The sequence below is a fragment of the Pagrus pagrus genome, assembly GCF_965226575.1.
Source record: "Pagrus pagrus genome assembly, chromosome: 12".
NCBI lineage: Eukaryota > Metazoa > Chordata > Actinopteri > Spariformes > Sparidae > Pagrus > Pagrus pagrus.
The window spans coordinates 2,579,113-2,708,452 of NC_140196.1; the positions used below are offsets into that span (position 1 = coordinate 2,579,113).

Here is a 129,340-nt window from a genome sequence, read left to right on the forward strand (position 1 = left end):
TGAAGATTACTGATATTTATTCAGTCACTGAGGAGAGAGTGAAGCCATGCCCAGTCTGTGTGTGTGTGTGTGTGTGTGTGTGCGTGTGTGTGTGTGTGTGTGTGTGTGTGTGTGTGTGTGTGTGTGTGTGTGTGTGTGTGCGTGCGTGCCTGCGTGCGTGCGTGCGTGCGTGTGTGTGTGTGTGTACATTGTACTTATAAAGCAGCTCCAGAGGAAGCAGAGCAGCTCGCCCTCCCGTCTCGATCACAGACAGTCTGAGCGGTAAGTTGCTGAACACACTGATCTCTGCTGTGTTTTCTCACTGTTGATGTGCTGCTGAACATTTCAACTGCAGCTCAGTTTTACTCTTCATGTGTTTGTGTTTAACTTTAACTGAACTCTGATCAGTTCAGGACAGTTTGAGTTGAGGTGTGTTTCTCTTTTTTAAAACATCCTGTCGCACATAGTGTGAAAAGAAACATGTGAGTCGATTCTTTACCTTCACCAAGGAGGTTCTGTCTTCACCGTGTTGGTTTGTCTATTTGTTGGTTTGATGGTTTGTCAGCAGGATTACACAAAAACTACTGAGCAGATTTTCATTAAATCTCAGATGCTCTATTTCTCTATTAGAGCTTTATTTCTCACCTCCTTTAACATTGTGAAATATGGGTTTTCCAACATTTCCTTTTTATTTCTCGGGGAATAATGAATCTTCATTAAAAAAACAAAGAACAAATCAGGTGTATTTAAGTTGCTGGTATCTATGAGAGAGCACAATTTGATGCAGATAACGGGGTTTCGGCGGGGGCATGTGCTCTACTCTACCATTTTAGTTGTGGCTTTTGGATGTGATTTGAAAGCCAGCACCAATTTCTAATTATATTCCTTCTAATGTTTTTTAGGTTCAGGTGGTTGACGACCAGCAGTGCTTCTCTTCGTGCTGAAACAGTGACGTTCATTTCCATTTCTTCAAGACCATCAGACTCTCCAACACAACCAGCTGTGAGTAAAAACAAAAAGTTACACATGATGAACAGAGATATAAAGTATGCGACTTTGCAAATGTTCACGTTCTCAGGATCCAACAGAGACAAAATGCAGAATTTACTGCACGTATTTAAACGAACATGAAGGTGTTTCACTGCACTGACGTTTGAGTTTATTTTAACAACAGAACAAAATATTCACATTAGTTAAATGGTGTCAGGATTCAGGAATTTCTATATTTGGTACAATACCAATAAAAATATATAGATATTAAATACATACATATAATCTGGATTTATTGATTAACACCTTTGTTGCCTTGACTGGCTCATATTTCATTCAATCATCACCACATTTGGTCCGTGCCATATTTATGTGGTCGTGTGTTCGATATCACTCACCGTCTTTCTGTGATTGGTTGTAAAGATTTTGAAGACGTGGCCTGACGCACTTTCTGAATCTGACTGAAACCAAATATGGGAAGCTTGCAGGTGCAGCCACGGTGCAGGAGTGTGTAAAACCTCATATGATTCAACCACCAGAGGGCACTACAGTATCAATATAACATGTTTCTTCAATTCTGTTGCCTTTAAAGGAGCACTACGTAGTTTTGGGCACAAATGTTAATGAGAAGAGAAAGATCTTCATTGGCTGATTTTTTTTTTTGACTAAACAAACAAACTCTCTTTGTTTTCATGATTGAATAAACAAACTGACCTTAAAGGACAACACAATTATACTGTTTTACTTTGTTTATATGTGGCGGACCCTGCCACCTTTACAGTTTCAAACAGTGTTCTGGGACCTTATTTTCCTCTGAGAACAGCTTGTTTATTCACTTATGGATACAAGTTTGTATTATTACCTCATTAATATTGTAAATATTAAAACTCTGAAAGAAAAACAGAAAACAGAGACATTTTGTGGGAGTCTGTGTGTGAAGATGTGTGTGTGTGTTTGTTGGCAGCAATAAGGCATACGCGGAAATCCGTGTAGGGAACGGAGGGTCCAGACCCACCCAATCCCACTTAAGCAGAGAATTGAAAACACTTGTGCCAATTATAGACACAAAACAATGGCTTACAGTGGTTTTGGTCCACTGCCAACCACAAACACTGCAGCGCTCAGTACGAGTGTCTGTGGAGCAGAGCGCAAACCTCCATAAGTGTTTCACAATTGGGACTGGGTGGGTCTGGACCCCCTGTTCCCTCCAGTGATTTCTGCGTATGACTTACTGTATTGCTGCCAACAAACAAACACACACGCACATATCTTCACGCAGAGACTCCCACAAAATGTCTCCAGCATATAGTGCCGACATCCCTCTACTGTTTTCTGTTTTCTTTTTTTTTATTTACTTGTTTTTATGTCACCCCTCTCTGTCTTCAGCATTTGTTTGTCCTCATCCTGTCATGTCTCGTGATATCATTAGTTGCGTCTCAATTGCGTCATTTTAAAGACATTTTAAAAAGTAAATTCTTGTGCAGCTGGTGAAAGATAAATAACAGGCAGAACAGAAGGAGAAACGTGAACTAACATGCTGTCGTCTGTTTATTTCAGGCCAGGCTGAGTTATGGGCTCCGCAGACAGCAACACAATAGAGGTGGCGGCACTCGGTCGACCTTTCAGCCTCGGGATGCTGTACGACTGCCGCAGTGATTTACTCATTCCTGGTAAGGAGGCAGCTGTTGAATACTGAATTAATCCATGCTGGACAACAACTAAATCTTTCCTGGCTGAATCTACTAAGAAAAATGGTTCAGCAAAAATTTGCACTGTGGTTGTCATTGACTTTGTGTAGCTGAGGTGGTCTGCAAATCCAGACTACTCTGCATTGTGTTCTGGTGCACAATCAGACAATGAACTCAAGTTTATTCCTGTTTGCAAGCTTCCCAGCTCAGCTGCTGATGGACGACTGTGATGTACCTCTCACAGTCGAGCTCAGTGCAGACAAACGAGAGACCAGAAGTCATGAGTAGACCCAGGAGCGATCAGTAGAGGGCGCAATAACACAAGAATAGTGATTTGGCTCTGCACCTGAGACTGACCTCCTGATGTATTCTGCAAGTGAACAAGAGCTCACAAGTGAGAACCACTCGCCTCACAGTGTTTTCTGGCTTCCCCATTTACATCCTGGTTATGCGGCCCATTGAATAGGTGCAGTAGAGTTTTCCCCCTGCTGGCCCCACCCACGAGTTCCTGCTCAGCCCATAGACTTTACATTGTGATGACGTCATGGATGATTTTAAATGGCTTTTCTCAACTCATTGAAAGTTTTACTTATATAAAATCTCCATGGATCAGAAATGTATAATAGAAATCAACCTTGTTTGCAGTTCTTGGTGTGCTTTCAACAGTTTTACTGATATCTCTTTTATAATGGCGGTCTATGTGGAAAATGCATTCTGGGCCACAGGGGAATTTTTTGCTGCAATAGTGCAAGCAAGGCTGAGTGGCACCTTCCAGCCTTACTCTTCCTTTTCCTAACAGTCTCTACATGGCGTCCTATCAAATAAGGGCTAAAATGCTGAAAATACAACAATCATCTAATTTCAATGCAACATTCTGCTGGGAAATCTTGGGCCCTGGCATTCATATGGATGGCACTTGATACAGACCGCCCACTCAAACAACGTTGTAGACGAAGTACACCCTTGGATGGCACCAGCACAGCACTGCAGAAACTCAGGAATGGCCTGAGTAATGTGACAAATAGCTCAGGGCATTGCCTGGCCTCCAAATTGCCCAGCTTTCAATACAGTTGTTCATTCATGGGACATCCCTCAACAAGTCTGATCCATGGAGGTCTAACCTCGAAGCCTACAGAACTCATAAGATCTGCCACCAACTGCCAGAAACCTTAGGCGATGTCCCAGGGGTCCTGTGTTCATACCTTGACGGGTCAGAGCCAAGTCTGATCCACAGTCGGGCCTCCACGGATTAGACTGAGCTCGCTTTTCGCTCTTTGTCATGTTTATGTTGTTTTATTGTTATGGCTTTGAGTGTATGAAGTACTACTGTCACTAAAGTCGAGAACTCAGTAGCAACTTTTAGGATTGAGATTGAAATGAGTGTGGATGCTTTTAAATTAGACATGGGATTTAATGAGGTGTTTTGTTTTTATGGTTTTCAATAAAACAATTTCATTGCTGTTATTCACAATTAAGGAAGCTAAGGGTTTTTTCCTCTCCTCTTCTTTGCAGGTATGACATTGTGGGGTCACGATGATCTGGTAAAGTATATCAGAGAAAGGCGACAGCACTACAGTGCTTTCGAGATTATTGCATCTGAATCTATCGAGGACAAAACCTCAGCACTAGATGTAAGTGCATCCCTCAAGGCAAGTTTCCTCGCTGGCAACATTGAAGTTGGAGGAGCTGCCAAATATCTATGTCATGATAAGACATCTAAAAACGAGGCCACAGTAACACTGAAGTATGAAGCAACCACACAGTTCCAGCAACTATCAATGGATCACCTGGGGAAAAAAAATTTGAAGTATCTGGATGATTTCAAGCAAGGGAAAGCCACGCACGTAGTCACAGGTATCCTTTATGGAGCAAAAGCCTTCTTCGTCTTTGAGAGCGATGTGTCTAATGATGAAAATCGTCAAGAAGTTGAGGGCAACTTGAAAGTGATGATCAAGAAAATTCCCAGCATTACTATAGATGGTCAAGGTTCCCTGAAGATTAAGAATGAAGAAAAAAAATCAGTTGAGAAATTCTCCTGCAAATTCCATGGAGACTTTTTACTTGATAAAACTCCCTCATCTTTTCAGGATGCAGTACAAGTCTACCAAAGTCTGTCAAAATTGCTGGGAGCCAACGGAGAAAACGCTGTACCAGTGAAGGTTTGGCTGTTGCCACTGATTCAGTTGCAAACTTCTGCAACTACAGTTGTACGTGAGGTAAGTCCTGTGTTCATAGAAGAAATGCAGGCTGTCCTAGAGGACCTGAAGGAGGTGGAGATGAGGTGCAATGATGCACTGAGAACCGCTGCACAGCAGTTCTCAGAAATTGGCAAAAAGATTAAAACCTTTAAAGACATGTGCTCTGGGTTCAAGCTGGAATTCCAACGAAACTTGGCAAAGAAACTTCCAGCGATCCGAGGAGGAGAAGAACAAGAGGAAGCTGTGCGTGATGAGATCTGGAAGAAGAGATATTCTTCCCCTTTCAACAGCAAAGACCTGAATGAGTGGATGGACTTAAAAGAGCGAGAAATTTACACCTTGAAGTCTTTCACAAGCACAATGAAAAACGCGAAGATCATCCCATCTCAATCAGATCTGTACAAGGAAATTCTCGGTGCTGATCATGCTGTGTGTTTTGTTTTCACCTCACTGGGAGGTCATGAACCATACCTCTCAACTTTATCGAAGGACTTGGGACTATCACCCAAACCAGACGATCCTAAAGTGTCTCGTATTTACGATGTAGAGAAGGCAAAATGGTACGTCTCAAAAGAAGTCACAGATGCAATGAGACGCAAAGCAAAGCTCTTTGGGGATTTTGCAGAGGCCAACAAGGAGAACAAGAACATTAAGTTCTTGGCAGTTGGTTCAACAGATGAAACACAGAAAGGTTCGAGCATCGTACTCTATAAAGACGGCTTCTCTGTCAATGAGAACTTTGAGCCTCCTTCAAGGCCTGAAACAGTAACAGTCAAAGACAGAAACCACAACAGTGTGACACTGAAGATTTCTCCAGCAAAGTTTGGAGCAGAGAACATCACCTCCTACTCTGTGGAGTACTGTGTCAATGGACAGGATGCATGGAGAGAAGAGACAGCATCAGAAGCTGAAGAAGTCACAGTGAGCGATCTGAGTCCAAACACAGAGTACAAGTTCAGATGCAGAGCAGTGACCTCAGTAGGTGTTGGACCAGCCAATGAAGTCAGTGGATCCATTAAAACTTCACCTTGCAGCCCTCCTGGAGAACCTCAAGATGAACCAGACTTGAGTGACATATCATTATCTGGTTCTCAAGATGTTGAAACGTTGACGATGGCAAGACAAGACAATGCGTCAGATAAGGAAGAGTCCAGAGAGGAAGAGTCCAGAGAGGAACAGTCCAGAGAGGAAGAGTCTAGAGAGGAAGAGTCTGGAGACTGAAGAGACGATAATTTCAGTACTTCCATCAGTGTCAGAATATGTTGTCAAGGAGAGCGTTACAACTGTCCGGTGTTGGTCCAGCCAATGAAGTCAACGTTGGCCTCCCTTCTCTAGGATTTAGACCTTAATATATTAAATGCATCACAACTAAAAAAAAAAATTGTGAATTTGCTTACAACATGTACTTTATTATCATTTAATTGTGTGATTGCTACAGTAAAGCTGCTTTGAGTAGAAAAACGATTATTGTACAGTGGGTTCCCTGGATGAAGCTGAGTTAATTGATATAGGCCACGGCCATTAGATTTTTTGGTAAACACCTTTGTTGCCTCAATTGGCACATATTTCATCCAATCTTCACCAAATTCTGCACTTAGACGAGCCAAAACAAAACCGTTGAGGATGTGGCACTTTCTGAATCTGGCTGAAACCAAATTTGGGAAGCTTGCACATGTAGCAGGTTCAGCTGCACTGAGTGTGTAAAATTATACCACCAGAGGGCGCTAAAGTACCAATATAATATATTTCTTCAATTCTGTTACCTTTAGAGGAGCACTATGTAGTTTTGTTCACAAATTTTAATGAGAAAGATCTTCATTGACTGATTTTTTCTGCCTAAACAAACTAAACAAACAAACTCGTTGTTCTCATGACTGAATAAACAACCGAAAAACCTGAGATTTCATTGTTTCTCCAAAACTACATTGTGCCCCTTTTAGAAGATAAAACTTGGTACACAATTTCTCCATGAATATATGTTCATAATATTAAAACATGTTACCAACGGCACCACCTTGTGGCCATTAAGGAAATAACACCACCTCTGTAAAACACAATTCAATTAACCCCATCTTTGGGTGGTACCATCAGACATCTGCAAAACTACTGTGAAATGTGACGTCATTCACCTCTCAGTGGCACTACATTACAAGTCCAATTCGACCGACGGTACTAGTAAAGCTCTCTGAATGCAGAATTGTGTAACAAAGTTACTACTTACACAACATTGATTTTTATACGCCTTGGTCACCGCAAGCGACGGCAGCAGACGCAGCAATCACACACATTTTCTTCACAAAATGCAAATATTCAAAGGATGAATGTTTTCGTGTTTTCCTCTGCAAATACTGTAGCTACAGGTCTGTTCAGAAATATACACCTTATTTGTGGGAAATACTTTTTCTTTTTTGGGATCACACTCAGACCCACACCTGGTAGTGTACTCACCATATGGGGACCCACTGACATTGTGGGGACATAACAGATTTTATAGTCTATTTTTCATTTGAGATGTGGTTTTATGGTTTAGATTAGAGCTTTAAGTACAAATCTTTATTTTGGAAGAAAAAACAACTGAGCTGTTTTACGTAGTCGACTACTACACTAGTTTATGTTTGTTTGAAACTTGCACTAAATGATCATTCAGTTTTTTTATTTGTTCTCATACAATCATTAATTATAAGTGCATGTTTAATTAAATCAGCACTGTGTTATAACTTTCTGACTGTTAAAATGTATTATCAGGGCAAATGTAATTATTTCAGATACTTAAGACATATATAAAAATGTCTCACTGATTTTCTTGTATTGCATTTCATATATTTGAGTTGTTGTTCAACACTGTGATAAACTTCTAATGATTAGGTTATTATTCATTTAAATTGTAAAAGACATAAAGAGAATGTAAAACTCACTTGTTTGACCAGTGGCGTCAAAACAAAGTCTCTGTATGAGTCTTCATCATCACTGGTTTTAATATGTTTATAAGTCATATTCAGTTTAAGCAAAGAGATTTTTCTTGTTCTAATTTTTTTTATCAAATAAATCTGAAACTGAAATCCATCTTCTCAATTGGCATTTTATATCCTGGGTTTGATCAATTACAACACTTTTACATAAGTCTTCCCTCTCACATTAATAAAATATTTGTTGGCTGTGTTTTACCAAATTATTCTGGATCCAGGTATCTGAAGTCAGTTTCTTAATTTCAACTTTACAGGATAATTACAGGAAATGTTTGATTTATGCTTGTTTATTTATATTCTCAAAATGTATGTTTCACCTACATAGAATTATCGCCAAATATTTAAAAATTGTGTTGTATTAGGTTTAATTTACAATTATATGTTTGTATATGTTCCTTCTATCCCTCAGCAATTAGTGACGGGACTGACTGGACAGCAGTGAATGAAGAACCACAACACAGAAAATAACTTAATAATGACGTGATGAAAGTGAAGTCGGTGGGTTTTTGAGAAGAAAATGAACAAAACAAGTGTCACTTCATTGTTCAAATGTCTAAAAAGATCTTTGTTATTATATTAAAATATAATATTGAACTGTTTATTGGTAAACACTCTTCGACTGAGGGGATGAAGTTCATTTTGAAGTTTTGGTATTTATGTACATTAGTATAAAATATCACCTTCGTACCTACCTTCGTGTTTTGGCTCTTAACCAACATAAAAAAGTTTTAAACATAAGTGTAGTTAATTGCTGACTGGTTAGCGAACGTTAACTCAGATTTTTTACAATGAGCTGTATTGTTACTCATAAACTGATAATGAAACCAATAACTTTAGACTTCTTTTTATTAAGATTGAGAAAAAAAAGTAAAATATAAACTGTGAAAGAGATTTAACAGCTCTCCTGTTTTATGTGTTGCATTTTAGTTTTTTCTGAAAAATGTGTAGGCACAAAGTCCTGTAGATATTTTCTCACGATTACAAGACACAAAGTAGATAATTATGAGATAAATTACAGCATATTAAAACAAAAACAAAACTGTAATAGTTGTGTAACAAGTGAAGTTGGTGGGTTTTTTGCAAATTGAGAAGGAAAGCAGCCGAATAAGTGGCTCTGGTTCAAATATATATATCAAAAAAGAATATTTGTTTTCATGATATTACATTACATATGACATAAAATCATCAGAAGTTTTAGTATTTAAACGTTTTACATTTAATCACACTAAATATTAGTATAAAAAAATCTCCTTCATATCTTTAAGTTACAACTGACACAAACACTCAATTTCAATTCGCTTCAGCAGGACAACATAAATATAATAAAACATAACATGGAAAAGGGAAAAGGAAACCTGTCTCCACTTTGCCACTCATCCATACGAAAGCACCCAAATGAACCAGATGTTTAAAACTAAATCTGTTAGTAATGTGACAACACTGTGGTTAAGGTTCAGTGAGGTTTTGGTGTAAGTTAATGAGAGATCATGGTTTGGGTTACAATAAATTCTTCGTGTGAGGAGACCTTTGTGTCATGGGTAGAATAATAACCACAGGGTGGATGTTTGGGCTTCATTGAAGGCACAGTAAAAGAAACAGTAACCATCCAGTGGTCTACTCTGTTAACGTCCAACATTTTGTTGATCCATCTACTCCAACCTGCTCCGTTTGTGGACTCAGCCGCTGCATGAAGCATCACCTGACTTCCTTCTCTGCTCCTGGTGAGTAAGAGCCATGATGCCCTCTCCTGTAGAGGCTCTGTCACTTGAATGTAAACAGACATTGTTGTTGGACATCCCCTGAAACAACTGATGCTGCTGTTTGACTGACTTGAACAGTCTTCAAGTTGCCCTCCAAAGATTACCAGAGGCTCGCTGTCCATCCAGTTGAGGCCACAGAGTTCGACTGGTGAATCGTCTGGTTTATAGACGATAATGATGCCGTTTCCGTTTGTTGCTCCCACAAGATTTGAATGCACCACAGACAAAATTCCCAGGAGAGCTGAGTTCGACAGCATCTTCAAGAAACATTCACGTTCTCCATAATATCCCTGATGAGCAGAACTTCAGGGCTCCAGCCCTCCAGATGTGCTGTGATCTTTAATGTTTGAGATCCTCGGCTCGTCAGTCGGAAGAGTCGGCGTTCGGCACCACGTGGATCGGCTCACAGAGCTCCACCTCCTCAGGGCTGATTTGGATTTGAACGTCCCAATCAGATTGCTGCAACAGAAGATGGACTTTCTTTAGAAGTTTCATCACACATTTGAACAACCACAATTTTCAGATTCTCATTTCATCTATTGTTTTTATATTTATTGGTGTCTCAGACTGACCAGTGGGCGGGGCAGTGGCTCTTTGTGAAAATACGCTTGACAAGTATTTGGACGACAGTGAACGACGGACCAGAACACGGCGAACAGGAGGCCCGCCGTGATGATGACAGTCACAGTCACAGTGGTCGGCCTCTTCCAGGCAGCGTCTGGACCTGCAGGAAAATCATGAATCTACAGTCATTTCTTTGATTCTTTGATTTCACCATTTACACCAAATTTATTAAAGAATATAACATATTGTGTTCGAGTGGGGGAGTGAGATCTGATCTGATCACAAGAGGTCACACATCTGTTAATGTCAGAATTGACGGGCTTGAAGCTGTCCACTAATGATCGTAGTTTACCATCCTCAGGATGGATGGTAAACTAAATGTGAACAGCCTCTCTCTGTCTCTCAGAATGCACCTGTTCACCTATAATTCATTTATTTTTTATTTTCTTCGCCCTAACGTCGGTCAGGGTTAGATATTTCAGAGACCACCAAAAAACTCAAATTATAACTCGAACCCTGATTACGAGGATTTTTTTGTAAAGCGACAAAACTAAAATGTGAGGTAACAACATTTTAAAAGGTGACAAAAAATTTCTGGAAAGTTTGGACAATTCTTGAAATTGGGAATATTTTGGAAAGATTGAGGAGCAAGAGGACATTTTTTTTTTGGAAGTTATGACATTTCAGAATCAGAATTGTTTTTATTGCGAAGTTTTTCACGAAGGAGGAATTTAGGTGCAAAACAACAAACAATACTGAAAATAATTGAAGAATATAATAAGAATGTAAGTAAAAATAGAGATGAAAAATATAAAATATAGAACAGACAATAACACACGAATAGAGAGAATTGGATTCTGAGAATATTGTTATGAAGTCACGACACTTTTGTAAAGTGAAAAAATAAATAAAAGTCATTAAAAGTCATTTTGGAAGGTGAGGACAATTTTGTCAGACATATTTCATATCAATAAAGGTTAATACAAATACAAAAGAAGAGGTATACAAGTGTGTGTGTGTGTGTGTGTGTGTGTGTGTGTGTGTGTGTGCCTGTACCTGTGATGAACACACACTGGGTGACAGTGCTGCTGCTGTAGAGCTGTGAGTTCAGGACCGCCTGAGCTCTGACGCAGTACTCAGCTCCCTCCTGCAGGGCGGCGACGTGCAGCATCGTCTGCTCAGCTGGCAACGTGTAGATAGAAGGCTGAAGGAGTCAGAGGGAAGGAGGGAGGGGAAGCACAGGTGTGACAATATGTTTTTCTGCTGTTTGGTATCTTGTAACTAGTGCTACGAACTTGTTTCAATACAGGAAGGAGGGATAATTGGAAGTACATGTGTGGGGAAGAAAGGAGGAAAAGAAAGCAGGAAAGAGTGGATTATGAAGAAAAGGAGAAAAAAGAAGAACTGGAAAAAGACAATGAGTCAAGAATAAAGGAAAGAAAGACAATAAAGACAGGAAACATAAATGTGGGACAAGAAGTAAGGAGGGGAGCGGCAGGATAATGAGGAGAGAAACCCGGACAAACAGACCTAAAGAAGGGAATAAAGATGTGAAGTAAACTGACCTGCTGCTCGTCGCCTTTCTTCAACACCGTCACGCTGATGACAGCAGGGTGAGGAAGCTTGTTGAACGACACCTGAAGGTCATAGCCCACCGCCGTCACCGCCATCTCCGGCACCGTCAGCACCGCTGCCAGCACGAGATTCAGAGAGTCAGTTAGTCATTCATTCATCTGTTAAGATGCTTAAAAACACAAATTCTGATCTATTTAGCGACGGGAGGAGAGCTCAGAGTTACTTTGTAACTTCTGGGATTAAAAAGTGGATTTATCTTCACTCCTGTTTATCAGCCCTACTGCAGCAGGTGACCTCCTTTGTTGGGTGTTTTTGTTCTGTAATGTTGACTGCTGACTGGAGCTGGAGGAAATGCACTTTACTTCATGAACGTAACATTACAGAGAGGAGGGAGAGAACCAGAACCAGAGTCTCCACTGAGTGCTGACTTCAATCAGAGCTTGCTCGCTCCAGTAATGTGAATAAACAAAAGCGATCCCGTTAGCGTCTTACTGTCTCTGCGGTTGAAAGGTGGGCTGAGGTCGGTCCAGGGCGACAGTTTGGACCCGCACTGCGCTCTGACGTGGAGGTTGTAGTCAGAGTCGGAGCCCAGGTCAAAGGTCAGGTCACAGTGAGTGTGACGAGTCTGCTGGCACTCAGGAGCATCCACCCAGCTGCCGTTCAAGACCAACAGCTCAAACTCCCTGAAGGACAAGAAACACACAAGCCGTGTTTAAGTTAATGTTATTTTTATGCACATTTTGAAGCCTGGCAGTGTCAAAGGTTGATGGAAATAATTAAAAAAAAGAACTCGTATGCTCGCTTGAGGTGGTTTTTGCTTTTTTCAGACAAAGAGTTGATGCACTCTTGTTATATTAAAAGCAAGTATCCAGCACAGAGTGTGAGCTGATACATGATATTTTAATCTGGAAAGTGGTGAAGCAACTGACCGACTGACCTGATTCAACAGTGAACGCTGCTCAAACCGGAGGATTGTGATTAAGACTTCAAAACAGCAGCAGGAATATTCCTGAGAATTAATGAGAGCTTCTTCTCTGTGACTGACGTGACGAGGCTGAATACAAAGACTACAAACTGCAGCAGCTCTGAGGTTCATCGTCACAGACACACCTGCTCATTAGTAAAACAGGTGTGGCTTTAATTACTTTGTTATTAGTCAGTCAGATTAGTCAGTCCCACACTGACCTGCAGGCAGCTGCATGTTTCACATGTTTCACGTTTCACCTGTCAGACAGCTGCTCTGTCGTAACACACCTGAGCAAACCTTTTATTGTTGTCAACAAAGTCTATTGTTTTACTGCCACTACAAAGCTAAGGCTGACATTATAAAATGCTGACTCCATCTTCTGAGGACATTTTCTTCTTTTCTCATTTTTCGAGGAACGACGAGGAATATTCAGTTTTGCTGTTACAGGTCATTTATAATCATCAGAGGAATCAGAGACTGTTTCATGAACACTTTAATATTAAACTGACTATATTTAGATTTAAGGCTGTTAATTAAAGCTCGAGATTTCTCTTTATTACCTCTGTGACAAAATATAGACCTAGAAACAGATATCGTTGGACTCTCTGAAAGTCCCCGTGCACTGACAGATCTTTGGATGCAGCCTAAATAACTAACAACATGTTGGTCCGTCTCTGTCCGACTTCCTGTCTCCGAGCCCGTTGGTTGCGACTGAAACCTTAAAACACCTGTCAGGTGTCAGTTTGAAAATAGAAAGGCTCAGTCATTCCCTGTAAAAGCGTGAAAGTTGACTCACCCCTGGAACTGAACAGAGTAAAGGACTGTAGTGTTGCAGGGCGCCTGCAGCGGGCGCCACTTCAGCACGTGTCTCATGTCAACAGACTCCATGGAAACTCCGCTGGGAGCCGACAGCATCCGAACATCTGGAGACACAATGTTTGAAATCAGATCACATCTGCAACATCAGCTGATAGACACAGAGGGGAGGACGAGGAGGCAGCAGGGTTTAGGTACATTTTAGTTTCATTAATTTAGTGAATAAATGCTATTTTCTATGTGCAGAACATAATGCTGTCTGCCCTGTTGACTTTCTTGAATCTGACCCTGACTCGTTTTCACATCCTCTGTTCAGCCGCATGTGGAGGAGGCTTGTTTTCACTGCTGTCGCTGATTGAAATGATCGAAACCAACGTCATGCTGGAGGACATCGGCCCAAACAGGTGCACTCGTTAATGTCAATGAGAAGAGAAAGTCAAAACTCTCTTTGTTTTCATGACTGAATAAACTGAATGAACAAACTGACCTTTAAGGACAACACACTTTATACTGTTTTACTTTGTTTATATGTGGCGGACCCTGCCACCTTTCTAGCTTCCAACCGTATTTTCCTCTGAGAACAGCTTGTTTGTATTATTACCTCATTAATATGGTAAATATAAAAATTCTGATGTAGTCCTGTTTCACACCTGAAGGTATGAAAGGTAAGGAAAATAATCTTTATTTATACAAAGATCATTCTCATGATAATTATCATAATTACCACTGATAAACATATTTACAGCAGACAGTAAAAACAAGGTGAACAACTCGCACATCACTGTGTCATCACAGTGAAGGTTGTTTTAACTATAGATGAAACCCTAACACAGTTCAGTGAAAACAAAACGGCTCTAAATGAAATGAATCCCATATTTACACTTTTCTTATCCTGTTTCTTCTTTTCCACTCTGCAGATGAATCAGATGGATTGATCGGACTGATAAGATGTGTGGTACACATGTGTACGAGTACGCTCATCCTCACCCCACTGAGCAGGAACGTTTCCAAACAAACATCAATTCAACATCTTTGCTGATGTGGGAAACACTGGACGTTTTAAACAAGATCCTGAGGGTGAAGAGTGACAGGACAGGAATACTTCAACCCGACATGGTAACGAGATGTTACCTCTTCTGCAAAAACACATGTTCATATCTCTGCAGACCAGGGTGATGGGTCAGCATAGTTGCTTTCAACAACCCTGATCGGTGGATGAGACAGGCCCAATCCAAAACCTGTATCTGTATCAGCTGGGAGTGAAAGTGAACTCACATTTTATGAAGTCCAACAGGATCATCATCGTCGTCACCAGCAGATTCGCAGAGCGGCTCAGCCTCATGACAAGAGCGTTCCTCTCCAGAACAAAAGGACAAAGAGACCCGGTCATATCAGGTCCACCATGTCCACATCCTGCCAGTGACCTGCATGTAAACTGATCCGGACTACAACATATAATCCAGAGTAGTGTCCAAAATCCCTTCAAAGAAAACCTAGATTCTCCTTTTCGTTTCTCATGCAGCGCTCATCTCTCGATCCTTCAGCTCATCCAAGAAGAGAATCAAAGCTTTAAAACCCTTAAATCCACTGTGAACGGCACATTAAAGTCCCGGTTAATCCAGAGCTCAAAGCTTCTCTTAGTTTATTCCGCCCTCTAAACTTTGGCGTCTGAAAACGCAGGCGCCATGTGAGTGTTGCTGCAGAGAAAAGCTGGTGTGTCCGGATGCTGCGGTTGGATTCTGGGCCACAGAGCTGGTTCGACTTGTTTGTCAGCTCCGTCCCTGACAGCTGAAATTTACAGACTTAACTCACCGGATGATTTGTGAAGACAGTAAGGAGGTTAAAGAGCTGCTGTTGGTATGTGAGGCTGATTCTTCTTCACAGCCTACTTTTTAAGAGTCTCGCTCAAAATCAAGTGATTGATGTGAAATAAAGAAAATTACCTGAATAAATAAAAAGTGACATTTAAACAAAACAAACTCGAGTTTATTTTCACGTTCTACATAATGTAGTGGAGCCGTGTGAGCTGAGGTGTGAAGGTTTACCTCCTTCAGTCAAGACAACAAATAACATTTAACTGTCCATCTTATGTCACATTAACATTTTAACATACTGTCATGTTCATTTTTACCTCATGCAACTTGTAAAAAAATGAAATAAAAATGACTCAGACCACATTTAGTACAAAATAAGTTCCAGGAGAAAAACTGGCATAAAAATAGTTAATATTATTTTTAACTTTCACTATCAGTCCTGGTTATAACTGTCATATTATTGATATCATTTGAGTCATTTGCAGGATTTTAACCCTTTAAATTCCAGTTTGTTTACGTGATGTCACTGTTTTTTTATTAATGAAAACACACAAAAATGTTATTTTCCTTATACTGAATATACAGTATTTAGTATTTTACGTACCTGTACCTGTGTTTTATCAGTTGCATGAGGGGTTAAGACTTATTATGAGGCACAGCCCCCTATAGGACACAAGGAGAATAGCATGTATTTGGTCCGTGGGCCTCCAAACTCCACCTCTCTTCAGTTATGGAAAAAAAATTGTAAATATCAAAACTTTGAGTTTGAATTTCTTCTCTAAAACTACATAATGTCCCTTTAATGAAAGAAAGGCCGTTTCTACTTTTGAATACACCGGGAAGCCTTATCACCACCTTAACACTAAAACATCTGTTGTGATAAATATCTGTAGACAAAGTAACGTAGTGTTTGTTCTTCTCATGTTTGAATGATGAAATCATGTTGGGTCTGTTGTGCTTCATTTCTTTTTATTTATCTCTGGACTTCATGTTGTTTCACACAGTGTTTCTGCTTCAGGACGGAAAGAGTGTGAAGCGTCGGACTTTGGACTTTCATGGCGATCAAACATTAACTGTCTCTGACCATAAAGCTATAAAACACTGACCCACTCTCACAACCTGCCAGCCGCCTCTTCTTTGCAGCTCCTTGTTTCCAAGCCTGAAACCATCAGACACGGAAAACACCTGCCAAAAAACATCTGCCGCAGCCAACGTCCTCCAACATTTCCATCTTTACTCATTTATTTATTTTCATCCCACTGACAATCATTTTTCCAACAAAGCTTTAAAAACTGACCAAGGTGAATTTTACAGGAAGAAACCAACACACATCCACAGATCTGAACTGATAAAGACGTGATGTCATCGCTCTCCTCGCTCATTTGACTTGGACTTCCTTATTTGGTCGTGAAAATGTTAAGTGTCCTTCCACTTCCTGCCGTGGAGTCTGATTTCCTCTTTCTCCGTGTTCGTAAACATCGATCTGCCTCACCGGAGGAAATATGTGAGAGGTGAACAGACACAGAGAAGAGACAGGCGGTGACGCTGCTGAGGTTTCAGTTCCCTTCATGTGATTATTTTAATGTGGAGCAGCAGAATTAAAGATGTCGAGGCTTCACTGCAATAAATGTTTATCTCAGTATCAGAGTAATAACTGCTGCTGCTTATTTCAGTTTCTATTTTAGCTCCGCAACACTTTTGTTCAAATGAAATCATGAGACAAACAAATCTCACAATGAATCAGTTGTCAACTATTCAATTTATCGACATCTGGACTGATCGATTAATTGGTTTAAAGGGGCACTACGTGGTATTTGAAGGAGAAATTCAAACTCAGAATTTGAATATTTACAATATTAATGAGGTAATAATACAAACTTTCTTTCCATAAGTGAATGAACAAGCTGTTCTCAGAGGAAAATAAGGTCCCAGGACACTGTCTGAAGATAGAAAGGTGGCAGGGTCCGCCACATATAAACACAGTAAAACAGTATGAAATTGTGTTGTCCTTTTTATTCTTTTGAACCTCTTCTATTTGAGCTTATTGTCCTATTGCTTAACATGTGTTAATGTTGTTGTTTCTTGATGTCTTCATACTTGTTTTTAATGTCTTTTAATGTAATTTGATGCCACTGTAAAGCACTTTGAGTCGCCGTGTGTCTGAAGTGTGCTGTACACAGTTTGTTTGTTCAGTTCATTCAGTCATGAAGACAAAGAGATAATCTGTCTGATTGTGATTATTTTCCCTTAAACTACATTGTGCTCCTTTAAGTAGCTTTTTAAGAAAAAGGTAAAAATGTCTCTAATTCTCTGACATATTTAGCAAACACACACTACAGAGTCCATCACTATGGCACCCGGACGACAACCAGGTTAACCGATAAAAACAGCCTGAATCACCCGACGACGCTGTGCAACAACAATCCCTCTGAATTAAAAGACAAACACGTCCTGTGTTCACGCCCTTCATTGATCTGAGACACAGCAGCTCTGTTTCTGTTAGTTAATCAGTTTTATGATGTGAAGTTCTGGTTAGTAAAATATCATAGTTTCAGTTCAAATACGACCTTTTGTTGACAGTGAACAGCCCAGTCAGCAGGATGATGTCAGCAGTCAGGGGTCGACTGATAACACGTCTTCAGGGCCGATACTGACGCGATTATTAGAAATCAAGGAGACTGAAACAAAAATTAAAAATGAGACTCTCTGGGTCAAAATTTCAAACAATCAGTGATGAAATAAACCAAAGTGCAATTTACTCAAGTTCTGTTCTTCAGTACAATTTCCAGGTATTTACATTTTCTGCTACTTTAAACTTCCTCTCCGCTACATTTATTTGATACATTTAGTTACTAGTTACTTTGCAGCTTACTCAGTGTTTAGAGGATATTAATTGTGACGTGTTACCAATCAGATAGCTTTGTGGGCGGGACTTTGTGTGTGAGGACGCTGCATCAGAGCCAAAGCAGCACATTTTAAAATGAGTTTACTTTATCGGCATTCTGACAGAAAAATCACAGATACTGATAATCGGAAAAAGCTGAGTAGGATCCAGTTGACTGTCCAGGACCGACCGAATCGAGTTAGAACGGTCATTTCGACCATTTATACATTTATGTGTTATAACTTTGTTGAATTAAAAATTACAATAGCTGCTGGTACCTGACTTTTCCTAAAAGTGTATTTACATTTAAAATGATTAATATTAATTTGTTACCGTCAGTATTTCGACCGCACAGATTTTGCCATTTTGCTAAATTAACACTTTTTCACGGGGTGGCAACTATCATCCTCGATCATCAGAAAACTTCCATTTTCATCGAAGACTGATGATCCGGATCCGTTCAGGACCGATGCAGGTGAGCTCCGCCCCGCGTGCCGCGCCGCTACTTTGAGGAACATAAATAGGTTAAATTTTGTGTTATAGCTCTTAAGTTCTGACAACAAGTACTTTGACTTACCTTCTTGGTAAACCTTCTTGTTTTGCACAAAAAATAATACACAATAATGAAAAAGATAAACAGTTCAGGGAGAGGCAGGTAACCTGGTCGGTTTATCTGGAGCCTCCAACGTAAATAATGTAAGAATTTTACAAACACAACATACAGAAAATAATATGATGGCACATACTGTACACTCTCTGTCGTTTGTGAGTGTGAAATGCTTCACTCTCTATATTGTGTATTTATCATGAGAGATCACACAGTTTAAAATCCAGCCGTCAAAATGACGACTCACAGCCGGTCCAGTGTCAACGTTCCTGCAAACCACAGATACGCAGACGTTCGTACACATACATGTCATGTCACCTTCACATTGCATGTTTATTAGCGGACTGTCACATCGGGAGGTGGAGGGGATGGTGGGCAGGTTACAGACCACGAGGACGCCAAACAGGCGACCACAGTTCAAACATTTCTAAGTGTGAAGTCACGTGATCCCTTAAAGGAGACGTGGGGGATATTTTCAGCCGCGTTTGTGGTGAACAAAGCTGGATATTTTTCAGAGGGAAGTGTGGCCATCACAAGCCACCACCAAAACAGGTATTTTAATCCAAACCATGATGTTTTCTAACCCTAACCAGGTGGTTTTTGTGCGTGAACCTAACCGGAGCAGCACAACGTTGTGACGAGAGAGAATCAATATAAAGAAGAAACGTCCAGCTTGAACTTATCTGTGCTTCTGCAGACTTAGCTAACATTTATTCTGGTGATTGGGTTGTGTGGATGGTTCAAGTTTATTTACACACTAAAAACAGTTGGGTTAAAAAATAACCCAATTTTAACCCAATTGTTGGTTCAAATAAGGACCAACCCCTTTTTTGGGTTATTTTAACTCAATGGGTTGGGTTATTTTTTTCAACCCAACTTTTGGGTTGAATATTTAACCCAAAAATTGGGTTATGGTAACTACAATGTTGGGTTATTCCTAACCCAACTATTGGGTTACGCAATTTGGCACCTCCACGACCCAATAGTTGGGTTAGCAATAACCCAACATTGCTGCTGAGCCGGCTTGTTTACCTGTAGCTGCTACTGCTAGTTTGACCCCGGATGTTGATAACAGACAAACGGTAGTTATCCTTTAAGTATTTACTTCGAGAAGGTAAAGGACGCATTTTATGTAGGAAGATGTGTGATTATAAAGCATGTTAATGAGATTACTCCATAAAATACTCCCTGTCAAGAAAAAAATTAAAGTATGACTAAAAAAAAACCCACACAAGTCTCTAACCCAAAAATTGGGTTACTCTCTGAAAAACAACCCAAAAATGGTGCATAACCTTGAAAACCCAGAAATTGGGTTAAAATAGTAGCCCTATAACCCAATAAATGGGTTGCTCTCTATAAAAATAACCCCAAAATTTAACTCAACACTAATAACCCATAAATTGGGTTACCAAAATAACCCAACATTTTTTAGTGTATAAGGTGTGGCTGGAGACTCGCGGTCATCATCATCATCATCATCATCAATACTCAGTCGGAGGTGGTGGGGAACTTCAGGGAGCGGCTCCCAGCAGTTTATGGCCCCTTGTCAGAGTGTAAAGTCCTCCTGTTCGAGCCACAGACATCAGATTAACAAGAATAACTGAAGGAGAGAGACCACAGCCTCCGACTACCCAACCTGTCAGTGACTGCACCCACTTAGGCTTCACCGAGGACGACCCGGCCTTGTGACCCTGCTCTCTGTACGCTAGTTGGATTTCTTTGTGTCACCGGAAGAGTTTTCTGTAAACGTTGCCATCATGTCGACGGCTTTGGAAGCGACGGGGTTCATCATGAGCCTAATCAGCTGGATGGTCACCGGAGCGTCGCTGGTTAACGACTACTGGAAGATTTCCACCATCTCCGGCAGCGTCATCATCTCCCTGAGGCAGTTTGAGAACCTGTGGCACTCCTGCGCCGAAAACAGCGCCGGCATCGCCGAGTGTAGGGACTTTGAATCGATGCTCGCCCTCCCAGGTAAGACGAGAACACCGAACCGCTGAGTTTTAAAACTGTGTCTGATGAAATAGAGATTACAAGTACATTGTCAAAGTGAAAAAATGATTGTTGAGTGTCATTCTGAACTCGCTTTGACACTTTGGGATGGCGGCCGGCCCGACGTCGATCACAAAGCGTCGAGTTGGAAATGAGACTCAAAAGTCAAATTTCTTACAAATAAGATCTTTCAAACTTTAGATTCCTCCTGAAGAGACAAACATTTCACAATTTTTCAATAAAGCAAAGATAATCAAGTCCTAAATGAATCAAATTCTCGACAAAAAAGACATTTGATCATGTTTCTAGATCTCGACATCTTTTAAAGTGACATTTTAAGGATCAGTGAGAAACATGAAATAAGAGATGAATCAGTCAGTCGCGCTTCATAAACTGTTGAATTAAATGACTTCTTATTAGATTATAAAACATCTGCTACTTGTTCAGAAGGTTTTCATTGATCGTAGGTAAGGAGTAAGGAGAAGAATGATTAGGTAACTTGGTAGGTTGAGAAGAAGCATTGAGGTCAAGTTCCTCATATAATGAGGTCATAAAGCTAAAGGACATTAATGATCTACCAGGTTTCCGCTTCTGAGTGCAAAATACAATTTAAAAGAAAAAGAAAAATTACGTTGTAGTTTTGAACCTCACTGATGTTCAGTGGAGCTTCATAAAAACTCATAAAACTTTGGTCTCATATAAAAGGTTTTTGAACTTTTTATTTGAAAGCTTATCAGATCCTTAACAGAGAAAATAGGCCAGCGTGCCATGTGGCACCATTTCAGATCGACTCGACCAAAGGTTGGGAAGAAGTTTCCCGCCTAAAAACTGAAAATCTGTTTCTGTTAAACTTTGACAAAGACAACACTAAACTAATATCACCATGATATTTGTTGTGCTGCTAATAATGAAGTTAATTAAGTTCAATGTTTTGCTTCTCACATGATGCGTCACACTGTAAGATTGTCTTTTGGGCGCCATTTTGAGCCGGTTCATCCACTGACAATAAAATGGAGGGAAACGCCTGAAGAGACCAAACAGAGGAAGTGTAGCCTCTTCACTTTAGCTCGGTTTTAATAAGTTTTTACTGGGTTTAGATGTAAAAAATTACTTTGTAATGGATGTTGGAAGTAATCTTTAGTTGTTTAGTGAAGTTTAGGGAAAGAATTTGACCCCTAACAGCGATTTTACTGATGCCGATGGAAAGCAGTGTTTTAAAAAGTGCCTGAAAATCAAATTATTCTATTCAAATAATACTTTGGTATAAGAGAGAGTCACCCGTACGAGAAGTAGTAGAAGTATCTGACACTGAACTAAGTTACTTGAAATTAACAGGTTTTTAAATCTGATTGTTGATAAAATGAATTAATTCAAAACATGAGCTGCTTTAGCTTTGATGCAGCACGTAATCTAAATGTAAAGTAACTAGTAAATTAAGTTTTCAAATCGATGTAGTGGAGTAAAAAGTACTGTGCATGCAAAATATAGTTTAGTGGAAGTACTTGAGGTGAAGTTTTGTAGCTTCACAGACAAACAGCGTCGCAGCGCTCTGCTGAACAACTGAAGTAGCTGGAGTCTTGATTTTAAACAGAAAAAACAACCAAAAAACCAACATAAAATGTCTCCATACAGCTCGTCTGCTGTGATCTGAGTCTGCAGAAGCCCCGAGATCACAAACTGATCTGAGTAGACGTTATTAACACCCTTTAAAAGCTGAAATCTTCACTATAGCTGCGAAGATACAGTGAAGATTTCAGCGTGACGAGTTAACACAACTACTCTCCAGCTCCTTCAGTTCCAGCTCCAGAAATGTCTTGTGGACTGCAAAACTTCACCTGACTTTCCATCAACGTGCTGGAGGAGGAGATGATGACTGGATTTACAGTTTTGGGTGAACTCTTCCTTTAAGTCAAATCACAAATAAAATATTTCTCCACTGACGTCTCTGTCAGCCAAAACCTCTGAAGGGTTTTGGCTTTTGGAACGAAGGGAGTGTTTTACTTGATGCACTTGAACAAAGACGTATTATTATTTAATTTAAACGCGTCTTATGTAACAAACCGGATCAGGTGGTTTGAGCGACACTTGACTGATTCATCGTTCGGCCCGTCTGCTCCCTGCTGAAACTCTGCGAGGCTCATAAACAGGTGTGGCAGGTTTTTATGATCAATAGAGGTCATCTTAGTCAATAAGTGACTGCAGCAGTACAGCTGGGTACTGTAACACACACACACACACACACACACACACACACACACACACACACACACACACACACACACACACAAACACACACACACACACACACACACACACACTTCTTACTTCCTGTTTATCCCTTCTCTTTTTCTTTTTTCAACATATTCCACTTTAGATCAGCTGCAAGACCAGTGAGGTGGATTTAACAAAGTTTAAAATGGATGTAGTTGAAACATTTCATTGATTTTGAAGCTAAAAGAGCGCCTGTTGAAACCCACGTGCTTTATCAGACATATCTGGCTCAACTTTCACCTCCTGTACTTAAGAATTGAGCTTATAAGCTGTGTTTGTTTCTGTGGGGTCCATGCAGCTCGTCCATACGTCACTGTGATGATGATTTTCACACTTATCTTCATCAAATAGTTGCAGCTTCTTGTGATTCGAACGTTGCACTTTAGTTAAATTGTGCTTTTGCTCACATTTCCATTGAATATGCAGTCCTACAAATAGTTAAGTTAGTGTTATTATGAATCATTTTCTATTAGATCAATTGGACTAAATTATGCTTCCGTTTTAGATTTTCAGATATTTGTATTTAAAGGTGAAGTCTGCGTATTGTGACCAGTTAGTTCAGACCAGTTTCCTCCGTCAGTCCAGTGGTGTTGCTGATATCTGTATCATCTCTAACCTCCCTGGAGAAGATGAACATGCAGAGACTGTTTATCTACATTAAATCCTCTGCAGACGAGGAGAAGCTCCTCTGCTGTTCATGATGTGAACGCAGACTCTGTCTCTTCTTCTGTGCAGGCCACGTGCAGGCGTGTCGCGCTCTGATGATCATCTCTCTGCTGCTCGGCCTCGGCTCCATGATCGTGTCTCTGCTCGGACTCAAGTGCATCAAGATCGGCTCTGCCACCGAACAATCCAAGGCCAAGATCGCCGTCACCGGAGGAATCCTCAGCATCCTCGCTGGTGAGTCAACAAAAGCTAAAATATAAAAAAAAAAATTAAACGTAACATTTCAGCTGTGTAGAGTCGTGTACTGTACTTACACTTTCACAAATGTTTCAAACGATCTTCAAACCAGAGAAATCCACAAGTTTACTCAAAGTAAACGAGTTTCATATGAAACACGAAGAACAAAACTCAACACTGCAGCACATCTGTCACTTACATCTTTTCTCCTGCACAGTATATAAGTTAAAGATGCCTCATATTTGTGTGTTTGGCCAGAAACTGACTGGGCTAAATTATAAAAACATTAGATTTCATATTGTCTCGCTGTGACAGTCGTATATGAAAGTATAAGACTACGAGATCCTCTTGGATGGAAATCACGCTCGTGATTTGAAAGTGTTATTTGACACTGAGTCTGATGTGGTCATGTTGTTTGTAAACAAATGTAATTCTTCATTTTTGATGAGAACATTAATAATGTAACGGAGGTGTGTCGCTGTGTTAAGAGTTGTGTTAAGTATCTTTAGTTAAACACTCGTCAGCAGTTGTAAAAAGTTTGGTGCTCTGAGTGGAAGATCAACCTGTAATGTTTTGTCTGTCTGTGTGCTGCAGGTCTGTGCTGCATGGTCGCAGTTTCCTGGTACGCCTACAGAGTCGTGCAGGACTTCTACGACCCGTTCTACGGTGGCATGAAGTGAGTTGACTCCGGCACTTCAGGACCGACAGTGTTACACATCAAACAAAGAGTCAACAGAATAAACATGAGAGATATTTCACAAATATGACTTTTCTCAGACAAGATTCTGGTGCTGTAACTTTATATGGCAAGAACTGGTCTCTTCATGTTTTCTTGATTAATTTACTGAATATAAAATATGTTTATTTTACTTAAACTATTACTAAAACGTGTTTGTTCTATCGGGGACGGTATGAGGAGAGCTGCGAGAACAGCTGATCATCTTTTTCTCGGTTGTTTTCCTCCCTCAGAACTTAAAGTCTTGATCTATGAATCTTTTATTCTGTGTGTCAGGATGTGGTTTCACTGTGTCGTGTGTGTTTGCAGGTTCGAGCTGGGTACCGGCCTGTTCTTGGGATGGGGTGCAGCCAGTCTGAGCATGCTGGGTGGAGCTTTACTCTGCTCCGCCTGTAAAAAAGTGTCATCTGGAGGCAAGAAAGGGTACGAGCCTCGCGCCTCAACTGAGCTCTTATAATCAATACTGATCAACATGTTTCGTGGATTATTCATCGATTGCTGCCGATGATTTTATCTTAAAGTCCGAGTCTGACTTCTTCTGTCTTGTTTTGCAGTTATTATGGAAACCAGCAAGGAAAGGTCTACACGGCTACAGCCAAGTCAGATCCAGACGCCCGAGCTTACGTCTAAACACGCGTGTCGCACCATCCGTACACTCTCACAGGACACTGTATAGGCTCACCTTCATTTACTGGACCGAACTTTAACCCGGTCCTCACTGTAAGTGCATGTAAACTGCTATAACTAAACTATAACCCCACAAACAGGTTGTTGTTTTGTTTTGAGGGGACCAGCTGTTGATGATAACAAACACACACACACACACACACACACACACACACACACACACATACATCCTCACATGTACTGTAAACACACCTGGCGACCTACAGACCTTCTTTTTCTGTCCTTTTGAAATATTTGCTTATTTTTTTTAGAGTTTTTGAGTGAAATCTTGAATCTGAGTCTTGTGAAAGATTTGTAGGTGATTGTTGATGATTGTGTAATTCAGTCTGCAGTTTATAAGAATCTGAATAAAGTTTGTTTTACACGACAGACGAGTTTTCTGCTTGTTTTTTTGTTTTTTTCCTACAAAGTGTTTAAGTCGTAAAGTTTTCGGACTGTTAAACATTTTTATCTTGAACAGTGAGATGATCTGTGTCGATTCTCTGACTCGTGTTCTGATTGGTTGATTGTTAGCTTCTTATTCTCACATGTAAATATTTGGGGGAAATGCAACTGAACACAAACATGGACGCCACTTCAACCCTCCTACACAGCACGTATACGCAGTAGCCTAAATGCTGAGATAGTAAATGTAGAGTAGTGTTCATTAATGTATCTGTCAACAGCGACAACTCATCCTGTGAAGCCTCTGAAACTGGTGCGGCTGGTGTTTGACAGTTTATCCCAGTACAACCATCATGATGGATCACGGGCCCCCATCCTCCTCACATCAACTTCACATCAAATCTCTTGATAGTCCTCTGGTGTCTCTTTGTGGTCATTTTGTGTCTTGTTGTGTTCAGTTTGCATCTCTTTATAGCTGTTTTGTGTCTCTCTGTAGTTGTTTTGTCTCTCTGTAGTTGTTTTGTCTCTCTGTAGTTGTTTGGTGCTGACCCGTGGGGCCCGTGGGTCTCTTTCCGACATGTCTTCATGAACTGCTGCCAAATACAATAATAAACACTTTGAAATGTCTTCGTGGTTTCAGATGAATATTGATGTGTTTTAATATTTCATTGAGTGATTGAATGCTGATCAGAAATAAATGAAGCAGATTAAAATGAAGGTTCAGCGTAAACGACACACGTTCACTCCTGCACGTGCATGTTGTATGTCATGGTGTGTGTGTGTGTGTGTGTGTGTGTGTGTGGTAATCCCTTGTGTAATAATGATGATTAATGCGCTGCAGGGCAGTAATCCACCTCTGTCTGTTTACCTGCTGACAGGCAGAACAGTGGATTAAAGCTCCACAGCATCACTCTGTCTATGTATAGACACACAGACAAACACACACACACACACACACACACACACACACACACACACACACACACACTGTAGACTGGATCAAACCTGCTGCTCAACCTTCAGGCTGCCTCTGGACGAACTCTGGATGTCAAAAGTCTGAAAACTGTTGACACATTCCTGCAAACCAAACTGTAAATGAATGGGTTTAACTGAAACCCGGAGGTCAACGACAACCTCGAACTCAGCGGCACTTTACTCGACTATTCCCATTTTTGTGAGGCAGGAGGTGAACATGCTGTCTGGAGTTATTGTTACATGACTTCATTTATATATTATGTTGTGAAATCACACCATGAGTGTTCAGAGAGACGAAGAAAGACAAAGACGGAGGCAGAGAAACCCAAATGTACCTGGACTGCAGAGGTTCACGGCCCGTGGTTGTGGGTCTGTCACATATGGTGGAAACGTTCTGGTATTCATAACATAATTCAGATTAAAATACACTTAAAGGTGTTTTGGGGGGTTGGATTAATCTGTGTGTATGTAGACAATCTGTGCAGAATATTTAATATTTGTAATTATTGTTTTAATGTAGTCGTATATTTTCCTTACTCCACCGTTTCCATCTCCCTCTCTCTCTCTCTCTCTCTCTAATCCGGCCCTGTTGTGCTGACTGAGGGGGAACCAGCTTCAATCCTCTCAGTCGGCTGCATCCGTCCGTCCGTCCGTCTGTCTGTCTGTCTGTCTGGACGTTGTGGTCCAGCGCTGAGTACCGAGGGTTGGTCAAAGTTCACAGCCGGGGTCACCTGATTGGCCGACGGGGGTGAGGGAGGCTGTGACGGACAGCAGGTGTTTACTTATAGAGCTTCGGCCGTCTCCTCCTCCAATCCAACCACACACCACACCTCTACTCCTGCAACACAGGTGAGTGTGATTCTGACAAAACATCTCCTCTCTCACATGTTTCACATGTTTCAGTCCTTTTGTTTGTTTTTTTAGTTCTGAAAGTCTTGAATGAAACCAGAATCAAGAAAATGCACCTTTATGTGTTGAGGGAGGGGATTTATTTGAGTGTTTTTCACCACACTGACACATTTGCTCACTTAAAAAATTAAATACATCACTTAAAAGATATTTAATGAGGACATCTCACATGCTCATCCCTCTGTGAAAGAGCTGAAATCTGAACAACTTGATGTTTCTCATGTTTGTCTGTTGTTTGGTCTGAGCAAAGATTATGAACCTATTGTCTCATAAAGGAGAGTTGTGCTGTTACGTTGTGGTTTAGTGCCACTGCAGAGGAGGCAGACTTTGTTTGGTGGCGAAATAAATAAATGAGGTTCATCTCTTGTTTCGTTGTCCCGTCTGTGATCATGTACAGGACGTGCTTTTTATTCAAACGTCCTCCGTTTAGGCTGATTTCTTTTAGTTGGACCTTTTTTTTGTTGCAGATTTTCTCGGGAGAGGAAGCAGAATATTTTCTTAAAGACCGAGCTGCAAAATAATTTGTAATTTTGTAGTTAAATGAACTGTTTGACTGCTGCAGCTGTACTGTTAGTGTCTTGTAAACCCGGGAAGGTTGGACACTGTATGTGCATGACATGAAAAGAATAATTGATCTGATCAATCAGTGAAGTGATCGGATTTCTGGAGCTCAATAACAAACAGAATGACTCAGACATGGAGACAATTCTCATACAAATCAAATATAAAGGTTTTCATATGTTCGTCATAATGTAAAGCTGCTGATAAATCTGATTCTGAGCTGCAAATACAATTGATTAGACCATAAAATATATAAGATATATAGATGGAGATGTATAGTAAAGATATATAAAGGCTTGTTGGTATAAAAGCAGACAAATGGACGTGAAAAAGTGAAATGTGAACAAGTTTAACGTGTTTTTACAGCTGGACTTAATAGAGACCTTCCAACTTTTCTTGTTTTGAGAATTACATCTGACTCTTTACAGATTGTGATTATGTCACTGAGTCCTGAAGCATCTCAGGAAGTTAGTTTGAACAGTTTTCAGCTGCTGAGGAGTGAAACTCGTCTGAGAAGCTTTGAGAAGGATTAAGGAGCTCTGCAGAGTTCAGAGTGTTCAAGTCTCAGCTCAGCAACAGGAAGTCGTTCATCTTTACAGAGAGGACATTTTAACATTAACATTTTAGATCATCATGTTTTATTCTTCTTTAAAGAAAAATGTTTCAGTGTTTGTGTTCACTATATTGATTTTTAATGGTGCAGTTTGTATTTGTGCCAGCAGAGGGCGCCAAAGTAGCACGAACATACAGGTGTTGTCTTCTGTAATAATTCAGTTCACCTGCAGAGAAGGCAGGTATGTTTTTTGGCGCTCACAGAAGGAAAATAACACATTTTTCAAATTAAATGGCAGCAAAAGTTCCCAGAAGCAGCGTCCTGATCGGTTTCACCCCTCTGATCACAGACTGTCTGTTAATATGTGCAATACGTCTTTTTTCTGCTGGTGTTTCTGTTTCGCGCTGCTTTAATAAGAATCAGACATGATGTACACGAGCGACATGAAGAAACTGCTTATTATGTTCGATGTTTTTGAAGATGTTACTTGTGAGGACGTCACTTTGTGATGAAAAGCAGTGAGGACAGAAGAGCTCAGATGATTTTATATTTTGTTAAGATATATTTAACATTATGAGACAAGGTAATGAGGGGATTGTATCAGGTCAGTAGATTAATACGCACACTGGCACATCAAAGTTCATTTAATCTCATTTGTTAGTTCATATTTTCTTGTGCAAGCTATTTCTAAACACATTTTTAATTAATGATGTTTTTAAAAGGCGATTGGGACAAAACTGGTAATGTCAAAACCTGGTGTTGACATGATATCCCAGCATCCTCGGCGTGAATGGCGCTCATCTTTCCGTGTCTCCGTTTCTCTCCCAGGTGCTGCTGACTCGTCGCCCTCGATCTGCTCCAACATGAGTCCAAAAAATGTCGTTTTCAAGAAGATTTGCAAGGACAAGTCGGTGAGTGAAGAATCTAACATCAACCACACACCTTCGTACTTTGAATATGTGCAGGTGTCCACGGTAGAACGTGAAATGAGCACAAAATCTGAAAGTCAGATTACGTTATGTGACCACAAAAATCAAGAACACATATTTATGATCTCACCTGTAGCTGTTCATACATGTAGACAGTTTTGGTGTCGTCGAACCCGGGTTACACAGATCCTGCCCATGTTTCCGACTTGGCTGGCCGTTCCAATGCACTTTTCCGTGTCAGAGGTGGTTTTATTTTTCGAGTACAATGGAACGACAGCGCCATTATTTTGGACAGGCGTCAAAAAAGGGAGACAAATACATTTTGACTCGTGTCATGAATCACACACGTGATGCTTGTTTTATTTAAACGATAATCTCAAGTCAATAAAGTCTCAGTTTGTCGTAGATAAAGTAAAATATCATGTAGTTTTGTGTTAAACCGCAACACGTCACCAACACCAACATGGAGCCAACTGGGCTCAGAAAAGGTCGTAAAAGAGATGAATTCACAATAAATCTGCTCATATCGACAACTGCAGTTCTGTGAAAGCAGAGTTGGTTCTGGTTCGGTTCTGTGAGCTGCTCACATACAGGAACACTGTTGGCTGTGTCGTCTTCATAATGACGTTTTTTCACAGTCTGATGTTTCATTAGTTTCATGACAAACTCAGAAAATTATGTTTTAAACTGACAAACACCATCTGTGTGATTCATGACGGACTCGAACAGGATCCGTCTCTTTATATGGAAACCGGAAGGGGCGGGGCTTCCGCCGGTAGTTGTAGTTCGCCTTGTGATCCAGCAGAGGGCGGTGAACCGTCGCCATCACCTTGACCTCTGACCCCGTCGACCCATCAGTAAACGTTACAGGTGCCCTGCTACAAAATGGAGGACGATATCGAGCAGAGAACAAACAATGACCGAACTAAACATCCGAGGAGCAGTCTGTGGAGGTGTTTTGCGTTGGACACCGCAGACGGAGATTAAAAGGCGGCTGGCTTTACTCCTCACCCGCAACAAACCTGCTGACTCACCTGCTAGCTTACCTGCTAGCTTAACGGCTAACTGGACGGAGGCGGAGCAGACGAGCGGAGCAGCGCGCGGTGTACAGCCCCGCCTGACTGCTCATTAGTCGGCACCTCAGCCAGAAGCTCATCCGTGATAAGATGGAAGGTAAGGCAACTGGAAGAGACGGGCTCGATTCGCATGCGACTAATATTAGAAGGGGAACAATGTGGTGTAAGACGGGCAGTAAAGTTTAAAAAGCAACGAAAGTAATAGAATAACGTCATTTATGTAACGTCAGTGAAGTTAGTTTCAAGTTGGATATCAGACAGACATTCGCAGCCACTCCAACATTTCAAGTGCACCCGTATTACAGACTTTACAGTAAACACACGGAGAAGACGGCTACAGCGTGAACCGACTTCCTGTTTTCAAAATAAAAATGTGGGATATTTAAAGTAAAGATACTGTGTTTGAAGCTATTGAGAAGCTATTGAGCTAATGCTAATATTTACATAAACAAATTAAGCTTCCAGGTCATTAGCATGTTAGCTCAATAGCTTCCAGGTCATGTGATCAATTGACTCAAAATCATGTTGGGATCATGAAACCACACTGGCTGCATGAGATACGCGTCTTGTTTTTACATTTTACGTCTCTAAATATTTTTTATTAATTTTTATATGCAAATATTGGCATTTTAACTCAATAGCTTCCAGGTCATTAGCATTTTAGCTCAATAGCTCCCAGGTCATGTGATCAATTGACTCTAAATCATATTGGGATCATGTAACTACACTGGCTGCATGAGATACATCTCTTGTTTTTACATTTTACATCTGTTCATATTTTTTATTATTTTTTATATGCAAATATTAGCATTTTAGCTCAATAGCTTCCAGGTCATGTGATCAATTGACTCAAAATCATATTGGGATCATGTAACTACACTGGCTGCATGAGATACGCCTCTTGCTTTTACATTTTACATCTCTAAATATTTTTTATTAATTTTTATATGTAAATATTAGCATGTTAGCTCTTTAGTTTCTCAATAGCTTTAAACACAGTATCTCTGCTTTAAATAGGATCCCACATTTTTATTTTGAAAACAGGAAGTCGGTACACGCTGTAGCCGTCTTCCCCGTGTGTTTACTGTAAAGTCTGCAATACGGGTGCAGTTGAAATGTGTGAGTGGCTTGCGAATGTCTGTCGGATATCTAACTTAAAACTAACTTCACTGAAGTATTTATGTCGCACCTTCTTAAAAACAGAGTTTACAAAGTGCTTTGATTAACAAGCAAAAGCAGGAAACTCAGGAAGAGAATATTACAGAATAAACATTTAAACCAAACACAAAGAAGCTGAGTCTGAAAGAAGAACAGACAAAAAGTCAACATGGTTTCCAACATGTAAAAGGAATAAAGCTGTTGGGACGTCGCTGAGAAGGACGGCATTAATCTTTACACCTGCCAGGAGCAGCTCCAAACCTCTGCAGCTCACACACAAACAATGTGGATGGAGAAATAATGCCACAGGTGCGAGGAAACATTTTTATTAATTTGTGAATGTATTTAATTTGGAGGTGAAATGGACAACTCTTCATATTCCCCTCCTAGTATTTCGTATAACTGTTGAAATGTGGAGTAAAACAGCTGGTTGTGTTAATAAGTCGGCTGGTTTTGAAGCATCTCAAGTCCTGGTGAGAGGACACACATATGAACGGTCTTGTTGTTTTCCCTGGGTTTCTATCACTCTCTCTCTTCACCTTCTTCGCCTCCTTCATCAGTGGTCTTCTTTTACTTTTCTTGTTATTCCCTATACACTGAGTAGCAAAGAGAAATTGAGGTTTATAGGATTTTAAAAATGTGTGTGGATGGAGTCATTTTTCTTCAGTCATTACACTTGAATGATGAGTTCAGGCAAGAAAGTTGTCTGTTTCGTTTATGGGTCACACTTTAAAGTGTTTGTGCCTCCAGTCCTGCTTCCAACATGCTCCCCGACGCTCTGAATCTGTCTGATTTACATGCTGTTTCTCGTTAGCTTGAAAGCTGGTCGGCTGCTGTAGTCAGCTGGGTTTAGCTCGAACATGGTGACCTCTGTTAGTAAAGGACTTTGCTGCGTTGAGCTGCTGCCTTAGTAGTTGTGTGTTAAGAAGAAGATCGTAAGCTAACTGTTGCTAAAACGTCTCATTTATTGTTGCTCAAGATGCGTTACTTTAGTTTGATGCCAAGAACTTTTCTTCACTGTAAAGGAAAACAGATGTATTTATATTTCCTCGGTCGCCTGCTGTCACACACCAGCTCTTCCCTCACACATGGCAGTGCCTGTTGAATACTGAAGCAGGTCACGACTTCAGACGCAGCAGATCAGTAAACGTTTGTCTTTTTCCGTCTCGCTGCGTTTTAATTCTGTAAAACAGTTCAGCCTCTCAGCTGACTGATCCTCACGAGGTCGCCACGGCAACGTGAGCCGAACAGAGCCACGTGCGTGATTGACAGCTTCCTGTCAGATTACCGGCGGCTGTGTAGGAGTTTGATAAGCAGACGTCTCACCATAGATGAGTGTTTTACGTCTCTGTCAAAGACCGACGTCCTGTGCCAAGCACAGCATCTACGCACTCCGATACATCAGGTGGCGGTGTGAACCTTTACAGTTGTTGTCCGATCCACCAATAAACAAGAGATGATGAAGAAGAAGAAGCAGCGGGAACAAGTTTGAGTTTTAACACTCACTACATCTGAGCCTTTCTTAGCCTCAGGTGCAAATAAACAGCTTTTTTTTTTTAAGGTTTTTATATGGAGCAACATAATTCATCTAGCGCTTCAATAACTTTGAATATAAAAATGTAGAGAAGCTCTTTTAAAGTGGTTTTAATGCAGCTTTGGATTCGATGCCTCCATGATTCAGATGGTTGTAATGTCTGCTGCAGTAAACAGTAAACTTAACATATATAAATACATTTCTACTGCAGAGCTGCTCTATGGGATTAAGAATCTCATTAATGGATTAAGTCAGCTATTTACAATTCATAATCCTACTGCACCTTTTCAAATGTTTTAAACACCAACCAAGTCTTTTATTTCTTTAAATGATGGCAGCGATCATGATACAAATCCTCATCAGTGCGTCTGTTCTCCTGCCTCAGGTTGGAGTGTACATGGGGAAAAGAGACTTTGTCGACCGTGTTAACTCCGTGGACCCCGTGGGTGAGTTTTCCACCAGATTGTATCCAGAGTCAGAGCTGTTCATCCTTTTCTTGATGCGTCAAACCATTTTGAAATGTTGTAATTGCCTCACGTCTCCTCTTGTTGTTTGGTTAAAAGAATAAATGGTCGTTTTTATTCTGTAGAACATCTGAAGAGCTTCTTGTAAAAGAAGACTTACGTTACATAACTTCCTCAGAGTTACTTTAATACATCTGTAAGCAGCTGTAGGATCTATTTTAATGATTGTGGTTAGAAAGAGGGTCGTTTCACCTGAAGAGCTTTTACTTTTTTCACCACTAGATGGCGTCGTCATCATCGATCCTGAGGCTCTGCAGGGGAGGAAAGGTCAGCACCGAAACACACTCTACATTTACAGGATGTAGATCCTGAGGGAGTAGCCTATAATTTACTTGTCCGTGTATTTCTGATACTTGCATGCATTTAATATAGGATACTTTTAAGACTTTTACTCGAGTACTATTTGTATGGGTGACAACACAGATGATAATGATATAATACTGATGAAGTTCCCAGATTCAGGTTTCAGTAAACATTTAGTGAAATAACCTGCATGTGCAAAACACAAAAATCAAGGAAACAGATGCCTATAAATGTAATGTAGAACAAGATATATGTGTAGACGGATGAACGGTTTGTTAATGTCTATGTTGAGTTCCACATATTGATCCCTGAGCCTCAGTGTTTGCAGGACTCCTGATCATCACCGTCTGTCCTCTGTCCTCCAGTCTTCGTCACCCTGTCCTGCATCTTCCGGTACGGCAGAGACGACATGGACGTGATGGGAATCGCCTTCCGCAGGGAGCTGTACCTGTCCACCCGTCAGGTGTATCCACCTCTGCAGGAGCGCGAGAAGGGAATCCACAGCAGGGTGCAGGCCAAACTGCTGCGCAAGCTGGGAGACAACGCCTACCCCTTCTTCTTTGAGGTGAGACGAGACGGACAGAGGCGGGAAGTAACAAAGTACAAATACCTTGTTACTGTGCTTAAACAGATTATTCAGGTATCTGTACTGGACACGAGCTGCTCACTGTCTGCATGTGAGCTGTCACTGTCCTCTTTTCATGCCATTCTCTGTTATAAAGTTGTGTTACGCCATGAGAAAAGGTTTTATTCAGGTAGGGTTAACACTACAGGGCGAAGTGTAAAATATTCACTGCTCGTTGTCATTTAGCTCGTCGTCTTGAACAGCATTTTAATCATGGCGGGATTACAGGAAGTGGTCTGTAAGACACGGGGACGTTTACCTGTAGCTGACATTACAACAACTCATGTGATAAACTTTTGCTGGGGTGTTGTTCTACTGATGGTTTTCAATTTGATTTCTGTTATCAGATTGGTTCCTACAATCGCATTTTAAGGCCAATATAGGTCAAAAAACAAAAGTTACAGTGGCAGGGGACGGGCGTAGTATTTGGATAAGAATTTATTTTGTTGTCAGATAAAAGTTCAAAATTTACTGGGAAAAAAGCTAAAATCTCAGATTGAAGTGCAGAACTTCAAAAAAAAAAATCAGAAATTTACAAGAAAAATCTCGAGATTCTTTCACCATATTATCGTAAGCATCCAGGCTGTCAAGAGACCTTGAATCGGGCCTATTCAGCATACTGACTTTGATGGCGAGGCTAAAATCACGAGTATGTCCAATCAAAGTATAATTTGATCAGGTCATTAACTGCAGCCAGGCTACATGCACATGTCGTCTGTGGTGGGATGAGCTCGATCCAACCTTGCAAAGTGAAGCGATGTGGTTCCTTTTTCTTGCCACATTTTTACTTTTATTTTTTTTTACATATTTATCACTTTAACTGGAAATGTTGAGTTTCACAAGAACACCGTTAGAACATGAGTTAACATTTTATGCAGATAGCAAAAACATTTTTTGACTTCCACTGAACTGTTCACAGTATTTCATAGTTCAACTGTTTCTAAGTAAAGGAAAAATTGAGCCAATAAAGCGGTCTGTAAGGAAAGGCTGATTCATTGACCGCCGTGTTGTTTTGTTGTCCCAGTTCCCTGACAACCTGCCTTGCTCAGTGGCCCTTCAGCCAGCGCCCCATGATGTCGGCAAGGTAAGAACCTGACGGAGGAATCAGTGATGAAGTGAACATGTCACAGGATGGTGACACCTCTTCTCTCTTTCTTCTGTAGCAATGTGCCGTGGAGTTTGAGATCAAAGTGTTCAGCGCTGAGAGCCAGGACGCTAAAATACGCAAGCGGTGAGTCTCAGCGTGAAGCTTGACGTGTGCACCATCCACTACATTTATCTTTAAACAGACGCAAACGTGCAATTGAGTGGCAGAAAATTAGTCTTTTGGACATTTTCAGTTCTTTATTTTATTATTTCTACTCTTCCCTCCACTGTGTCCAACAGGAGCATGGTGAAGCTGATGCTCAGGAAGGTCCAGTACGCTCCAGAAGGCGAGGGAGTGGCGCCCTCTGTTGAAACCACCAGGGACTTTGTCATGTCGGATAAACCGCTGATTGTAAAGGCCAGTCTGGACAAAGAGGTGAGATGCTGCACAAACACTCAAAACACAACGTGATGCTTTTTTCTACCAGCGCATGTGAAGACATTCAGCAGCTGCGTTTTATATCCTTTGATATCACTCTCCCTCTTCACCTTCTCTGCCTCCTCCATCAGTGGGCTGCTTTTTCTTTTGCAGTGTAGAGTTATTCCAGTTGTTCCACCGTTACCTGGGGATGGTGACCGGAGAAAACGATGCCTCTTGTGCCGTTACTCATCCTTTATTTTTGTGGATGAATCTAGCCTGCTGTCAGACTGAATATCACGGTGAAAGTGAGGTTTATAGGAAACCAATCTAGACGAGGATGATGCCATTTTTCTGCAGACATTACACTGATGAGTAGAAGCAGAAAAGTCTGTTTAAGTCGATGTTTTATAAAAGGGGAAAATAAGCCCTTACATCGTCAGTATTATGAAAAGATGACGTGTTTTCTCGGACTTTCTCCAGATTTACTACCACGGGGAGACCATCAAAGTGCACGTCAGCATCACAAACAACTCCAACAAAAACATCAAGAACATCGTCCTCTCCGGTAAGCACGATACTTCCTGTCGGAGGAGGAAGACTGTAGAGTATCTCAATGTTTGTTGCGTGTCAAATGAAATCATCATCATGTTTCTCCGTGTCTCCTCCTCAGTGGATCAGGTCTCCACAGTGGTGTTGTACTCCAACGACAGCTACGTCAAAGCTGTGGCCATCGAGGAACAAGGGTGTGTGTTTTTTTCTGATTCACTGTCTTTTTATTCTGCAGGATTCCCAGAACACACTTGTCACTGTAGTCCGATTCACAGGATGCAGACTGTTTGTATTAGTCACATTCTCATCTCTTCTGCAATCTCCGTGTTTGAAAATCCCTGTTGCTAAAAAGAAACAACCACCTCCGTCCCAGCACCCTTATCAGAAATTAATGAAATTAAAAATCCAAAAACATGGAATGGAGAGTGTTTGAATGAAAGATGCAGCGACACAAACTGTGCTGAGGTCGTGTGTATGATGACTGAAGGGATGAAGCTCTCCCTGCTGGAGCCCTCTGGTAACTACTACAGCTGGTGCTTTTATGGCACTTTGAACGTAAAAACATAAGAAAACACTAAAGTACTGTGAACTGCTGCAACTGGCAGTAACTATAAAACCATAAACTACGATGTAGCATAAAAGGCTCATATACGGACTCTGCCCGTGACACAAAGGGCAGATTAACGGCGACTATAACACACTCCTCGCCAAAACAAAGACACGGCAGTCATGTTACATAACCTGCTAACACACAATAGATGCACCTTGTGTTCAGAGAAATTAACACCAGAAGAAATCCTTTGACACAGTGAACGATGTTGATTTAACTGTGGAGTTTTTCATGTTAACATGTTGAGGCTCTGTAATAAAATCATTGAGTGTATATTAAGTCATTAGATACTGTTTTTATTTTTGTTTGTTGGACTGATGTTTGGTGTGTGTGTGTGTGTGTGTGTGTGTGTGTGTGTCTCTCTGTCTGTCTGTCTGTCTGTCTGTCTGTGTCCTGACGTCTCAGGGACTCGGTGGCTCCTGGAGCATCCCTGGAGAAAGTCTACAAGCTGCTGCCTCTGCTGGCCAACAACAGGGAGAGGCGGGGCATCGCTCTGGACGGCAAACTGAAGCATGAAGACACCAATCTGGCTTCATCAAGCATGTGAGCAAACGGTCTGACAGAGAGCAACTCGGTCGGATTAATGAGGAGCTCTTAAAATACCTCGTCTTCTCTTTCAGTATCAAGGAGGGTGTGCTGAAGGAAGTGATGGGGATCATGGTTTCATACAGGGTCATGGTGAAGCTCATCATTGGAGGGTCAGTCGTGTGCGTGTGTGTGTGCACGTGTGTTCAATATATTTGCTAAAAAAGTTAATTTTGTCTTCACACTGTGTTTCTGCTGTCTCTAAATGGCAAAAAAAATCAGTAATTATAGGTTGAAACACACTAAAAGGGATTCTTTAACCCAATCTCCAGAGTAAATGTTGGCTAAGAACATTTCTGCAAAACCACAGATGAGTTAAAACTGAACATTTCTGTTCTCTGAATGTTTCAACGTAGGAATTTTCTCTCTCTCTCTTGTCACAACACTGTGCTTATGCTCTGGTTAGATTTGGCACAAAAAACACTTGGTTAGGAACAAATACCTGTGTTAGACGCCGTGATCACAGATGGAGATGGTTCCTGTTTAAAAAAATAAATAAATAAATGCAGTGGTTTTGCCCACCGGGGCCGCCAGAATCAACAAAAACAAACTCCTTGTAGCTGCTTTAACCGAGATTTTTAAAATAATGTGTTCATCTTACTATGATCGCTGTCGCTGTTTTATTCAAAGACCCGATTTTGTTCTACTTGTCCTAATTTTCATCTTTGTCTTTGCTACGCTCTCAGGATGATGGGATCAAGGTGGGTTCTACTTTTTATCATTTTATCATTGTTACTCTGTTCAGTTACACAGCGTGTATTTATAACATGTTTAGTGTCATTTCATCACTGTTGTGAAGAAATGCATTTCTTTCAGAGGCAGGTAATAAAATGTTTCAATGGTCGTTAATACTGAAGTGACTGAAGAGAAAACAAACATGGCTGCCACATGGCTGCTTTTGTAATTTAACCCTAATTTAATGCTGTTCTTGAATAAAAGTTAGTGATTTTTATTTTCGCACCGACTCATCTTTCAGATAATTAAATATAATCATTTTAAGCCTTGAAAGCTTTTAGTATTCTGTCTTTTTCTGTTCAGGATGGTGCGTATTTATCAACATGAAGCCGTAGCTGAGCACATGTAGTTGACATGACTGTTGCAGTGTGTATTGTTCATTCATTCGTCATGAACACAGCTGCAGTGAGAAACGCTGGTTCTGGTTTGTGTTGCAGTGAGGTCGGCCTGGAAGTTCCCTTCAAACTGATGCATCCTAAACCCGATGCAGGTGAGGAGACATTTCATTCTGTGTGTGTTACTGCAGACCAACAGGATTTACTCTAAAATAAGTATATAAGGGACGCAGTGATTCATATATGGGTCATTTCATACCAACACATCTCAGCCCTTCCTGTTCATATTGTGGATTTTCTGTCAAAAGTTCATATAAAAACTGTAAAATCCTGCAGCTGTGCTACAAAACAAACCATTACAAGCTATAATGCAAATTTCATGAACCCAATGAAAAACAGGCAAGTATTATTTATTGCAGATGGAGTAACAATGTCTTTGTTTTTTTGGATATGTAAAATGAATATTAAAGGTCCAGTTTGTAGTAAAGTAGATTTTTGAGTCTCACTCTCAACTCATCAAATACTGAAGCTTCAGGGTGGCTGCAGGCCCGACCTACAATCACACAGTCGGTATTTGACGAGACGGGATTGAGACTCAAAAATCTACTTTACTACAAATTGAACCTTTTTTTTTTTTAAAAAATCACATAAAAAGCTTCAAGGGGATGAATCTTTTTCTCCTCCCTCAGTATCAAGGAGGGTCATATTACTTTGTTTAAATTAATCAGTGTGATAAAGAAACAAATCTACCTGAGCTGTCATTTAGTGCCACATCTTTAAAAAGACGGTTTATTTAACGAGATGTGTGTCACTGTCTTTTCTGCAGGACACCAAATAACTTGTCAACATCTGGTTCAACAAAGTGAAAACTAGTGAAGATAATAATGATAAAAATGAAAAAATATTTAGTAAACATTCACCAACAACTGTGTAATGAGCACATGTTGTAAATGATCCTTAGGTTTTCTTTGGTGTTCAGATTTCAGCCCAGTCAAGTGTAAAATGAGACGCACGTGAGGCTGAGAATAAACATACAGACGGTCACGAACCTGATCAAAAATTCACAAGTAAAAAAAGGAACGGATCTGATTCCTGGGTGAGCTGGTGTGTTATGACCCACATATAAACAAAAGGTGAATGAAATCTAAACTGATCGACTGAATCTAAACTTTCTGGTTCTTCCTGTCTTTCTTTGTTGCTGCCAACAGTGAAGGAGAGGTAAGGTGGTTTCTCAAGCAAAACATTGTTTCCTGACCTCGTTTGAAAAGTCAGAGAAGCATCTGGAGTTTGAATGACTGAATGAATGAATGAATGAACAGTGAGCAGAGAGCAGTGAGCAGGTCCATTCATGACGAGCCTTATTGTTTCTTTAATGTACTTGTTCTCTATCTGTTGTAGCTTTTGTTCTGATGATTCAGGAACAAGCTCGTCTTCCAGGATCTTTTATCACTTCATCAGCTCTTTTATAGGCCGTCATTCCTCTATTAGCTCCTGTTTATATCCTGTGTCTCCATCAGCAGTATCGCCTCACCCCCGTTTTCTTTTCTGGTTCTTCGTGTCGGCCTTTTTTGTCGGTTTATATTAGAAGTCTTGTTTTCAGTTGAATCTTGAATCTCTTCGTTTCTGACTGTGAGCTGGCGTTTTTTTTCTCCATCGCTGCTGTCGTGTGTCTGTGATGTCTGTAGCGAGGCGGAGGAGGAGATGGAGTTCCAGGAGTTCAAGCGCTCTTACCTGAAGGGGATGAACGACGACGAGGACGAAGATGGAAACGTGTCGGGTGGTGACGACATGGCGCCCAAAGAGAAGTAGAGGAGAGAGTCGGTGGCTGGAGCAAAGACAGCTGGGAGTTTGAGTCGCCTCAGAGTTTGTGCTTGAAAAAGTTGAGACGTAAAGGACCATGTCTGTGATTTTGTATGTTTAGATGTTGATGACAGAAACGGCCCTCATACAGTATACCCTCTGACTAATGTTTTTTTTTTTTCTCCTGCTAATCAGCGCAAACAACGACGACTGCGTCATTTATTGTGACAAATGTTAGTTTTGGGACCCGACAGACTGGCTGCCAGGATATAATGTTAGCTGTTCACATTTCTGCAAACCGCAGACACGACCGATGTTGTCATCTGCAGCAAAGGTAGCATATCTTCTAAATGGCCGACCGCAGTCCGAGTCATACCAGTGGATATTTTTAAGGACAACCAGGGACATTTCCATCCGTTTTAGTGGCGTCAAAATGGCTATTTTTCACAGGAAAAAATCTCCATCCGCACTTGTGACAAAATGGTGGTATGGTTGGTATTTTAAGCCAAACCACGATGTTTTCCTGAACCTCACCGTCTCTTTTGTGCCTGACCCTAACCGGATCAGAAGTATAGCGTCGTGACGAGAGAGAAATAGAAATTTCAACCTAAGCAAACAAAGTTTGCAACATAAAGAATGGTCCAGTTTAAACTTAACTGTGGTTTTGCAGAAACGAAGAAGGTAACGTTGCTTCTGGTGATTGGGTTGAGATTTCCAGCGGGGTTGGTTACAGCGCTGCACAGCTGGTGTTTAATCCACGAGTCCAGGAGTATTATATTCTATGAAGTCTTAATGGAGCTTCAGATGATTCTTAATTCACCTGCAGAGCCCTGAGGGCCTGCATGACGAAAATATTGTTAACGAAGCGCCTTGGTAGTCAAAAGTTAACAGCGTATGGCCACAACCAGATGCAGTCGTCGTTGGTTTGATTGAACGGTCTTTGTTACACGTCACGCCCCTTTTTCCCTACTTTCCATTTGCCTCTTCACTGTGTGCTCCTGCCTGCGTCGCCGTCTGTTTGCGTCCCAAAATGTATGACGATAAGTCACAGGTATTGCTATGTTTAATACTGTAGCTGCATCTGATTCATTCAGATGATTTCTTTTAGCGAACATGCAAAACCACTGATATGGTCCTTCAGTAGAGTAAGTGATGAATCCTTGTAAAGTAATATGTAAGAATATATTTTTGTGCTTTTTCAGTAATGCAGCTATTTGCTGACTCTTAACTGCATCATAGATGTGACTTTTGTACAAGCAGAACAAGTGGACTGGAGTCGGAAGATTTACTGTATCGTGCCGAAAACGATTGATTAAACTGCTGCTGAGTTGAGATTTATGTAGAGAGCTAAACTTAATTTGTCTTGTAAAGAAGATGTGCTGTTCTGTGCGACTGCAGTTTGAACTGTGTGACAATAAAAGCTGATTGGTTCATTCTTGAATTACCTTCTCTTTCTTGGTGTCGAGCTTCGACTTTTATTGCTGTTGCTGTCGCTGTTTTGAGCAAACGCATCCAAACGTACCAAATCTCTAATGCAGATTACATTATTCTTCTTGATCTTGTATGAATTATGAAAAAACACAAACCTCAGGAGATCATTTTTAATTTCAGACAGAAACCTCAGTGCACACGAGCTGCAGACAGACACATAAACACCTGAGCGGGAGCTGAAGATGTTTTATTCTTCTTGCGCAACGTTTCTTCAGTCGGATCACCGACCGTCCAGAAACCTCCTGTTTTATAATTGATTGGTTGTCGTGCAAATTCACACATTTTTATTAATATTATGTTTTTAGATATTTAGTCATATGATGCAGCAACCTCACGGTCAAATCTTTACAAATCATGTTGAGTCGATTTTCATCAAACCTAAAAAAAATAACATAAATCCCTGTGCAGTCTTGTTCTTCATCTGGCTCGTTTCTTTTGTACCCAAATTTAAACGGCTCCACATGGAGACAGTTTGTGACTTTCAAAGACACCTTAACTCATTTTAAGGAGGATTTCCCAGTTAGCTAAACCTCTATAAACCATCACACTCTTGGCTTTCTAACCAGCCCAGGATCAACGCCTCATCTTGAGCCCTCTTGGTTCCTCCGTCTTGCTTCCTTCCTTATGTTCACCTGCTCCTTCACCGTTTTAAACTTCCTTTACTGAGTGCTCATCCATCTCAACAAGCTTGTTCTGATTTTAATGTAATGCACAGTGTTGACTAAACATATTTACATTTTCTGGCAAAAAATAGAATTACTGCCGGGGTAGTCGCTGGTAGTTTATGATGACATGCAATTTGTTGTTGTGGTCCCAGTAATATTTGTTGTTCGTAGCAGATCACATGACATTAAAATGCTGTTTTAGTCGAAAAAGAACAAAACGTTCTGCTTATAACTTTGGATGTTTGATTTGAGAGAGAACATATTTTAATTGGATTTAAACTGACTGACTGTGCTCTAACAAAGGGCTGCTATTTGATCCTTTATCTGGGACATGTCAGTTTTTTTCAACAAAAATGCACCGACACAGCACAGTCAAGCAAACGAGACATTTCACTTACGTTGGACAGACGGAAAAAATAGTCTGAACGATGTATTTCATCATCAGAAGTATCCAAGACCAGCAAAATATTACTTTGTCAGTGCACGATAACTTAAAAATGAGATGCAGGCAATTTGGTGAAAGTGCCTGTAAACAGTCATTGAGGACATAAGAGAAAAGTGTTCGGTGAGAAATGTCAAAGATTTCCAGTATTTTCAAGCTTAAAAATGTTGAACATTGTTTTCTGCCGAACCAAACTTGACAATGAACTCTTTATTTTCATGGCTGAATAAACAAACTGACCTTAAACACAATTTCATGGGCTGGAAAAGTCAAACCTCAGACACCGTCGCTTTTATCTGAAATAAAATGACTAAAATAAAATGTCGGAGGACTGGTGATCAAAGCAGCCACTTTGACTGCAGTTTAATATATTTTTTTCTCTTAGGCATCATCAACATCTGCAAATACAAAATGATAAAAGCTCTAAAACTAAGCTGCAGCAAGCTGATCTCCAGGATTAAAAATAAAATGGACTCTGAGGATGCAAAGTGCTTTTTAAACATTCACTGTGAGAGCAAAAGAAAAAAAAAGTCTGACCGCTGTGATCTATTCAGTGTATCAAGTGCATGATCAGATGCATTTGTCAAGCTGGCACGTGTGAGCCTACATGTTGAATCATAACAGTGAATTTATCTCCACATTTAAAGGGGGGGTATCATACTGTGTTAATTTCTTTTCAGTATCGTCTAGTTTCTCCAAGTTGATTTGGTTTGCAGAACTCCAATACAAAAAGGTCCACAAAAGTTGTTACCATTAATCGTAATCCATCCAGCAGTTGACAAGTTAGATCATCCATAACATGGCTGTCACTCTCAAGTCACTGGTCACAAGCCTGGCCATGAATACACGACCCAAGAAGGAGCAGTTTTTGCAGTGTAAGCGCTCTTATTGGCTATTACTTTGAGGCCTGGGCGATTAAACGATAGCGGTATGTATCAGTGATAGACACTTTGTTTATAGCAATACGAAAACAGTTTGATTAAATGTCTTCAACCAACTTGAAAAGCACATAGCGAATACACAAACAGTCTATCATATTCCCTGATAGTGGAGCGTGACACGTGAACAGCCAATCATTTATCAGATGTGTGGTTCGGTTGCACCATCGCCACGTGACGAGTCGAGCGTGTCACAGACGTTACTATGGACTGCAGTTCTCACAAGACCATCCGCCAGAGCCGCTCTTTACTGCCGGGGTGTCTCCGGGTTTGCAGCTGCTAGATGTGTTAACATAGATAATCTGTGTGCCTTGATTGAGGTGGTCAAATTCACATTAAAAGGGTTAAATTCGACCCTTTGCCTGGTCATCAAAAATTATGAGAATGGGACAGCTCAGTAATTATCAATATTAATCGATATGAAACTCACCCTGCCCCTTACTTCCTACCAGACTGAACCACCATGTTTAGAATGACCCAAATTCAGATCGAAGGAGATTGAATATTGAATATGATCACTTGCCTCCTGTGTGACATCACATTTAGGGGAAGTCCTGATTGGCTTGTTAGAAAAATAGAAGGGCGAGCGATAATAATACCTATTTATTCAGATACCAACAGCGAGGAGTAGCTGCTGCGTGAATTGCAAAGTGCCACAGTAACGTCTGTGAGAGAACTTTTTTCTCAAAAATGGACAATTCTGCTTTTCTAGAAATACCCCCCTTTAAAACCTGCAGTTATAAATACACTGAGTGTTTGATTGGCTGTGTGTGGATGCTTTGTCTATAACTGTGCGACTGGCTGACTGGAGCGTACTATGGTGAAGGGGTGGACTCATGCTCATCCCAGGTCCCATAATCTCCTGTATAATCTGGCTCTGGCATAATGCCATTTCGGATGCCTGGGAGCATGTCACAGGAGTCCGGCTGCAGAAGATACCCAGAGAACGAGCTGGTGCTCTCACGGCCGGTGTACATGCCGTTTGTGAGGCTGTCCTTCACCTGCAGCCACACACGGTCTCCCATTTTGAGATGCAGGACGATAGTCTGACTGGTGGTGGAGTAAGAGGTTGTTTCTGTTACTTTCACAATCGGGCGGCGGTTGACGAAGAGGCCGACCTTAAGAATTTTGTCAGCGACAGCCAGGTTAAAGGTGAAGACGTAGGTGCCGTTGACGGGGGCTGTGTAGATACCTCTGAATGGGTTAAAGTTCCCCTGCCGGTTGTTCAGGACACGATTGAAAGGTACAGGTCGGTTTGGTTCTGGAAACGACTCGTTGATTAATGCGGAGAATGACGACTGTATGACCGGGGAGCAGGGCCCGGGTTGTCCCATCATACCCATTTCACCCATGTCACCTTTTGGCCCCATGGACCCCTGTTCACCCTTGGCACCAGCGTCACCTTTCTCCCCCATCGCCCCCATTTCTCCTTTTTGTCCATTCATTCCATCTGTGCCATCTGTGCACTCACACACTCCCTCTTCACCTTTATCACCCTTCTGGCCGCTCATCCCGGGGTTGCCGGGGCTACCCATGTCACCTAGATCACCCTTAACACCTTTGGTTCCCATAGTTCCCATGACCCCAGGCAGGCCCCGGGCTCCGGCTGGTCCAGGTGTGCCTTGTACACCCGGTGGACCCTGGACACTCTCGCAGGAGGCAGGGCATGTGCCGGTTTCTCCTTGTGGACCCTGTGATCCTGCTGGGCCGACCAATCCTCGGTCCCCTTTTTCTCCTAGAAACAAACACGAGGAATATTTGCGTTACATTTTGATATAAAGTCAAGTGGAAAAGCATGAAACCCTCAAACATCTTAACCTCCGGATTGTCTTTTGAATTACCTCACTTGCAAATATTACAAAATAAAGAGTGTGTTGCTTTCTTTCTCTGCAATGATCCCACATCGTTCTTAATTCTGGAGAATTCTGAAGCTGCTGAAACTGAATCTGTTTCTTTCCCAGAAAACGTTTCCCAAAAGTAACAGCAAATACACCAACAACAGAACAAGACGGTGTACCGTCTCCACAGCGTTGACTCACCATACTTTCGTTGCAACTTCCGGCTTTCCAGCCTTTTTTTCAATAGCTCGATATAAATTGTAGCGGAGCATGAATGAGCAGAGTGATAGTGAGTTACCTGCTACAGTTGTGTGAAGGCAGTGTGTGGAAAAAACAATAAAACTCTCTGTGGACACGGGCCGCACTCTGCAAACTGATGAGGCGAGTCTTTTTCCTCCTTCCAAAACTGCCATTTCAACAAGCTGACAGTTTGTAACTGACTTGCTACAAGGTGCTGATTGGCTGTGGAAACAGGTGGACATGTATGACTTTCTAAAAACAGCCAAATCTTGTGCTCCAGCAGACCTTTGAAACCTCGCTCGCCCTTCATCCCAGTGAAACCAACAGCTCCAGCCTGCCCTCTGTCCCCCTGGTCTCCCTTCTGACCTGCAACACACAAAGACTGGAATTACTACAAAATACAATGATAAGAAGCAGATGCACTAAGTCAGTTGACCCGTTTTAAAGATCCATCAGAAGACGGATTGAAAAACATTCGTCTTGGTCGGTGTCTGAGATCTGTAGTCTCCGGGCAGGTTGACAAACATAAAAACATAAACAAGGAACATTAAAAAACTTAACATTTAAAGGGAGGATGTGAATTTTTCTATCTTTGGCGCCATCTGGTGGCAGAATATATTTCTACTCCCCAAAGAATCTGCTGAAGTGAGAAGAAGCGGCTTGAAGGAGATGGCCTGTAGGCGTTCAGGCCGAGCTGAAACAACGCTGAGGTTTTGTAATGTTTGTCATCACCAGCACGGCGACGGAGTTCCTGATGCGTTACTCACCCTTCATCCCCTGACGGCCTGTGAATCCTGGACGACCTTTGAACCCCATCATTCCTCTTGGCCCAGGACTTCCAGGTATACCTGAGCAAAGATCAGTCAGGTCAGTTTGTAAAAAAACATTTATATATATATAGTTTATGATTTTTGCCTTGGTCATTAATAACTTTTGAAATGGACAATTTTTCTGCACCAAATGTTCTTTTGTTGAAGCAAACTGTTCGTCTTCATCGAGTGGTCCTGAGGATTTTTTGTGATCAGTTTCCAAACATCATGTCACAGTTTAGGCTTTTAACAATGATATTTTACATAACATAACATAACATTGTTCAAAATCTAAACAAACCCCCGTCTCCCATCTGTTGTTTAGGAGTTTCTTGCTATGTGCAAGAACTGTCGGTCACCTAGATATTTTTCAGCAGTTACACCAAATCAAACGTGGTATTTTTGGTGTTGACTAGTACTGTTAATCCGACTGGGGACAAACAGAGTCTGCAGCTTTCAGTTGTTTTATTTATTTATTTATTTTAACTATTTAACTATCACTTAAGATGTTATTTACCTGACAAACACAGGCTGGTCTCTGGTTTACACCTGGCACTGAGTCAGCTGTCTATGGTTTTTCACCAAATCCAAACAGGTCATGTAAAGTGATCTACGTACCTGGTAGGCCCCGGTCTCCACGGTCTCCTTTAGGACCCATGGTGCCCTTGCAGTGCATACAAAGGCAGACAATTGGGATCTGGTCCATTGGGATCCCTGAGTTCAGCATCATCTCACAGATTTCCGGGTCAGGCAAGGGGGGCATCCCGGGGCCGCTGGCCCCGAGCATCCGCATCCCGTCGTCAGTCATGTTGTCACCGTGAGGCCACGTGGGCAGACCGCTGGGGGTCCTCGGTCTTTCGGAAGACTCATCAATCGTGTCATCGTAAGGCCACGTGGGCAGATCGCTGGGGGTCTCCCGTCTTTCGGAAGACTGGGAAGCCGATCCACCGTGAAGCCACGTGGGCAGACCGCTGGGGGGCCTCGGTCTTTCGGAAGACCCATCAATCGTGTCATTGTAATGCCACGTGGGCAGACCGCTGCGGGTCCTCGGTCCTTCGGAAGACTCGAGAGACTCGGAGTTGCCATCTCCACTGAAATGGTATGGCATCCTGGCTGAGCAGAAGGAGAAGAGGACGAGGAGTCCCAGCAGCCTCGATAACATCTGGAGGAAGAGGAAGATGATCCCAGAGGAGGCAGGTCAGATAATTACACCGGGAAAAATCAGCATCTTTACACGTCATTCGTCAGAGTGTTCAGTCTGTTTGTTCATATTTCTTTATGAGCTACATTCCTGCAACACCTTCAGATGTTTGTGTCACATCAAGTTGACATTACATGAATATGAGCTGACTTTCTTGTCAGGAGGTGGAGGGGACAGTGGCGGCGTTACAAGAGACGGAGTCCTAACATTTGTAAGTGTGAAAACACTTTTTTAATGATTTAATGGTTTGTGGCGACAAACCAGGAATTTTGACCCAAAACATGATGTTTTCCGAGCCCAACCTAACCAAATGATTTCTTTTTTTTTTTGCCTAAATCTAACCAGAGCATTGGCACAGCGTGGTCACTGTATAAATCTATATATAAACACTTCTCACTGTGTCGTAACCAGATAAAATTCAGGTGAGATTTGAGATACTTTGATTTACATCACAGCTTTTTGTCCTCCCTAAAGAGTTTTTATTTTAATTTTTCATGTGTTAAAAAACGCTGTTTAACAAAACATCTTTTTTTTTTTTTTTCATAGATGGAAAAAAATGTACTGAACTAAGAAAGATCATCCTGGCAAAAAAATAATAAATCACCAGATCACAAGACACGAACACAGGAGAAGAAGATCATTTAGATCAGACTTAGAGATGGATCACCAGAAAAAACGTCAGCGAATGTAAATCAAAGTATCTCGACGTAACGTAAATCAGAGTCTCACTACAGTGTGGTTTGGTTTTCCTGCCTACATGTAGATCTGCACACAGCAGCTGAGCTAGAGCGAAGGATTTTATCATCTCCGTCTCTAACTGAAGCTGTGAGCTCACCACACACATTCATCAGTGCTTTCACACGGACACTCCCATTTTCATTGCCCTCCCCTTGTTTCCTCCAGGAGACACAACCTTTCAGACTTTTGTAGTTCGCTGTGCTGTCGTGCCTCGTCGTCCTCAGTGTGAGGCGAACAGAGGAACAGAGGAGGCAGATTATTTCCACATATTTCAGTCGATCCTGAGAAGAAGAATTCACGTTTCTTATTTAAAGTTTTAAAGGAAAGCGGCTGTAAAATCTGAGATTCTCTAAAGGGCAAAAAATGGATGAATGGATAAATATGACTTTATGCCACAGATAAGTTTAAACCAGAGGGCAAATTATTCTGCATTTCCAACAATTAGAAGTCAAATTATTTCTCATTAAATGCTGTCGCATTTGACTTTTTATTTTGTTATTTTCATTCTTTAAATGTCACCAAAATGCAGGAAACACAAGCCTTGAATTAAAAACATTTCAAGAGTAGGACGCCCTGAACCCCGCCTTGGTTCTGAAAACTTCTCTATTTTTGAGGCGTAAACGATGGAAAGTATGACTGACGCTTCAACAGCTCGTCTTTTTCTTCCTGCTTTAATGATTTAAGACTTCTTCCAGACAGTTGGGATGAAAACTAATGCATTTACACCTTTCAACATCTGGTTGAAATCGAGTCGAGCCATCAGACTTCAGTCTCGAATGTTTCTTGGATGCAGTTTCACTTCGTTGTCTGAAAGCCATCTGTGCACTGAAAGCGAACGCTATCTCTCGCTTTGTAATCTTTGTGCTGCGTGACAAAACGGAAGGATTCAACTTTTAAAAGCAAATGAAAACTCTGCTGGGGCTCAGTTTTTTTTAATTGTACCTCATCTAATCACTAATAAGCTCATGAGTAAGACACAACTGTTCAAAACTGAAAGACAAAATTATTTTGATAAGTTTTAAAAAACATTTTGATGCATTTTGTGAATTTGTTTTCTGCAAAAAAGTGCAGAAAGTCTTCAAACAACCATTCGAACGTGATTCTCAAAAAAACAAACTGAATTATATTCCAGCCTGAGCTGCTCCCAGATTTAAAGAATAAAATCCTCTGAGGTGTTCTGACTCACCGCTCCGTCCGAGATGTGCAGCATCGTCTTGGAGAAGGACTTGTGGGTAGATGAGCAGGATGGAGGAGGCTTTGATCCATTTATAAACCTCGGCCGAAACAAAACTTCTTTCAGCCTCCGTCTCACCTGCCGGGCCCGCAGACAAAGGCTGAGGACGGGGGGGGAGCAGGGGGAGGCGGGGAGGGGAGGCCCGTCTGCATTGTCCTGCCGAGGAGGAACTGGGCCTTCTGCCTGCGACGTGACCTCCTTCACCATGAAACAGCAAAAACATATTGAGAGCAGAAAGAAGAGACGCCTTCTCTGTTTATCTCTCCATCGTTCTCCACCCTCCTCTTTCTCCCATCGTCCTTTCAGAGAGAAGCATTCCACTTTTATATTTTCACTTCTTTATTCACATCCCTGGAACGTTCTGTCCGACCCAGAATAACTGTTGGCGATGTACGTTGGTTGAAACGCTGGTTCAGTTCTATGTTCTGGTCCAGGTTAGGAAGAGATCTAGTTTGGATTGAAACACCCGGCTCTGTCGCTACAAACATGGCTGGAAAATGTCCCGATAAATAAGATCACAGTGTGTTCAGTGTTCAGCAGCTCTGAAGGGACTTCAGCCTCTGGATAAACATTCAGGAAATGCTGTTGAAAGACTTTCAGTTTATCTTCATCGACGTTACATTGAGCCTTTATCAGAAGGCGAAGCTTCACGTGTCACATTATTAAATGCACATCTGATCACTTCTGTGTGAACAGTCGAGCTGGAGTCTCGTCAGAGTGATTTGAATCCGATTGAAGAATAAGACCGAGGGTTCGACCGAGTATCGGGTCGATATTCAGCATTTCTCCGATTATCAGTATCTGTGATTTTTCTGTCAGATTGTTTAAAACAAACTAATTAAAAAATGTGCTGCTGTGGCTCTGATGCAGCTTCCTCCCGCCCACGACACAGTTAATATCTCTAAACACTGAGTAATCTGAATCTGCAAAGTAACGAGTAACTGAAGTTATCAAATCAATGTAGTGGAGAGGAAGTTAAAAGTAACAGAGGATGGAAATATTCAAGTAAAAGTACCTGAAAATTGTACTGAAGAACAGAACTTGAGTAAATTGGACGTTTTATTTCATCACTGATTGTTTGAAATTTTGACACCAGGATTTACATTTTTACTGCAAATGAATATCTGTCCCAAATATAGTTTTTCAGTCTCCTTGATTTCTAATAATCTGTGTCGGTATCGGTCGACCCCAAATAAAAATATAAACGGGTGAATTCCTGATTAATGTGCAGCGACCAGCCTCGTCCTGTCTCGTCAGTGACACTCGCCTCGACCCTGAAAGGCAGTGAGTGTTTTTGCAGTGTACGTTGCTGATTTTGTTTTCTCGTCCTCAGCAGCTCAGTTGGCACAAGGAGCTGCTCGACAATACAGTAACTCAACACTGTGGACGCTCGTCACAATGAGCAGCCTACTTTAACAGCAGGGGACAATGACTTAATCCTGTAACGAGCCCTCGTGGGATTATCTGGATATTAATACAACTAATTACAAACACGAGAAGAAACAAATGGAGACAAGTGAAGACTTTATTGAAGACAAACTGTGACAGAGCAGTGTGACGCCTAAAACATCCGTTCTCGTCCTCGTGTACTTTTACTTCAGTGAAGCCCTGAATGTAAAGTATTTGACGTTGAAGCATTTGAGGACTTTCTTCGCCTCCGTCTCTCGGCCTCCCTTTCCCTCTCAGTCTTCTCTTTTGCTGCTTCCGTCTTTTTGTTCGTCACTTTCGGTGTTGATGAGCGATAAGATAAGAAGCTCAGGCTGTAAACAGATCTCCTTCAGAGGACTCGCTGCAGACGCCAGGCGAGAACAATTCAACTGAAACTAAAAGTGGACTTGGAGACAAACGAACAGTCAGTTCATCTAATTAATGGAAGAGACGACATGTGGTTATTGTTCACAAGAAATAGTTCCAGGAAGTAACTAAAGACACACATCAGAGGTGGTCAACATTTAAATTTGATCTGATCTGATTATCGGACATTTTATAGACTACTTTACATTTTAATTAAGAAAATAACCGTCAGATTAATAGAGAATGAGCGTAAGTTGCAGCCCTGAAGTAGATCTTCATGCTTTTATTTTCATGCTTTTGAAAATAAAATGGTAGAGCTGCAGCGTAATGTCTCCTTTTAATCCGCTAATTGTTCTCCAGGCTCATGGAGATTTTTGGATCTAAAATAAGAGTCACAGACAAGATTGAGATAAAGTGTTGTTTTGAGGTCAGATAGGACTTATTTCTATGTAAGTTTTAAATCTAATCAGGTACATTTTGCCTGATCGTGCCTGAAAATGTGTCTTGATTAGAATATTTATTTAAGTTTGTCATCAGAAATGATCTGCACCTTCGACCAGAAACATCGACTGTACGTCAAAACCTGCACCGGACAAACTAACAAAGACAAAAAGACTAATCCCGTTTATGACGAACAGTTCCTGGGAAGCGGAGGGAACAAACGGCTCGGACCCAGCTCTCGGACCCCCATCACAAGAGAGACGCTTGGGAGCGCCGCGCCCTCCCTGGGCACTTTTCCAAAACACCCCATCGCCGAATCGCCCCTGGAACCAGAGACGGACGCTTTATGCTCCAGCTTTTATTCTGAAAAATCAAAACAGATGAAGACACAAAGGAAAACCGAGCCAAGGGAACCAGGCTGAGGCACAAGAGAAGACAAAGAGATGAATAGTTAACCTTGATAAGTGTCCTCGTTTCCACAGCCGGCGGTGCTCAGCGACACCCCGGAGGGCGGCGTGGGTTTCACACCTGTACCTGTTCACTGTAAACAACAGGAGTCCTGTTTGAAGGGTCTGACTGTGTACAGAGGCGCTGACGGGCCAGCTGAGGTTAGCTGTGGGCTGCAGAGAGACGACAGTCTGTCTGTATGTTACCCTGAGGAGAGAGGTCACGTTCAGAGATCATGTGACCGCTGTGACACACATGATATATAAACAGTCAGTGTTGGTGTGTTCACAGCTGAACAACAGGTGTCTGGCTCGATATCTCACCTGTGGTGATGCACCGCTGTCCAGTTTTACAGGACACGTACATATGCTGAAGCAAAAAGCTTTCCACAAGCTGTTTCATGGCAACTTCAAGAGGTTTAAAACAAAAAAAATAAAGCTAGATATCTTCACTGCTCTGCTCGAGACCTAAAGACACTGCCCCCGTCAGCTGGAGGACACAACGCCTCCACATCATACAGTCTAACATGGTCCAAGTTCAAACTTAATAACGATATCACTGAAAATGGTATCAGAACATCTGTTTTGTTGTTTTAAAGAAATGACAATAAGTTTACCTTTGTAAGATAAATTAATCCATTCTAATATGAACTAATTGCACCTGGCCGAGGCTTTCAGAGTCGTTTTGTCTCGATTCAAACTTTTGTCCTGTTTCTTTGTGACAGCGGTTCATCAGTGAGATGCAGAAATGGTCGTGGTCGCTGCCGGCGCTTCACAGGGCCTCTGTCTGCAGGAAGATCTCAGACTTTGGTGAAACGGGCCTCGGATCTGTTGTGGAGGTGAGTGGGTGGAGGTTAAAGGGGAGGTGTTTTATGTGTGTGTGTTTGTGTGTGTTGACAGTGCTGGCAGACGGTGTTCAGCTGCAGACTGTGGACTCTCAGTAAACACTGGCAGTTAGTCATTAACACGCCAGAAACAGATCAAACCATCGTCTCCGTCCGCGGCTTCCATTCTTCACACGTAAGTACAAAAACTCTCCTCCGTCTCCGTTCTTTTGTTTCTTGGTTTCGGTGATGACATGATGGTTTTGATGGAGGTGGTCTCGGCTTCGCTCCGGGCTCTGCAGCCGCTGTCATTCAGGTGGTGGGGTCAAAGGTCGTGGGGGTTCAACCAGGGATCGTCTCCTGCTGTGTGTGTGTGTGTGTGTGGAGGCTTCTGTGTTTCCAGCTGCAGAGGATCAATACGGTCGAAATGTTTCACAGAAGCTGCTGAGTGATTGCTTCAAACGTTTACTGAGAACAGAATTGACACATTTTGTCTTCGGTCTCGTCTCCAGCTGTTCCAGAGTTCATCTTTTGATCCTGCGTTCATTTGGTAAGTCACATTCACCGTCATGTAGATGTGGATTATGAATATTAATGTTTGTGCCAGTGTTTCTGAAACACCGTGCGTCTGCTCACGTCTCATTGGCTGCAGGTTTGACCGAGGTCATGTCCCGCCTCGTCCTCTGTGTGTCCGTCATCGTTGCTCTGTGGTCGGCGTCAGTGCTCAGTCTGTCAGGTGGGTTTGCTGAATGAACGGACTTTTGGCAGCTCTGCAGCTGCTCCTCATCTCTCAGGATACATTAGCTGCTACAAGCTAACACATCTCTGACCAGCACGTTATTATGGATCCCAGACGTCTTGTAAGACCGGCCCTACTTGGCCTCTGATTGGCTTGTGGCTATTGTTGCATTTTGGTGAAAGCCTTGGTGGCTTTGTGGTCCTGGTACTCCATGCTAATTACATTTATCACATTTTATTGACGGGACAAGGTGAGAAAAGCAGTAAAGTTCAACTGATAGACTCCTTCCTGTCCAAAACCTGAATACATCTGGCTCTGGTGGTCCGCTGGACCAGAACAGGAAGGGAGATCGGTGGTACCCGCGCCCACAGCTGAGTGACTGTTCTTGGCTGTCCTCCATTGTCCACACACCCCCGGGTGCCCTGTAGTCCACTGGACAACCAGAGGGGGGAGGTTATTGGGCCACAATGGTTTTATTGTTTTATCACACCACAAATGAGACTAGAATTAGCTCGCTTGCTATTTCCTGACTGTATGTTCAGTGGTTGTTTTTCTCTCGGTTGGTTTGTAAGAGAAACAGCCAGCAGCAGAGATGATGGAGCAGATACTGAGTTCTAGTTTTCCCAGTAAACACCCCGACCACTTCGGCTGTCGCAGCTGCAGTGTCTCTGGGCTTGTTAGCTCTTCCTATCAATCCCAGAGACTCTCTCGCAGCAAAGAGCAGCTCCGGAGGATCACTGATCCCGAGAGGAGCAGCAGAAGAGACCGGGAGAGAGGCCGAGGAGGTCGGTGTGTTTCCTGGGGAGACTAATTTTTTTCGTCAATCGTGGCTCTAAAACTGCAGCGTGTCAACACGATGTTCATTTAACTGTTCTGGAGATTTTGTTCTTATTTGCCGATCTTCATGTTTTGTGTTTGAGATCTGCAGGACTTGACTGAAATACGACTGTTGAAAGTTAATCCCAGAAAAATAAGCTCTAATTCACAACAGTCTGCTGCATGAAGACGTCTCTCAGCTGTTGAACTCGTCCTCTTTGTCTTTTCTTCTGGTGGCTCAGTGTTCTCGGACGCTCCGAAGGCTCACATGCTGCTCCGCTCCCGTCGGGCCAACTCCTTCCTGGAGGAGCTGAAGCCGGCTTCACTGGAGCGCGAATGTGTGGAGGAGAAATGTGACTTTGAAGAAGCCAGAGAGATTTTCCAAACCAGGGAAGCCACAGTGAGATGTTTTCTGTTTCTACCAGACAAAACTGCTTCACTGCATGTTGAGTTTCTCTACTTTCACGTTTTAAAGTTTCGTACAAGTTATTTATATACTTAACATTAATGTGGATTATTATTCTTTTCTCTTTCCAATTGCTTTGTTTAAAGGAGCAGTCTGTAGTTTTGGGGAGTAAATGTTAGTGAGAAGAGAAAGATCTTCACCGACTGATTTTTTTCTGCATAAACAAACTAAATAATCAAACTCTCTTTGTTTTCATGACTGAATAAACTGAATAAACAAACTGACCTTAAAGGACAACACAGTGTATACTGTTTTACTGTTCATATGTGGCGGACCCTGCCACCTGTCTAGCTTCAAACAGTGTTCTGAGACCTAAATTTTGCTCTGTTTATTCACTTATTGAGAAAGTTTGTATTATTACCTCATTAATATTGTAAACATTAAACACACGGGGGAAGAAATACAATAAAGAAGTTAACTTTACAGCACGTTGTAGTTTTTTAATTAACCTTCACAGAAATGAGTTGAAACCAACAGCTTCTTGTAAGGAAATCAATCCAAAAACTGATGATATGAATGAATCCTTGTTGTTCTCATGATGAGTTTCATGACTGACTTTCTGTTTTTGTGTGTTTGCAGCTGGAGTTCTGGACGGTGTACACAGGTATGAAACTCTGAACAAGTAAACTTCTGCTCTCCTGCCTCTACATGTTTAAAACGAAGCATAAAAGACATGAATTAAAGCATCGGTGCTTTGCTTCCTCTCACAGTTACCTAAGCGACTAATAATTAAATGTGTGGACACAAGAAAGCCACTTAAAGGATCAGTTCACCCAAAAAGTAGAATCCAGTCACCATCTCCTCCCTCCATGCTGATGAAAGTCAAGTGAAGTCTCGTGGGAGGATTGTGCTCCCAGTGAAACTGACTTTCTAGTTCGCTGCTGGAGTTCATCTTTTGTCAGCTGATGGAGGGAAACTTATTGGAAAATCTCTACTAACGTTGACATGAACATTAAGGGCATAAAATGTTTTTAAAAGATTAATTACAAAGCGACTATAACGTGACAACGAGATTCAACTTCTCGTCTGTGTCTTGTCTGATGTCACTGTCAGTCTCCACCATGCGACTCTGCAGAGCACTGTGTGAAATGTATTGATGTTGAGCCGACTGTTTCAGATGGAAACCAGTGTAACTCCAACATGTGTGTTCACGGAGCCTGTGTGGATCAGTACCAAGGCTACGCCTGCCGCTGTAACCACGGATACGAGGGCAGATACTGTGATCAACGTGAGTCTGACACCGACGACTGTTATCGTCATCTAAACAGCAAACAAACCGTTAAAGAGCCAAAATTCATTTACCACTAAAGAGTTGGTGAACTGATTCAATATCAGTCTTTAATAATCTGTGTCGTCGTTCAGCTCTAGTAGCCACTAACTGCTCCGTGGATAACGGAGGCTGCGACCACGACTGCACGGAGAGCGAGGACGGCCTGAGGAGGAGCTGCAGCTGTGTGAGCGGCTACAAACTGCACGACAACAGCAGGAAGTGTGCGCCAGGTGAGAAGATCGTTTAGCAGCTGTCAGGTTCACTGCCGGCTGGAGGGATTTCTGTCCTTGTGGAAAAAAGTCAAAACTTTATATCTACTCGAATGATTGACTGAAAATTCATCTCAGCCTCTGAGTCGACTGTTTCTGTCACCTGATAACTTCAGTCAATCTCATCAGATTAGAGTCTGATGCTGATATTAAGGTCGATACTCTTAAACACGCAGAATATAAACAAACGTTTATAATCAATAATCCCTCAAATGTGGTTATCAAACACTTGTGAAGAAGATAAGTACACAGAGGCAGGATGATTTACAGTTTAACAATAAACTTTATTGTCTTCAAGGACATCATTGCATTGAAACATTAAACAGAGACACAGAGAGACAGACAGACAGAGACAGACAGAGGGACAGAGATTCTAATGTAGTACATTTCCAGTGAACTTCATCAGTTTTAGGATGAACTGTTCCTTTTAGGTTGAGTTTCAGTCTTCATGTCTCTCCTGCCAGCTGTAATAAAGGTAGTTAATATTCATTAATATCCAGATCTGATGGGCTCTGCATCAACACTGGAGAGTTGAGAGAACCAAATTCCACCTCTCTGTTTTCCCGGCAGGTCCCTCGTCCTGCGGTCAGCTGCTGATCGCCAGGTCAGCGTACGCCAAACCGATGGAGGGCCCGATGCCCTGGACGGTGGGAGGGGAGGTGGGAAAGAAGGGGGAGAGTCCCTGGCAGGTAACTTTTAATGTTGCTGCGCCTCTGAACTGCTGACAGATCCTGTCTGATTGATAATTGGAGAATTACATTTTTGGTTATTGACAGATAAGACAATCAGCTGCGACCCTTTGCTACATATTTATCATACCTTTTTGTGGGCAGGTGCTGCTACTGAACGCCAGAGGGAAATTCCACTGCGGAGGCGTCCTCATCGACGAGAGCTGGGTCCTGACGGCCGCTCACTGCCTCGACGGCAGCCTGAGATTCAGCGTACGACTCGGTGAGCTTCCACTCTGCAGGCAACAAACACTGAACAAAGGTCATCACAGCAACAGATCTTTGGAACGATGGGTCTCATGCAAGCGGCGCCACAAATGGATTCATGCTTTAACTGAAAATGTTTAGAGGAATTAATCAGAACCACACATTGGAGAAAATAAATTGACAGGCAACAGGAAGCAGTAAAGTAGCTACTTACCGTCTCCGCTAACTGATCTCCTGGGGAAACCTTGTCTCTTCAGGTGACTACGAGCGTATCAGAGACGAGCTCACCGAGGTCACCCTGAGGGTCGTCGAATTCTTCAGACACCCGAACTACAACCGCAGGACGGTGGACAACGACATCGCCCTGCTGCGCCTAGAGACCCCCGCCCCCTTCTCCAACTACATCCTCCCCATTTGTCTGCCGGGACGCGAGATGGCCGAGCGGGTGCTCCACCTGAACGGCACCCTCACCGTGGTGACCGGCTGGGGCAAAGAAGACCCGAACAGCAACCGGTACAGCTCGGCGCTCAACGTCATCAAAATCCCGCTGGTGGACCATGACGTCTGCTCCCACCAGATGTCCCACAACATCTCCAACAACGTCCTCTGCGCCGGAATCCTTGGAAAGAGTATGGACGCCTGCGAGGGGGACAGCGGCGGACCCATGGTCACTCTGTACCGAGACACCTGGTTCCTGGTTGGCCTGGTGTCCTGGGGCGAGGGCTGCGGCATGGTGGACAAGCTGGGCATCTACACCAAGGTGTCCAACTATAATGAGTGGATCGACAAAGTGCGTGAAGAATGGGACAAAAGTCATCATCCATGAGAACCCCGATATGTCTGAATCACCTCGGCCCACAACAGTTGGTCCGGTCTGTAACTCGCATAGATCCCCTCAGTCCAGTAGAGCTGTAAAACACTTTATAATTAAACTGATTCTGTCTCAAGACGCATCGGTGTCCTTTTTCACCAAGACTGTACTTTTAGCCACCTTAACTTCATATCTAATAACTATAAACCTGAGTGAATTACTAGATTATTTCATTAATCGCCTGAGAACAAAATGTCAACTACAGGTCACTCAGAGGGTCAAAATCACTGAAATAAGGGTAATAATTACGATATTTTCTTGGTCCACATGCATTTAACCTCTGACCTTTTGGATATCAAATATAACTTAGTCACTAAAAATATTCCAATGGAAAGTCATAATTGTGAGACGAAAAGTCAAAATTGTGAGACGAAAGTCAAAATCGTGAGACAAAAAGTCAAAATTGTGAGACGAAAAATCAAAATTGTGAGACGAAAAGTAACAATTTTGAGACGAACAGTAACAATTGGGAGACGAAACGTCAAAATTTTGAGATGAAAAGTCAAAATCGAGAAAGTTAAAATTGTGAAACTTTGAACTTAAGAACTACAAAGTGCATCTTTTAAAAGTGATTTCACACAAAGCTGCGTCCACTGAATCATGGAGACTTTATTAAGATTTAAAACAGACCAGACTCTTCCACTGAGAGAACAGCTGCTCACTGACTCACTGAGACATTCATATTGAGGTCTGATGTGGTTTATTATGACATCTACTTCAAATTATTGCTCTTAATTCTAAATATCAGCGCCGCAAAAAAAAGAAGTCACACCTGAGATTCACAAACACACACACACAGCCAATCACTGGACAGATAAACGTCATCTGTTCTCATCTGGATCGACATTTTTCACAGTATCAACAGAAAACACTGAATATTCAACCAGCAGCAGATTCGTGTGCGACAGCCTGAACATTTCCCTTCATGTGATCAGGAGCTAAACATCTTCCTGATGGCCTACAGATGATCAGATGCTAAAATCTCACGTTTACTGCATATAAACTGTAGAATAATGTGTTTCTTACCATTTTAAACCTGAGATTAAGTCTAAATTGAGTATAGTTTAAGACATTAGATGGCTTGTTTGAGTATTAATCATGTTGTATGTTGAATTCAAACTACTATAACTAGATACTGTACAACATTAAGAGGAACCTACGACTGAACACCTGCTCACTCAGATGATCTCTGCTGTTATTTTCACATCTTACTGACTGTGGAAACATGAACCAACACAGTTCTGGTGACCTCTGCGGTGTACGGTCGCATTCTTCTGTCAAATTATTTCCCTTGTTCACATTTGTGAGTCTGTTTTGTTGACTTATTAAACTACGTTATGAACTCGCCTACAATTCTGGCTACATTTTACAAACTGACATTTTGTGCATTTCTACATTTTTTTTAATCACTTGCAGAAAACGAAAACTAATTTCTGTGCTTTCCGTAAGAAAAGTAATAAAAAGTCAACTAAAGCACAAAAAAAAAATCCTGAATCAGTTTCATTTTGTTAATAGAGACCTTATATTGGATTTATTAAATGGTTTAATATTAAATAAAATAATCTTACAACTGTTTCTGACGTCAACATTGAACCCTGCACTGCAGTAACTGTTTTCTGACGAGTCGTCACCTTTAAAGTTGATCTGGTGAACTTGTGATTAGAGCTGCAACGATTAATCGACTCGATGTCGACTATTAAACTAATTATTTTGATAATCGATTCATCTGTTTAAGTGCCTTTTTCTTAAGGAAAGAGAAGTTAAATATTTGAACTTTAAACGTTTTATCTTTTTATTTCATTTCCGCCCTGAGAGTGACTTTGTGGAGACTTTCATGCTTCAGATCTGATCAACGTTCAGACAAACCTGCAGGAAATGCTTCCATCTAGAGGTAGAAGGTGGAACTGCACCACACAGGTTTGTCCACCTTCACTTGACTGCAGACGGAGGACAAAATAATACCTGAGGATATAATGCACGCAAATCCAATAATCTTGCAGTCAGGGATGGTTCCACCTTCAGATCTGAATGTTTTTGTCTTCTCTGCCAACAAAAGCTGATTAAATATCTTGGAGGTCTGAGTTATTTCAGCCTGTCGTCACCTGTTAATGTTGAAAAGTTGAACTGATAATTGATTTTAGCTCGATGAGTTAACTTGCTTCCAGACCTTTTCTCTACGATGAGTTAAATGTTTTATTTAAGCTACATTTCTGACCTACTGAGCCCTGATTCACAGGAGAAAAAGGTTCATGTCACAGTTTTTAAGCCTGCATGTTTTATAGATCACAGCACCTCATCTGTACAATAAACGACTGTTCACATTGTTTTCTTCTCGACGTCACATAAAAACACTAACTCACTTTATTTCTCACAGAATACATTTGTTTTTTGTTTGTTTCAGCACTTTGTAAGTTAAATAAAGTTATTATTGTGAGTATTACTGTCCTGCATGAATTAATAAACATACCTGTACAAATTACACTTACTATTAAAGTTTCTATTCTCTGGTTTTTATTGCTATATTTCATGAAGTCTACTGTTATTTCACTAAATTCAGCTTTTTATTTGTACCTGCTTTTTCTATTCTATCTGTTTTATGTGAAGCAGCTGCTGCAACACTGAAACTCCACTCTGGGATCAATAAAGTACTCGATTACATAACGATTAATTTTGGAAAAACTGTCAATCTTCCCTAACGAAGTGAAATGAAGCGCTCAGACCTTCACGTCTGCTGACGTCGAGTCCAACAGTTAAGACCCAAATTCAGTGTCGTTAATTCAGAAACAGTCAGAAAAGAAATGAAAGATAATTAAAGATCGGAAAACAGTTTAGATCCGACTGAGTGGAGTTCAGTCACAGGAACAGAGCGAAGGTGTGAAGGTGGACGGAGAGGAAGTCGTTCACCTGCTGCCTGTTTTCACACCAACACGTTCAGGACAGACGATCAGACGGACGTCCTGCTGTCCATCCGTCTGTCTGTCTGTCAGTCTGCCTCTCTTCGTCTCTTCTTCAGCTCCTGTTCGTACCTCTGCAGCTGAGACATGAAGCCGGGGTTCGGATCGATCACATGACGAGCCGTCTTCACTTTCTGGGAACAGAAACAAGCGTTCAGTTATGAAATGTGTCTCTGGATGTTATGAAACATGAAATGTATTGGAGGAAATAAAATCCAAATCCAGGATTCAATCTGACTTCAGATCTTAAGGTCACATTAATTGCACTGATGGCTACGTATTGGAGTCACATCTGGATCAGTAAAGATCAACAGAGTATTAAGTTCAAATAATATTCAACAAAAACAAAACAACAGAAGACAGAAATTCAGTTTGTACAATCTGTGCAGAGTGAACCCTCTTCACAAACAAACCAATAAAGGATCTCTGAAAAAAGGAAATAAACCATCTCTGAGGCTGTCAGAGTTTCCTCGACCAGCTGATCGTCTTCATCACACAGGAGAAGAGTCTGGAAGTGACGCTGCAGGCTGATGCTAAGCTAGCTGCAGGCTGATGCTAAGCTAGGCTAGCTATGTCATCTCTGAACTGTGTTTTTTTTCTTCAGGTTTGGAAATGAATAAAAACATTTCAGTCGATTTTAAATTTAGACTCTTAAACGTTGACGCCTTCGGTCACTTCATCACTCACTCTGTAGGACTTGAATCCACAGTACTGACCTCCATTTCACTGCCGTGCAGCAAAAAAATATCGGAGCAAGCAATCCTGCAGAAAACAAACCGCTGACACACTGACAGGACACAGTGTCGCTCCCGGAGCTGCTCGAGGGCACCTTGGAAACAGATACAGACTTTAATACGAGCTTCAGGTTCAGCTGCAGCCTGAACACAGTCTGACACCTCTGACCTTTCAACAGCAGCTCAGAGAACAGAGACATGTTCATGCGCTCCACTGATGAACCCACCAAGGTTCAGCAGCTTCATGAAGGCTGATGAATCTCAACGCCAGCAGCTCCAGACCCACATTACAGGCGGTGGTGTGGTTTTAATGGGCACGATATCACAACATCATCCCCCTGATCATCTAAATGGTCTTAAAACTGCTCTAAAACATTCAGGGATCACTTTAAACTTACATTTTGTTAAGAAACAAGGACACACATCTGTCCAGTGACCGACAATTAAAGATCCATGAGTCAGAAGCTCTTCCTCATCTTCCTGTTGTGTTTTAGTTTGGACTTGTTCGTATTTATTCACACTTAACTGATTTAAGATGTTTGTTTTAATGGGGGACACAATGTGCAAGCTGAGCCTGCAGCTGGTGACCGGCTGAGGCAATTCCACAATCAGGAAACCACCACAGGACTGAGGTCACGTGAGGATAATCACGATATAAACACTTTTATCACCACATCCCTGATTTGTCCGATCTTCAGGTGGTTGAATTAATTCCGCATTTCACAAGAAAAACCAGCAAAATCTAAAGAAAAGCCTGACAAAGAGAAAGTAAGGTGAGGAAAACCCTCTCGGCGGATCCGCGTGGCTCACCTGCAGCGCCTCCGTCAGCGTCAGCCTGCGGTGCTTCATCAGGTAGGCGACGCACACGGTGGCGGAGCGGCTGCGGCCGTTCTTGCAGTAGACGACGCTGCGCCCCCCGCGGCTCTCCTCCTTCTGGATGGCGTCGGCGCAGCGGTCGAAGTGGCTGTAGAGGTCCTCGCTGGGGTCGTCGTAGACGGGGACCTGCAGCTTCTTGACGCCGGCGGAGGGAAACGGCTGCAGCTTGGACACGTTGATGCAGAGCGTCACCGCCTCCTGCTGGATGAGCTCGTCGCTGCAGGCTGACCGGCCGTTGCTGATGAAGAGAGACTTGGTGACTTTACACAGCTGCAGCATGCTGGAGAACTGACCCTCACGGGCTTCCGTACTCAGGCACTCAAAGGTGACCGCCACCTGGACGGAGAGAGAAGCGCGCAGGTTACAGGCTGTTTATCTGCTGCTGAGACATTAAAGCAGTTAAAACAGGCTGAAAACATCATCCTCTAAAATGTTTCATCTCTTTTCTTTTTATTTATTTATTATTTTATTTTACTTTCCCTCATTTTTAGTTTTTGCGCTGTTGTCTGGACGGTTCTCTGAACTGTATGAAATAAAATTGATGCCTCATTTTTTTTATTAAAGCTGCTAATCAATGAAAATAGAATGTCACTCAGTAGAGCGCATACCTCCACCGAGGACAAACAGTTCCATAAAACACATTTAAATCTGTTAGAGCCAGATTTCTATTCGGATCATCAAACTGTACTCACTCAGATACCAGCCACCTAAACACACCTGATTGTTTTCATCCAGATTTCTGCATTATTCACTGAGAAATCAACAATGTTAAAGACAGTGAGAACAAAAATCCTGGACCCGTCCTTTTCTACAGATCGGCACTGACAGTTAATGGGGTCTATTCTGGGCCGAGACCCATCCTCCGTCCAAGTTTGGTGTAAATCTGTTCAGCGTTTTTTGTGTAATCCTGCTGACAAACCAACAAACCAACTGACAGACGGACACAGGCGAAAACATCACCTCCATGCAGGTAACCAGCTGTTTAACGTAACTGTCTGAAGTCCTCTCAACAAACAAACAAACAAACACAGAATACACAACGAGTACCACGATCATTCTTAATAAAGAGACGCGTCTCAGTGCTGTAGAGAACGACTCCACAGTGACCTGCAGCGGTCAGTGAACGCCTCACCCTCCCACAAGGACAGAGTGACTCACATGCAGCCGTCTGTCAGCTGATCGCAGCTCCTGCTCTTCTTCTTCTTCTCTCTGTGGCTTCTTACAGAAAAGTGTTTCCTGTTCGCTCCTGCAGACGGTTCAGGTTAATCCGGTCCGTTCAGGTCTCCTCTTGACCCCGAACTGCTCCGATCAACACACACACACACACACACACACACACACACACACACACACACACTGCTATAATTACTGCATGGACTGTGACAGCTGCTCCGCTCTGGGTCCTAATGCTCATCCAATTCATGACGGACAGATTAACAACCCCAGCAGCAGGAACTGGAGAGCAGGACGCCACTGTGTGTTTGAGGACTGTATATTTAATTAAAATTATTATGTTGGGAATTTGTGAAATTTACCTCAATGACTTGTTTTTATTTATTGTTTATCTTTTTATTTTTTCACACGAATGTTTCCTGTTGAAGTGACCTACTGTACTGGAGGTGCAACAGCAGGTGTTTCATATATAAAGAGGGAAATAAAACAATATCTAGTGATTTAATCCTGTATCTTTAAGGATTGATTAGCGTTTCCTTCTTAACAGGTGATTTAAAATGTAACTCTAATGAACTGGAAAAGTTAGATTTAAAGCAGTTATCATTATTTCACCATTTCTTTCTCATTCACGCGTTTATTATATTTTTTGTCATTATATTAAATTGTGTTTTTTTTTGCATTATAATCAACTGAACTGTATTTAAATATTCAACTTGCAGAGGTTTGAGTTTGACTGCTGTTGTTCAGCATTAGCAGCATGACACAGTAATCTAACTTCGACTTGGTACCGATGATGTGAATGTTATTATTACCACAATATCAATGAGGCTGTACTGTGTTGATGTACAATATGATGTGTCAAAAAATAATGCAAATTTCAAAGCATTGAACTGTTTTCCACTGTTTTGAATCTCACATGAACAAATTCTGTCAACAAAAACTTGTCTTCTTCTTCCAGTTTTTAAAAGTGCAATATGTAAGAATTTACTTGAAATCATCCACAATTAACTAAAATCATCAACAGGACGTGAAGAATGACCAGTTTTGATGTTATGATGTCCATGTATTGCTGCAAAGACATTTACTGAAGTTAGCATGCTAACCAGCTAGCCCCGGCCGGTCACAGTCCAAAGCTCCTGAGCTGGCGACGTAAACACAAACACTCCCTCCACTGCTTCGAACTCCTAGTCTGGACTACTAGCTGCACGGCTAACTGAGCGAACAAGAAAATGTCAGCTACACTTAACAGCAATTAGCAGTTACTCTGGTGATATGCTGCCCCCTACTGGTTTGCAGTTTGAATTCAACAGGCCAGACACGTGGATTCTGCAGAAACAGTGAAAGCAGCGTCACTCACATTCAGTGTTCAGAAAATGGACGACACTGATGTAAAGTACAAACACGAACAAACCTTTTTTTCTTCCGTTTATAAACAGACAAACAGAGAAATCCGTCAGTGACGACACGATACAGAAACAAGTGAAGGAAGTGATTTTATTGTTGGGGTTGAAAAGTCATCACACATGCAAACAGCGATGTTGAAGCCGTGTATCATCAATATTTTATTAGCAAACCAGAGAGAAGTTAACAAAAAAAAAAGAGAGAACTGAAGGAACTGAACAATCTGTGTTTCTGTAGTTTCTGTACAGGTCCAAATATACTACAATATATACTATTATACAACTGGATTACAATTCATGTCATTAGTACAGCAGTCACAAAGAAAAACTTCAAGTCTGTTACAGCAGTGTCGTCTGAGCAAACTTCTCTTCTTTTTGATTCGTCCGAGCGGCCGACCCCGTCTCCTCTCCCACCGATGCAGCTAAAATGAGCATGCTACGCTAACGTTCCCTCTCTTTATCAAACAAAGTGCTGAGTCTTACATTTTGTTCACCTCAACGGCAAAATAAACCTCAGAGAGCCCAAAAACAAAAAAAAAAGACTATGATTCACATTTTGAGATTTGTTTTTTCGCCAAAACCACAAAACAAAAAAGGGTCAAACTGAGAGACTTTTAACGTCCAACGCGAGCATGTAAGGTAAAACAGAGAAAAGGAGTTTGAGGTAAAAGCAGCACAGGTGAAAGTAAAAACATAAAGAACCTCCATGTAAAATGAACAGATTTTAAGGCCTCCAGCAGCACCGTGTCAGTCCTAAAGCGAGACGCTTGTTGGCAACAAAAGATGACTTTCAGTCATTTCAAAGGAATAAAACCACAATTTGGAAAATTATTATTTTGAAAAATGTGAGCCTACTGCTAGCATGTATATATATAGATTCCTTTAGCTTAGCATAAAGCAAACCGTCCAACACACTTCAACACTTCAGTTTAAAACGAGATATAATGTGTTTGAGAGGCGCTGGTCGGTTGGTCTTTATGCTAAGCTATGCTAACCTATGCTAACCTCAGAGTTACACATCTGAACATCCAACTCTCAGTAAGACGGACAGAGAAGCAAATTTCCACAAAAATGTCAAACTGTTTCTTTAAACTAGTTCAACAGTTCAGGAGTCTGACGCTGAACGACAAACCCTCTGCGGGTCAAATGAAACTCTTAAAAAGGAACAGTTCACAAAAAAATGAAAATTCAGTTTGTGATCTCGGGCGTCTGGAGACGAGCTGCATGGAGCCACTTTATGTTTTATTTGGTCGTCTCCAGCTTCTTCAGTTGTTTAGGAGAATGCTGCGATGCTGTGTGATGATGACTGAACTTTACTTTCTGGGTGAACTGTTCCTTTAAAGGGATCGTTGTAATGAGAAAAGCCACAAAGGATGCTGGGAAGACAGCTTCAGAGGTTTCTATAAGCATCAATCGTCCACAGGCTGAAGCTGAAGCTGAAACTGTTCAGCCTCTTACGTCGTCATCGTTTAGATATTTGAAACTTTTACATGAATGAATCTCGTCTCAAAAAGTTAAATCAGAAAATAAAACACGAACATATTTTTTGTCCAGGTCCGAAATCATTTAACACCTTCTGTGATTTCTGCATCCCAAGAGCCCACAACATTTCTGTCTCATAACATCAGAAAAACTACAATAATTTCAAGCTCAAATTCCCAAAGACAACTGAAGACGGCAACTTTTTTCTTTCCTTGTTTAAGGAGACATTTTAAAGGGAGTGTTCAACAGTGTTGTGAGTTGTTGGACACAGAAATCAAGAATAACATCAACATGAAACTCAAGAGACGAGCAGCAGGATGTTCAACAAAACCTCCAGTGAGAGCGTTTACAGAAACAAAACTATCTTCTCTGCAACACTACAGACACACACTAGAAGTTACTGAACGGTGCACTTTAACTCTACGTGACCAAAAGTATGTGAGAAGCCCGACAACCAGCACAACCTGCTGCTCTGATTGCCTCACCTCCTCTGGTTTCCGTCTGGAAGAAGTCGAGCGAGAGGCTGAAAACCAGGAAAAACAGAGAAGAAGTTTCTGAAATAAGTGTCGTTACTTTAACGTGTCGTCCCTCTGGACTGGAGTGTTTTGCAGATGCATGAATATATTAAAAGTACTCTAAAGTAAGAGGATAGGGCTGTCCACATACTTTTGTCAATACAGTGTGGTTTGAAGCCGCAGGATGAAACCTCTGTTCAGAGTTTTGTTAAACGACCTGCTGTGTGTCTGTTCTCACTCACATGAAGACAAAGATCTCAGAAGAGGAGGATCAAACTGAGTTTGTCTTATGACATCATTGATGTTGCAAATATTAAAATTCTGAGTTTGAATTTCTTCTCGAAAAACAACAATAACTACTGATGATGAGAGGCACAGACTGATGTGTCAGCAGCAGCTCTGAGACGCCGACGAGACGTTTCTAAAGACGCCTGCAGCAGCTCGCCGGCTCGCCTCGCTGATTTTCTTCGCACAGTGTCGCACGTTTGTCTGCACAACGAAAAGCAGAGGAGATAAAATAAAGTAAAATAAAAAGTCAAACTTTTCATCTGTTGTCTGTTTTTATCTGGTGTCTGCGGACACACTTCAGTGGTGCCTCTATAAGACTGTGGCGTTATTTTAATCTTAGTTATTATAGTTGTGCTTAATAACGTCACCTGATGGATCCCGACTCATTTTGTTTGGATAATTCATAAAATTAAAGCTCTTTTTTAATGTTGGCTTGCTGAGGATGAACTGAGGACACAAAGGTTACTGTGTTTGTCCATCGTCAACACAAATAACAATTTATGTCACATTATATAAAGTAATGCCAACATTTATTTTTAATATCTTTGTTGCTGCATTTAATGGCATGTAACTTATTCACTGAGCCATATGTTGTTGATCTGCTGAAATCAAAATTAAAGACAAATAAATAACTGGCTGAATAAATAAACAATATGCTGTTAAATGCTCCATTATTCATTCATTCATTTATAAAATGTGACGTAAGTTGTTATTTCTGGTTTAACTCCTTTACGTTTGTTTTGATTTGCTTCTTTATTTATTTTATTTGGTTACGTTCCCATCGAATTCTCCACTTTGTTTATTAATATATTCATTTTTAAAATGAATTTATTTATGTGTTTACTTTTATATTCCCTTTGCATTTAGCAGGATTTTACACAACGGCACTAACAAAGTTTACTGTGTCTCTCCGTCATCATGTTTAGACCACAGGGGGCGCCAGAAACAACAAAAGATGAAAGGTCCTGCACATTTTAACAGATTAATGTGATTCTCAAGTGTTTGTATTTATTTACTTGTTTTTATGGAAGTTCAGTGAAGACTTTTTTTTTTGCATAGGACAGCAGCTGGCGGGCCTTTTTTTATACCACCTATCAGATCCACATAGTGCTTTAAACTTTTATCTTTGGCCGTATTCTCATTTTACATGTTGGGTTTCCAAACATAAAGCCAGTGAACCGATGACAGTGAAGGTACGGTCACATTACACCTCAGTCATGAAAATATTCATTTTAAGTTAAGAGCTGCGGGGATGACGTATTTTTGTAGGCTAGTCCTGAAGTTAGCGTCTCCCCGGGCCCCTCCACAAGAAGCCAATGACATTTTTAAATTTTGGATTATTGAAGAAAATACGCACGTTTTGTTCGGCGGGATAATCTCCACAGATGTACAACACTGTTATGTTGTTTTTTAAGCATAAATGAAATCACCAGAGGTAAAAAGCCGACGTTGGGATAAAGACGAACTACATCGCCTCTTCTGCTGCGTTCCAGGCAAAGTCAGAGGTCAGAAGTTCCTAGTCTCTTTGGAAAGCGAACACACAACTGCACCCTCAGCAGCGAAGCCTCTGAGCAATTTATAAACGAAAAAGAGACGACGGCGTTAAAGTTTACAAGTATGACTTCTGACTCTAAGAATTGTTCCATTGCACTTTTCTAGCAGGAGGTTGTGAGCTGTGAAGTTAGAGTTAGACCGGAGTTAGAGTTCGTGAAGACGGACTAGATGGGTCTGTGTTCGCTGTGGTGACGTTTAATGTCCACGACAACCTCCGTAGTCTCATTTAGACACTTTATAATCCCAACGTGGAGTATTTACTGACACACTTTATGTCGAAGAACAAAGTCTTCAGCCTGTGTTAACCACAGTCCTTATTTCACACATTAAACCAAAACCCCACTGACTGAGGGAAGTGGGAGACTGCCGACTTATTTCCAGGTTTAAGGACTTAACAACCTGTAAAGTTATTACACGAGCATGTTTCATCACCATGTTTGTGTCCTTTCCCTGCTCTGTGTGTGTGTGTGTGTGTGTGTGTGTGTGTGGCAGTTCAGCTGAACAGAGGGATCATGTGACCGCACCTTAAAAAAAAACAAAACTGGAGCTTCATCAGATGTTTTCAGAGATCTCACTTCATTCATCCTTCACCTGGACAACTTTGACTGCTCTCAAGCAACGAACATTAAAGTTGCTTTGGAAAAAACAGGAAGATAAATGATGTGTTTTCCTCTCAGCATCTTGATCTTGAGGCATTTATTAAGCGCCTGATGCACTCGTGTTCGTTTGTTTCTACATGTGAAGCACCTCAGTCGACTGGCTCGAGATGATTCTCCACAAGGGGGAGCTGTTCCCTCACAGCAGCTACACACACCTGCACCACCAACCGGACCTTCAGCTTCACTGCTGTTTCCTTTCAGTTCTGATTAATTGCCTCCAGAAGATGTCACTCAGTGTTGCATTGTGGGTAATGTAGGTGCCAGGTTTGGAACGGCAGCTCGCTGTTGGACTCATTAACAGTTTAAAAACAAATTAATTAGAGATATCATCCTTTTCTTTGTCCATACAGTCTTTTTCCTTTTCAAAACCTGCTGCCTACGTTACCCACAATGCAACTCAGCCACTAGAGACAACCTATCAGATAACATGCAGCTTCAGCTGGAGGCCAAGCAGGCTTTATACTACTTCTTCATTCTACATATGCAGTAGTACTCCCCAATATGGAGGACTAAAACTGCCAAAATGAAAAATAAAGACGCAAAATAAATGGTTAGATAAATAAATAATATCATTAAATGCACCAAAAATGATGCTAAAAATAAATGTAGGCATTTACTAATTTATAAAATGTGACAAAAAGTTATTTGTTTTAATTCATTGTCAATTTTTTTGATTTGCTTGTTTTTATTTTCCTTTGTATCATTTCCCATATTCATTTACTTTCCCATTTAATTTTCCAATTTGTTTTACCGTTTAATGTATTAAATACGTAAATAAAGACATTTAAAAATGCATGAATGAAAAAACAAAGTAAATTTATAAAACAAAAAGATCAATCTATGTCACATTTTATAAATGAATTGATGCCTATAAGTATTTTAGTGTTATTTTTGGTGCTCTGAGCCTTTTCTTTCTTTCTTTTTGACTTTGGCGGTCTCAGTCCTCCACAGTAGACACACTTTAATGTGTGAAATTTGGCGGAGTTGCCCTTTACATGTCAAAAAATAAAACCTCAAATGAAAACAGTAACACTCTTTCTACCTGCTGATGGCACAAAGTGACATCACCTGTTCGTCTCCTCACCTGCACAGGTTGGTCTGCAGCTGTATTCAGGTGCTTCACGTCAGTGTTTAGGAAACCAGGTCAGGCAGTCCGAGCACACACTGATCAGAGTTTTCCCCGTCCTCAGACAGAAGGACGGACAGACGGACGGTGGACAAGCAGAATTCAGCGGCGAAGGCGTTGATGCGTACAGAGGCCGGTGCACGTTTCAGAGCGTGCACTCCGACGGAAGCATGTTTATAAGGACATGAAGCTGCCGGCGACCAGCAGCTCTGCTCCTGGTGGCAGGTTAAGACTCGGAGGATTCTTCTATCTACAGGAATGCGTCTCGCACGTGAACCCGAGCGGTTAGTCACCCTCGAGTGTCGGTGCGTTTATAGTGAGAGGATCAGACGTCTGCAGGTGGGAGTCACAGGGGTGGAGATACAATCCTGTCACCACGCAGCCAATCTGCGATATATTGCAAAACAGTCGTTTACGATACATTATCAACTGAGGAGAAAAACGTATCCTAAAACAGCAAAATAATTTCTCTCAAAAGCAGAAATCAATCACATGTTGTGTTTATTATTAACTGCATTGTGAAGTTTAAGAGTGGAGTGGACAGCTGTGTATAGAGTTTAACACACACACACACACACACAGCAGAAGCCTCAGAACAGAAGTGTGATGTTGGTGTGAGTATGATGATGTATCGCAGCAAGCGTGCCACAACATATCGCTTTACGGATTTATCGTCCCACAGAGAGGTGAGGACGTCGGCCCGCTCGTTAGTCATGCAGAAAAGACAACGAAACACGATGAAGACCAAAGCTTTAGGATCCGACCTGAGGCGTTATGACCCAAAGGTGCCGGCGAGGCGGGGCGGGGGCGGTGCTGGGGGTCAGGAGGGATCAGGAGTGATCCATGGGTTCGGTGGCGTTGCTCTGCTCGGCATCCTGACTCTCCATCTCCTCCTGTTCCTCCGCCTTCCCGTCCGGTTTGCCGGCCGCCGTCGCGCCTGTTGCAGTTGGAGGTTCGTGGTCGAGCGTAGACGCTGGCTGGCCCGCGCCTGTCTTAGTACTGCCTGTCCGCTCCTGGCTGGCCCCACCCCCAGCAGCGGCGGCGCTCTGCTGCTCTCGGAGGTGGCGCTCCATGGATGCCTGGATGGAGGACACCATCTCCTGCAGCTTCCTCCGCTGCTGCTCCATCAGGCTGGGGTCCAGACCGCGACCGTCCTTCATGGTGACGAAGCCCGGGGCCATACGGACCAGCTCCCTGGTGGTGTCCTCGGGGATGTCCGACAGGTCCGGGGGTCCTCGTGACACGCTGGCGCTCAGGTCCACACCGCTGCTGTGCTGGCGTGTGATAGGCCGGTGTTCTGGAGGGGAGGAACCCCCGGCGCTGCCCAGAGAGTGGCCCTTACCCTGGAAGGCGGTGACGCTCTGCAGCTGCTCTTTCTTCCGGACGACGCCTCCGCTCCCCAGCCGCAGAACGCCGTGGGATGGACTACCCTCTCTGCTGCCCCTGGTGGCCGCCTCCGAGCGCAGCTGGACCAGAGCCTCCTTCACCAGCTCCTCCACATCGGGGCCGACGGGGAAGTGACCGGCAGCGTCCACACAGAGCTCCAGACGCTCCTCTGCTGCGTTATAAACAAACGTTTTCCCCGTCAGATGAGGCAGCGTGCAGTGTTTCCCGTCCATCAGGCCTGAAAGAGAAAATGATCACAGACGTTACTCAGACCAACTGTGTAAAATGAATCATCTGTAAGTACGGGGAAGTCTTCGTTAGGATAAATCAGTGGTGGTAGATTATAAACTTCACCTGTCTTTCCATCAACATGGAGGGAGGAGATGATGACTGAATTTTACATTTTTTTTGGGTGAAGTCTTCCTTTAAGGACTTGTTGCTATGACAACAGTACCAGATGGATTTTAGAAGGAATCCAGACTCAAGTCGTCACCATTTTAACCTGGATATCTTGTTTATGAATGTATGAAGGACGTAACCTGCTGACTGTAAAATCTGTATACACATGCAGCAGGTGAGTAATCAGATTACACAAACCGGGTGCCATGTTGTTTATGTGGCTTTGAAGAATGAGCCGACTGTACCCGGGTTACTTAGTGGAGGTAAGACGCAGTAAACCAAGTGAAAACAAACGTACCCATGTCTTTCTTGACGATGTTGTAGAAGACGCCGCCCTGCTGGAATAAGTGCGGCAGCTTCTTTGCGTACGACCAAACGTCCTCACCTGGAACAGACAGACAAGAGAGAAACTGATTACACGAAAGACTCAACGAACCAGCTGAGACTCCAAACACACCGCGGGGTTCACATCCGTCCTGACTGCAGGAAAACAGAAGTGATTTTTAAAGCATATCAACTTATTTCATAAAAATCATCATGTCATATCAAGCTTTTACTCAAGATAGAGTCCATCTGACGTGCATGACATGATACGCATTTTCAACCATTCACACATTATTAGGTTGCAAATATTTTTTATTTTGAATGGACTCAACCAACGATTATTATACTGTCTTGGTTTATCATTTACTTAAACTGTCCAGAAAAATTGTGTAAAACTCTAACTCTAACTCTAACTAATCACATTTTCCCAGAGACCCAATTGACATCTTTAAATTGCTCATTTTGTCCAACCACAGACTTCATTAAGGAAGCTGGAACCAGCAAATGTTTGATGTTGATGCTTGAAAAATGACTGAAAGAGTTCAACGATTTTCAAAATATCAGGACATTAATTTCCTTTAGATAAAATGAGGAATCGCTGCAGCTCTAGTGAGCAGACAGTTTACGATGTGGATGTTTGAAAAAGATGTTTCACGTGTGACTATTTTTTCATTTCCTCATCAGTTGTTTAACCATGTCAAAGGTTTGTCTGCCTGTCACATTATGCTACTGACTATCGTAAACAGGAAGCTGGGGTATAAAATATTCTTATGACTGACCGCTCTGCAAAAACAATATCTGTACAGATATTTCAAACAAATAAAATTATTATATGATAAACAAATGAGCTGGATGAAATGAGTCATCGTTGCAGCTCTAGAAAGGACACATGTTGTGTTTAAAGTCAAACATGAGGGTAGTTTATTGTACAAAATAGGAAAGTTAAAAAAGGAGAAATAACAGCAGGCAGGATATCTTGACATGAGCTGTATGAACTGTCAGTGTGAAGACACAGAGGCAGACTGCTGAGCGGAGGTTTTGTTTTGAAGCAGACAGGAGGATTATTGAATATGAGCTCTTGCTAACAGGAAGTGCAGCGTCAGGCAGGCCGAGCGTACAGAGTGCAGATGAAACCTTCCTGAATATCGACAGACGCTGACTGTTGGCCGGCCGATCTGTTTATCTGGACGCAGCCGCGACCTCTGACCCTGTTGGCAGGTGAGACGGGGAGGGGTCGAGCTGCCTGAGTCAGCACACTGAGAGCACACACACACAAACACACACACACAGACTTTCTGGTAGCATTCAGAAACAGACGCTGCGACAGGCGTCACCTGCAACCTGTGAGCTCGATCAGCCACTCAGCCGATACCTGCAGTTTGTTTTTCACCTGCCTGCTGTGACCAATCAGGAAGCAGCGGGCACGATGTGTGCCGCACACCTGAACAAGCGTGTGTGAGCTGAGTGAAACAGCCACGGTGTCTTGCTGCCAGATCACACTGAGGGTTATGCTCTGCCGGTCACTGAATGTGAGGTGATGTTAAGAGGCAGCGTGAACACAATCACGAGCCCCATTCACACTTCAAGACGGGAATCTTGTGCCATTTTTCCACCTCACCGTCTGTGTGAAAGTTGCAGAGGTAGAACGGGGGAACAGCTTCGCTCCACCTCTGATCCTCCAGTGGAGGTAGTAGTAACAGAGATGACGTCTGTGTGTCAGGGTAAGCGGGCAGTGTGGGAAAAGGAGTGTGTCGGTCTGATGCCGTTCAGTCTGACAGCTAAAATCCTTCACTCAAATTAAAGTCAAACGTCCCACACTTCAACCCACAAAGACCAAACAACAGTAATGTGGTAGCAGGTAGTGTCTTTGGCAACTTCTGTGAGGAAAAAAAATGCCGAATTCATTTGTAGAAAAGTGGCTGTCATCCTGTGGCAGTCCTACCGACTCTTCTTCACTTTTCCACCAAAAAACAGCGTCTGTCCCCGGCAGAGAGCCAGGCGGCTGATTATGTGACGTGATTTTGAGCAAAAACCTTAAACTCACTCTTCTAGTTAAACTACTAAAACTACAAAGCGCGCCTTTAAACTTTAAGCAAAGATATTTAAGTTTAGGAATGGACAGACCTGAAGTGTTTGAGGTACGATTTAAAGTTAAATGAACGCATTAAGCAGTTACATGTGACATCATGAATATGACGTGGTGCTGAAAGAATTAGTTAAAGGACAAAAAATATATGATTTCATCTTGATGAGCAGTTGGTGATTTATTTTGTACCAATTTTTAGCTTTTTCTGTTTCATCTCACCTGCCTGAATCCTTGATTACTCTAAAGGTTTGACTGAAAGGTTAAAAACTAATCAATAGAAAAATCAATAATGAGAGTAATCATTAGTGCAGCTGATAAAGTGGCATGGCAAACTTCACTTGGAAAACGTGACTCAGTTTTTGTTTTGCCTAAAAAAATTTTCTCAGAACTAAACTCTGAGTTTTCTGTCGAGGAAGTTTCATGTGTGTGTGGGGGGGAGACCTCGGGGGAGACGGCCTACATGTCACACTCACCCATCAAGGTTGCTAGGAGACAGAGGGAGGACATCTCAAGGTCGATGCTGTCCTGGAGTTCCCGGCTGCTCATCCTGCCTGACGTCACGGCGTCCTCGCTCTTCACTGAGTGCAGGGCAGAGTGCGAGCTGGAGGCTCGGGGTATGGAGGCCGCGGGGCTCTTCTCTTCGGGGCCCCTCAGTATCTCCACCGTCACCCTGTCGCCGTGCTGCAGCGCCACTGGCTCGTTCTCCTCGCCGTCCTTAGGTGGGACCAGCTCTTTGGGTGGGAAGCCGTAGCGGATGCACTGCTGCGCCGGCGGCACATCAAACTGGTTGGTGACGCTCCTCTGCAGCTCTGAGAAAGTTGTGTGTGCCTGCAGGGTCAGCATGGCCTGCCTGCCGTCACTGGTGGTCACACGGATCTTCTTCTCCTTATTGGACGAGGAGGGGGAGGAGGATTTGGTGGGCGTGGCCGGAGCTGAAGAGGAGGAGGTTTCCGGCGATCCAGTGGGGGAAGAAGTCCGGCCGTGGCCCTTCTGCTCCTGCTTCAGCTTGTCAGTCCGTCGCTTCTGAGTGACGAAGGCCTGCTCGCTGATGCTCTGCTGGATGCTGCGCTCCGCTCGGCTCATCGTCAGCTCCTCTTTGTGGAGCGTCTTTGCTTTCTGACCAGTCAGGATGATCTTAGTGGGCGGCTGGGGATCCACGGCCGGCTGAGTCTCTGTGGTGTCGGTGAGACGCTGGACGTGAGCGCCGTCGATGGACACTGGGTTGTATTCGTCTGGATTCTTCTTGGCGGTGTGATGCAGGATGGTGTTGACTACTTTCTGCACCAAGATCTCACTGCCAAACTCCCCTGGAAAGTGCTTGGTGACCAGCTTCATGGCCACGTCGTACACATTGCTGTTCAAAGCCTGATCAGTTTCATACTGGAACCAGTACACCGTCTCTCTAACCACCCGACCCCCCCACTCAAGCGTGATGGGGAAGGCCTCGGGGAGGTTGTCATACTCCTTCCCCTCCCAGAAATGCTTGAAGCCACACCCACACTTCCCACCCTGGGAGCGGGTGTTGGTTCTGTCCCCGTCCAGGTAAACCACCGACCCATTCCCGTGGATGTGGCGGACAGAGGTGCCGTGACACCAGTTGCAGGTGTTGAGGGAGCTGAGTTTGTAATCTGGGATGAGGACGTCTCTCTGGGGGTCATAAGAGCAGACCACGTTGTTGAGGGGGAAGCTGTAGTTCTTGTCCGGCCGCAGCTGGCCGTGGGTGGATTTGGCCAAGTTGTAGAGCTTTCCACCAGGAACCAGCCACTCAGGTGGGACGTGGAGCTCAGAGAGGGCGCTGCAGATCAGGCAGCGGTGCAGCCGGTTCTCCATCACTGACTTCTTAGCTGCCTCTGTCACCTCCTCGGGCTGGATGCCGATCACACCGGTCCGTCTGTAGACATACTGGTGCACATCAGCCACCAGCGACGGGTGGATGTTGTGCTTCTCCATGAACACCTCCTCCATGGCGTTGACCAGCCGCATCAGATATTTATCCTGCAAGCTGCGGTCGCCGCCGATGACGCAGCTCCCGTCCGTTTCCAGCTTGATATACTTCCTGATGAGCTCCTGAGGGACGCCCCAGGCCTTTGGCAGCAGGCGGGCCGGCAACTTGGGCAGCACAGTGTTCTTGATTCCCACCAGCGGGATGTAGTGGTTCCTGCCGGAGCTGCTCCAGGCGATGCAGATGGGCTTGTTGGGCTTCCCGTCTTTGCCCCTGCACTGCTCCTCGGCCACCAGCCCGGGCAGGAAGGTGGCCGAATAATCCCCAGAGCTCCTCATTCCACTCAGGGAGTCCAGCAGGATTATGGGCCGGTGCAGGACGTTGGCTAAGCCAAAAATGTGGATGTTGCGTAGTCCGAGCGGCACGCCTTCAGGCGGGATGAACAGGGGGTCGCACTCATTGATGATGTCCTCCCACTCTGCAGCATCAATAAAATCCTGAAAGAGGGCCTTATAGCGGTCCAAGTTCTGCTTGAAGTTCTGTTTGAGGTTTTCTCTCAGGGCGTGCCAGAACAGTTCTCTGCCCACCAGCGCTCTGGACACAGCGTGGACCAGGCAGTGCCCGTCTCCGTCTACATGGACAGGGATGAGACATTCCCTGTTGCCGTTGGCTTTCTTGACCTCCTCCAGAGTGTCATGGAGGTAGATGAGGCTTCCTGACCTGTCCTTGCCGTAGCCCATGGTGGAAACATGGTCCGGCTCAATCAGAAAAGCTCTGTCCCCCAGGAGCGAGCAGTCAAACATCTCACCTTGGTTCATGTCCCTCAGCAGCTTGGCTTTGCCGGTTTGTTTATCCATGCCGTACCTGGTGAGGACCGGGGACAGGAGCTTGCAGTGGTAATTAGAAAGCCCCATTACTTTCACCAGCTCCGTCCCTTTCTTCGGGGCCCCGGTGACGCCGAGCAGGGCGTTTCTGAGCAGATTGTGAAGCACAACATCTGGATCCGTCACTTCTTCGACATTTAACAGGTTCTTCTGTTCGTGGCGTTGACCACACTCCGTGCACTCGATGCTAATGGAGCCGTAAGCGGGGAAGAATAGCCTCGCCTGACATTTCGGGTCCGGGCAGGTACCAGACAAAATACGCTTGTCTTTTTTCTTTGAGCTCTGCAGCAGCGACATTTCGGGTGAACAAAGCTGAAACCGTCTGTCAGCTTCACAAAATCATGATAGTCACACTCCGGCGAGGCTGTCAGACGAGCTTCGACTCTGCTAACGATAGTTATTTGCCAGAATAACACAAGAACAACACGGAAGCGGCTGTTTTTTTCTTTAGCAACTGACCGTTGCTAAACGTAACTACGTAATGACGCACGGTTGTGGGAGTTGTAGTTGTACTGTGTGATTACTCTTAAATATTCAAACGTAAGAATCAGACTGACGAGCTTTTCAATGTTTTCTATTCTAATATGATGCGAAGACGAGCACAGAAGTCTTTAATTTAAAAGTTAACCACGATTAAACGAATTAAATCAGCAGCGTTAGAATTCAGTCAACTGCATTTACCAGAATGCAACGGGCGGCAGCGGCGTTTTGTTGTGTCAGGAAGTCAATAAGGCAGAATCATGGCAGTTTGGGCAGAATGGATGGGTTATTTCCGAAAGCATCTTAATAAGTTTACCCCCCAAAATGTATTAAAAGCCTTTTTTGGCTCCAGGTACTGCTACTGTTTTATTGTGTCGTGTGGTTTGTATGATTCGGGGCATAAAACGAGCTCAGTTTGATGTGAACGACGCTTACAACCGTAGTTAGCTTAGCTAGCAGCCTGTTAGGCAGCTAACTGTTACAGTGTGCTGCTAAAGCTAAATATAGATAATTCCTATTGTGTGTTAATTTATTGCAGTAAAAGCACCAGCAGCCTTTTCTACGTAACCGCTGCACATCCGATTACTTTAAAAACAAACGCTAGCTACTTAGCGGCGCTGCTAACGTGCTATCCTGTTAGCACTGGGTTAATGGGTTTTGGACAATGAATGACGACTGTAAAACCAACAAAACTCACAGTGCAGGCTGACACACGGCTGCTACATGGATGCAGACGTGTAGTGCGGATTGGGTTTTGGACCGATAGACTAACACTTCCTGCCTGGACCTGAAACTTGGAGATAAAGATGTTGTCGCCAAACTCCATTTAGAAATATGGCAACTCAGTGAATCCTAGCTTACCGGCAATTACAGCCAACTCGAAGAAGCAACAGAATGCATCATGTAAATGCTGAGAGACTTTTGATCAATACGTCGTATTTGATCCACCAATTGCATTTATTTCATGTTGTGTGGTGTGGTGGCAGATGATCGAGGGAATGATGAGTGTTTGGGTCTACAGTCAGTGACGTGTTCTTGAAACGACAGATTTTCAAATGGAGTTTGGTTTGTGAATATGGGTCATACAAGACGAGCCACCCTAGCAGTGACCAAATAAAAATAGTTTAATCCAAGACAATTATTGCAAACCTTATTTATACATAATTAGCTACATGTCCTTATACAGCAGATACAAAGATATATATAAAAGATCCGGAATACATCAGTATTGGCCTATTATTGGCAGTAGTAGTAAGTAGTAAGTATCATTATCATCATCATCATCATCATCGTAAGTATTATTTAGAGACCATGCAACCACCCCTGGTATGTTCATTCATTAATTTATATATTGACCTGATGGCCTGTTGTAAGAATAAAGGACAAGCAGGAACGACAGTGTACTTGAAGTATTCATCAAGTCAGTTTTACATGATTAAAATCCTTTAAATGTCACAAGAAAATTACCAAATAAAGTGCATGAATCTGAATGCCATTATCAGATGTAGTCCCATGTTCACACACACACACACACACACACATACACACACAGTTTAAACAGGAGCTGAGGGACTGACAGGCTGAGAAAGTCAAAGGATAAAAGTTATCTGGTTGAAGAACTGGCAAAAGGTGAATCACAGCTTTCTATCACAGCTGGCAGAAGTAGTTGTATTTGTACAGAATTTCCTTTATTAGATCAGTTGCAGTAGAAATAGTATTTGAAGTATTTTTAGAAGTAGTCACAACAATAATACCATAATACCATAATGCCAGTAATACTCCTCATTTACTGCTGTGTGTTTTTTATCCACTAGATGTCACTGTGGGTTTGTTGTCAGTAAAATAAGAGGTCGGAGCGTCATCGTGTCGTCATGGCGACCGTCATCAGCATCACGTAGATGTCCCTGCACTTCCTGTGAGCGACCACAGGGTGGTGGTGTTTCTCTGTGATGTTTAATGTCAGCACCAGCAGCAAACACAGAAATCCAGCATGTGATCAACTCCTTCCAGTGGTTCTGGTGCTCCTTCCAGGGAACAGCACCAGAACCACTGCTTCACATATGAGGAGCACAGCTGGACTTCAACTCTTCTGAAGCCTCCGCTGGCTTCGTCTTTACAAACTAACCCTCTGAACTTTATCTGACGTTCTGCTGGAGATCCCAAAGTTTACAAAAACACCAAATGTGTCAGGCTGGATTTTGGGGAAATGTGTGTAAAATGATGCAGCAGACATGTTGAAATGTTCCATTTGATGGAGTCTTGGCTTTGAATCTTTCACTCAGTGAAACATCATGTAGCTTTAATGAAGAGACTGAACAACAGGAGACACAATAAAGATGTGACACTGTGTGTGGAAAAGGTTTGATGTGTCATAGAAATGAAATGATTGAGTGAAATGACAGAAATGTAAAGGGACGTTTAAGGCTTCAAATCACAGTGGAGGAGTTTTGTGGATTTGTACTTTAGTCTTTTCATCACAGCTGTTCAACAACAGATAACAGTCTGTGCTACTAAATTCACCACCAACCTGAATGTGTTTGTGCTCACATCAACGTTTGTTTCTATTTCTATTACACAGCAGCTTCAGCCGAGCCATCGATCGGCAGCGGCGGCCTTATCTGTGCGCCGCAGGGGCTGATGGGAGCTCTGAGGACCCGTTAGAAACCACGTGGCCCTCGTCTGATCTGGCAGCTCGTCCTCGTTTGGCCTCAGCTGCGTCAGAGCGCCACTTCTCCCCAGGTTCACCAGAGGAAACACCACTGCACAACATGCTTCTCCTCCCAGCTGCTGCTCTGTGCTGTCTGTGTTCAGGTGAGTGTTTCCAGCCAATCAGGAGCCAACAAAGTCCACCTGGAACAAACACTGTCACACTGACCTTCATCTATCTGTCTGCTTCTCTACAGCGCTGGTTGCCATGGCAGCACAGCTGATTCAGGACGATTTAACATTGACCAGGAGAGTTGGTGGAAATGTCTCCTTCAGCTGTCGAACTGACCAGTGTCACAGTCCTGTTGTAGTCTGGTACCAGAAGAAAGACACAGAAACATTCACAAGGATTCTGTATCATGACAAGGACAGTTGTAATGTAGATTACAGGTACGATCATCCTCAGAAAGATGATTTCTCAACTGTGAAGAATCCGAACGGCTGTGAGTTGGAGATCAAGAAAGTTAAACTCCTTCATTCAGCCACCTACTACTGCTTCTGTGATGTTGCCCACAGTGAGAAATGATCCGAGCAGCCTGAACAAAAACCAACAGATGAACAGACGTCAAACAGTGTTTGTGACAGGAAGAGAGCAGTAAACCACAGCCCAGGTTCACATATTTCACCTCCATCTCAGCCACAGTCACAAACACACTGAACTGAGGGATTTATTTCATATTATATTTATTTATATTCTGATCAGATATTCCAGCAGGTTTATTGTTGTTTCACACAGTGAGGAAAAAGGACACAAACACAAACACAATGATAAAATAAAGAGGAAAATAATTCAATGACAAACTCAAACATAATCCAGATGAATCAGTGAAACAACAAACAGACTTCAGAATATTTCAATAAAATGATCTCAAACATAATCAAATGTTTACAGCCCAACGTCCTGCTGCTGAATAAAGTCCATCCGTCCCTCACAACACTAATGTCTCTGAATGAAAACACTTCCAGCAGCACTTGTTGTTTAACACCTTTCAGCAGATTTCACCACATCATTTCACTTTATTACATTTTAAAAGACAAATCTTGGACACATGTCAGCTCAGGACTTTGTCCTTCTAGCAGCGGCTTATTAGGACGCTCGTCTTGTTGGACACGTTTCCATCAGTTTCCTGTGGATGTTTCTGCTTCCCAGAGGATGAACCCTAACATTTATGGTGACCTCCTGACCTTTCCTCTAGCACCACCATCAGGACAAAAGTGTCTCCAGACCGACACTTCAGCATCTGGAAAGTTAATGACTTGATTTTGAATCAACTGACTGAAAACTTTAAAGAATGAAACACTTTGTAACATTTAAAGCTGCACAAATCAAGATTTTATACGAACAGAGGCTGAAATGACTTTGTGTCATCAAGGGCCGACAACAAACAAACAAACAAACAAACAAACCAACTTGGCCACAAAGGTGACATGTTTAAGAAGTGTTTCACTGCTGTTGTTGAAGAGGTAGAAAAGATACAACTCCCAGAATGCACTGGGCTGCACTGGACCAATAAAATCACTGCAAGGTGGGCGGGGCTTGGTTTTGGCTCGTCCGTTCTGAAACAGGAAACAAAATGGTGTCAGGACTTTTATTTAGTGAAGCTGTCTCTGACCACTAAAAGCCAGTCTGAGACTCTGTCTTTTGTCTTCTGTCTCTCGCTCGGTCACTGTCTTTGTCTCTGCTCTTAGTTTCCTGTTAGCGTCCTCTTCTGTCTCTTCACCTTTGTCATGATGTCCATGGAGGCTGCTGAGCCCGGTTCTGTTGCCCGTTCCGGCCCCGGACCTAAAACCCTCCTCCTCCTGGCGGTCTGAAGCTGCTGTGACAGCAGTGTAAACACCAACACTCCCCGGCGGTGCTCCGAGCAGAGTCAGCTAGCAGAGCTAAGTCGTAGCTAACGTTAGCATCAGGTGGAGGCAGAGCAGCCGGAGGACATCAGAGGGAAAACCAGAAAACATTTTCTCCATAAAATATGATCCAGTTGGACTAAAGTCACTGATATGGTGCTGTGTGTGATGTGCTGCTGTAAAGAGTTACACACTGTGATGCTACCCGCTCACCACAGTTGCATCATGCAGAGACAAGTGATAGGAGGGCGGAGTGGCTGAGACAGAGACACCATTCACTCTGTTACAATTCACAGGAACATTACAATGATTTTGTAACCCACTCCTTCTGCACCCACTGCCTCCCTCTACACCCCCTGGGACTCTGCGCTGTGTTTCTGATGTGTGCTATCAAAGCAGGTTCTGGATTGTGGTTCTGACCTGATAGAACTTTATTGGCTCACAATAACAACTCTTGTCTGTGCTGCTGAACACCACAGTGGCTCCTGGCTCCAGAACCTGACAGGGTAGTGCAAAGTCAGCTTTAAATGGAAAAATACATTCAAGTACAAACAAAAACAAAAACTTTGAAAACAATTCAAATATTTTTAAAATAAAGATTTCTGTGAATGTAAATTGAACTCTAGCATGCTAACCAGCTAGTGTGATAGTGTGAATTCATGTGTGAGTGATTGTGTGATTAAAATACAGAATAAATAGATAAATACTAATAAATATGTTAGTGAAATTAGATTAAAAAGGGTTAAACAGTTCATTACAATTATTTGAAGTGTTAAAAAGATGTGTTCAAGACTTAAAAACCATTTCAATTCATTTGAGGTGATAAAAACGTGTGTACAGTGATAAAAGGTCACTACAGTGCACTTTGGATGTGTTTTCAATGATCGATTAGTTTTGCCTACAGGCCTGAAGGGGGAGCCCTTGCCGCTTGATGCTTCACTTGTAATGAAGCTGGTTCAACACCGTGTCTGTTTCTTCATTCACATTTCCCTCTTCAGGTACGAAAAAACACGGTTAATGCATAATGGGGTTGGACTGTATTTTTGTTTACATTGCATACATGCCCTGACGTGAAGTAGAGTCACGTGGAAAATGTTATTTTGTTGTTTATTTCTCGTGTAGTGCTTCGTACGGTTTTAGCTTGTTAGCTAGCCACCTGTGACTCACGGAGTAGACTGTTTGGGTCTGAGAGAACACTGTGTGCACGTGTGAAGAGAACGAGAGATAGAGAGGCTGAGTAACGATATGTTCATAATGGTTATGTTCGGTCATGTAGCTACAGTATACTCACCGGTATCATTCATTAATGTGGAGTATGAGCATTTGTGTGCAGTATGAATACAGTGTTTTGTATTTAGTATTGTGTATTAATGAAAACATGTGGATACATGTGAATGTAAATTGTAGTAATAATGTTTTCTTTTTCACTTGTAATGAAGCTGGCAAAAGGTTCAACACCGTGTCTGTTTCTTCATTCACATTTCCCTCTTCAGGGACATTACACCAGCTCTCATATCATTTCAGCTGGGACATGTTGACATGTATGTGAAGGCAGGTTTTGCTCCTCAGCCTGATAAATCAACAAAATAAACTCACAAAATGTCCAGATAGAAAATATTTTTACACCTTTTTTCCTCACGAAACAGAAAAACACAACTGTTATATTCCACTTCCTCTTATATCTGATGTTTTTGGATAAATATTGCAGCTGCGTTAATGTGTATGTGCCATTTTACTGCAGGTTGAGCTCATTTTAACTCCTTTATGCACTGTTGGCTAGTTTAATCTACAGCAATGTGTAACCCAGGTTACTAGGCCCTACATGAGAATGAAAAGAAAAGATAATAAATAAAAATATATATATATATATTAGTAATAATAATAGAAACTAAGGGTTAACTGTAGTTTATTAAATAGCAGACATTGAGATAAAATAAGTCACTGTGGTTCAAATAAGAGAGAAGACATACAATTGATACATATGGTTCATTATTTTCAATTTAATGGATGTGATGTGGTTCTTTTCCATTTTTTTTTTTTTTTTGCAGGCTTCCAGGTGACATTTGAGTGAAATAGGCCTTTAGTTCATCTGAGATGCCCATGATAGATGTAACAAGCCATCAGGATTCAGCCTTGCTGCGTGTTCGGAAGTAACGGAGTAGAAAAAAAGTCAGCGATGGTAGCGAGCAGATGGACATGAGAGAGATTAGCGTCGACATTGTGCTGTGGTTTTCTTGAAAAAACTTAACGTTTCTGTAGAGATAGAAGTTCCTCCATTGAGGCATTTCGTGTGTGTGACAACCGACAAGGATTTGGCCGTTGTTCACCAGATTATTCCGAAGGAGATGGACCGATAATCTGAAGAATCTGTGAGTCGTGGCTTTTCACCAGCTAGGAGATTGTGCCTTGAACATTGACCCTTCTGGACGGGTCTATTCGTTTGGTTCTGCCTTCTGTGTCTTGGAGTTAGGGACGGATGTCCTCTGCTGTACTCCTCACTGTGTGGTGGCGAGCTAAGTCCAGTGGATGAAACGATCCTGATTTGAATTGAACTGTGACTTTCTTCTGGAATCTGGTAGGACTGATAATTGCCAGTGTTAAAGGACACCTGGTTTGGACTATTTCTTTTAATTGTTTTTTTTTTGTCCTCACTGAACTGAAAAAAAAGGAACTGTGAGACCTGATTATTGTTTAAGGTGTTAAGAAAAAAACGTTTTGTTGACCTGTTAAAGGGTGCTGTAATTCAAAGAGTTCAATTCACTTGAGTGTTGAAGGTGATTTTTGGTTTGAGGTTTAAGGTGTGTTGCAAACTCACAAAAGAGTTAGTTCATTGAAGAGACCACAGTGTATGATAAATAAGATCTAATATTAGCTTACATGATAAATTCAGTGCTTTAATGCATAAAAATAGGGTTAAACGGTGATCTAAAAACATATTAGAATAAGATTAAAATTTGGTTAAAACAGATGTGGAATTGGTTTAAAAATTAGCTTCAAGTAGGTCCAAAATCTAGCAAGATCAGATGAAAAAAAAATAGCTTTAAAAAAGGTTAAAATTATTATCAAGACCATTTGATGTAACTCAGTGAGTGATTTTTATTTTCAAGAAGACTGAATGCACTGATGGCTGTGCTTTTGTGTATCGCTGTTTACATTTAATTTCATGTCTTTGAGCTAATACAGCACAAATAATCTTTCTATAAAACTTACCTGTTTTTGAGTCTTATTTGCTTTTTGCTACTCATATCTCAGCGTTTGAACACTCATTTCTCCAGTGAGCGAACTTGGGATTCTTCTGATGCACTAGTCCTATTGATTATTGGTTTCGATAGATGTTGTCTCTGTACCACCCAGTGCCTTATATAGCAATTAGGGCTGAGACCGGTTACAAATGCATCATATTCTACAAGAGTTTATTTATTGTAGTTACCTTTACATCTAAAGGTGTCTTGAGGGTGAACTCATGAATGGCGACCCATCTGTTGATGATCACTGTGTAATGTTCATCCAAACTGTACAAATAGTTCACTGCAACATGACAATATCAGCTGCCTTCATTTACCTAAGTCACCTCAGACATCATCACAACAGTTGCCCCCCTGAGAGGTTTGTCAGGAGCTGCCACTGGAGCTGGTGGAGCTGTCAGAGTCAGGAAAACAAGAGGTTACAGAACCACAGCCACAGGAGACTGATTCAGCACAGGAACTGGAGACAGCTGCAGCTCAGCTCAGACAGGTTGCTGCAGAACAGGAACAGAGGACTGCTGCAAGGCAGAGCAGGAGGCCGGCAGCTGGAGGTCTGGACGGGTATCAGGAAGGACCGCTGGTCCGGCTCTGGAGCGAGTCTGCTGACCCGCCGACAAGGAAGCAGGAACAGGTGTTGACTGGGCCGCCAACTGAGGACCAGGAACTGGTGGACCTGCTGGTGGAGCTAGATAAAAAGTCAGAATCAACAAAGTCAATGAATGAAGTTCATCCTCTGGGGACCAAGAATGTCTGTAGCAAATGTCATGTCAGTCCATCCATCCATCCTTTGGTCCAGGTCCAATCCATGTGGACTAAAGTAGTGGAGCGACAGACATTAGCATCCATAGAGCAACACTGCTAGTGTGTCTAAAAAGACAATAAAAGAAGAGACAGTCATGTTGATATGAACATTAGAGAAACACATCATGGAGCTGAAATATGATCCTGCTTCATCATTTGGACTCGTTCACCTCAGCCGACACGTTCAACAGCACACAGGTTTTTGTATTACTCTGTCTCACTGTGGTTGCATACAGATACTACTGGATCTTTGGCTCTGGAACTAAACTGTTTGTATCAGGTAAGAATAAAGCTTCATTTTCCTTCAGTTGTTTTATTGAACAAGTTGAAAATGTGTTTTTAATGAGTTTCTGCTGCTTCAGGCTTTACATGTTAGTTTGTTCATAATTAGTAGAGAATTCTTGCAGCCATGCAGCTATTGTTACATAAAAAGGTTCATAACTCCTGAAAAGATGTTTAAATCTCACAGCACAACTGAAGTTCTTCTTTATTTCTGCAGGAGATCAAACTGATTCATATAGAAAACGTTTCATATTGACAATGTTACAAATATACAGTATTTGATCCTCTCAGTAGTTCAGCACCAGCTCTTGTTTTTATAAAACAACATCATATGATATTAAACATCATTTAATATATGTCAGGAAATGTATCTGAAAAACACATAACTTTAAATATGTTGTATAGGATAATTAATAAGTCTTTATTAAATGGTCAATTGTATTTGATATGATGGTACATATGTCTTTTAGTGTGAGATACATTTATACATGAAGACAAACAGACACTGAATATGATATTACAATAAATATAATATATACTCATTAGACTAAAATGTAACAAACATTTGAAAAAATGATATAGTATGATCTACAATGGCACATGAAAATATGTATGTTTTATGTTGATTGACTTTTAAATAATTGATGTATAATAATAAAAATATTAATTAATAATTTCATGTATAATTTAAACAAAAAAAGAATAATTCAAAATCTAATTACAAAAACTTAAAAGTAAATGTATTAGCAGCGCGTGACGGTTAATATTGTGTGACATACTGTTTTCAATAAGACGTATTATATTATATTATATTATATTATATTATATTATATTATATTGTCACATTTAATTCAATCATATGTGAAGTTCCTGTAAAGGATCAATAAATTCTTACCTTTCTTCATATTATATTACAAAGCAGTCGTTGTTCATATTTGACATATCTGAACATATCATTGTAATTGTGTATAAATGTAAAAATACGGAAAAAACATTATGATATTATTGATGTACTGATTTGTTTTTCTTTAGCAGCTGGACTAAAGTACACGGTGGTAAATCTGTCATATGTTAGACATGTTGTAATAACTTTAAAAAGTATTTTATGTGAACGTAAATATATATTTTATTGTAAAATATATATTAACATAATATTTAAAGAAGCTTTGAATTTTGCAAAAGAACATTTTCTTAATTATATCATATTTTATATCATTAAACCAACAAAGTTTTACCTTCTTTTATATTAAATTACATGTTTTTTTCACATTAATCATATGAAAACATGTATTTGTAATTGTGTATTAAGTGTAAAGTGTATTTATGAAAAAATAAAGAAATTCAAGATCCATTTTAAAAAAATATGTATAATATGTGGTGGATAATGTAAACATTAAAATGGCAGCGCGTACTAAACTTGAGGGTAAATATGTCCTTTATTATAATCTGTCTTTTATCATGATACACATGAAGATTTTCCATTGTATGAAAATATGATGTTATATTATTATTAGTAATAGTCATAATAATGATGAATGTGCGCATTGAAAGAAAGAAGTGCTGAACACATCATGTTGTTTGTCCCCATATAACATATGATGACATGACATGATGAGTGTGTTTGATGTGCAGGTGAATCCAGTCTATGTGTTGGACTTTGTGCTGTATTGATGAGTAGTTTAGTGATCAGAGTCCATGTAGTTTCCAGGATCACACTGAATGCAGTGCAGTGCTGTAAGCTGCTGTTGACTGTGTCAATGTGTGTCTGTGCTGCTTGTTGCTGCTGTCAAACTTCAGATGAGCAGGTAGTGAAGCCCGTGGTGAGCGTGTACCCAGCAGCATCCAGAGCCCACCTGGAGGGGAACAGCTCCCTGCTGTGTGTGGCCTCAGCCATGTTTCCTCCTCTGGTCCAGTTCTCCTGGAACAAACGAAAGGAGAATGAGGAGGAGTGGCTCCCTGCTGAGGGAGAGCAGCTGGAGCTCAGAGAGTCGGGACGCACCGCCGCCATCTTGCTGGTTGACAGGGACGCTCTCTACTACCGCTGCTCCGTCAAGCACGAGGGGGGCACAGTGGAGGCCCAAACAGAACAAGGTAATGAAGGCTTGGTGACTGTGTTCAGCAGTGATTCAGCTTCATGTGGAGACGCTGTCAAAGAGAGCAGAGGAGCAGAGGACTGACATTTCTTTTGGCCTCCTCTTCTGTTTCAGAGGTTCCAGCTCCAGCAGCCTCCTGTCCTCCAGAGAGAGAGCCAGCAGACCTGCCAGCTCTGCAGCAAGCCGACTGTAAGATCTTGATAAAGCAGAAAGTCAAATCCTGTTCAGGGCCCCTAAAAAGCTTGTTGGGGCCCTGACTTGTTGTATTTAACAAGGGCCTTTGAGCTTTCATTCAAATTGTAGCTGACCCCTGTCTTCATGTAAGATGGTTGTCCCGTCTGGAAAAGTCCAAGTTCTACTGATGAAATTAATATTCTGTCTGTCTGTGTGTCTGTCTGTCTGTCTGTGTGTCTGTCAGTGTCCTTCCAGTCTCAGTGCAGGGTGAAGCTGCTCTGTGTGCTCTACACAGTGCTGATAGTGAAGAGTCTGGTGTACTGCTGTGGACTCTCTCTGCTGATGATCCTCTGAAACAAGGGACCGTCCACCAACTGCACACATGCTGACTGACTGTTTTCTGCTCGCCTTTTCTCAACATCAAATCTCATCAGTTCATCTCATTGATCACTTTGATCAGCAGTCACAAATGTCAATTTTCATGTTTTGTGTTTGGTTGTAAAATGTATATTTTAATGCACAGGTTAGATACAGTCATCCTACATATATAAATACATATATACACATATATATGCAGTGACTGAGTATAAATTCTGTGGTATAGTGTTATTTTCATCCTCTGGTTATTTCCTCTTTGAATTGTGACTTGTATAATAATAGAAAATTAAGGTGAATCATTAGCTGTCTGCTAGATATTTGATTGTTTTAGTATTTTTCTCTCCTTGTCTTTCTTTTTAATACATTATGCAGAGTGTGGCAGCTTTGTTAAATTCTCTCAGTGTAACATTCTCAATAAAGTGAAAAATCACAGTGTGTGTTTTAGAAACAGCCTTGTTTTTATGGACTTCAGTTTGGCTTCAGAGCAACAGTCAGAAACAGAATCAACTTCATGGGCCATGTATGTTGACACCTACAAGTCATTTGACTCTGGTTGTAAGTAGCTCTCAATATACTTTCACACAGCAGCAAGAACAAATGTACAGGAAGATGTGAATATAAGCATACAGCTAAAGAAGGACAACAAAGCTAAAGAAAGAGAAGCAAACAGAAACATATAGCTATTATATACAAGTCAGTAGGTGAGGCTGTGCCACCAGGTTCAGTGCTGAGCCCCTTTTATAATTGTGTCAGTGAGGATGTAAAACTCTACGCTGATGACACTGTTGTTTACACACATGAACAAACAGCAGAGCGAGCTGCTTTGAAGCTACAACTGCTATAAAATGATCACACAGCAGCTTCATCGGTCCATCTTCCAAGTTGGGGTCAGGCTGCAGAAACAGTCAGTAAACTGTCACCTTTACAGAATCAATGAAACAGTATCAACAGGTCTGCTTTTATTTCAGCTTCTCAGCTCCCAGGTTTGTCTCCCAGGTGAATAAGACAGGTGAAAGCTGAGACAGTGAGTACTGAGCGCTGAAATCAAACTGAAGTTCCTGGAATGATTCTTTAACTGGAGTCCGTGGTTGTAACTGTCATTGTGTTGTTCATGTGAACAAGTGCAGCGAACGGTGAGAAGGCTGCAGAGCAGAAACCCACACAGCCCGTCTGCTGCAGGAAGGAAGTGCTGGTTGGCTCTCAACAGTTTTTGATGAGTCCTAATAACCACTGAGAACAGATTCACATCTGCTGCTGTACACACTCATCAACTCCTCTCCCTCTCTGGTCTGGTTTGTCTTTTCTCTTGTTGTCTGGAAGCCTTTTTTCCACTGAGCCCTCCACCCACACAAAGTTGAACTGAGCCCAGAGACCAACAGTGACCCCCCACCTGGAGCTCACGTCCATGGACTTTATTTATGGTGATTTTAGCCATCAGAGGTTCACTTTACAGTTCACACCTGGTGTTGATGAGAGCCAACAAGTCCTCATAGAAAACTGACAAAAGTGTTTCCTGATCTGACGCCTCAGTGGTTCATGTCTGCTGAGGATGTGTCTGTTACACTATCTGGTTGGAGAAGCTTGTTCATGCAAACACATTCTTGTTCATGTTCAGCAACACAAAGAGCGTTTTGATCAAGTGTTTTTATGTGTCTCACTTTATTTCTGTTCCTATGTTTTTATATGTTCATGAATAAATATGATGTTCACATCAAATATTCAGTTTGAGTGAAGAATGGTTTCACACACACACACACACACACACACACACACACACACACAAATATGAAAATGTGAATTTACTTTCTGAGACAATAAATATACTTTATACTGAAATAAATGTTTTTCTTTTTGTTTATCAGGTCAAATGTGTTTACCAGCGTATAATAGGAACAACAATAATGCCAGTAATACTCCTCATTTACTGCTGTGTGTTTTTTATCCACTAGATGTCACTGTGGGTTTGTTGTCAGTAAAATAAGAGGTCGGAGTGTCATCTTGTCGTCATGGCGACCATCATCAGCATCACGTGGCTGTCCCTGCACTTTCTGTGAGCGACCACAGGGTGGTGGTGTTTCTCTGTGATGTTTGATGTCAGCACCAGCAGCAAACACAGAAATCCAGCATGTGATCAACTCCTTCCAGTGGTTCTGGTGCTCCTTCCAGGGAACAGCACCAGAACCACTGCTTCACATATGAGGAGCACAGCTGGACTTCAACTCTTCTGAAGCCTCCGCTGGCTTCGTCTTTACAAACTAACCCTCTGAACTTTATCTGACGTTGTGCTGGAGATCCCAAAGTTTACAAAAATCCCAAATGTGTCAGGCTGGATTTTGGGGAAACGTGTGTAAAATGATGCAGCAGACATGTTGAAATGTTCCATTTGATGGAGTCTTGGCTTTGAATCTTTGACTCAGTGAAACATCATGTAGTTTTAATGAAGAGACTGAACAACAGGAGACACAATAAAGATGTGACACTGTGTGTGGAAAAGGTTTGATGTGTCATAGAAATGAAATGATTGAGTGAAATGACAGAAATGTAAGGGGACGTTTAAGGCTTCAAATCACAGTGGAGGAGTTTTGTGGATTTGTACTTTAGTCTTTTCATCACAGCTGTTCAACAACAGATAACAGTTTGTGCTACTAAATTCACCACCAACCTGAATGTGTTTGTGCTCACATCAATGTTTGTTTCTATTTCTATCACACAGCAGCTTCAGCCGAGCCGTCGATCGGCAGCGGCGGCCTTATCTGTGCGCCGCAGGGGCTGATGGGAGCTCTGAGGACCTGTTAGAAACCACGTGGCCCTCGTCTGATCTGGCAGCTCGTCCTCGTTTGGCCTCAGCTGCGTCAGAGCGCCACTTCTCCCCAGGTTCACCAGAGGAAACACCACTGCACAACATGCTTCTCCTCCCAGCTGCTGCTCTGTGCTGTCTGTGTTCAGGTGAGTGTTTCCAGCCAATCAGGAGCCAACAAAGTCCACCTGGAACAAACACTGTCACACTGACCTTCATCTATCTGTCTGCTTCTCCACAGCGCTGGTTGCCATGGCAGCAGAGCCGATTCAGGACGATTTAACATTGACCAGGAGAGTTGGTGGAGACGTCACCTTCAGCTGTCGAACTGACCAGTGTAACAGCTGGGTATACTGGTACCAGAAGAAAGACACAGAAACATTCACTCTGACTCTGTATATTGACAAGAGAGATGATGAAATACGTTACAATGACAATCATCCTCAGAAAAATGATTTCTCAGTTGTGAATAATCAGAACGTCTGTGAGTTGAAGATCCAGAAAGTTAAACTCCTTCATTCAGCCACCTACTACTGCTCCTGTATGAAGAGAGATCCCCACAGTGAGAAATTATCCGAGCAGCCTGAACAAAAACCAACAGATGAACAGACGTCAAACAGTGTTTGTGACAGGAAGAGAGCAGTAAACCACAGCCCAGGTTCACATATTTCACCTCCATCTCAGCCACAGTCACAAACACACTGAACTGAGGGATTTATTTCATATTATATTTATTTATATTCTGATCAGATATTCCAGCAGGTTTATTGTTGTTTCACACAGTGAGGAAAAAGGACACAAACACAAACACAATGATAAAATAAAGAGGAAAATAATTCAATGACAAACTCAAACATAATCCAGATGAATCAGTAAAACAACAAACATACTTCAGAATTGTTGGCGTACGTGCTCTCAATTTTTTGCGTGACACCGGAAGTGCTCGTCATATAAGGGGTGTGTACAATAAAACCCAGGTGTCTGTTGATTAACAAGACGTGTGTGTGCGGTCGCCTTTTGTTTTCTCCAATACAATATGTTTTTCTCTCTGGTATCCTCATCAAAACTGCGGGTGAAGGACAACTCTGCCAACAGGTTATGGGCCCAGTATTTTGAGGTGACCTTCCCCAGAGAGAAATAGGACTTTGTCTATGTTTGTAGCGTGGCAATGTGAGTGTTGGCGTGCTAGGCTAACATGACCACGCGAGCTGAGCCGAGCCGCCGTTGGTCTCGGCTGGTCTTCGATGGGGACGAGAAGAATTATGAACTGTGGGAGGCGAAGTTTTTGGGCCACCTTTTGTTGCAAAACCTAAAAGATACCATCCTCCACGAGCGCGAGTCACCTGCCACCGACGACGCGGAGGAGGAAGATGATGAAAGGAAAAATGCGATGGCTTACGCAGAGCTGATCCAGTTCCTGGATGACAAGAGTTTGTCACTTGTCATGCGGGAAGCAGCTGACGATGGCCGCCGGGCGTTGCAGATTTTGCGGGACTATTATGCAGGCAGCGGTAAGCCTCGTATCATTGGCCTGTACACTGAACTGACTTCATTACAAAAGGCCAGTGGAGAAAGTGTGACTGAATATGTCATTCGTGCAGAAACGACAATCACAGCTTTGAGAAATGCTGGAGAGACACTGAGTGATGGTCTGTTGGTGGCAATGGTTTTAAAAGGACTACCAGAAACATTCAAACCATTCGCAGTTCATATCTCACAGAGTAAGGATCCTGTGACTTTTGCGGACTTTAAAACCAAGCTCAGGAGTTTTGAGGACACCGAGAGGATGCGTGGGGCAGCGGCCTCGGAAGACAACGTCATGAGGGCACAGGTGCGGCCGACAGTGAAGCGTGCTCCAGCAGGTGCAGTTGACCGGCGGGGAAATGGGAGCACGGATGTTGTGTGTTACAGATGCGGTGTGAGGGGGCACATAGCCAAAATGTGCCAACGCAAGCAGTGGTGCAACCACTGCAAAAGTTCTTCACACCGTTTTACAACCTGCAGAAGGAGAGCGCAGTGGCGAGACGACGTGCGGAGTGTGTCGGAGGAGCACTGCAGCAATGAGTACACGTTCAGGGTGAGCGACCGCAATGTAGAGGTTAAGCAAAGACCCCATGTCAAACAGACGGGCCTGATGGTCGACACAGGGGCGACTTCTCACATCATCACGGACATTTCAATATTCAAGAGGTTCGACGACGGGTTCCAGCCAGAGACTCACTTCATGGAGCTGGCTGATGGAACGAGATGCAGCGGGGTTGCAGAGCGCAGGGGAGACGCGGAGGTGGTGCTGATTGACAGCAGGGGACAACGCCACAAAACTACATTGACACAGGCGTTGTACATCCCCACCTATCCACAGGACATCTTTTCAGTGCAAGCTGCGACCACCGGAGGAGACACCGTCATCTTTAAGAGAGGTAAAAACCTTCTCAAGTGCAGAGACGGTACCAACTTTAACATATATGTGTATAACAGACTTTATTACTTGAACACCGAAAGTGATTATTGTGAGGATATGGACCAGTGTAATGGGTCATATGATATAAAAACATGGCATGAAATCCTCGGCCACTGTAATTATGACGATATTCAAAGGTTACAAAGTGTTGTTGAAGGAATGAAAATCAAAGGGAAAACTAACAAATCTGTCTTGCACTGTGATGTATGCACTGAGGGGAAGTTTGTTCGAACCAGGAACAGGGAGCCAGATGCTAGAGCCAAATCAGTCTTAGAATTGGTTCATACAGATCTAGCAGGGCCAATAGACCCAGAGTCTATAGATGGCCATAAATATGCAGTATCATTCACTGATGATTATAGCAGTGCAGTTTTTGTGTATTTTCTAAAGTACAAAAGTGACGTAGTGCAAGCCACTGAGAAATTCCCTGCGGATACAGCCCATTATGGGAGGGTTAAACGAATCAGGTCTGACAATGCTTTAGAGTTTATGGGTAAAAGCTATCAGACATTGCTCAGCAAAAATGGCATCAAGCATGAAAGATCTGCTCCATATTCCCCACATCAAAATGGTACCGCAGAGCGAAACTGGCGCATTTTATTTGACATGGCAAGGTGTATGGTAATAGAAAGTCAGTTACCAAAAGAGCTATGGACCTATGCAGTGCAGACTGCATTCATAGTGAGAAACCGGTGTTTTAACAACCGCACAAAGCAGACACCTTATTTCATGCTGACAGGAAGACAACCAAACCTGGCGGGGATGCAAAAGTTTGGGTCAGTGTGTTACGCCTACAAACAAGATAAACGAAAACTAGATCCAAGGTGTGACAAAGGGATTTTTGTTGGGTATGACAAAAATAGCCCAGCCTATTTAGTTTACTATCCCAGCAGCGGTAAAGTGCAGAAACACAGGCTAGTTAAGTGTGTGACCCCAACCATTGCAGAGCAAGAGACTCAGGCCACAATAGAGACCTTGGTGTTCTTCTTCTGGCTGGCGAGTGGGGCATCATACAGGGTGGTCTCAAGGGTGTTTGGGATGCCTCGCTCCACTGGATCGTCCAGCGACTTACTGGGGAGGTGGTGGCCATTCGCCACATGGTCATCTACCTCCCAAAGACCGCTGAAGACCTGGCGGCAGTAACTCGGGGGTTTGTAGGGCTGGCAGGCGATCGACAGCTGCCATGTGAGGATCAAGCCACCAAGCGGCCCTGATGGTCACTGCTACAAGAACAGAAAACTGTTCTCCTTCATCATCATGCAGGCAGTTTGTGACCATCAGGGCTGCTTCATAGACAGGTACATGGGCTGGCCGGGGTCGGTGCACGACTCCAGAGTACTCCAGCACAGCCCACTGTACAGGCGGCCGTCTACCCTCCTCCAGGGCACTTCATCCTCGCAGATGGTGGGTACCCGTGCCTCCAACATCCACTCCCCCTCATCACTCCCTACAAGCGGCCTGTGCAAGGTGTGGGAGCCCAGCGTTTCAACGTCCATCATTCCAGGGCACGCTCTATCATTGAGCGTGCCTTTGGAATGATGAAGACCAGGTTCAGGTCCATCTTCCTGCAAGCACTGGAGGTGCACCACACCTTTGTGCCTCAGGTACGTCACAACACAACAGAAGTCTTTTTTGTTTCTTTGAGTACTGAAGCAGAGTAAATCAAAATTGATGAATATTCCCTTTCATTTCAGGTCGTAACAGCATGTGCCGTCCTGCACAACATCTGCCTGGGGACAGGTGACATCATGCCCCCAGAGGATTAGCTGCAGGACGTCATGCAGGAGGATGAGGGGGAGAACGTGTTGGAGGCAGCCAGTGGTGGAGGAGGTGATCCCCGACCATGACTATCTTTAGTTGGCAAGTAAAATGATCATAAAGGCATTATTCCTATTTAAAGTGTTTGGTAGATAGTTGTGTTTGTCGTAATCAGTCATCATTATCATTATTATGATCACTTTATTAAGTCATAATTCTTGCCTCTTTCCTGAACAATTCTTAGTGGCATGGCAGCCGTCGATCGAGTCAGCCCTGCAAACCCTGTTGATGGACGATGTGGTGGACAGTGGAGACTCCAAACACCCTGGATACCACTCCAGATGATGTCCCACTGACACCAGGGTCTTTATTGTGGCATCCCTTCCAGCCCAGCAGCGCTGCCAGGGACTCCTGCTCAGCCATGTCTCACTCACATAAGAGAACAGATGAGAGATGAGAGATGAGATGAGATGAGGAACAAAACAAGGCAAAAGAGTCGAGGTCTCAGGCAGATCGTCTGGAGGCTGGTGAGGAGGGGAAAGAGACCTCAGGTGGGCTGCCTCGGGACAGGACACATGTGGAGCTGTAGACCTCAGGACAATGGACAGAGCAGGTCTGGAGGGTGAAGGCCTGGACGCTGGCCACACAGATGGAGCCACACTGGAGGCTGGGCTGGAAAACAACCAGACTGGTGGAGCCGCTCTGCGGGACGACCCTGAAGGCCCGTGGTGCTGGTGGAGCAGCTCTAGAGGACTGGTGGGACCGGTGGTAAAGGAGGGATCTCTACAGGGGCGGCCGGCCAATAGAGGGCGAGAGGGCGTCGCCCTCCTTGAGCCACAAAAGACAAAGATAACAATAAATGTAATTAATTATTATCATCATCTTCAGTATTATGAATTTTTTCATGAATGATTAAACTCTACAAGCTTTTACAACAGTGTGTCCTGTTTCTGAACACCTGATCAAACCAGTTGCAGCAGCAAGCCATGTCTGTCCCTTTAGGGAGATTTCAGTCTGGTTGAAAATCGTCCAGACGCTCTGATCAACTTCCATTCTGAAGCTTTTAGGCTCAGCAATGCACCTCTATGGCTTCCTGGAGGCTTCACTAACACGTTTTCTTGAATGGTCCTCTTTCCAACCTGGAATGTTTTTCTTCTGACTTTGTTGATTTCATTTGCTTCATCAGCTCTTATTGTGGAAACAACATGGCCACTACACAGAAGATGTGATGAATTTTATTGCTGAGATGTAGCGCCGCCGCTACCATTACGCACAATACGCAATGTGCGTAGGGCATCAGACGCCTGGGGTGGGGCACCAAAATACATTGATGAAAAAAATATATCAAAAATAATCAAAACCATGGTAATTATAATCGAGTTTTTCATGTGAAATCAAGTATTGTGTATGTTATAGATACAATTTCACTCTACAATCAGGACTATTTGCTCGAATGAATGAATGAATTATTATAGGCTACCCCCCCTCGCCTCCGTGGTGCCCCCTTCTCCATGGCAGTGGTCTGGTCTGGTCGATTGCGACTCACGACTCACGCCCACAACTCACCTTTGACTGCAGGCTTGACAGCAAGCTGTGCTTTTTTCCAAAATGGCAACGAAAAAGCAAGAGTCGGAGAAAAGAAAAAACTTCGCACTGACCAGTTGACAGTGGTGCTAGCGAATGTTCACATAAAGATTTTGTAGCTCAGTTGCAGGCTACGTCGAGACATTATAAAGCATTGTCTATCTTGAAAGTAACGGACGCTAGCTAGTTGTTATTATAGATTTGGGGCAATATATGTTATGGTTTATCTCACATAACCTACTACTACACAACACGTTGTCAGTAGTTAACAGTCCCTTCACAAATATAGCTGTTCCCTCTGCTGCTTCAGACCGAACATAGGCTCCTTGCAAGGACAAAGCCATTAGTGTTTCACCAGGCATTAATTGAGCAAAGTTTACCTAGCACAGTGGTTGTTATTTGAGAACATATTTTGTGAACTTTCGACAACGCAGTGTGAAGGCTACATGTTAATAAACGTGATATGACGAACTGAGAGATGTAATGCTCACTATCGCTCTGCGGATGCTGTGGCAAGGTTCTGCTGAGGGTAACTTGTTAGCATTAGGTTTCTATTAAACATTCATTGGTAAAATATTTTTTAAGACTCAGATATGTACTCATATCATTTCAGAGTAGATTTAGAATGATGTTATGATGGAATACGGTATGTATCCCAAAGCAGTAATTGTGCTAATTATATTATGATTTACATTAATCTGAATGGATTAGACTCAACTGTATTCCTGCTCAAACCTTTCACTACAACAAAATGCAGCTTTCCATTTAAACAGTAGCATGTAGTGCTTTCAGAAGAAGTTCATGTTTAAAGATCAGAAGTGCTGTGGTGTAAAAGGGGGGGGGGAGTGTGTGGCAGACAGAGCCATCAGTGGTACATTATTATTATTTACATGTTTAACGTGATTTTCATTTAGTACAGCTCATGTTCAGAGTGTGGTGAAAATTGTCTGTGTGGTTTCTAATAAGGAAAGAGGTTGGTTTATTGTTTGAAAAATGTAGTGTTATCTAGCAGTATGCATTGTCTAACCCTGACCAGCAGAGGGCGCGTTCGCTACACTGTGTGTGCAGGGACAAGGGGAGTCTCGCGTGAATACGTTCAGAGAATGAGAACACACACTTGAGCAGGAAGTTACTGTGTGTGTGGCGAACTGTGATGATAATATATATATTTTTGCTCTTTGCAGAACAAAATAAAGAAAACTTTAAAATAAATGTGTAGTGGAGGGCAATTTCACTCTGCACCACGCTACATATTTTGGTAGCAGAGGATGGTTGATTCAGCCCACGGCCCAGTCGCATAGAAGTATAGAAGGACAGAGCAGAGGAGGACCATGGAGGAAGCAAGGGACGAAGTAAGCAGGATACTGCTGACGTTGGAGGAGACGGAGCTCATTTCCCTGTGTGAGCATCTAAAGTGTAACGCACCTGTCGGGGGGTTTGCCAGCAAAACAAGACGCGCCCTCATCAGGTTGGTGGAGACGACGTTAGATGAAATCGAGGAGGGTGAAGAGTCCGCAGAGGCATATCAGCAGTATCTGCAGCGTGTACTGTCCCACCTGGCCTCTCTGAAGCTGGCACCGGGGGAAATTGAGGCTGAGATTGTAGTTCAGGAAATAAGTGAGTTAGAGAAGTTGAAAATACAGTACCAGAAGTTACAGCAGCAGATGGAAGAGGAAATCGGGGCGTTGGAGGAAAAGATCAAGCGGAAGACACAAGTAGCAGGAGGGGACACTGCACCTGCCATCATGACCGCAAAGGAAGAGGACACAAGGACGGCCACCACAGCACCAACCAGACTGCCCGAGGTAACACTGAGGCGGGAGTTCCGGATAATTGGACAGATTGGTGAAGCTGGTCAAAAGGACAAATTGTCCTACACAAGCCTCATCAACCAGATCGAGTCTGGACAACGGAAAGGACATGGAGAAGCGGAGATCATTGAAGCAGTCACACGTGCTGTGAGCCCAGGTCTTCATCTGCGGGAGATGCTCGAAATAAAGCGAGAACTGACGCTGCACACCCTCAAGACCATACTCAAGGGTCACTACAAAGTGGACTCCTCATCCGACCTACTGCATCGCCTGATGAACATGACACAAGATCCAAAAGAGTCAGCACAGAATTTCTTATTCAGAGCAATAGAACTGAAAGAGCAGCTAATGAGAAAATCCAGTGACGATGATGCAGGTGAGGAAGGTGAGCAGTTTAGTCCAGAGTTAATTCAGAAGAAATTCCTCCGCTCCATAGAGACTGGTCTTTACAGTGATGCGGTTAAGTTCCAGCTCAAGCCGTATCTCAGTAACCGTACTGTCACAGATGAGGTGTTAATTGAGCGAATCAGTGAGGCTGCAAACTTAGAACAAGAAAGGCAGCAAAAACTGAGAAAGACAGTCATAAACAAGCCCCCAAAAGTCAGTGAAGTGCAGGCGGAGGTGTATCCACCTGACGCCTCAGCAGCAGCAGTTGACACTGTTACTCACCGTGACGCAGGAGGGAAGAGTAAGAAAAGTCAGGGACCCAAGACAGAGACGGACACAATAGAAGCGCTCAAGGCTGAGGTTCTAGAAATTAAAAAGTTGATGTTACAGACAGTGGAGGCCACAAAAGCTAGACCTACAGAGAAAACGTTCACACCCAACCGTAGTAGACCCAGGGGTTGTAGGGCATGTCAGGAAGCTCAGATAGGTGACTCCTGCAGACATTGCTTTAAGTGTGGGCAAGAGGGGCATCTCTCCAGAGGATGTCGACGGACCAGAGAGCAGCAGGGAAACGAGACTGGGCTGCCGAGCCGGGACCCTCGGTAGCCCGTGAATCATCCAGTCTCAACATGCAGCAACCTGTCCTCCCTCCCACACCGCCTCAAATCTCATCAGTCAACTACCTCCCACCACGACGCAAGGAAAGACTCATCAAGTTGATTGCTAAGAGACACACTGTCCATTGCACATTGGATACGGTTCCAGTAGTAGCATTATGGGACTCAGGCGCTCAGGCGACCATCATTAATGAAGAATGGAGAAAGCTGCACTTACCGCACAGCACGGTGCGACCTCTCAGTGAACTATTAGGCTCAAGCATTTTATTGGGAGTGGCAGCCAACCAGACTGAAATCCCCTTCATGGGCTGGGTGGAGGTAGAGTTTAGATTAGGGAAAGACTCCGCCATGACAAAGCCACTTCTAGTACCTATTTTAGTGTCAAGTGACCCACACGTAGCAGCAGAGCCGATAATTGGCTACAATGTGATAGAGGAAATAACAGGAGAGGGTAGTCAGACAACAAGGACAGAGACCATCCGCACTGTGTGTCAGGCCTTCCAGATAACAGTCAAGACAGCACAAGCAGTGCTTCAGCTTATCCATGCCCCTGTTAGTGAGGAAGATGTAGGGATTGTACACACAGGAAAAAGAACACTCACTCTCGGCGCTGAACAGGTCACCACAGTGTATGTTAACGTCAACACTGGTACTCAGTATCATGGCCAAGACCTGCTTCTAGTCCCAAGTGAAGAGCCGACATTGCAAGAGGGGGTAGTAATAGAAGAGGGTCTAGTCAGTGTCCCCAGCAAAAGGTCAGGTTATGTGCCAGTCCCCATGGCCAACACAAACAAACACAGTGTAACCCTGACTCAGCGCACCGTTCTTGGTCACCTGCAAACAGTCAAGACTGCCTATGCCACCAGTGTTGAGCAGATGAACAGAGGAGAGGGAGTAAAGCCACCAACTAACACAGCATCAGCCCCAGGCGGTGACAACTCAGAAAAACATAAACCCGCCTGTTGGGACCCTCCAGTCGACCTTAGTCACCTAAACGAGGAGCAAAGGAGGATCACAAAACAGCTGCTGAGGGAGGAGTGTCACGCGTTCGCGTACGACGATGACGACATCGGCTCCATCCCCTCACTGAAACTCCACATCACACTGCACGATACCACCCCAGTAAGAAGAACGTACGTGGCAGTCCCAAAGCCACTGCACCAGGAGGTGAAAGAGTATATCCAGGACTTGTTGAATCGGGGCTGGATTACTCCTTCACGCTCTCCGTACGCCTCACCGGTCGTGTGCGTGAGAAAGAAGGATGGGACTTTAAGACTGTGTTGTGACTACAGAGAGCTGAACAAAAGGTCAGTCCCTGATCACCACCCCATACCCAGAATCCAAGACATGCTTGACTCTCTCACTGGCAGCTCCTGGTTCTCCGTACTGGACCAGGGGAAGGCCTATCACCAGGGGTTCCTGGACGAAGAAAGCCAGCCCCTGACAGCTTTCATAACCCCCTGGGGCCTGTACCAGTGGGTCCGAATCCCGTTCGGGTTGAGTGCGGCGCCCGCAGAATTCCAGAGGAACATGGAAGACTGTTTGCGTGGCTTGAGAGATGTTATGTGTCAACCGTATCTGGACGACAATCTGGTCCATAGCCCAAGTTTTGAGGACCACATCGAGCACCTGAGAACTGTGTTACAGAGATATCAGGAGCGCGGGGTTAAACTCAGCCCCCGAAAGTGTGAGGTGTTGAAGAGGAAGGTGAGATTTCTGGGACGGTTGGTGTCTGGAGAAGGCTACTACACTATGGACCCATCTGAAGTGGCCCCAGTCCAAGCCTTAAAGGAGAAAGCGCCAACAACAGTGGGAGAGCTGAGAAGAGTGATGGGATTTCTCTCATACTACCGAACATACATTTCAAACTTTTCCAGAATAGCCCAGCCCCTCTACCAGCTGCTCTCAACAACACCTGATCAAATGAACAGAGAGAAGGTCAAGGCCACAACCAGGAAGAAAGGTAACCTCCCACCTAACACTCCTATACAGTGGACAGAGAACCACCAAAAGATATTGAACTCTCTCATAGACAAGCTGATAGAGCCTCCCCTTCTGGGGTACCCAGAGATGACCCAACCATTCGTCCTCCACACAGACGCATCCCAGGAGGGGTTGGGAGCAGTACTATATCAGAGACAGAACGGCAAGATGGTAGTCATAGGTTATGGTTCCAGAACTCTAACACCACCTGAAAAGAACTATCACATGCACTCAGGGAAATTAGAGTTTTTAGCACTAAAATGGGCAATATGTGAACGTTTTCGAGATTATCTGTATCATGCCCCACACTTTGTAGTATATACAGATAACAATCCCTTAACCTATATCCTTTCAACAGCTAAGCTTAATGCTACAGGTCATAGGTGGGTGGGTGAGCTGTCCGAGTTTGACTTTTCCATTAAGTATAGGCCGGGAAAGAGTAATGCAGATGCGGATGGCCTATCCCGCATGCCATTAGACATAAATGCGTTCATGACACAGTGTACAGAGGAGGTGGGTCAGGAAGTGTTCAGTGCAGCAGTGCAGGGAGTCAGTGTGCAGGGAGACACCCCCCCGGTCTGGGTAGCAACAGTCCCCATGGAAACACTAGATTTAGTGAGAGATGCGAGTGCACACCCTCGAACCAAGTCCCTGACACCAGAACAGATAAGAGACAGTCAGGAAAGAGATCCTGTCATAGGCCAAGTCCTGCATTACAAGAGAGACAATCAGCACCCATCCAGGAGAGCTCTTAGAGCAGAACCGGCGGACGTCAGAGTATTAATGAGACAGTGGGCAAAGTTGTATGTCAATGAGGATGGAATTCTCTTTAGGAAAGCAGGAGAGAAACAACAGCTTATCCTACCAAAAGAGCATCGGCAAACAGTGTTCCACGAACTTCACAGAGAAATGGGACATCTCGGGGTCGAGAGGACTTTGAACCTGATCCAAGATCGATTCTATTGGGCCCGTATGTACTCTGACATTGAACACTTTGTCACCCAAGAGTGTGAATGTCTCAAGGCAAAGCGACCTCACAAAGCAACCAGGGCTCCTATGACAACCATTGTCACAACACGCCCGGGTGAGCTAGTATGCATTGACTTTTTACACTTAGAGACATGCAAACAGGGGTTCGAGTACATTTTAATTGTGATCGATCATTTCACTGGTTTCGCCCAAGCCTACGCCACGAAAAACAAGTCTGCCAAAACTGTTGTTGACAAACTATTCAATGATTTTGCACTGCGTGTCGGATTTCCAGAGAGAATTCACCATGACATGGGAAGAGAGTTCGACAACCAGCTGATGGATCAATTACAGAAGAGCTGTGATGTGCGGGGGTCCCACACAACATGTTACCACCCCCAAGGCAACGGGAAGTGTGAAAGGTTCAACAGAACAATCTTATCAATGCTCCGCACCCTCACAAGTGAACAGAAGGCTGACTGGAAAAACTCATTGACAAAACTGGTGCACGCGTACAACTGCACCCGCAGTGGGGTCACAGGGTTCTCTCCCTACTACTTGCTCTACGGAAGGTCACCTCGCTTGCCAGTAGACCTGCTTTTCAACCTACAGCCCAGAGAGGCAAAAGAGACTTACACTGAATATGTACAGAACTGGCAAAACCGAATGCGACAAGCCTATGAGATTGCATCCAAAACAGCGGCCCGAGAAGCTCTACGAGGCAAGAAAGGCTATGACAAAAGGGCACATGGAGTCGACCTGCAACCTGGTGGACGGGTGCTCGTGCGCAACCTGTCAGAGAGGGGCGGCCCTGGTAAACTGCGGTCCTACTGGGAAACTAAAGTGCATGTGGTGGTGAAGAGAAGGAGCAGTGACAGCCCGGTGTATGAAGTAGCACCAGAGGGAGGAGGTAAGAGTCGTGTGTTGCACAGGAACCTCCTACTCCCATGTGACAGTCTGCCCTTGGGGAAACTGGAACCTGCCCCTGCAAAACAAGAGAGGAAAAGGCAGACACGGACAAGAACAAGACAACACCAAATCAACGAACCAGTGGAAGACTCAGACAGCGAAAGCAGCGATGAAGTTGAGCTGGTGTGTCGTTTCCCATATGACCAAGAACTAAGTCAGAGAGCTGCAGACTTGAATCCAGAGGCAGAGCCATTTATACCAGCTCAAGAGGAGGCAGAGACTGACAACAGAAGCATCACAGCGGATGGAGATGGTGAGAACGACACTGCAGAGCCTGGGGAAAGTCTACAAGAGTCATCAGAGGAAGATGATCCTGACCCTCCGCCAGCGACCAGCTACCCGCAGCGACACAGGCACCGTCCCCGAATGCTGACCTACAACGCCTTGGGTGAGCCGACATGGGTGGAAGCGGGTGCAGAGAGCCTGCAAGTCGTGAGTATGTTCCCAGCCTGCAACCCACCGGTCATGTGGCGACCATGGGCATCACCAGACATTGAGGTAATGGGTTGAACTCACATTACATGAGCATTACTCAAACAGTTCGGAGAAAATGGACTCTGAAAAGTAGAGTGGTGAAACTCTATGGACTGTGAATGTGAAGAAGAAACAATTCCAGGAGAACATATTGAACTGGTACTGTATAAACGAAGAGACTGGTAACAGACTAAAAGAACTGAGGCCGATATGAGTTCTGTTACATTTGAGAGTCGACCTGATTGGGGTCCAGAGTACAGTTACTGATGTTTAGTGGTATAGGTCTAAATGGGTCAGATACTTTGATAAATGGGTACTAATTGAATTTAACGTCAAGTGCCATTTTAAAATAAGTAATACCATGCTTTCAGTGAGAAAATTCAATGTGTTGTAAAAAGGGTACACTTTGGGTATCTGAAATGTCCAGGGACATTTATTATTGGGGGGGAGAGTGTGGCAGACAGAGCCATCAGTGGTACATTATTATTATTTACATGTCTAACGTGATTTTCATTTAGTACAGCTCATGTTCAGAGTGTGGTGAAAATTGTCTGTGTGGTTTCTAATAAGGAAAGAGGTTGGTTTATTGTTTGAAAAATGTAGTGTTATCTAGCAGTATGCATTGTCTAACCCTGACCAGCAGAGGGCGCGTTCGCTACACTGTGTGTGCAGGGACAAGGGGAGTCTCGCGTGAATACGTTCAGAGAATGAGAACACACACTTGAGCAGGAAGTTACTGTGTGTGTGGCGAACTGTGATGATAATATATATATTTTTGCTCTTTGCAGAACAAAATAAAGAAAACTTTAAAATAAATGTGTAGTGGAGGGCAATTTCACTCTGCACCACGCTACAAGTGCTACATGAATCCAGTTTTAAATGTTTAAACTGTATTTAAAGCAACCTTAAAGCAACTGTGCTTAGTGCACCCAAATGGTTAGCAGCGGCCCTCTGTTGATGATCACTGTGTAATGTTCATCCAAACTGTACAAATAGTTCACTGCAACATGACAATATCAGCTGCCTTCATTTACCTAAGTCACCTCAGACATCATCACAACAGTTGCCCCTCTGAGAGGTTTGTCAGGAGCTGCCACTGGAGCTGGTGGAGCTGTCAGAGTCAGGAAAACAAGAGGTTACAGAACCACAGCCACAGGAGACTGATTCAGCACAGGAACTGGAGACAGCTGCAGCTCAGCTCAGACAGGTTGCTGCAGAACAGGAACAGAGGACTGCTGCAAGGCAGAGCAGGAGGCCGGCAGCTGGAGGTCTGGACGGGTATCAGGAAAGACAGCTGGTCCGGCTCTGGAGCAAGTCTGCTGACCCGCCGACAAGGAAGCGGGAACAGGTGTCGACTGGGCCACCAACTGGGGACCAGGAACTGGTGGACCTGCTGGTGGAGCTAGATAAAAAGTCAGAATCAACAAAGTCAATAAATGAAGTTCATCCTCTGGGGACCAAGAATGTCTGTAGCAAATGTCATGTCAGTCCATCCATCCATCCTTCGGTCCAGGTCCAATCCATGTGGACTAAAGTAGTGGAGCGACAGACATTAGCATCCATAGAGCAACACTGCTAGTGTGTCTAAAAAGACAATAAAAGAAGAGACAGTCATGTTGATATGAACATTAGAGAAACACATCATGGAGCTGAAATATGATCCTGCTTCATCATTTGGACTCGTTCAGCTCAGCCGACACGTTCAACAGCACACAGGTTTTTGTATTACTCTGTCTCGCTGTGGGAGGAGACATCTTTGGCTCTGGAACTAAACTGTTTGTATCAGGTAAGAATAAAGCTTCATTTTCCTTCAGTTGTTTCATTGAACAAGTTGAAAATGTGTTTTTAATGAGTTTCTGCTGCTTCAGGCTTTACATGTTAGTTTGTTCATAATTAGTAGAGAATTCTTGCAGCCATGCAGCTATTGTTACATAAAAAGGTTCATAACTCCTGAAAAGATGTTTAAATCTCACTGCACAACTGAAGTTCTTCTTTATTTCTGCAGGAGATCAAACTGATTCATATAGAAAAAGTTTCATATTGACAATGTTACAAATATACAGTATTTGATCCTCTCAGTAATTCAGCACCATCTCTTGTTTTTATAAAACAACATCATATATGATATTAAACATCATTTAATACATGTCAGGAAATGTATCTGAAAAACATATAACTTTAAATATGTTGTATAGGATAATTAATAAGTCTTTATTAAATGGTCAAACTGACCTCATGACAATTGTATTTGATATGATGGTACATATGTCTTTTAGTGTGAGATATATTTATACATGAAGACAAACAGACACTGAATATGATATTACAATAAATATAATAAATACTCATTAGACTAAAATATAATATAAATATATATTTAAAAAATATATATAGTATGATCTACAATGGCAGGTGAAAAAACATATTTTTTATGGTGATTGACTTTTCAATAATTGATATATAAAAATAACTATATTAATTAATAATTTCATGTATAATTGTATAAAATATGTATAAAGTATATGTAGTACATGTATAAAATAAACCAAAAATATAATAACAAACCTAATTTCAAATACTTAAAAGTCAATGTATTAACAGCGCATGATGGCAAATATTGTGTACGACATACTGTTTTCAATAAAACATATTATATTATATTATATTATATTATATTATCACATTTAATTTAGTCATATGTGAAGTTCCTGTAAAGGATCAATACATTCTTACCTTTCTTCATATTATATTACAAAGCAGTCATTATTCTTATTTGACATATCTGAACATATCATCATATCATAACAATTGTGTATAAATGTAAAAATACTGAAAAAACATTATAATATTATTGATGTACTGACTTGTTTTTCTTAAGCGGCTGGACTAAAGTACACGGTGGTAAATCTGTCATATGTTAGACATGTTGTAATAACTTTAAAAAGTATTTTATGTGAACGTAAATATATATTTTATTGTAAAATATATATTAACATAATATTTAAAGAAGCTTTGAATTTTGCAAAAGAACATTTTCATAATTATATCATATTTTATATCATTAAACCAACAAAGTTTTACCTTCTTTTATATTAAATTGCATATTTTTTCACATTAGTCATATGAAAACATGTATTTGTAATTGTGTATTAAGTGTAAATATTTATGAAAAACATGAAATTCAAGATGCATTTTTTAAAAATATTTATAACATGAGGTGGATAATGTAAACATTAAAATGGCAGCGCGCACTAAACTTGAGGGTAAATATGTCCTTTATTATAATATGTCTTTTATCATGATACACATGAAGATTTGAAAATATGATGTTATATTATTATTAGTAATAGTCATAATAATGATGAATGTGCACATTGAAAGAAAGAAGTGCTGAACACATCATGTTGTTTGTCCCCGTATAACATATGATGACATGACATGATGAGTGTGTTTGATGTGCAGGTGGATCCAGTCTATGTGTTGGACTTTGTGCTGTATTGATGAGTAGTTTAGTGATCAGAGTCCATGTAGTTTCCAGGATCACACTGAATGCAGTGCAGTGCTGTAAGCTGCTGTTGACTGTGTCAATGTGTGTCTGTGCTGCTTGTTGCTGCTGTCAAACTTCAGATGAGCAGGTAGTGAAGCCCGTGGTGAGCGTGTACCCAGCAGCATCCAGAGCCCACCTGGAGGGGAACAGCTCCCTGCTGTGTGTGGCCTCAGCCATGTTTCCTCCTCTGGTCCGGTTCTCCTGGAACAAACGAAAGGAGAATGAGGAGAAGTGGCTCCCTGCTGAGGGAGAGCAGCTGGAGCTCAGAGAGTCGGGACGCACCGCCGCCATCTTCCTCGTTGATCAGGACTCTTTCTACACATATAAATACCGCTGCTCCGTCCAGCACGAGGGGGGCACAGTGGAGGCCCAAACAGAACAAGGTAATGAAGGCTTGGTGACTGTGTTCAGCAGTGATTCAGCTTCATGTGGAGACGCTGTCAAAGAGAGCAGAGGAGCAGAGGACTGACATTTCTTTTGGCCTCCTCTTCTGTTTCAGAGGTTCCACCACGAGCTCTGGGGCCGTCTCAGGACCAGGTCAGGCTTCTCTGTGTGCTCTACACAGTGCTGATAGTGAAGAGTCTGGTGTACTGCTGTGGACTCTCTCTGCTGATGATCCTCTGAAACAAGGGACCGTCCACCAACTGCACACATGCTGACTGACTGTTTTCTGCTCGCCTTTTCTTTTGACTTGTATAATAATAGAAAATGAAGCTGAATCATTATCTGTCTGCTAGATATTGAATTGTTTTAGTATTTTTCTCTCCTTGTCTTTCTTTTTAATACATTATCCAGAGTGTGGCAGCTTTGTTAAATTATTTCAGTGTAACATTCTCAATAAAGTGAAAAATCACAGTGTGTTTTAGAAACAGCCTTGTTTTTATGGACTTCAGTTTGGCTTCAGAGCAACAGTCAGAAACAGAATCAACTTCATGGGCCATGTATGTTGACACCTACAAATCATTTGACTCTGGTTGTGAGTAGCTCTCAATATACTTTCACACAGCAGCAAGAACAAATGAACAGGAAGATGTGAATATTAGCATACAGCTAAACAAGGACAACAAAGCTAAAGAAAGAGAAGCAAACTGAAACATATAGCTATTATATACAAGTCAGTAGGTGAGGCTGTGCCACCAGGTTCAGTGCTGAGCCCCTTTTATAATTGTGTCAGTGTGGATGTAAAGCTCTACGCTGATGACACTGTTGTTTACACACATGAACAAACAGCAGAGCGAGCTGCTTTGAAGCTACAACTGCTATAAAATGATCACACAGCAGCTTCATCAGTCCATCTTCCAAGTTGGGGTCAGGCTGCAGAAACAGTCAGTAAACTGTCACCTTTACAGAATCAATGAAACAGTATCAACAGGTCTGCTTTTATTTCAGCTTCTCAGCTCCCAGGTTTGTCTCCCAGGTGAATAAGACAGGTGAAAGCTGAGACAGTGAGTACTGAGCGCTGAAATCAAACTGAAGTCCCTGTAATTATTCTTTAACTGGAGTCCGTGGTTGTAACTGTCATTGTGTTGTTCATGTGAACAAGTGCAGCTAACGGTGAGAAGGCTGCAGAGCAGAAACCCACACAGCCCGTCTGCTGCAGGAAGGAAGTGCTGGTTGGCTCTCAACAGCTTTTTATGAGTCCTAATAACCACTGAGAACAGACTCACATCTGCTGCTGTACACACTCATCAACTCCTCTCCCTCTCTGGTCTGGTTTGTCTTTTCTCTTGTTGTCTGGAAGCCTTTTTTCCACTGAGCCCTCCACCCACACAAAGTTGAACTGAGCCCAGAGACCAACAGTGACCCCCCACCTGGAGCTCACGTCCATGGACTTTATTTATGGTGATTTTAGCCATCAGAGGTTCACTTTACAGTTCACACTTGGTGTTGATGAGAGCCAACAAGTCCTCATAGAAAACTGACAAAAGGCTTCTTTGTCAGCGGCCTCCAAAACAACACATCTGAGTGTTTTCTGATCTGACGCCTCAGTGGTTCATGTCTGGTGAGGATGTGTCTGTTACACTATCTGGTTGGAGGAGATCGTTCATGCAAACACATTCTTGTTCATGTTCAGCAACTCAAAGAGCTTTTTGATCAAATAGTCCAAGAAGTGAGGAGCTCCAGGAGCTAGACTCAGGAACTAAATCAGGAGCTTTAGTCTGTTCCTGTCAGCATTTTCACAGCACAAACAACTGTCAAATAAAGGCTTTAAACACAGAAGCTGTGCTGTGATGTCATTATTTACACTCACTTAGTACTGATGCATTTCACGAGTCAGATTTACTGTTTGTTACAGTCGAGCACACTGAGAGAGGTCAACCTCACAAACACAGACAGGAAACTAAAAGAAATGAGACTGAAGACTAAAATCAACTCCATTGTTCAACTTTCTGAGACAATAAATGTTTTTCTTTTTGTTTATCAGGTCAAATGTGTTTACCAGCGTATAATAGGAACAACAATAATGCCAGTAATACTCCTCATTTACTGCTGTGTGTTTTTTATCCACTAGATGTCACTGTGGGTTTGTTGTCAGTAAAATAAGAGGTCGGAGTGTAATCGTGTCGTCATGGCGACCGTCATCAGCATCACGTGGATGTCCCTGCACTTCCTGTGAGCGACCACAGGGTGGTGGTGTTTCTCTGTGATCTTTAATGTCAGCACCAGCAGCAAACACAGAAATCCAGCATGTGATCAACTCCTTCCAGTGGTTCTGGTGCTCCTTCCAGGGAACAGCACCAGAACCACTGCTTCACATATGAGGAGCACAGCTGGACTTCAACTCTTCTGAAGCCTCCGCTGGCTTCGTCTTTACAAACTAACCCTCTGAACTTTATCTGACGTTCTGCTGGAGATCCCAAAGTTTACAAAAACACCAAATGTGTCAGGCTGGATTTTGGGGAAATGTGTGTAAAATGATGCAGCAGACATGTTGAAATGTTCCATTTGATGGAGTCTTGGCTTTGAATCTTTGACTCAGTGAAACATCATGTAGCTTTAATGAAGAGACTGAACAACAGGAGACACAATAAAGATGTGACACTGTGTGTGGAAAAGGTTTGATGTGTCATAGAAATGAAATGATTGAGTGAAATGACAGAAATGTAAGGGGACGTTTAAGGCTTCAAATCACAGTGGAGGAGTTTTGTGGATTTGTACTTGAGTCTTTTCATCACAGCTGTTCAACAACAGATAACAGTCTGTGCTACTAAATTCACCACCAACCTGAATGTGTTTGTGCTCACATCAGTGTTTGTTTCTATTTCTATCACACAGCAGCTTCAGCCGAGCCGTCGATCGGCAGCGGTGGCCTTATCTGTGCGCCGCAGGGGCTGATGGGAGCTCTGAGGACCCGTTAGAAACCACGTGGCCCTTGTCTGATCCGGCAGCTCGTCCTCGTTTGGCCTCAGCTGCGTCAGAGCGCCACTTCTCCCCAGGTTCACCAGAGGAAACACCACTGCACAACATGCTTCTCCTCCCAGCTGCTGCTCTGTGCTGTCTGTGTTCAGGTGAGTGTTTCCAGCCAATCAGGAGCCGACAAAGTCCACCTGGAACAAACACTGTCACACTGACCTTCATCTATCTGTCTGCTTCTCTACAGCGCTGGTTGCCATGGCAGCAGACCTGACTCAGGACGATTTAACATTGACCAGGAGAGTTGATGGATACGTCTCCTTCAGCTGTCGAGGAACTGACCAGTGTTCTGGTTCTTATGTATTCTGGTACCAGAAGAAAGACACAGAAACATTCACAAGGATTCTTAATATTGCCAGGAGTAGTGGTAACATATATAAGGGGTACAATCATCCTCAGAAAGATGATTTCTCAGCTGTGAATATTCAGAACGGCTGTGAGTTGAAGATCAAGAACGTTAAACTCCTTCATTCAGCCACCTACTACTGCTCCTGTCTTGTTCCCCACAGTGAGAAATGATCCGAGCAGCCTGAACAAAAACCAACAGATGAACAGACGTCAAACAGTGTTTGTGACAGGAAGAGAGCAGTAAACCACAGCCCAGGTTCACATATTTCACCTCCATCTCAGCCACAGTCACAAACACACTGAACTGAGGGATTTATTTCATATTATATTTATTTATATTCTGATCAGATATTCCAGCAGGTTTATTGTTGTTTCACACAGTGAGGAAAAAGGACACAAACACAAACACAATGATAAAATAAAGAGGAAAATAATTCAACGACAAACTCAAACATAATCCAGATGAATCAGTGAAACAACAAACAGACTTCAGAATATTTCAATAAAATGATCTCAAACATAATCAAATGTTTACAGCCCAACGTCCTGCTGCTGAATAAAGTCCATCCGTCCCTCACAACACTAATGTCTCTGAATGAAAACACTTCCAGCAGCACTTGTTGTTTAACACCTTTCAGCAGATTTCACCACATCATTTCACTTTATTACATTTTAAAAGACAAATCTTGGACACATGTCAGCTCAGGACTTTGTCCTTCTAGCAGCGGCTTATTAGGACGCTCGTCTTGTTGGACACATTTCCATCAGTTTCCTGTGGATGTTTCTGCTTCCCAGAGGATGAACCCTAACATTTATGGTGACCTCCTGACCTTTCCTCTAGCGCCACCACCAGGACAAAAGTGTCTCCAGACCGACACTTCAGCATCTGGAAAGTTAATGACTTGATTTTGAATCAACTGACTGAAAACTTTAAAGAATTAAACACTTTGTAACATTTAAAGCTGCACAAATCAAGATTTTATATGAACAGAGGCTGAAATGACTTTGTGTCATCAAAGGCCGACTGGTCATTGGGAGAACCAGGAGGTTTCCCAGTGGCTGTTACACACACTGATGCAGTCAACAAACACATAGACAAACAGACACAAAAACACAAACAAACAAACAAACACCGCTACAGGAGTAGTAGCTGCCGCAGCAGCTCTGTTATTGGCTCAGGGGGTCTGTGCGTGTGCTTTGTGCTACTTGTTTAGCGGCTGAACGACGTCTGTCACTGCCGCTGCTGCTCATCGTTCTGTGGCTCAGGGGCTGTGTGCTTTGTGTTCCTGAGTTATCAAGCTGCTGAAGAGCAGCTCAGAGGCTGTGGACAGTGAACGCAGCACTGTCCATACTGTTGGTATGGTTAGCATCGCTAACCATACCAACCACCTCATGTCTCACTCACATAAGAGAACAGGGGTCCGGTTCACAAAGCAGGTTTAGTGGAAACTCTGAGTCTTTAACCCTGAAATGAGGGAAACTCTGAGTTTTCCGTTTCACAAAGGGAGGTAACTCAAACCAGAGAAAGAGGGGAAACTCCAGCCTGTTTCACAGAGAGAGGTAACTTAAGCTCTCGGTCAGTTACCATGGTAACATACTCTATGAACCTAACCTGGTCGGGACCAGGTTTTTCTCAACACACCTCGAGTTTCTCTCTGTCTCCGCCTCTTTCAGCCACACATGGTATTTGATTTCCTCATTCATTCAGTCAGCAGGTGAGTTTTGGCGTGATATAGTTCTGCCGTCTGTTTAAAAAAAAATCAGCCAGTAGGCGACATTAGAAGTTATATTAGGTGGCGACTATTTTCACTACCATGGCATGTCCTTTTGATGATGATCCCGTGGATGAAGGCAGCATTCCTGCGCAGAGAATTAAATATTCGTCGGGAGATGATTATCAGACCGCGCATAGATGTTCTTGCATTTCCAGACAATTATCTTTTTGAGCGGTACCGTTTCACGTCACAGTCCATCATTTACATACACAACCTAATCCGTCCTTACATTTCCAACATTACCAACCGAAGTCATGCGCTCACATCCCAGCAGATATTGTGTGTTGCGCTGCGTTTTTTTGCAAATGGGAGTTTTTGCAGAGCGGTCAGAAAAGTGTGCCTCGCCCTGAAACGCCCAGTGGGGTGAAAAACGTAGCCCTCCTCTTCCCCGTTGCCATGGTGACTCGTCGAATCGGGGCTGTCTTGACGCTGTCTTTTTTTACTTGTGGCGCACGCGGTTACAAGGTTACAAGGTTAGACTCAGAGTTTGTTGAACCTGCTTTGTGAAACGGACCCCAGCTGACATTATCATCATGAACGTGAACAACAAACATGGCTGTTGTTAGTACTCACTGCTGTCAAGCTAGCATGTTAGCATTGGGAACTTTCTCTGCCATTCTTGTGCCACTAGCTCGCTAACAGCTTTAGCAAACATCACCTCGCCCTGTGGAAGACTCCGGTCATACGCAGTGATGCAGAGTGCAAAGGTCAGAGTGGAGCAGACAGACAGGTACGTATGTAGACAGACAGGTAGCCTGTCCAATCATTTCATACGGGTCAAATAGAACCATTGGACGGGCTTTTTAGAGGCCTGCAGCAGCCACAGATACTGGATTTATTTTCTGTTATTTGTCAGAGCGTTTGATTTATTGATTGCTGTCGGGATGTTCACAGATTTTCTATAAATGCAACAAAAACTGCTTCTAGAATAACTGAGCGACCCGAGTTTGAACAGAGAGCATTCAGAATCCTGTCAAACTGACAGAATGGCAGGATTCAGAGGAAAAATGGTCCAGAGAGAGTCAGAGAAAACTTCTTCAAGCAAAGGTCCAGAAGATCATCATCTGGAACCTGCCCTCCTCCTCCTGGCGGTCTGAAGCTGCTTTGACAGCGGTGTAAACACCAACTATCCCCGGCGGTGCTCCGAGCAGAGTCAGCTAGCAGAGCTAAGTCGTAGCTAACGTTAGCATCAGGTGGAGGCAGAGCAGCCGGAGGACATCAGAGGGAAAACCAGAAAACATTTTCTCCATAAAATATGATCCAGATGGACTAAAGTCACTGATATGGTGCTGTGTGTGATGTGCTGCTGTAAAGAGTTACACACTGTGATGCTACCCGCTCACCACAGTTACATCATGCAGAGACAAGTGATAGGAGGGCGGAGTGGCTGAGACAGAGACACCATTCACTCTGCTACAAATCACAGGAACATTACAATGATTTTGTAACCCACTCCTTCTGCACCCACTGCCTCCCTCTACACCCCCTGGGACTCTGCGCTGTGTTTCTGATGTGTGCTATCAAAGCAGGTTCTGGATTGTGGTTCTGACCTGATAGAACTTTATTGGCTCACAATAACAACTCTTGTCTGTGCTGCTGAACACCACAGTGGCTCCTGGCTCCAGAACCTGACAGGGTAGTGCAAAGTCAGCTTTAAATGGAAAAATACATTCAAGTACAAACAAAAACAAAAACTCTGAAAACAATTCAAATATTTTAAAATAAAGATTTCTGTGGATGTAAATTGAACTCTAGCATGCTAACCAGCTAGCTCTCACATCATTTCAGCTGGGACATGTTGACATGTATGTGAAGGCAGGTTTGCTCCTCAGCCTGATAAGTCAAAAAAAATAAACTCACAAAATGTCCAGATAGAAAATATTTTGGCAGCTTTTTTCCTCACAAACAGAAAAACACAACTGTACACCTTCTGAACTCAAGTTTCTGTCACACTGATGTTCTTAGTGGAGAGTAGAGGAGCCAGATGCAGACACGGGACACACAGGAAGTTATAATCAACACAAATTAACTTTACGAGGAACAAAACAAGGCAGAAGAGTCGAGGTCTCAGGCGGATCGTCTGGAGGCTGGTGAGGAGGGGAAAGAGACCTCAGGTGGGCTGCCTCGGGGCAGGACACATGTGGAGCTGTAGACCTCAGGACAATGGACAGAGCAGGTCTGGAGGGTGAAGGCCTGGACGCTGGCCACACAGATGGAGCCACACTGGAGGCTGGGCTGGAAAACAACCAGACTGGTGGAGCCACTCTGCAGGACGACCCTGAAGGCCCGTGGTGCTGGTGGAGCAGCTCTAGAGGACTGGTGGGACCGGTGGTAAAGGAGGGATCTCTACAGGGGCGGCCGGCCAATAGAGGGCGTCGCCCTCCTTGAGCCACAAAAAAAGAAAATAATAAATGTAATTTATTATTATCATCATCTTCAGTATTGTAATTTTCTTCATGAATGATTAAACTCTACAAGCTTTTACAACAGTGTGTCCTGTTTCTCAACACCTTATCAAACCAGTTGCAGCAGCAAGCCATGTCTGTCCCTTTAGGGCAGGGGTGTCCAAACTTTTTCCAAAGAGGACCAGATTTTAACCATGAAAGTTACATATAAATAATTATTTAACAATTTTCTTCGCAATGACACAATTGTCTTTTTTTTTTTTTTTTTTTTTTACATGAAAATGTAATCAAATGTTAACCATTGAGGTGTAACAATCCTAAAAGCAAGTCTGCCTTTCTTTCATATCTCAAGACTCAAATATTATAAAGAACGAGCTGTCTGGAAAACCAAAAACTTCCATGAGGCTGATCAATATCATCACATCAGATTTCTTTTAAATATGAGATATTGTGGGAAATTAATGTTGTCTGTTAACATTTAAGTTCATAACATATGAAACTTGTTCTGTCTTTCACACAAGATCATTCAAAAAGTAAGCCTTTGTGTCACATCTATAGGCAGATAGTACCAACAGTTACAGACAAATCATCAAAAGACAAATATAATTCGTGCCATAGGTCCGTCTGCATGTGTTTATTTGTGATGTTACCATTCAAAACGCTGACATATCAGATCTTTATAACTTAAATTCAAAACCCTCAAAACTAGAAATTGTTCATTTCAAATTCTCAAGAAACAGGAAACTTACTGACATTAATGAGAAGGGTGGTACTGAGCTCTTGACTTCAGTATACAGGCCAGGTCTGGTTTGAGAGCAGACGTTATCACGCAGGTGGGTCACTGAGTCTTAAACTGAAGCGGTTCTTGTTGAAGTTCATGACTGAAAATGTCTGCTCACACAAATATGTGGAGCCGAAGAAGCTCTGCATTTTCTTTGCAAATGTTCGCATTTCTGGAATCCGGCCTTTGTCCAGCTGCCGGTAAAAGTTAACAAGAGAAAGCTGCTGGTGTCGGCTGCACCCCTCAATGTCACACTGCAGCTCAATGAGCTCCAGCTGCAGCTGATGTGGAGCATCATCAGGATCGACGGAGAAGTGGGAAGAGAAGAGCAGCATGTCCTTTTCGATAGCTGCAAAATCCTGAAAGCGTTCGTTAAACTCCACTGTAAGAGATGCGATGTCTGCGGCATACCTCTTCGTTTGCACACCGATATTGTCCTGTGGAAAACTGTCCATGACCTCACGCAAAGCTGGAAAATGTGTAGTGCTGGGCTGTCTGTGACATGACAATATCAGCTGCCTTCATTTACCTACCTTAGACATCATCACAACAGTTGCCCCCCTTAGAGGTTTGTCAGGAGCTGCTGAGGTATCTGAACAACAGTATATTCTGTATTAGGAGTAATCAGACTGTGATAGGGTGTTCATCTGTGTGAGGTTTAAGGAATGCAGCTGCATGTGTGTGTGTTACATGTTAGCTGTAAGATCAGGCCTTTAAAAGGTATTGAACTGATCTCGGCTTTCATTCGAATTGTCTAGGTCTGGCTTAAAGTATACATTTCCATATAGAGACAGAGAGAGAGATCCAGGGCTGCTTTAGGTCGTAAAATCCAGAAGTGACATCAGCAGAGTTAGGCAACTTATAGATTCAATTATTATTGGATAGATGGACCCTCAATCCACCAAAGTGACCAATTAGAAGAAGTAGATAGTTGTAGGCGGAAGGGATTTAAAAAGCCCCGCACAGACAGAGAAAGTGAGTGGTGAATACTTGTAGATTTCCTAGAGCAGAGAGGATTTCTGATAGAGCAGAGGGCAAAGCATTTTGGGCATCACTTTGCCGAGATTTGAGAATACCAGGGAGTGCACACTCTGGTTCGGACGCTGGCTTGAGATCTGTTTCAATAAAGATTGCTCTATCTTTCACCCAGCCTGCCTCCGCAGAATTTCTTTATCAACATACTACACGCCAACACCTTTGGAGACGACAGCCCATACACTTCACTGCCACTGGAGCTGGTGGAGCTGTCAGAGTCAGGAAAACAAGAGGTTACAGAACCACAGCCGCAGGAGACTGATTCAGCACAGGAACTGGAGACAGCTGCAGCTCAGCTCAGACAGGTTGCTGCAGAACAGGAACAGAGGACTGCTGCAAGGCAGAGCAGGAGGCCGGCAGCTGGAGGTCTGGACGGGTATCAGGAAAGACCGCTGGTCCGGCTCTGGAGCAAGTCTGCTGATCAGCCGACAAGGAAGCGGGAACAGGTGTCGACTGGGCCTCAAACTGAGGACCAGGAACTGGTGGACCTGCTGGTGGAGCTAGATAAAAAGTCAGAATCAACAAAGTCAATGAATGAAGTTCATCCTCTGGGGACCAAGAATGTCTGTTGAAAATGTCATGTCAGTCCATCCATCCATCCTTTGGTCCAGGTCCAATCCATGTGGACTAAAGTAGTGGAGCGACAGACATTAGCATCCATAGAGCAACACTGCTAGTGTGTCTAAAAAGACAATAAAAGAAGAGACAGTCATGTTGATATGAACATTAGAGAAACACATCATGGAGCTGAAATATGATCCTGCTTCATCATTTGGACTCGTTCACCTCAGCCGACACGTTCAACAGCACACAGGTTTTTGTATTACTCTGTCTCACTGTGGGAGGAAACAGCGTCTACATCTTTGGCTCTGGAACTAAACTGTTTGTAACAGGTAAGAATAAAGCTTCATTTTCCTTCAGTTGTTTTATTGAACAAGTTGAAAATGTGTTTTTAATGAGTTTCTGCTGCTTCAGGCTTTACATGTTAGTTTGTTCATAATTAGTAGAGAATTCTTGCAGCCATGCAGCTATTGTTACATAAAAAGGTTCATAACTCCTGAAAAGATGTTTAAATCTCACTGCACAACTGAAGTTCTTCTTTATTTCTGCAGGAGATCAAACTGATTCATGTAGAGAACGTTTCATATTGACAATGTTACAAATATACAGTATTTGATCCTCTCAGTAATTCAGCACCATCTCTTGTTTTTATAAAACAACATCATATATGATATTAAACATCATTTAATATATGTCAGGAAATGTATCTGAAAAACATATAACTTTAAATATGTTGTATAGGATAATTAATAAGTCTTTATGAAATGGTCAAACTGACCTCATGACAATTGTATTTGATATGATGGTACATGTGTCTTTTAGTGTGAGATATATTTATACATGAAGACAAACAGACACTGAATATGATACTACAATACCTATAATATATACTAATTAGACTAAAATATAACAAACATTATATTTTCTAAAAACCTACGTCTAAAAACCTACCTCTTCAAACTCTCATACTCACTTTAAGTTGTCTTCCACCCTGCAGTTTTCTGATTTTATTTTGTTTTTATCGCACTAATATGTGTCCTTCGCTCTTTTAAATCGCTGTTTATATGTTGTGCAAGGCGACCTTGAGTGCCCTGAAAGGCGCCATAAATAAAATGTATTATTATTATTATTATTATTATTATTTATTTTAAATATATATATATTATGATACACAATGGCACATGCAAATATGCATTTTTTTACATTGACTGACTTTTAAATCATTTATATATAATAATAAATATATTAATTATTAATTTCATGTGCAATTTAAATGAAAAAAAGAATAATTACAAAACATACTTTCAAATACTTAAAAGTAAATGTATTTACAGCGCGTGATGGTAAATATTGTGTATGACATATTATGTTATATTATGTTATATTATATTATATTATATTGTATTATATTATATTATATTATATTATATTATCACATTTAATTTAATCATATGTGAAGTTCCTGTAAGGGATCATTAAATTCTTACCTTTCTTCATATTATATTACAAAGCAGTCGTTGTTCATATTTGACATATCTGAACATATCATTGTAATTGTGTATAAATGTAAAAAATACTGAAAAAACATTATGATGTTATTGATGTACTGATTTATTTTTCTTTAGCGGCTGGACTAAAGTACACGGTGGTAAATCTGTCATATGTTAGACATGTTGCAATAACTTTAAAAAGTATTTCATGTGAAGGTAAATATATATTGTAAAATATATATTAACTGTTAACTTAAATATTTAAAGAAGCTTTTGAATTTTGCAAAAGAACATTTTCATAATTATATCATATTTTATGTCATTAAACCAACAAAGTTTTGCCTTCTTTTATATTAAATTACACCTTTTTTCACATTAGTCATATGAAAACATGTATTTGTAATTGTGTATTCAGTGTAAATATTTATGAAAAACATGAACTTCAAGATGCATTTAAAAAAAATATTTATAATATGTGGTGGATAATGTAAACATTAAAATGGCAGCGCGTACTAAACTTGAGGGTAAATATGTCCTTTATTATAATATGTCTTTTATCATGATACACATGAAGATTTTCCATTGTATGAAAATATGATGTTATATTATTATTATTAGTAATAGTCATAATAATGATGAATGTGCACATTGAAAGAAAGAAGTGCTGAACACATCATGTTGTTTGTCCCCATATAACATATGATGACATGACATGATGAGTGTGTTTGATGTGCAGGTGAATCCAGTCTATGTGTTGGACTTTGTGCTGTATTGATGAGTAGTTTAGTGATCAGAGTCCATGTAGTTTCCAGGATCACACTGAATGCAGTGCAGTGCTGTAAGCTGCTGTTGACTGTGTCAATGTGTGTCTGTGCTGCTTGTTGCTGCTGTCAAACTTCAGGTGAGCAGGTAGTAAAGCCCGTGGTGAGCGTGTACCCAGCAGCATCCAGAGCCCACCTGGAGGGGAAGAGCTCCCTGCTGTGTGTGGCCTCAGCCATGTTTCCTCCTCTGGTCCGGTTCTCCTGGAACAAACGAAAGGAGAATGAGGAGGATTGGCAACCTGCTGAGCTAGAGCAGCTGGAGCTCAGAGAGTCGGGACGCACCGCCTCCATCTTGCTGGTTGACGGGGACGCTCTCTACTACCGCTGCTCCGTCAAGCACGAGGGGGGCACAGTGGAGGCCCAAACAGAACAAGGTAATGAAGGCTTGGTGACTGTGTTCAGCAGTGATTCAGCTTCATGTGGAGACGCTGTCAAAGAGAGCAGAGGAGCAGAGGACTGACATTTCTTTTGGCCTCCTCTTCTGTTTCAGAGGTTCCAGCTCCAGCAGCCTCCTGTCCTCCAGAGAGAGAGCCAGCAGACCTGCCAGCTCTGCAAGCCGACTGTAAGATCTTGATAAAGCAAAAAGTCAAATCCTGTTCAGGGCCCCTAAAAAGCTTGTTGGGGCCCTGACTTGTTGTATTTAATAAGGGCCTTTGAGCTTTCATTCAAATTGTAGCTGACCCCTGTCTTCGTTTAAAGATGGTTGTCCCGGAAAGGTCCAAGTTCTACTGATGAAATTAATATTCTGTCTGTCTGTCTGTGTGTCTGTCTGTGTGTCTGTCTGTGTGTCTGTCTGTGTGTCTGTCAGTGTCCTTCCAGTCTCAGTGCAGGGTGAAGCTGCTCTGTGTGCTCTACACAGTGCTGATAGTGAAGAGTCTGGTGTACTGCTGTGGACTCTCTCTGCTGATGATCCTCTGAAACAAGGGACCGTGCACCAACTGCACACATGCTGACTGACTGTTTTCTGCTCGCCTTTTCTCAACATCAAATCTCATCAGTTCATCTCATTGATCACTTTGATCAGCAGTCACAAATGTCTATTTTCATGTTTTGTGTTTGGTTGTAAAATGTGTCTTTTCATACACAGGTTAGATCCAGTCATCCTACATATATAAATACATATATACACATATATTTGCAGTTACTGAGTATAAATTCTGTGGTATAGTGTTATTTTCATCCTCTAGTTTATTTCCTCTTTGAATTGTGACTTGTATAATAATAGAAGATGAAGCTGAATCATTAGCTGTCTGCTAGATATTTGATCGTTTTAGTATTTTCCTCTCCTTGTCTTTCTTTTTAATACATTATGCAGAGTGTGGCAGCTTTGTTAAATTCTCTCAGTGCAACATTCTCAATAAAGTGAAAAATCACAGTGTGTTTTAGAAACAGCCTTGTTTTTATGGATTTCAGTTTGGCTTCAGAGCAACAGTCAGAAACAGACTCAACTTCATGGGCCATGTATGTTGACACCTACAAGTCATTTGACTCTGGTTGTAAGTAGCTCTCAATATACTTTCACACAGCAGCAAGAACAAACGTACAGGAAGATGTGAATATAAGCATACAGTTAAACAAGGACAACAGAGCTAAAGAAAGAGAAGCAAACAGAAACATATAGCTATTATATACAAGTCAGAAGGTGAGGCTGTGCCACCAGGTTCAGTGCTGAGCCCCTTTTATAATTGTGTCCGTGTGGATGTAAAACTCTACGCTGATGACACTGTTGTTTACACACATGAACAAACAGCAGAGCGAGCTGCTTTGAAGCTGCAGCTGCTATAAAATGATCACACAGCAGCTTCATCAGTCCATCTTCCAAGTTGGGGTCAGGCTGCAGAAACAGTCAGTAAACTGTCACCTTTACAGGATCAATCAAACAGTATCAACAGATCTGCTTTTATTTCAGCTTCTCAGCTCCCAGGTTTGTCTCCCAGGTGAATAAGACAGGTGAAAGCTGAGACAGTGAGTACTGAGCGCTGAAATCAAACTGAAGTCCCTGTAATTATTCTTTAACTGGAGTCCGTGGTTGTAACTGTCATTGTGTTGTTCATGTGAACAAGTGCAGCTAACGGTGAGAAGGCTGCAGAGCAGAAACCCACACAGCCCGTCTGCTGCAGGAAGGAAGTGCTGGTTGGCTCTCAACAGTTTTTTATGAGTCCTAATAACCACTGAGAACAGATTCACATCTGCTGCTGTACACACTCATCAACTCCTCTCCCTCTCTGGTCTGGTTTGTCTTTTCTCTTGTTGTCTGGAAGCCTTTTTTCCACTGAGCCCTCCACCCACACAAAGTTGAACTGAGCCCAGAGACCAACAGTGACCCCCCACCTGGAGCTCACATCCATGGACTTTATTTATGGTGATTTTAGCCATCAGAGGTTCACTTTACAGTTCACACTTGGTGTTGATGAGAGCCAACAAGTCCTCATAGAAAACTGACAAAAGGTTTCTTTGTCAGCGGCCTCCAAAACAACACATCTGAGTGTTTTCTGATCTGACGCCTCAGTGGTTCATGTCTGGTGAGGATGTGTCCGTTACACTATCTGGTTGGAGGAGCTCGTTCATGCAAACACATTCTTGTTCATGTTCAGCAACTCAAAGAGCGTTTTGATCAAGTGTTTTTATGTGTCTCACTTCATTTCTGTTTCTATGTTTTTCTATGTTCATGAATAAATATGATAATTAGATCAAATATTCAGTTTGAGTGAAGAATGGTTTCACACACACACACACACACACACAAATATGACAATGTGAATTTACTTTCTGAGACAATAAACATATTTTATACTGAAATAAATGTTTTTCTTTATTGTTTATCAGGTCAAATGTGTTTACCAGCGTATAATAGGAACAACAATAATGCCAGTAATACTCGTCAGTAAAATAAGAGGTCAGGAGCTTCATTGTGTCGTCATGGCGACCGTCATCAGCATCACGTGGATGTCCCTGCACTTCCCGTGAGCGACCACAGGGTGGTGGTGTTTCTCTGTGATGTTTAATGTCAGCACCAGCAGCAAACACAGAAATCCAGCATGTGATCAACTCCTTCCAGTGGTTCTGGTGCTCCTTCCAGGGAACAGCACCAGAACCACTGCTTCACATTTGAGGAGCACAGCTGGACTTCAGCTCTTCTGAAGCCTCCGCTGGCTTCGTCTTTACAAACTAACCCACTGAACTTTATCTGACGTTCTGCTGGAGATCCCAAAGTTTACAAAAACACCAAATGTGTCAGGCTGGATTTTGGGGAAATGAGTGTAAAATGATGCAGCAGACATGTTGAAATGTTCCATTTGATGGAGTCTTGGCTTTGAATCTTTCACTCAGTGAAACATCATGTAGCTTTAATGAAGAGACTGAACAACAGGAGACACAATAAAGATGTGACACTGTGTGTGGAAAAGGTTTGATGTGTCATAGAAATGAAATGATTGAGTGAAATGACAGAAATGTAAGGGGACGTTTAAGGCTTCAAATCACAGTGGAGGAGTTTTGTGGATTTGTACTTTAGTCTTTTCATCACAGCTGTTCAACAGCAGATAACAGTCTGTGCTACTAAATTCACCACCAACCTGAATGTGTTTGTGCTCACATCAGTGTTTGTTTCTATTTCTATTACACGGCAGCTTCAGCCGAGCCGTCGATCGGCAGCGGCGGCCTTATCTGTGCGCCGCAGGGGCTGATGGGAGCTCTGAGGACCCGTTAGAAACCACGTGGCCCTCGTCTGATCTGGCAGCTCATCCTCGTTTGGCCTCAGCTGCGTCAGAGCGCCACTTCTCCCCAGGTTCACCAGAGGAAACACCACTGCACAACATGCTTCTCCTCCCAGCTGCTGCTCTGTGCTGTCTGTGTTCAGGTGAGTGTTTCCAGCCAATCAGGAGCCAACAAAGTCCACCTGGAACAAACACTGTCACACTGACCTTCATCTATCTGTCTGCTTCTCTACAGCGCTGGTTGCCATGGCAGCAGACCTGACTCAGGACGATTTAACATTGACCAGGAGAGTTGATGGATACGTCTCCTTCAGCTGTCGAACTGACCAGTGTGACAGCAGCTGGCCATATGTAGTGTGGTACCAGAAGATAGACACAGAAACATTCACATGGATTCTGTATATTGACAAGAGAGATAATGACACAAGTTACAATGACGATCATCCTCAGAAAAATGATTTCTTAGCTGTGAATAATCAGAACGTCTGTGAGTTGAAGATCCAGACAGTTAAACTCCTTCATTCAGCCACCTACTACTGCTCCTGTTATGTTCCCCACAGTGAGAAATGATCCGAGCAGCCTGAACAAAAACCAACAGATGAACAGACGTCAAACAGTGTTTGTGACAGGAAGAGAGCAGTAAACCACAGCCCAGGTTCACATATTTCACCTCCATCTCAGCCACAGTCACAAACACACTGAACTGAGGGATTTATTTCATGTTATATTTATTTATATTCTGATCAGATATTCCAGCAGGTTTATTGTTGTTTCACACAGTGAGGAAAAAGGACACAAACACAAACACAATGATAAAATAAAGAGGAAAATAATTCAATGACAAACTCAAACATAATCCAGATGAATCAGTAAAACAGCAAACATACTTCAGAATATTTCAATAAAATGATCTCAAACATAATCAAATGTTTACAGCCCAACGTCCTGCTGCTGAATAAAGTCCATCCGTCCCTCACAACACTAATGTCTCTGAATGAAAACACTTCCAGCAGCACTTGTTGTTTAACACCTTTCAGCAGATTTCACCACATCATTTCACTTTATTACATTTTAAAATCAGGACTTTGTCCTTCTAGCAGCGGCTTATTAGGACGCTCGTCTTGTTGGACACATTTCCATCAGTTTCCTGTGGATGTTTCTGCTTCCCAGAGGATGAACCCTAACATTTATGGTGACCTCCTGACCTTTCCTCTAGCGCCACCATCAGGACAAAAGTGTCTCCAGACCGACACTTCAGCATCTGGAAAGTTAATGACTTGATTTTGAATCAACTGACTGAAAACTTTAAAGAATGAAACACTTTGTAACATTTAAAGCACAAATCAAGATTTTATATGAACAGAGGCTGAAATGACTTTGTGTCATCAAGGGCCGACAACAAACAAACAAACAAACAAACATGGCCACAAAGGTTACATGTTTAAGAAGTGTTTCACTGCTCTTGTTAAGAGGTAGAAAAGATACAACTCCCAGAATGCACTGCGCTGCACTGGACCAATAAAATCACAGCGAGGTGGGCGGGGCTTGGTTTTGGCTCGTCCGTTCTGAAACAGGAAACAAAATGGTGTCAGACTGGTAACAAAGGATCTGGTACTAAAATGTGTTCGTGAAAACATTTGAGGTGAGAAACAGTCGATGCAGGAACAGAATCTGTGTTTAGATTTGATCAGCATCGCCTCGTTTGACAGATTGACAAAGAGACTGGATCCACTTCTGTACTCTTTGTGTCCGGAGAGGCCAGACGGACAAACATGTACAAGTCAATGGTAGTTTGAACAATATGTATTAAAGTTGGGGTCGGTAAGAGCCACACCTTCTCAGGTGTGTGCTTTATGCTAACGTTAGCCGCTACAGGAGTGCGTTGCTGCCGCAGCAGCTCTGTTATTGGCTCAGGGGGTCTGTGCGTGTGCTTTGTGCTACTTGTTTAGCGGCTGAACGACGTCTGTCACTGCCGCTGCTGCTCATCGTTCTGTGGCTCAGGGGCTGTGTGCTTTGTGTTCCTGAGTTATCAAGCTGCTGAAGAGCAGCTCAGAGGCTGTGGACAGTGAACGCAGCACATCGTCATCGCTAACCATACCAACCACCTCATGTCTCACTCACATAAGAGACCAGCTGACATTATCATCATGAACGTGAACAACAAACATGGCTGTTGTTAGTACTCACCGCTGTCAAGCTAGCATGTTAGCATTGTGAACTTTGGCTGCACTTTTTCTGCCATTCTTGTGCCACTAGCTCGCTAACAGCTTTAGCAAACATCACCTCGCCCTGTGGAAGACTCCGGTCATACGCAGTGATGCAGAGAGCAAAGGTC

General features: G+C 42.6%; 10 protein-coding genes and 1 long non-coding RNA gene across 16 annotated transcripts; 6 read left to right on the forward strand and 5 right to left on the reverse strand.

Moving 5' to 3' along the window:
* The first annotated feature begins 233 nt into the window (after positions 1 to 233).
* LOC311266438 (neoverrucotoxin subunit beta-like) lies at positions 234 to 8,420 on the forward strand. The gene is made up of 4 exons (XM_084368807.1): positions 234 to 261; positions 882 to 981; positions 2,527 to 2,639; positions 4,170 to 8,420. The coding sequence occupies exons 3-4, from the start codon at positions 2,540 to 2,542 to the stop codon at positions 6,074 to 6,076; spliced, it is 2,007 nt and encodes a 668-aa protein (XP_084224933.1). The 5' UTR covers positions 234 to 261; positions 882 to 981; positions 2,527 to 2,539; the 3' UTR covers positions 6,077 to 8,420.
* crfb16 (cytokine receptor family member B16) lies at positions 7,368 to 14,849 on the reverse strand. The gene is made up of 7 exons (XM_084368206.1): positions 14,779 to 14,849; positions 13,484 to 13,610; positions 12,213 to 12,403; positions 11,711 to 11,835; positions 11,209 to 11,349; positions 10,154 to 10,324; positions 7,368 to 10,040 (listed from the first exon to the last, which is right to left on the reverse strand). Exons 1-7 carry the CDS (start codon positions 14,843 to 14,845, stop codon positions 9,945 to 9,947), a joined length of 918 nt encoding a protein of 305 aa, XP_084224332.1. The 5' UTR covers positions 14,846 to 14,849; the 3' UTR covers positions 7,368 to 9,944.
* A 5,462-nt stretch (positions 14,850 to 20,311) lies between these two features.
* On the forward strand, positions 20,312 to 26,370 carry cldn15la (claudin 15-like a). Its single transcript, XM_084368841.1, has 5 exons — positions 20,312 to 20,782; positions 23,807 to 23,971; positions 24,569 to 24,650; positions 25,020 to 25,133; positions 25,265 to 26,370. The coding sequence occupies exons 1-5, from the start codon at positions 20,566 to 20,568 to the stop codon at positions 25,338 to 25,340; spliced, it is 654 nt and encodes a 217-aa protein (XP_084224967.1). The 5' UTR covers positions 20,312 to 20,565; the 3' UTR covers positions 25,341 to 26,370.
* Positions 26,371 to 27,581: 1,211 nt separating this feature from the next.
* On the forward strand, positions 27,582 to 41,070 carry saga (S-antigen; retina and pineal gland (arrestin) a). Of its 4 annotated transcripts, XM_084368832.1 has the most exons (15): positions 27,582 to 27,605; positions 29,608 to 29,690; positions 33,862 to 33,922; positions 34,223 to 34,267; positions 34,669 to 34,868; positions 35,953 to 36,012; positions 36,092 to 36,159; positions 36,315 to 36,450; positions 36,916 to 37,000; positions 37,106 to 37,178; positions 38,000 to 38,137; positions 38,215 to 38,292; positions 38,866 to 38,880; positions 39,352 to 39,404; positions 40,935 to 41,070. In XM_084368832.1, the coding sequence occupies exons 2-15, from the start codon at positions 29,643 to 29,645 to the stop codon at positions 40,982 to 40,984; spliced, it is 1,110 nt and encodes a 369-aa protein (XP_084224958.1). In that variant the 5' UTR covers positions 27,582 to 27,605; positions 29,608 to 29,642; the 3' UTR covers positions 40,985 to 41,070. The 4 variants fall into 4 exon arrangements, with proteins under 4 accessions (XP_084224958.1, XP_084224959.1, XP_084224961.1 ...); XM_084368833.1 differs by lacking the exon at positions 38,866 to 38,880; XM_084368835.1 differs by lacking the exons at positions 27,582 to 27,605; positions 29,608 to 29,690 and adding an exon at positions 30,512 to 30,881.
* Positions 41,071 to 45,400: 4,330 nt separating this feature from the next.
* On the reverse strand, positions 45,401 to 48,668 carry LOC311266019 (uncharacterized protein; the record flags this gene model as incomplete). Its single annotated transcript, XM_084368207.1, has 4 exons — positions 48,091 to 48,668; positions 47,431 to 47,511; positions 46,949 to 47,029; positions 45,401 to 46,341 (listed from the first exon to the last, which is right to left on the reverse strand). The coding sequence occupies exons 1-4, from the start codon at positions 48,632 to 48,634 to the stop codon at positions 45,401 to 45,403; spliced, it is 1,647 nt and encodes a 548-aa protein (XP_084224333.1). The 5' UTR covers positions 48,635 to 48,668.
* Positions 48,669 to 54,300: 5,632 nt separating this feature from the next.
* Positions 54,301 to 59,592, forward strand: proca (protein C (inactivator of coagulation factors Va and VIIIa), a). The gene is made up of 10 exons (XM_084368826.1): positions 54,301 to 54,346; positions 54,663 to 54,700; positions 54,803 to 54,886; positions 55,948 to 56,105; positions 56,751 to 56,775; positions 57,289 to 57,399; positions 57,534 to 57,671; positions 58,281 to 58,399; positions 58,544 to 58,661; positions 58,903 to 59,592. The coding sequence occupies exons 3-10, from the start codon at positions 54,817 to 54,819 to the stop codon at positions 59,469 to 59,471; spliced, it is 1,308 nt and encodes a 435-aa protein (XP_084224952.1). The 5' UTR covers positions 54,301 to 54,346; positions 54,663 to 54,700; positions 54,803 to 54,816; the 3' UTR covers positions 59,472 to 59,592.
* Positions 57,974 to 58,997, reverse strand: LOC311266470. 2 transcript variants are annotated; one of them, XR_014623714.1, is made up of 4 exons: positions 58,860 to 58,997; positions 58,530 to 58,674; positions 58,262 to 58,445; positions 57,974 to 58,174 (listed from the first exon to the last, which is right to left on the reverse strand). It is a non-coding gene; the product is annotated as an uncharacterized lncRNA (long non-coding RNA). The 2 variants fall into 2 exon arrangements; XR_014623715.1 differs by having other exon boundaries at positions 58,530 to 58,690; positions 58,860 to 58,994.
* dusp28 (dual specificity phosphatase 28) lies at positions 59,292 to 65,359 on the reverse strand. 2 transcript variants are annotated; one of them, XM_084368846.1, is made up of 4 exons: positions 65,239 to 65,359; positions 64,015 to 64,416; positions 62,421 to 62,604; positions 59,292 to 59,413 (listed from the first exon to the last, which is right to left on the reverse strand). In XM_084368846.1, the coding sequence occupies exons 2-3, from the start codon at positions 64,357 to 64,359 to the stop codon at positions 62,500 to 62,502; spliced, it is 450 nt and encodes a 149-aa protein (XP_084224972.1). In that variant the 5' UTR covers positions 64,360 to 64,416; positions 65,239 to 65,359; the 3' UTR covers positions 59,292 to 59,413; positions 62,421 to 62,499. The 2 variants fall into 2 exon arrangements, with proteins under 2 accessions (XP_084224972.1, XP_084224971.1); XM_084368845.1 differs by lacking the exon at positions 65,239 to 65,359 and having other exon boundaries at positions 64,015 to 64,631.
* A 7,402-nt stretch (positions 65,360 to 72,761) lies between these two features.
* Positions 72,762 to 79,763, reverse strand: vcpip1 (valosin containing protein (p97)/p47 complex interacting protein 1). The gene is made up of 3 exons (XM_084368787.1): positions 76,946 to 79,763; positions 74,361 to 74,447; positions 72,762 to 73,901 (listed from the first exon to the last, which is right to left on the reverse strand). The coding sequence occupies exons 1-3, from the start codon at positions 79,593 to 79,595 to the stop codon at positions 73,108 to 73,110; spliced, it is 3,531 nt and encodes a 1,176-aa protein (XP_084224913.1). The 5' UTR covers positions 79,596 to 79,763; the 3' UTR covers positions 72,762 to 73,107.
* Positions 79,764 to 88,111: 8,348 nt separating this feature from the next.
* Positions 88,112 to 91,377, forward strand: LOC311266466 (immunoglobulin lambda-like polypeptide 5). Its single transcript, XM_084368843.1, has 4 exons — positions 88,112 to 88,655; positions 90,455 to 90,748; positions 90,865 to 90,939; positions 91,169 to 91,377. Exons 1-4 carry the CDS (start codon positions 88,514 to 88,516, stop codon positions 91,276 to 91,278), a joined length of 621 nt encoding a protein of 206 aa, XP_084224969.1. The 5' UTR covers positions 88,112 to 88,513; the 3' UTR covers positions 91,279 to 91,377.
* Positions 91,378 to 120,926: 29,549 nt separating this feature from the next.
* LOC311266021 (immunoglobulin lambda-1 light chain-like) lies at positions 120,927 to 124,207 on the forward strand (the record flags this gene model as incomplete). The annotated part of the gene is made up of 4 exons (XM_084368208.1): positions 120,927 to 121,310; positions 123,370 to 123,663; positions 123,780 to 123,851; positions 124,098 to 124,207. Exons 1-4 carry the CDS (start codon positions 121,172 to 121,174, stop codon positions 124,205 to 124,207), a joined length of 615 nt encoding a protein of 204 aa, XP_084224334.1. The 5' UTR covers positions 120,927 to 121,171.
* Between the last annotated feature and the right edge of the window lie 5,133 nt (positions 124,208 to 129,340).

Bases quoted from the DNA above. Each gene is read 5' to 3' on its own strand.
- LOC311266438 (XM_084368807.1), top strand. From the start codon at position 2,540: ATGGGCTCCGCAGACAGCAACACAATAGAGGTGGCGGCACTCGGTCGA. The intron at 2,640-4,169 runs GTAAGGAGGCAG...TCTTCTTTGCAG, and splicing joins CAGTGATTTACTCATTCCTG to GTATGACATTGTGGGGTCAC.
- crfb16 (XM_084368206.1), bottom strand. From the start codon at position 14,845: ATGAGGCTGAGCCGCTCTGCGAATCTGCTGGTGACGACGATGATGATC. The intron at 11,836-12,212 runs GTAAGACGCTAA...TCGTGCTGGCAG, and splicing joins ACCTTTCAACCGCAGAGACA to CGGTGCTGACGGTGCCGGAG. The intron at 10,325-11,208 runs ATCACAGGTACA...AAATGACTGTAG, and splicing joins CTGTCACCCAGTGTGTGTTC to ATTCATGATTTTCCTGCAGG.
- cldn15la (XM_084368841.1), top strand. From the start codon at position 20,566: ATGTCGACGGCTTTGGAAGCGACGGGGTTCATCATGAGCCTAATCAGC. The intron at 20,783-23,806 runs GTAAGACGAGAA...TCTTCTGTGCAG, and splicing joins ATCGATGCTCGCCCTCCCAG to GCCACGTGCAGGCGTGTCGC. The intron at 23,972-24,568 runs GTGAGTCAACAA...TGTGTGCTGCAG, and splicing joins AATCCTCAGCATCCTCGCTG to GTCTGTGCTGCATGGTCGCA.
- saga (XM_084368832.1), top strand. From the start codon at position 29,643: ATGAGTCCAAAAAATGTCGTTTTCAAGAAGATTTGCAAGGACAAGTCG. The intron at 34,869-35,952 runs GTGAGACGAGAC...TTGTTGTCCCAG, and splicing joins CCTACCCCTTCTTCTTTGAG to TTCCCTGACAACCTGCCTTG. The intron at 36,013-36,091 runs GTAAGAACCTGA...TTTCTTCTGTAG, and splicing joins CGCCCCATGATGTCGGCAAG to CAATGTGCCGTGGAGTTTGA.
- proca (XM_084368826.1), top strand. From the start codon at position 54,817: ATGTCCCGCCTCGTCCTCTGTGTGTCCGTCATCGTTGCTCTGTGGTCG. The intron at 56,106-56,750 runs GTGAGATGTTTT...GTGTGTTTGCAG, and splicing joins TCCAAACCAGGGAAGCCACA to CTGGAGTTCTGGACGGTGTA. The intron at 57,400-57,533 runs GTGAGTCTGACA...GTCGTCGTTCAG, and splicing joins GGGCAGATACTGTGATCAAC to CTCTAGTAGCCACTAACTGC.
- dusp28 (XM_084368846.1), bottom strand. From the start codon at position 64,359: ATGCTGCAGCTGTGTAAAGTCACCAAGTCTCTCTTCATCAGCAACGGC. The intron at 62,605-64,014 runs GTGAGCCACGCG...TTCTGTTCCCAG, and splicing joins CGCTGACGGAGGCGCTGCAG to AAAGTGAAGACGGCTCGTCA.
- vcpip1 (XM_084368787.1), bottom strand. From the start codon at position 79,595: ATGTCGCTGCTGCAGAGCTCAAAGAAAAAAGACAAGCGTATTTTGTCT. The intron at 74,448-76,945 runs GTGAGTGTGACA...TGTCTGTTCCAG, and splicing joins TCTCCTAGCAACCTTGATGG to GTGAGGACGTTTGGTCGTAC. The intron at 73,902-74,360 runs GTACGTTTGTTT...TTTCTCTTTCAG, and splicing joins CATCGTCAAGAAAGACATGG to GCCTGATGGACGGGAAACAC.
- LOC311266466 (XM_084368843.1), top strand. From the start codon at position 88,514: ATGATCCTGCTTCATCATTTGGACTCGTTCACCTCAGCCGACACGTTC. The intron at 90,749-90,864 runs GTAATGAAGGCT...CTTCTGTTTCAG, and splicing joins GGAGGCCCAAACAGAACAAG to AGGTTCCAGCTCCAGCAGCC. The intron at 90,940-91,168 runs GTAAGATCTTGA...TGTGTCTGTCAG, and splicing joins AGCTCTGCAGCAAGCCGACT to TGTCCTTCCAGTCTCAGTGC.